The 104,302-nt window shown below is 51.6% G+C and overlaps 1 protein-coding gene across 2 annotated transcripts; it reads right to left on the bottom strand.

Annotated features, from left to right (window-relative positions):
* Nucleotides 1–454: 454 nt before the first annotated feature.
* Nucleotides 455–89,059, bottom strand: Parvb (parvin beta). 2 transcript variants are annotated; one of them, XM_006980258.4, is made up of 13 exons: nucleotides 88,847–89,059; nucleotides 46,030–46,119; nucleotides 44,184–44,254; nucleotides 34,765–34,867; nucleotides 26,591–26,731; nucleotides 24,689–24,804; nucleotides 21,825–21,883; nucleotides 17,168–17,187; nucleotides 11,250–11,311; nucleotides 10,781–10,849; nucleotides 5,440–5,541; nucleotides 1,680–1,752; nucleotides 455–1,012 (listed from the first exon to the last, which is right to left on the bottom strand). In XM_006980258.4, exons 1-13 carry the CDS (start codon nucleotides 88,959–88,961, stop codon nucleotides 936–938), a joined length of 1,098 nt encoding a protein of 365 aa, XP_006980320.1. In that variant the 5' UTR covers nucleotides 88,962–89,059; the 3' UTR covers nucleotides 455–935. The 2 variants fall into 2 exon arrangements, with proteins under 2 accessions (XP_006980320.1, XP_076412575.1); XM_076556460.1 differs by lacking the exon at nucleotides 88,847–89,059 and adding an exon at nucleotides 60,952–60,979.
* Nucleotides 89,060–104,302: the final 15,243 nt, after the last annotated feature.

Here is a 104,302-nt window from a genome sequence, read left to right as displayed (position 1 = left end):
AGAACGAAGAGGAGACTAACACAGGAAAGGGGATGGTGTGAAGGCCGAGAGAAGCGGAAGTGGTGGAATCGAAGCCTCAGAAGCCAGCCCTGCCAGCACCTCCATCTCCTACTTCCAGCCTCCAGAGCCTCCAGATGCACGCCTCTGTCATTCCGGGCGCCTGTAGTAGTGGATACCCACCCCCTTGTAAAGTCTCTAAAAACATGTCCTTTCCCTAACACAGCCTCGGAGACGAAAGGTTCCGGCTCAAGCTGCACATTCAGAGCCAGCAAGAGACCCAGACGTGCCCTGTGCAGCTTCCCCTCGGCCTCCCCCCCACACCCCGAGGCATTCTGGGTCCTGAGAGTTTATGTAAAAGGTCAGTCAAAACCAATAAACCACAAGACGAATGGGGTGGGGGTGGGGATGAGGGGTGGAGACACACGTCACAAGTCTAAGTCTTCTGAGACAGGAGTGAAAAACTGCGAGGATCTTTTTTACTAAGACAAGACCCCGCTTCCACGGAGAGCCCAGCCCAGGGGGTTCCTGAGGACAAGTGGGGCGGAGTCCCTGGAGCCGGGGCCGCTGAGCCCTGCCATCAGCAATTGCTCTGTGGGTTGGAGCGCAGGTGGACAGCCTTCTCCAGCTGAGGGCTAGGCGAGGGCTTCCTTCTTGCCCATCTCCTGATGGCAGCAGAGGGGAAGAGGAAGTGAGGCCTCAAACCTGAGAGCGTGTTTTAAGCACCAAGTTCTCAAAGGCCTAACGGGCTGGCCGGGGGGACCATAAAGAAAAGGGTTTTAAAACAACAACCAAACCAGGCAGGGAGCAGAGAGGACGGCTGGGATGGGAAGCCTGAGGTCTCCTTGGGGACGTGTCTCCTGGGAAAGCAGGGGCCGTGGATGGACACACCCACTTTTCTTGCCCGGGAAATGGTTCCGGGAGGATCGGCCACTCTGTCACTCCACATCCTTGTACTTGGTGAACAGAGTGTAAAGGACCCGCAGAGTGGATTTGAGGTCCAGGTTCACCACATCTGCAGGAGGAAACAGAGAGAGTCGGCTGAAGAGGAGGGATTTCAGGAGCTGTGAGCTGCACCGCTACATGTGTAGCAGAAAACTGTCGCTGGGGCCCTCACACACACACACACACATACACACACACACACACACACACCACACACACACCACACACCACACACACACCACACACACACACACACACACATACACACACACACACACACACCACACACACACACCACACACACACACACACCACACACACACACACACACACCACACACACACACACACACACCACACACACACACACACACCACACACACACACACACCACACACACACACATACACACACACACATACACACACACCACACACCACACACACACACACACACACACACACACACACACACCACACACACACACACACACACCACACACACACACCACACACACACACACACCACACACACACACACACACACCACACACACACACACACACACCACACACACACACACACACCACACACACACACACACCACACACACACACATACACACACACACATACACACACACCACACACCACACACACACACACACACACACACACACACACACACACACACACGATGTCCTCTTTTAGTGTTCTGAACTACTCTGGCGGGGTCTCACCTTCAGGGCGTGCCTTGGGCTTCTTGAGTCCTCCATCCAGCATCAGCTCAAAGGCAAAGGCCACGTTGTGCACCTGCCAGAGACAAGACAGCAGAAGGGTCAGTGCCAGTGGGGGCCACGTCCCCCACACCTGACCATGTCCACACATTCCTTCCTTCTGTGTAGAAAGAAGTGACTGCTTCCCTTTGTACAAAGCCCACCAGGACACAGGGGAAGCACACGGGGAGTCCACGGGGCGTACCTTAATAATTCCTGTTCCCCATGTCAACAGATCTGGGTTTAGGGGATGGAAGGATGGCAGCTTCCAGCCTGCCCTCCTCCCCCAGGGTTGATAGCCAAGTGCTCCCTCTGAGCCAGAATCTGCCACATGATGAGACATGACAGATTGGGAAACTGAGGCTTGGGGAAGACAACTCCCTTGCAAAGGCACTCAGCTCTGGACATTCTTCCCAGCACAGGGCAACTTTGTGCTACCTGTCAGATAACTAAAGAGCTGGGCATCCATGGAGGCCTGTGTCTCTGTGAGGTAGGTACACTGTTCTTGAGGCAACTGGGGATCCTGTTGGAATTCAGGTTAGCTCAAAGGCCAGCATGAAGGTCTCTGGTTATTACAGCCCCAACCATCTGCCTGCCCATCCTGCTCTGCCCTGCCCACCCAATGGAACACTCCACTGAGGCTTCCATTCTGCTAATGACGGCCAGAGGCTCCAAGCAGGAGTCTCTCTGTCCTGTTTAAAGTCTACAGGAGTCAAGACCAACCAAACCATGTGCAGCTTCTACCTGCCCTGAGCAGGGGAGGATGGGAAGGTGGAGCAGCAAACCAGTAAGTTCACAGACACCAGCTGGACAGGCCTGAGAGCTCACAGTGACCAACTGTCTCTCCAGTAGTGACAGTGTCTGTCACTCTGCCGTGAGTGAGCCAGGAATGCCAGCAATAATCTGCCTTACAATGTCAGTCGTGAATTAACAGAAGGCAGGAGCCCACGGGGTCTGAGCTGCCTGGTTGTGTGGCTTCTTCCACCCCAGCGCCAGAGAGTGAACCCAGGGTTTCCTGGGCACCAGGCACATGCACCACCACTGACCTGTTCCTCAGCCTAATGTTGGTTGTTTTTATTTTTGTTTTTGTTTTTGCAAGACAGTCTCATTTAGGCCAGGGTGGCCTCAAACTAAGTCTAGGGGGATAACTTTGAACTTCTAACCTTCCTGCCTCCACCTCTCAAGTGCTGGGATTACAGATGTTTATTTATCGTGCCTGTTTACACAATGCCAGGGATCGAACCCAGGACCTGCGTATGCTAGGCAAGTACTCTAGCAATTGAGCCACATCCCCAGACTAGCGTCTTTGGTTAACCATGTAGGCCGCTGCTTTGCTTGAGGGAGCGCATGGTACATCTGCTCTGCTTGCTGACTCTCTGCCTCCTTCGGCACCCTTAAGATGTCATCACCAAGATGCCGGGGGCCAGAGCAAAGGACCCCCAACTTCAGGCCACAGAGCTGATCAGAGACATTGCCCTGCCCCAGTGCAGGGCATGACCCTCCCAGCCACGAGGACTAGGAGACAGATCCGTGGGTCAAGGCTCAGAGAGGTGTGGCAATAACTTGTGATGATGACCCTCACCACCATCCCTAGGAGGAAGAGGTCCGAATGTATATGTAAATGTGTGTAAATGTATGTTAATATACGTGTAAATAAGAAAGGGACCCAATCCTCATGTCTCCCTGAGGAGAGAACCCACATCCCGACCTCCTGCCTCCCTGGAGAATGGGTGGACCCTCTGGATGTGTGTCATCACCAGAGGCATCCTTGAAGCCTTCTAGGCAAGGGCAGTGGCCAGCATAAATGTTCATCCTGGTTTCAAAGGAATAAAGCCAGGCTGAGGAATGTGGCTTCTCCCACCTGGGCAAAGCCTTGTTTGGGCAAAAACCCAGTTCTTCTGGTTATCCGTAGTTCTCACCAGCCTCATTAGTTTAAACAAAGACAAGATCTCCCAGAGATATTATAGCTACATGGGGGCCTGGATACACAGGGACCTGTTCACCAGACACTCTGACCTCTGGTCTCTACAACTCCATCAGGCTTCCTGGTCCTGATGAGCTCTGTCCTGCTCATTCCTCACCACACTCGCTCACCTTCCATCCCCAGTGTGGACTCCAGCATGCCAAGACCTCTCTAATCTGCCCAATTCTATCTCTGCAGACAAGATAGGAACGACATTTGGCCACGAGCAGACAGACTGCTCGGTGCCAGGAGCCGGCAGATTGATAAACACTGGCCTGTCCCCTGCTGTTCCCCTGGCTCCCGCTGCGGTTGCCACCGTCTGCCTCCAGGCCTCATGGGCCTCACACTTTGGCAGGTGCCATGAGACCCAAGCAGCCCAGACTGGCCTCTGCCAAGTCCCCGTAAGTGAGGCACTAACTCTTCAGTTGCAGACCTAACTGCAGGGAACCTGGGAGGGACAGAGACCGGCACAACAGGGACACAGGTGGGGTGGGGTCCATCCAGGGGGGTCCTACAAGAGGAATTGTCTGGGAAACCAAGCACAGAAATAAAATATGCATACATACACACAGCCCCACCACATACACATATATACTCACACACACATGTATGCTCATACACACCACACACACATATACATACACACATAGACAGATCCACAAGGCATATATGAGGGCACATACATGCATACATAAACACACGCCCACATACACAGACATGTATATTTATATAAATGAATACGCATACATACTCATGAACATAAAGACAGACATACACACACACACACACACACACACACACACACACACACATATATATATATATATATATATATATATACACAAACACAGACATACACATGTACATACATATATACATATACTGACATACATATACATGGCTGCACACAGTCATGTATATATACACATGAAGAGACATACATGTATACATATGCAGACATAGACATACACATGCATACAGACACACAGACACACAGACACAGAAACACACACACACACACATACACACACGTCTTCAGATGACACAAACCGCAGACCACAGACAGTGTCTGGGGGACTGCAGTGTTCTGAACAATCATCCTCCACTGTCGATCACTAACAATACAGAAAGCAGCTACTTTGCATAGCATTTGCATTGCATTAAGTATTATAAGCCACCAGACAGGATTTAACATCCACAGGAGGAAATGTGTAGGCTTTAGACGACATTTCACATGTGGGACTTGAGCATCTGCAGGTTTTGGTACCCGAGGGGGCCCTGGAACCCGTCCCCAGCAGATTCCGAGGGACGACTGTAAATATTTGAAAAAAAAAAAAAAAAAGCCCTACTGCGGCAGGAGGGAAAAATAGAAGCAAATTGACACATGCAGGCACACGTCACAGAGCCACACACGTGTCACCCCGGGACATAACATTTGAAGGCTCCCAAAGCAGGCCAGCCCAGAGGGCTGTGTGTGGCATCTGACCAGAGTCATTCAAAAACAAAAACAAAAAAACCCGAGCCTGTGGGAAAGACTTGGAGGAGACACGACCAAGCAAACTTGGACGCACTGCATACCACAGAGGGGTTTCCTAGTCTGTCTTCAGGGAGCTGTATCCCTGATTGAATCCCACATGTTGTGTGGCTCCCCATTCTAAAGGATACTGAGGGGCTGCAGCTGGTCAGTGGCACCAGGGAACACTCCTCCTGTCTACCCCAGTAAATGTGGCTGGGGCCACTCCCAGGAGACAGGGCACTTACCTTCTGGTCAAAGCTGTCGGGGGTCAGATAGAAGTTGTGTAGGGGGACGAAGTAGTCTTCAAGGAGGCCCAGGAGCAGAACCAGGTACACGCCGTCTGCGAACTGCAGAGAAAATTCAGTGACAATTCTGGGGCATGTGTGGGGCGGACAGACACCCTGCACGTATGTAGGAGGGTGTGGGAATGCCCACAACTGCAGTGCCCCCCCCCAGGACCCCCTCCCCACCTCAGCATCCCCACCCTGAACTGCAAACTCTCAGCAGAGCTCAAGGAAAGAGGCCCATGCCCTAGTCACCCACAGGAGGGGACCAGGGGTTCAGAACAAAGGACCCTCACTCTTGACACCCTGCCCTGCCCTCAGCAAGCCGGGGAGGGGCCACGGCTGCTTTTCAGTGGCAGCAACTGACCCCTGAGATATAGAATACAAAATCTGCCAACTTAACCAGTTTTAAACAATTTCAAGTTTTAGACTTTATGTGTATGAATGTTTTGCCTGCATGTATGTATGTGCATCACATGTGTGCCTGGCACCCATGGAAGTCAGGAGAAGATATTGGATGCCCTGGGACTGGAACTACAGCTGTGAGCCACTACGTGGGTACCAGGAATTGAACTCAGGTCCTCTGAAAGAGAAAAAAAGTGCTCTAATGCACAGATCCACCTCTCCAACCCTTAAATTTGAATTTGTGTGTGTGTGTGTGTGTGTGTGTGTGTGTGTGTGTGTGTGTGTGTGTATGCACACATATACCACAGTGAGCATGTGGAGGGCAGAGGACAACTCTCTATCCACCACGTGGGTCCTAGGGGTTGACCTCAGGTCATCAGGCTTGGTGACACATGTCTTGACCTGGTGATGAGCCATCTCACTAGCCCCGTCTTTACCATTTTTAAGTGTTCCGGTGGCATAAAGAGCGATTCACACTGCCATGCGCCATCACCACCAACCATCTCCAGAATTCTGTCTCCATTAGACACAGGCTCCCTAGGAACCCCCATACTCCTTCCATTGCTATGGTTATATTATTACTATTATTTTATTATTTATATTTTTTGAGGCAGGGTCATCAATGTATCCCAAGCTGGCCTCAAACTCAAAATGATCCTCCTGCCCCAGCTTCCTGAGTGCTAGAATTTTTGTAGTTGTTGTTGTTGCTTGGTTTTTTTTTTGTTTTTTGTTTTTTTAATTTTTTATTTTTGGTGTGTGTGTGTGTGTGTGTGTGTGTGTGTGTGTGTGTGTGTGTACGCACACGGATGTGATAGTGCATTGTGTATATATGAGTACTTCTATAGGCAAGCATGCAGGGGTCAGAGGACACCAGGTGTCTTCCTGTATTGCTCTCTCCTTTATTTCCTTGAGGCAGGGCTTCTCACTGACTCTGGAGCTCACCATTTTCAGCTACTTTGGCTGTCCAGCGAGCCCTGCAGATCCTCCTGTCTGGCCCCCACAGCACTGGGGTTGCAGATGCTCATGACCACACCTGGCTTTTTACCTAGGTGTGGGGGATTTGAACTCAGGTCCTCATATTTACACAGCATGTGTTCTGGCCCATTGAGCCCACTCCCCAGGCCAGTTTTTTGTTTGTTTGTTTGTTTGTTTGTTTGTTTAAACAGGTTCTCTCTCTAGCCTAGCCTGGTCTGGAATTTTCAGCCGTTTTCCTCCCTCAGTTTCCCAAGTATTAGGAACATGTGCCCTCAGCCCCCTTATCCTTCCTAGCTCTGCTGCCTCTTTTTCTTGGCAAACCATTTTAAGTGTGGCTCTTTATACACCTTGACCACTCAGACAGTAGCAGCATCACTACTGGGCAAGCAATATTCAGAACCCCTGAATTGGACACTATTCTTTATTTTTGGATTCATTTTGTATATGAGTGTTTTACCTGCAAGTATGTATGTATGTGTAAGCATGAGGCGCATGCCCAATGTCCATGGAGGTCAGAAGAGGACATTGGATCCTCTGGAACTGGAGTTAAAAACGGTTTTTGAGAGCGACTATATGGGTGCTAGGAACCAAACCAAGGTCCTCCACAAGAGCAGCAATTGCTCTCGACTACTGAGCCAACTCTCCAGCACCCCCTTGACTCTCTTTTAATTACATGATTTATGTGGTGAGTATGTGTGCTCACCACGTGTGCCCACCACGCATGCCCACTCACGCCACGGCACACATGTGGAAGTCAGAGGACAATTTGTGGGGGTCAGGTCTCTCCCTCAACCATTCGGGTTCAGGATCAAACTCAAGTTGACAAGCTTGGCAGTAAGAATCCCCACCCTCATCTGAGCCATTTTGCTGGCTCCTGAATTTGGCTCTTTAAAAGCTTATTAAAACACAGAAGGTAGCTTCTAGGGGTACCAGCCATATTTCAACCTCAACATAAATGGTCTGTGACTGCCGTAGTAAATGGCATACCCACAGAATACCTCGATCATTAAAGGAGGGTCTGCCTGTCAGGGCCTTTTTCTAACATTCCCAGGCAGGACTCCTGGAGAGGTGGTAGGGCTAGGACCCCTCAGAGGCCTTCAGCTTCCAGGAACTAGCATCTCCAAATACGTCAATGACAGCCTGAAGAGGGGGAGGTACCCCTTTAAAAGCTCAGACCCTTTCAACCCAGCCCTCCACTGTCCCCGAGGATCTTGGAGACTCCCACCTGACAGCATTTAAATGAAAAAGGGAACATCCGCAAATATCTGATTTGAAGAACCAGGAGCTTAGGGGGAAATGCCCCCCTAAGAAGCAAAAGGCATAAAGTCATTTGTGAGCAGGTGATAGGCCTTCCAGGGGACCAGCCACCAAGCACAGACTTAATAGGATGCCAGCGATGGCCAAAGCAGACTTTGCCCAGTTTACACTGTGTGTATGTCAGGGAAGAAAAAGACGTGAGCAAAAATACAGCTTTCCCCTTGGTCTAAGATGCTCTGGCTATGAGTCCTGCAGGGCCACAAAGGAAATGCTAGGTGGGCTGCCGTGGATGTGGGTCAGTCAGTCGCTCACACAGATGATGCCAGCCTCCATGATTAGACCACCCCAGGCCTCATGGTGCATGCTGCTTTGCTCTCACACCTCCATGTCTGCCTCCATTTCTAGATGTTAACCCCAAGGAAACAGGCAGGGCACAAATAACTGTGGGTGGAACACCCGCCACTCGGCATGCACAGGATGGGGAAGGGGTCCAATCATAGGGCTGCTTTCCTCTAATGCAGCCTTACCCGAAAGGAAGGCAGTTATTATTTTAACAGTGCTGGGGAGGGAACCGAGGGCCGTGAGCATGAGCAAATGTTATGCAGCTGAGTTGCACCTCCCAACCTAAGAAAGTTACGGTTAAAAGAGCCCAGTGCCAGGCATGGTGGTGCGTGCCTATAACCTTGGCACTCTGGAGGCTGAGACAGGAGATCATCAAAAGTTTAAGGCCAGCCTGGGCTACAAAGTGAATCCAAGGCTAACCTTAAGGCCCTATCTTAAGGAGGGAGGGAGGGAGGGACACGGGACACACACACACACACACACACACACACGCAGAGAGAGAGAGAGAGAGAGAGAGAGAGAGAGAGAGAGAGAGAGAGAGAGAGAGAATGAATATGACTGACACTGAAAAGAGAAATAGCTTCAGACAGAGACATCCATCTCTCACAAGAAGATGCCCAAATGTATTTAGGGAGAAAAAAACCAACAACACATTACAAAACAGCTGTCCAGTGTGATCGACTGTTATTAAAAAGAGTGAGTGTGTTGTTTTATGCATGAACACTTTGAAAGAGACCAGGCGGAGTTGGGGGGTGAGCCGTAGGGAGGGAGGGAGAGAAACAGCTTTTCACTTCAGCTTCCCCGGCTTCAGGAAATCTAAAGTGTCACCCAGCAAGCGTGCTGCATGAGCAAACAGCTAAGGATAAGAGCCACATTTGCAAATCACGGGCATGCGTGTGCATGTGCACACACGCACACATACACAATCTGCTCCCTAAGGCAGACCACACGGCATACACCCAGAATCCCCAGGAGAAGTGCTTGGAACAAACCCCGGGGATGCAGTGGGGTGACACATTATGGTGACTTTCATTTTGTTTTCCTTATCTTCATTTTCAGACATTTCTGCGATGAACCTGAATTACTTTTTTAATTAGAAAAGCAAATGAGAGAAGTTAAGGAAAGAGAAAGCAATCGAAGAAAACGCCCAGGGGTTTAGGGAGGATCAACTGAGCATTAGGGATGCCTATGCCGAGGATTCAGACTCAGGACTCAAGCACACAACCAAGCTGGAGAAAATTCTGTTGGACCCTCAGGGCTTCTTGTCTGCTCAGAGACAGTCACCACAATGGTGCTCTAGCTGGAGGAGAGAGCGTTTGAGATACTCATGGAAGAAAGGGTTTGTCCCTGTTTCCCCAAATGGATGTTTATTCCTATTCTTGTAACTTGTATGACACACGGGACGGGCACCAGGCTTGGGTCACAGTGCGTATGTAGTCAGATGACAACTTGTAGGAGTCAGCTGTCCCCTTCCACTGGGTGCGTCCCTGGGGATCAAACTCGCGTCCTCGGGCTTGCTCGGTAATCACTTCTACCAGCTGAGCCATCTCGCCAGCCCCCGGTTGGATGGGGCATTGTCTCCATGCCGCCATAGGACCAAATGTGAGGCTGCAGTGTCTCTACCCCAGAAGCAGCGGGCACAGAGTGCTCCAGACCCGTAGACCTTCCTTCGAGGCAAAGGGTCCTGTGGCAGGGTGGGATGGAGTCGTGGGGGTGGGTGCTAAAAGTTGAACCGTCTCTCCCCAAAGTAAGTTGGAATCCTAATCCCTAGACTCTGTGTACGTGACGCCATTTGGAAGCAGGGTCCCTGATGCACTTGTATCGTTAGGGTGGGCTCTAATCCAGCATGATGTTTCTTTGCTCTCATGCATCCATTTCTAGACACGAACTCTGGGGAAGCAGACGAGGTGGGGGTGGGGAGGGGCACAGAGAGCTGTGTGCAGAATACAGATGTACAGACACAGGGATGTAGACATGGGAGGAGGTCCTAGAAGATGGAAGTAATGTATCTGTGGATGCAAGAACACCAAAGCTCGCCTGCAGAAACAGGGCAGAAAGCACAGAGGGACTGGGAAGGAGCTAGCCTGCCCACCCTAGGACTCTGGACTCCCAGCTTACAGAGTCCATGGCTTCAGCCTTCAGTCTCTTCAGTCTCTGCCACAGCTACAGGAAGCAGAGGGTCTGAGCAGCCAGCTTGGTCCGAGATGCACTGAGAGCTCCTCCTGAGAGGGACAAGGTGGCCCCACTTGCTGCCACACCCGACCTGAGTTTAGAGCTGCTAGAAGCACAGGCCAGAGGGACCCTTCACCAAAGCTCTGCCTACCTGGGTCTCCAGGTCGGTCACCTCCAAGTTCAGCTTATTCAGGTGTTTGTTCACAAATGTGATGAGAGACTGTCAAGGCAGAGAGGCAAAGGCAATATCAGCAACTTTCTGCAGACCACCCCCAGCCCCCACCACGACGGGCTGAGACCTCCAGACCCTCTTCTGGCGGCTAAAACAAAAAGGCTGTGCATCGGACACCATGCTCTTAAGCCAGCCCGAGTCTTAACGGCACAGTGCCAACAGGAATCAAGCTGTACATTCACTCTGGTCTATATGACCCGATTGTGAGAGGGCACTGCCATGCCACACATGGCTGAGCGTGGTCTCAACACACAAGGCCAACCTTAGACACTCCAAACACCTCTCCTCCCTTATCTCCGCCTTCCCTGCACCCACAGAGCGGTTAGACAGGGCCTGCATAGGCACGGGTCCTAGGAGGGGTGTGGATGGGGGGGGCGCAAAGATCTACCTTCTTCACAAGGTTGAGCTTGTCCGGAGCGTGGTCGAAAAGCGTGTCGAAGGCATCCCGCTCTGCCATGACATGCAAGAGAGAACATGGAGTGGAAGTTCTAGAGGGGACTCCGCTACCCTCATCCCAACCTGCAGCCATCAGTTCTGAAAACAGCCACCCTGACCCCTTGGGATGTTCTGCCTTGGGGTTCCAGCCTGCTTGATCCCTCGAGTTTCTGCCAGGGCAGAGGGGCCTGCAGATTGGCATTGTCCCTGAGTGTGAGTAAAACCGGGATCGTGAGCTGGATTATGAACCAAGGGCGGGTGGGGCTTTCTCGAGCTCTTTTAACAATCTGTAAAACTTCTTTGGGCATGGAATGCCAGGTCCCACATGGGCACCTACATGCTCCCACTGAGCACCTGAGGTATCCTTGCCTCTCCTTCCCTAAGCTCTATCACTGTCTGTGAATCCCACTGCTTCTACTCTTGGCCAGGTCTGCTGCCCCCATTCCTGGTCCACCACCCCTGACCTGGGGATGGCCACGGCCTCCAGGTTAACTGGCCTCTCCCCCGTCAGCCAGACTCTAAAAGTACAACTGTCTTTTCACCACTGGCCCATGGAAAAACCTACCTCCTCTCTCATCCTCTTAGACTGTGGTCCATCCTCTCTCCCATGCATATAACAAGATGGGCACCCTCCCACACTTCTCCATGGCTTTACAAAATGGCCTCTCTGCAGCCCCGAGGCACAAACATGCCTCAGGACCTTTGACACAGCCTCACTGTCCCCAGGTTGCCCTCCAAGGCCACCTCCTCTGAAGGGTCCAGGCTTGCTTGCATTTATCACAACTTGGAACGACAGTTTCTCCTGCTGGACCTTCGGTTCCTAGCTCTCCTGGAGAGGTGGATGATTCTCCCACTCCTGGCCCTGTCTCTGACTCCTACCACAGGGAAGGGTCAGCAGAGGTCAGCGTGAAGGCATCTGAGCCCTTGGTGTCCTCCGCAGGATGCCCATGGCTCCCTGAGGTGGCCCATCGCCTCTCTGGTGAACCAGAATCTGCTGTCTCGTGTGTGCAAGCAGATCAGCACAGAAGTCCCCATCCTTCCCTCCTGGAGGCCACCAGAGGACAGAAGCCTTGCAAAATTAGAATATGAAAAAAAAAAAAAAAAAAAAAAAAAAAAAAAACAAAAAAAAAAAAAAACCAAGCTGGGAAAGAGAGAACCCTGGAAGCCTGAAATCCCTCATCCCTCCCTTCCCACAGTGGACACCTCCAGCCCACCAAGGCTGACAAAGAAAAGAAATTTTTTTTTTTTTAAATCTGAAAAAATCTGCATGTGCCTCTGGCTCGGGACACAAGTACTCCAAAGAGTCTGTGGGTGGCCTGGGGCTCATTGTAACACTGTGGCACAGCCCTGGGGGTGCAGATTGAAGACGCTAGTGAGAGATGCTGACACACGCATTTGTGTGAACTCCATGTGACAAACAGAGGACTCAGAAAAGCCTACTCCATGCAAATGAACCAAAATACCCTTGCTATGCAAATGAGGGGAAAGCCTGCTCTAAGCCCGGCCCGGCAAGTTGGAAGGCTCACGTCCTCACTTGGATCACGCCTCGGGTAGACCTGCCGCTCTGGCTGCAACTGTGTGTGTCTCTGCTCTGTCCTTTGTTCAGGGACACAAGAACCTGGAACCCCTCCAGAGGTGCCTTCTGAACCCCAATATCTGCTAATATTGGAAAGAAGTGGGGGACACAGAAGTCTTTGGGATAGAAGGCTACAACCCCGGTCAAAGCAGAGGCCTGGGGGCTCCAGGGCCAACAGAGCACTGTAGAGGGAACTGAGGCCCTGGGAGGGACCTAAGCCCTGACCTCTGTCTTCTCGGTTCCCGGGGGGGGGGGGGGGGGAGTGGGGGGGGGGGGGGTATTGTGTGATCCTGGGACCCAGCGAGCAGAGAGGCCATCCACTCTCTGCTCCAGCTTAGAGTCCTAGCAGGAGGTTGGGGGGTGCACAGGGAGCCTTCTCCCACCTTGGGGGAGACAGGGTGCTGAGGAAGAGGGAGGAGGAGAATGAAGAAGTGGGGTGAGCTGAGCAAGCCAGGGTTCCTAGGAGAAGAGCCAGCCAGGATGGTCTAAAGGAAGTCTCCTATGCCCCTAGCCCTAAGAGGAAGGTGCCAGAGATTCAGGCCAGGGTCTGGAGACATCTCCATCCAACCTCCATCCAACTTCTTCAGTCTTGGGGAAGGCGAGAGGCAAAAATGGAGAGAAGGGACCTTGTGTGTGTGCATGTGAGCTTGCTGGAGTGTGTGTGTGTGTGTGTGTGTGTGTGTGTGGTGTGTTGGGGGAAGGGAGGCAGTTCCTTCCCCTAGGAGCCGGTGGGGACAAAACGCCACCCTCAGTTAGCACCAGCTGCCACTCACTTCCATAATCAGCTAAGTCAGATTATCCCCCAGAAAACAATCTGTAAAGGGGCAAAAGGAGCTTAGTCCTCAGGAAGCAGTGCAGCCCTGCAAAGCAGCTTAGGCAAAGCCCCAGGAGCCGAGACTCTTGACGTCACTGGTTTATTTAGCTAGGCCCCTGCTGGGCTGCCAGAATGCTATGTGGGCGGCTGCTGGGTGCCTCCCACGCTGGCTGCTCACCTGGGCCTAAGAGGACGCATCATGTGGCCCCGTGGCCAGGAAGGACCAGGGGCTCTACACAAGGGTTGGGGGGACAGGACAGAGCTGGGTTCAAATCCTTATCGCGTGATTTGAAAGCCCACAGACTTCAAGCTACTTCCCTAGCTAAAAGATCTCTGCCTCTGTAAGCAGGAACGACCCTGTCCATTCCCCCACCATCTCTGTGAGCATCAAGAATTGCCACAGGGACAAGCCTGGCTCTCAGGCATATCTAGGTCTCCACAATTTCCCTCTTGTGCTAAGGAAGTTACTAGTTGGGAAGGGCACAGACAGCAGGATCCCTAATCCCATCCGTAATCCGTAATCCATGTTTCTGACTCCCCTTGAAAGCAAAGACTGGAGCCACAGTGAGCCTCGCATCCATCCACCTGGAGTCAGGAGGTTGTACCCAGGACAGGGTTGGGGACTCCTATTTCTCCCCGCTGCAGCCCCTTCTCATAACCCTCAGTGTCTGAGGTTTGATTGACTCTATTAGGCTGGTCTGGGGCAGCACCCAAGTGTGTACCCATAGACAAGAGGTTAGGGTAATGGAGAGATGGAAGAAAGAGCCTTGAGGTCTGAGCCAGGCTTGCTGGAGAGAGAGAGAGAGAGAGAGAGAGAGAGAGAGAGAGAGAGAGAGAGAGAGAGAGAGAGAGAGAGAGAGAGAGAGAGGCATTCCAGCCAGAGAGAACACAATGTGCAAAGAGAAACACGAGAGAGCCCAGAGTTGATTTAAGAGCAAGGTGGCCTGGGTGGGGAGAGGCTGACCGGGAGCTGCATCATTCAGTGCAGCGCCCTGGGTGCAGGGTGACCAGGGGGTGCGAACAGGGGTGTGAACCCCAGGTTAGAGTTTTAGCACGGGTTCTGGTGGAGAGCTGAAGGGAGGGGACTGGATCACAGCAAACTGATTGTGGGACGAAGAAGATGCTTCTCTTCTTGCCCATCCCATCCTGACAGCAGCGTCAGAAAGGGCTCCTGAGTCGGGGGAACTGGGGAGGAAGGGCCACCAGCTAGAGAAAAGGCAACCGGCAAAGCTGTTGCTATGGAGACCAGGCTCTAACCTCCCAGCTCCCAAGAGACTTGTTTCCAGGGAGAGAAAAACCTGCTCCCACCTCAGCCAGGACATGATGCTGATAGGAAGAAGCTGGGCGCCCCTTTATCTGCTGGAATGATGGAAGGGTGGACCAGAGAGGAGCTGTTCCCGGTGCACACAACACTTGAAGGCCAAGCAGGCTGAGGGAACTGGTTCCAGCAAGGCTCAGCCTTAGGGGGGTCAGCACGCTGTCCCTCCTCACAAGAGACAGCGGTGCAGGGAGGGCTGCTGAGATCATGCAGGCTTGGGGTGAGTGGCTGCCTCCAGGACACTTCTAGAGTCCCGAGCAAAGGAAAAGGCTATTGGATGTGACGGCAAACAGCAATTGCACATGTCCTGGGGCGGGGGAGCGTACACACAAACAGTGAGGCTCCTAGGAGTAGGGTAGGGCTCTAAGTGTGACCTGAGGTCGCAGGACCAGTGCGTGCTGGCTTGTGGCAGGGGATCCCTGGTGAGTGATAGCTAAGTCAATGCAGGAGGGAACCATGGGTAATTTAGCAGGAGGGTCTTGTGGCTGGAAAAAGCAGTGGAAGTGAGGGAGCCACAGGGCTGGGCCCAGACACTCGGGAGGTGAAAAAAAAAGTCAAGGAGGCCACAGGGGATGTGATGTCTGGGATGTCCTTAGAGGCCACTGTAGGGACAGCGGACAGGAAACAGGTATGACAAGGGGTACCTGGGACCTTCCTCCCGTGCGATGTGCGAAGAAGCCGAGGGCTTGGTAGGAACCAGCATGGCAGGGGGCACTGTGGCACCAATGGTGGCAGTGTGACCAGACCCTGGCAGAGCACTGAAGCCAGATGGGACCAGAAACCCTGGGACAGCCATGGGCCACTCCCCCTCCCCACCAAGAGGATGTCTGGGAGCCCAGGGATTCACTGCACCAAGGCTAAGGCTGTCAGGCGCGTAACTAGGAGACCTCTCTGCGTCAGCAGAAGCACAAGGCGGGGGCGAAACTAATTGCCTGTCACTGGCTAATAGTCTGTTTCATCTTACGCCAGAGCATGTGAGAAGTGAAGTGAGTACAGCCTCCGAGGCCTGGCCTCAGATGTCCCCAGCACTGTGGCGGAGTCCTGGCAGCACCTGGCTCTCTCCTTGGCAGCCACACCCCACGCATGCGCACCTGACCAGGTGCTCTTCCCACTGGCCGGGGCTCCCAAGATACCGACCCAGGCTCCCCTCCCCCCAGCCAAGACAACTCTTTTCAAATCCTCTGAACCTGAAACAGGGCCAACCCAAACACAGGAGTGACAGTCCCACACTCAGACACGCACTCACTCTCGGGTCCCCCGTTCGTCATCTTCCCGCCTCTGCGATCCCCAGGGGTTCAGAGCCTCCTCGGTGTAGAGGAGGCTACAGGGGGAGACATGTCTCTAAACTAGCCTGCACCTGGACAGGGGCAGGGGTCCCACATGGACCCATGTCTGCCTCCACCCTGCCTCTTCTTCACAGACTGAACAGAGGCTCCCTTCCACCTTCCTTTATTTGTGTTTAGTAACAGTGACACTAAAGACGAGGAAGGAGGCGGGAGAGCTGAGTTGCTTAAACAAAATGCTGAAAAGCCTCTGAATTTTCCCAGCAGCCATAGCACCTGCCCATTGGAAAAGGCTCAGGGGCCACGTGGCTACGGCTTTCTCTCAGACTCAAGACCTTCCAGGCCATCAGAGCTGTGTCCACTCCCCAGGTGATTCACACCCTTCGTCCCTTCTTTATAACCTCCTGGTAAGAGAAGGGTGCTCTTTGAGGTTTTGGAGGAGGCACCTGACCCCCAACGATTCCCCAGTGTCAGGTATACATCTGGAAATGAGCTGGGAGCTTCTAACTGGCTTCTGGCTTTTTGGGTTTGGTTTGGTTTTGCTTTTTGGTTTTTTTCCTTACCTCCCTGCTGGCTGGAGAACACTATTATGGCCAAGGGCTTTCTGTTTTGAACTGCCCACATCCCTACCTAAGCTAGGAGCCAGGCTTCTACTTCCAAGGGTTTAAATGCACACAGGTTTTTGGTCTCTTTGTCTGCCCTCTCTTGCCCAGGGGACAGGGTCAGGTGAGTGGGTAATTACCTCCTTTCCTCCCTCCCTCCAGCCTCACCCCTCCTGCCCAAGTTCACAAGCATGACCTTGAGAACCCCAGAGCTTTCTGGGTTTGCCCCTGTGTGCCCATGGGTCTCAGTGTGTCCCACCCCAAACTGGGGTACTTACCAAACCGACCCATCATGAGCCTGTGAACAAGAACAAAGTGTCAGATGGTGGTGGCATAGACCAAGTCTTAAGAAGGAGACAGGTAGAGCCAATCAGACCCCAGCCCCCAACCTCAGGGCCCCCCACCCAGGGAGGGGCGTGTACAGATGACTGACATCAACATACAGATAGTGCCCTCTTTCCTGACACAGTGACCACCCTGGTGTGCCATTTAGAGAGGACAGATAGAATGGATGATGGGACATAGGAGTCTATCGGTTCTGATCAAATTGTCTCACAGCCACGGCCATCATATAGAGAAGTGTTTCTCAATCTGTGAGTCGCATCCCTTTGGGAGGATCCAATGACCCTTTCACAGGGTCATATATCAAACATTCTGCATATCAGATATTTACATGATGAGTCATAATAGTGGCAAAATTACTGTTATGAAGTAGCAACAAAAATAACTTTGTGGTTGGAGTCATCACACCATGGGGAACTATATTAAAGGGTCATAGCCTGAGGAAGGTTGAGAACCACTGAGATAGAGGATAAGCGTGGAAGAAAAGCCATTTGAAAGCTTAAAGATTAATGAGCTGTGAGAACTTGGAAAATGAGGCTGGGAAACCTTGCTGGTGAAGTTTTGGAGGGAATGTTGAAAGTCCCTCAAAGACTTTATGGGATTTTTTAATGTATTTTAACTTTAATCTTTTGCTCTTCTGCCTGTATGTATGTCTGTGTGAGGGTGTTGGATCCTGGAGTTACAGACAGTTGTGAGCTGCCGTGTGGATGCTGGGAATTGAACCCGGGTCCTCTGAAAGAGCATGTTCTTGACCGCTGAGCCATCTCTCCAATCCCGTCTATGGGGCTTTTTATGTGGTATTTTGAGGTAATCCGTGACTCTGGTCAGCTGGGACTGAAGAATCAGCTATGATAAACAAGAAACCAGCATCGATGAGGTAAAATCTGAGAAGCGTTTCCTTAGGGTCAGGACACAGAAGCTGTGTTTCAGAGGGGGCCAAGGCTGTTCCTGGGGCTGGCATCTGAACTTGGTAAGGTGGCGCCGGTTTTGAAGGCATGAAGGGGTCACAGAGAGAAGGTGAAGCCTGGCACTATGAGAGACCAGGAGAGGCCCTTGATGAGGGGACAGCCTCTGTTGCAGCAGAAGCCCCAGGATTGAAGGGGCCGTGGAGAAAGGCAATACGGGGTAGGGTGGGGTCCCTAAGAGAGGCCAGGAGGCCATGGGTGGAGACCACAGCATTTTAGAGATGCCAGGACTATGGGATGACCACCAAGGACATCGGCAAGTATGCATGGGGTCAGCGTGAGCCTAAGAGACAAGCTGTGTGTGCTGCCCAGGGGAGAGCCAGAAAGGTAAAGCTGCGCAGACTCCGTGGCGCCCAGCAGATCGTGAGTCCCAGACACTAAGCTGTTGACACAGCCAGAGTTTGGGTTTGCCTTGATTTGATTGGGACTGGGACCTGGATTGGGTGAGAAGCAGGTTGAGCAAGCCCGTGAGCGGTGCTCTCCCGTGACCTCGGCTTCAGTGTCTCCCTCCAGGTTCGTTCCCCGAGTTCCCGCCCTGACTTCTCTCAGTGATGGACGACAACTGTAAACTGGAATAAGCCATTTCCTCCCTCAGTTGCTTCTGGTCATGGTGTTTATCACAGCTATGGAAAGTAAACTAAGTTTGTTTGGCTGCAGCTAACCCAGCCACCACAAAGACCCGTGAGCCATGGTCCTGGAGCCAACTTCCAGAGGATGAGGGTCAGTTTCTGTGACGCTCAGCTGCAACCCGTGTGCTCCCTTCCTAAAGCTAAGAGATTCACTTAGTCCCTAGGCACCAACCTCTAGGGCAGGCAAGTGCTCGGGCTCCATCTTATTAAGTACTTACTGGGAAGACCTACTATGTGCAGCACATAAAGACACAGAACCAAACACCCTGGACCCAGCCAGAGTTTCTCCTCCACAGCTCAGAGCCGGTAACAAGGAGGATTCTGAAAGGCTGCAGGAATGGTAAGGCCATTCACTCCTGGCTGGCTGGCAAGCTGGAAGGGCTTCCTGGAGGGAGAGCCCTCTGGGAAACTAGGAGTTAAGTGTTAACAATGTGCCCGGTGTAATGTGCACACCTCTGATCCCAGCACTCGGGATGCAGAGGCAGGCAGACTTCTGTGAGTTCAAAGCCAGCCTGGTCTACATAGTAAGACCTTTTCTCCAAAAACCAAAAAACCCACCAAACTAACCTCAGGCCTGAGCATTCCCAGAGGTGCGTGCGTGCAGCAAAGATGCAGGCAGGATAAGCCAGAGGTGCACTGCAGGGACCATGATGGGCCAAGGCCTCTCTCTAGTTTTGGCAGGCACCAAATGTTCTATGGATCCATCAGAGCCCCTGTGGCCACAGGGATGGGGGTAGGGGGTGGACAGGGGGCAGACAGGGGACTAGAAAAACCTCAGCTCCTTCCTTGGCTACATGGAAGCGTCTGGCACCCAGCAGAAATGGCTCAACAGATGTGTCCCCCTCCCTGACTACAGTGTGCGCCTGTGCCTGAAAACACCACTGTGGCCACAGAACTTCCCAAGCCTCCACCCTGTGCCTGGTCTTACATTCCACCCAACCATCAGCCTGGCTTTCTCCCCAGCCCCGGGAGAGAGGAACCATGTTCACCACCCACCCTGTTCCTCCCATGACCAGCTCCATCGGGCACACAGTAGGCCCCCAGAGTGCTGGACATAGCTGGTGGCCAAACCTCTTTCTGCTTTCAAGTTTCGCCCCTGATGACTGTGGAGCCCCCAGCATCTCTTGCCGCCTTCTCTGGTCCCCCTCACCCTGTGCAGTTGGCAATAGATGGCTTTGGCTGCTTCTTCCCACAGCTGCATAGGCCCCTGACCACTCAAGGTCAGAAGGTGGAGTCTGTTCCCCCAAATCCCTAGCTCAGGATGACCCGAGACTTACTCTGACCCACAGGAAAAAAAAAAAAAAGGCATGGTACAGGAATCCAGGATTAGACCAGGACGAGGGTACTCAGCTTCTCAGAACATGCAGGGAACTAGAGAGGAAGCTCTCCCATGAGGAGGAAAGGCAGTATGAGAGGCTGCCTTGGTCCATCAGGACCTGGGAAGCCCTCAGATACAGACCTCACAGGACCAGTCACAGCAAGATTAGCAGAACTGCCTGGTTGAGCCCATTGCCACGAGTGGCTGCAGGCTTGTGAGTGAAATGAAATGACCCAGGGGCGGCATCTCGAGTCAGGCCACCAAGCCCCCACCCCACCGTGCAGTCCCTTGAACTCACCGTTCTGCAGCCACAGACCCACTGCGCTGGTACAGCACACTCCCACCTGCTCCCCCAGCTCTCTGTCCTTCCCTGCGGGCTGCTGGGAGCAGGTCGGAACACCACCCGTCACAGGGAACACTGCCACATCTTCAGCGTCTCTGGCAGCCCACTCACCACGCTTGAGTGGATTCTGTGCCAGTCAGCTGCCGAAAGGCTGTGGACGCGCAGCCTTAGCATCCCCGTGAATGGAGCTTGTGGGCTAGTGGACGCCGTCGATGTTTTAAACATGGAAACAGGTTTAGTCAGGAGGAACGAAAGTGGCGGGTTCCTAGGACCCGCCATGGGGCATTGTGGGACCACACACACAGTACACTGTCTAGTTTGTTATTTGGGTAGAGTTTCTCTAGGCTATTCAAAATTCTAGCTTTCTCAGAGAGACCAGAGGACTCCACAGTGTCCACCACAGGACAGTTCTGACTGGTCACATGGTTCCTTCCTCCAAAGGAGCAACTGGTGATTGGCAAGTGAAGAGGAAAACTAGGAAGCAAGCAGGACACAAGAGGCTCCATGGCCATCCTGAGCATTCTTCCAAATTTTTTTTTGGAGGGGGAGTTGTTTTGAGACAGGGTTTCTCTGTGTAGCCCTGGCTGTCCTGGATCTCGCTCTGTAGACCAGCCTGGCCTCAAATTCACAGAGACTCGCCTGTGTCTGCCTCCCCGAGTGCTGGGATTCAAGGTGTGTGCCACCACCACCTGGCTTAAATTTTTTCAGTTGTGTGTAATGTATGTGTGTGTGTGTGTGTGTGTGTGTGTGTGTGTGTGTGTGTGTGTGTGTGATGTGTGCATGCATGTGCGAGTGTGTGCATTTGCAGAGGTCAGAGACTGACTCACCACCTTGTTTTTTGAGGCAGAGTCTCTCACTGAACCTGGAGCTCACTGATTTGGCTAGACAGGCTGACCAATGGGCTCCAAAGATTCTCCTGTCTCTGTCACCACAGTGATGGGGTTACAGATATGCACCCCCATACCTGAATTGTTTTTGTTTTTGTTTTTGTTTTTTAATGTAGGTGCTGAGAATCAGTTCCTTACGCTCACACAGCAAGCGCTTTACTGACTGCAGCATCCCTTTGGTTCACCTTCTAAAACAAGGAATTAGAAAGCCTCTGAGGGGAGAGAGACGGACATGGAAGCCTGGAAGAAAGTGTGTGGAGGAGGAGACAGGCAGGTACCTCCACATAAAAGCACACACAAGGACTAAAGAATATAGAGGAATACAGGCTCACCCAGGCCAGTGTCCCTGGCTGAAGCCAGAGTCTAGGGCCTGGCTTGCATGAGGCATGGGTCCCTGGGGACCAGTTGGTACAAGGTACAAAACCCTGAGGGGCAGCTGCCGTCCACTTACTCTGTGGTCGTGGTCAGTTCCTCTGAGATGTGGCTGGAATGGAGCAGGCCTTCCCGCTTCTGAAAACCCCAAAGCAAGAAAATCAATACACAGACCACGGGGCAGGAGCGGCGTAGAGAACGCACGTGGAACCCATGGGAAATCCCCTCCCAGGTGGCCCTGGCAGGATGCCAGCCTAGAAAGGGCCACATACCCAGTGCACACTTCATGCCTGAGCAGGGATACTCCAGGTGATCACAAGGGAGACCCTTTCTGGTCTATGACTGTCCTCAAATTGTTCTCCATGGTGCCCTGGGATAAGGCCGCTGAGCAAGGCTCCAGAGAAACATCCCAGGCAAGACCCAAGAAAGCTCATATTCTGCAGCTGGGGCAGGGGACATGGGTAGTCAGGAAGTTCACGAGTCATACTGAGGAGACACCAGAGAAAGATCATGTGGGTAATGGGTCACACAGAAGGCCCCAAACATGTCTACCTAGGACCTCAGAACTTGCTTTTCCTTAGAGGCTTCCAATACCAGCGAAGAGGGGCCACACAGAGATGAGCAGTGGTGAGTGACGAACTCTGAAGCTAGGGTGAGTGGCCCTCTTGAAAAAAACGAAAGAGCAGAAATGGAGGACCACGGCCATGAACCTGGGACCCTAAAGGCAGCCAGCAGAAGCAGAACAGGGCAAAAAGGACCACTGCTTCCCTGAAAGGAAGCCAGCAGTGCTGTGAGAAGAAATCCACCACCACTTGAAGCCCCCAGTTAGTGGAGCTTCACCCCAGCAACCCTGGCAGGCACACAGCCAGGGGGAGAGCCAAGGGGATGGTGGACGGCAGCCCATATACACCGGGAGTTCCCAGAGGCCAGCCAAAGTAACCAGAACCACGGGAATCTGTCCTAACCAGGAGCCCCTCACACTCTTCCCTGAGCTGGCCTCCAGGGATCTTGTAGGCTCATTCTTATTAACAAGTAACAGCAGGACTGGAGAGATGGCTCAGAGGTTAAGAGCACTGGCTGCTCTTCCAGAGGTCCTGAGTTCAATTCCCAGCAACCACAAGGTGGCTCACAGCCATCTATAACAAGATCTGGTGCCCTCTTCTGGCTTGCAGGCAGAACACTGTATACATAATAAATAAATTTTTAAACATCAAACAAACAAAACCCCACAAGTAACAGCAGCTTGGCTCACCCCCTAGCCTCGCACCAAATGGATACTCGAGAGCCCACCAAAAGACTCTAGGTATTTGGTTCACTTATTTGCAGGCTAAGCATGAATGAGGTGCCTATTAGTTGCTAGGCATTGGGGAAATCACTGGTAAACTGAGAGCTGGATAATTGTATGGTTAGCACCATCATCCCAAGTTTGTAGGGAAATCTCAGTAACCCTGAGAAGTCAAAAGGCCTGCCCAAAGCTTCCGCTGCTGGGAGTAAGCAAGGCTTGGCCTTCATGCATTCCAGCCATGAAATGCCATGTGCCATGCTTTGCTTCGTCTCTAATTAGATAGTGGGTTACCCGAGCAAGCATACGGACAGCCCAGAGGACCTCGGGCGAGGCAGAAAGAAGCTCTGAACTGAGCTCGGGGTGCTATTTCTGAGAAGCTGCCATCTAGCTGGACTTCCTCACCCGGTCCCTTCTACTTTGGGCTCTGCGCAGACAACTCAGGAACCCTGGTCGAGGCACCGAATGCAGGAGGGTGCTTGCTGGAAGCGGTCAGACTTTCCAAAAATCCAAGCTTGTCTTGGACCCACGCGTGAGACTGAAAGGAAATACCCGGACGGTGAGCCCGCTCAGCACTCTTGGGGCCTGGGGCTGACGTAGGTAGGTTTAGGAACCGTTTTCCCATGTGTCCTTGGGAAGCCTTTCCCGGCCCGCTGCCTAGGAACCAGCAGCCAAGACTAGGGCCACAGGAATGGTCCCCCTGGGTCTGCGTCACTCTCGCTGACCACAAACATCCTGATTGGGAAGGAAGCAGGGAGAAATGGCAGGTGACCTTCACTTAATGTCAGAAAGGGCCTTCCCGGCAGGGTACAGCTAAGCTCCCAGGGCAGTCGAGAGGTCAGAACGGCTTCAAAAAACACAGGCTCAGCCAGGTCGTCATGGACCACAGACCACAGAACAGATAAGTTAAAAATTCAGAGAACAGAGAGAAGAAGCTGGGTGTCTCCGGGAACATAAACACCAACGACATGCCGGTCCCAACTGTGACCTCAGCCCTTTGGCAGACATGGCGGCTCTTCCAGGCCACATGGGTTTTCCTCACTCAGGGTTCCCACAAGTCCAGGCATATGCCTGGCACCCAGCGGGTGCTTACTACATATTTAAATGTAATGCACAGTGAAAATGTGCACAGGAAATAAGTCGGGCCAGCATCTGTGTGCTTGAAAGGCTAAAAAACAGGACAGTATGCATGGCAAATCCACGCCTGGCCCCATTACCAGGACCCCAGGTCCTGGCTCCCGTCTCCAAGTAAATCAAGAGAAATGAACCTAAAAAAAGAGATAATGGGGAATGATGGCTTATAATAGAGAGCAAATGTAGAGAGCCTTTAATTTGGGTGTCTATTTCACCGTGCCCGTCACAGCCTCCTCCAGTGAGTAATAAGCACATTCAAGGGGATTGAATTCTGACTCGGTGGCTTTGGAGAGAAATGAACGTTCTTTTCAGAAATCTGGGAAATTAAACCTCAACGCCCGTGTGCCACTCTTCAAATCAACGCCATTGTTCCCGCTCCAATCATTTCTCAAAGAGCCAGGGTGAGATATGCAGTTTATCAAGAGGGGAAAAATACAAGGTAGCCTCCTGGAAAACTACAGGGAAAAGAAGTCAGCTTGCCTCGCCCACAGAGAGCCGGGCAGAGAGATGGCCCGGTGTCTACTCACCCGCACGACTACCACCTGCACAGTGACGTGCTCGGGAAGGTGGATGGGGGCCCTGAAGTGCATGGCCAGGGAGACGAGGAGGTGAAGAATGGACACCAGGTTCTTTCCATGGATAGCTTTGGGGTGGAGAGGGAAGAAACAGAGGCCTCGGGTCAGATGCAGTAGAGACCAGGGGACCATCTTAAGGGTATGTCTCAAGGAGACCTCTGGGGGAGGGCAAAAGGACCTCAGACAGAGAGGGCTGATAAGGCCCCAGGGGACTTCTGCCTGGCTTCTTTCTATTCTTTCTTGTTGGCCCAAGGCAACTTGACAACCATGTTCTTTTTTCTTTTTTTTTGGGGGGGGGGGAAGGAGCAAATCAGGGTCTCACTATGTATAGTCCTGGCTGGCCTCGAACAGCTGGCCTCAGACACACACTGATCCACCTGCCTCAGCATCCGGAGTGCTAGGATTAAAGGTGTGTGTCACTGTGCCTGGTCCTGGCAACCACTTTTAAAAGCATCACGTTTTTTAAAGCAGAGAATCACAGGTTTCGGGGAGAAGGACAGGTCATAGCCACATACCCACCACAATAACACATGTCATTATCATTGGCACTGGGCAAACTTCTGCTGCTATATAATCAGCTGTCCCCAAAGGGGTGGGTGACAAGGGCAGGAGTTGCTCTGGGCCCAGTCGGCCCTGGCTGCTGCTCTGACTCTCCCTGAATGTAAAGTTTCAGGCCAGGTGTTAGCAAATCTGTGGAGGGATTTGCAGCTGGTCAGGCATCTCCTACCCACAGCCCCAGCTCCAAGGCTAGAAGGATGGGTCTACTCAACACCACGCCAAGAAACCAGGGGCAGAGCCAGTCCCATCTCTACAGCCAAGATCCAAGCTCCCTCTGCAGACCGCAGAGCCCTGGCCATGAAGGGCAGGCTCTGGCACCATACCACATCGCACCTGCCTAGCAAGGAGCCAGAGGAGGTGGGGACAAGGACATGACAGATGCCATCTGCTTTTTCAGTCAGCTCATCCCCGTCTGCTCCCTCTGGGCTATGAACTCTGATGCCACAAACCCCTCAAACCAGCTGACAAATGACATTCCTGGGCTAGCATGGGCTCCTTGGCACCTGCCTCAGTAGGCCACCCCCATATGGCTCACTTTATGCCACTACCCTGGGTGTTTGGTGTCAAGTCTCAACAAAAACTCCTTGGACCAGGCATATAATCCCAGCATTCAGGAGGTGGAGATAGGAGAATCGGGGCTTAAAGGCCAGCCTGGGCTACATAGTGAGTCCAAGGTCTAGCCTGGGCTACATGAGACTCTTAAAAACAATACAAGGTCTGAGGAGATGTCTCAGTCCATAAAATGTTGGCCACACAAGCATGAGGGCTCAAGTTGGAGTTTTTAAAAAACCACCTGTGGTAGCTCATGCTAGCAATCCCAGCAGAGGGTAGCTGGGGACAGAAGGAACCTGAGTTCACTGGCCAGCCAGCCCTGCCTCACTGGTGAGCTGCAGGTCTTAGTGAGAGACCCTAACCTCAAAACAAACAAGGTGCATGGTTCCTGAGGAATGTTGCCTGAGGCTGACCTCTGGCCTCCACACAAGTGCACTCAGACCCACACAAAATAAACAAATAAACGTGAGCAAATGAGAATCCTAGAGCTGAAATACAGGGGTGGAGCGGGAGGGGGGTCAGGAGTGGGGTGGTATAAGGGGGTGGGGAGGCAGAGCACTGGTGTGTGATTGTGCCCTTAGCTTCCAGACCTCTCCTCTGCCACCTGGCCTCTGGCAGAACCGGTCAAGAGGGTGCACTGGTTTTTTAACCACGGGGCTATCGTTGGATGGCTGAAGACGAGATGGGAAGACAAAAGGATGGTTATTGCTTCCAATGCTCCCTCCCCACACAGAGGCCGCTCACAGTCCACGTTCCAGCGCAGTGGCCAGCCGTGGGACCGAAGCAGGTCTTGCACAGCTTCGAGGACCGTCTGCAACTTCTGCTTCTGCCCGATCTCCGACTGCGTCACCTCAGCCACGTTCAGCTTGCAGTGTGCCAGCTTTTCTGTGGAGACAAGGACAAGGTCATGAGGCAAGAGTGTCCAAGCGGAAGGAGCTGGAGCCATCTGTGCCCTGGCTGGAAGAGGGGCACCAGGGGGACCTGGCGTCTTAGCCCAAATCCCTGGCCCCGTGGTGCAGTGTTGAGGCCATTTCTACTGAGAGAAAGTTATAGTACAAGCGAAGAGGCAGTTAAGGATGAAACAGGCACTCAGGAACAGCTTATGACCTGGAAAAGAATCCTTCAAGATGCCGCTGGGGGCTAAGCGTGGTTGTGGTGGCAGTCGGGCACCGGAAGGCACAGAGGAAGGACAGAGTTGTCCAAAGTTGTCTTCTGGCCTGCTGCCAGCTAGTACCTTCTACGTGTGCCTGGGAAGCTACACCAGTGAAATCTCAACCACCTGGCTGCCTGAATAAGACCCAACAGTGACAATACCAGTTGCCAGGCCAGCATGGGTAGGGAAAATCTCACAAAGCCTCGCCCCTAGATGAAGAACCACGGGCGATTAGTGGCTGCTGAGAGGAAAAAACCTGTCTTCTCCAGGGACATCGAGTCCCCTGGTTGATTATTCAATGCCAAGTGGTCAGCCTTAAAGGCACACACACATGAACAGCACTCAATGAGCTGATTAAGTTGTAAACACACACACATGAGAAAGAGGAAGTTACTGGGTCGGTTACAGAGGGTGGCTGCAGGGAGTGTGGGAAGGGGAGGTGTCCCGGTAGGGTCCCAGACTTCAAATTTCAATAAACACAAGAAGAAAATCTCAGTGATGCTTCCCTGCACTCCCAGGTCCTTCCCTAGTCTCTAACATTTTCACACCGCAAGAAGTTTGATTGGAGATTTGCCGAGTTTGTGACTGTGTCGGTTTTTTTTTAAGAGCAGGCAGGAAGCACTCCGGAGGAGCCTGGACGAGAATTGTCACATTCACTCAGGATTCAATTACCCAGCAGAGACCCAGCCGCCTTCAATTTCCTTTGGGAATGGGGGAGGCAGCAGGTGAGAGCAGGTAGCCACAGACACAGCAGCCAGCGCTCCGGGGCTCCTGCTGAAGGCAGGGAGCCCTGTTCCCTCCTAGTCTTTAATTCCAAGATGTGATATTTCCTGACAGGGCTCCTCTGACCAACTAGCAAAGGCCCAGACCCAGGGTGGCTGGAGGCAATTTCCTGGAATGTGATTTCCATGTCCTTAGCCCAGGATGCAGGGCTGTCAACAGCCACATTGTCACTGAGATCATGAACCCCATAAGGTCCCATCAAGTTCAGCTGCACACATTTTAGCTGGGTCCAGGAGTTCAGTGTTCTCGCCCCCAACTTCCAGTTCCTGCAGTTAGAACGGTCAGTTCTGCAATCTGTGGGATGAGATGGCACATGAGCTTCTACTGCACACGGTCCAACCCCTCAGTCACATGATCACTCAACAAACAGCTCCTGGGTGCTGGAGAGACACACGGACAAGAGAGGCCCTCGGGAAGGGGACAGACAGTGAGTGTGACAACCAAGAAAGGCCATGGACAGACACATGGCAGGTCGGGCAGAGGTGAGTGTGATGGAAATAACAATCTGGTGCTTCCACACTGCCTCTGGGGACGAGGGTGCCTGCTTCCACAGACTCTCACCACCTGTCACCTGTGTCGCAGGCCCCAGCAGGGACACCCACAGCTGCGCGCGTGAGCGACATGAAAATACACAACAAGCTACGCCCACAGGTGTGCGGCCACCAAGGACAGGGCAGACACCGGGGAAGGAAACAGGGAAGGAGGGAGGGACGAAGAGAACCCAGCAGGCCCTCTTGTCCCCTGCCACCAGCCACATCACCTGGAATGGCAGAGGAGGCAGCCACATCAGTCAGCGTTAGCTGGGGGAGAGGCAAGTGGTGGCCTACAGAGGCTCATTCTCTAGCCCCAGGCCCAGAGGTCTGAGACAAGGTGTTGGCTGTTTTCTTCTCTGTGTTCCCCCATGGATGGTCCTCTGTGTGCAGATGTCTCCTAAGCTACACTTTTTTTTTTTTTTTAATGAGATGTGGTCTCCCTATGTAGTAGCCAAGGCTGGCCTTGAACTCAGTTTCCCGCCTGAGCATCTCAAGTGCTGGGATGGGCAGATAGGCAGCATGTCCCCTGGCTAGTCTCTTCTCATAAGGACATCTGTCATACTGGAGTAGGGCCAAGCCTCAGAACCTCATTGCCAATGAATTACTCCTTTTTAAAATGTGTCTGAGGGTTAGGATGTTGTCTTAGTTAGGGCTACTATTGCTGTGACCAAAAGTAACTTTGAGAGAAAAGGGCTTACTTGGCTTATATATCCCAGTCACAGTCCATCATCAAAAGCAGTCAGGGCAGGAACTCAAACAGGGCAGGAACCTGGAGGCAGGAGCTGATGCAGAGGCCATGGAGGGATGCTGCTTACTGACTTGCCCCTCATGACTTGCTCAGCCTGCTTTCTTTTTTCTTTTCTTTCTTTCTTTCTTTCTTTTTTTTTTTTTTTTTTTTTTTTTTGAGATAGGGTCTCTCTACATAATCCTGGCTGTCCTGGAATTCACTCTGTAGACCAGGCTGGCCTCAGATTCACAGAGATCTGCCTGCCCCTGCCTCCCAAGTTCTGGGATTAAAGGCATGCACGACCATTGCCTGGCTTCAGCCATCTTTCTTACAGGACTCAAGACCACCAGCCCAGGGGTGGTCCCACTCACAGTAGGCTGGGCCCCTCCCACACTACTCACTAATTAAGAAAATGCCCTCAGCAGTGGCTCTCAGCCTTCCTAGTGCTGTGACCCTTTAATACAGTTCCTCATGTTGTGGTGACCCCCAACCATACCATTTTTTTTTATTACTGCTTCATAACTGTAATTTTGCTACTGTTATGAATTGTAATGTAAGTACTTTTGGAGATAGAGGTTTGCTAAAGGAGTTATGACCCACAGGTTGAGAACTGTTGTCCTACAGTCTTGCCTGTAGTCTGATCTTACGGAGGCATTTTCTCAGTTGAGGTTTCCTCTGCTCAGATGATTCCAGCTAGTGTCAAGTTGACATAAAAACTAGCCAGCACTGATGTCAATATATGAATGTGAGATTAGAGGCTATGACTCAGCCTAAGAAAGCAGGTCCTGTGTCCGGTTGTCTTGCCTTAGGTCTCCATGACACAGTGATGCCACAAAGCAGGGAAAAGAGACTTCTCTGCACATCCATCAGGAACTGGTCTGCCAACTGCTGGCGTGGCAGAGATGCCACGGCCTCCTCTTACCAATATGGAAGGGATGGAGAAAGGCTGGGTGACCCCTGAGTGCGGCATGTAGCTGAGAGTGACGGCACACAAGGACTAAGGATGTCCCAGTGAGTACCAGCCGGCCCAAGAGACCCTCAGCATCCTACATGGACATTCCACCCTGCCCACCAACTTGAGGTGAGTGCTACAAACCCAGCTGAGCTGAAGCCTAGCCTGCTGCAGCAACCCCCTATTATTTCCAGCATCCCCTCTCCTGGGGGGGGGGGGCCTGGGGGCTCACCCTTGGTGAGCGCCACATGGCCAAGTTCATCCAGAGCCCACACCACCCTCATCGTTTACCCTTGTCATCGTCCACTTAAAACACCTCCTCAGGCTGGGGGCGTGGCTCAGCGGGTAACGCGCTTGCTTCGTGAAGCATGAGAACCTAGATGCATCCCCCCCCCCCATCCCCGAACACAAAAAGCAAGATGTGTCCGTGTGCACATCTGCATCCCAGCGTTCCTGGAGGAGCAAGAATGAAGATGCAGCCAGAGAAGAAGGCTGTGGACCATCTAGCCTGGAGCAGACTGAGGTAAGCAAGAGACCCTGCCTCACACACAGGGGAAGGAGGAAGGGTACCTGGAATTGCCCTCTGACCTCCACATGGGCACTATGGCAAACACATGCCCACACTCTCATGTACACGCCCATGCAAAAAAAAAAAAAAAAAAAAAACTTCCTACTTCCATGTTCCACTCCGCGGGGTTCCTTCCCATAGGCTGATCTCACCAGACTTCTTTGCTGGGTCTCCCTCATCTTGGCCAGTCCTGGCTCCACCGCTGACATCGTATTGCTCAGCCAGCACCCCTTATCTGATCTATAGCTCTGCCCTTGGAAAGCCCGAGAGCCCAGAGCCTACATCAAGGTCACTCCTGGGATCCCTGGTCTCAGGGGCCGTGTGGGTCATCGTTGCATCTTATCAGAAACAGCATTGCCCACGCAACCAGGCATAGATGTGCTGACTGATGTCCTCTTCAGCCTTGAATACTCTTCCCATTGTCCTTTTCTCTGTCCAAACCACTTGACAGAAGAGGCTTCCAAGCGGCTTCTTCAAGTACCGACTGGAGATATTCAAATGAGAGGGTATAACAAGCACTCCACAATACACAGACAGCAGAGCCGGGACAAGCCTCAAGCCTCACATGGCCCAGCCTGGAGAAGCAATGAGTGGGATTTACAGCCACGGTGGCTTCAGCTCAGTGCCGCGTCTACCAGGCAAGCTGAAGACGGAGCCAAAAGCTGTGCCCAAGAGGTCAACAACATCTGCTCTCAAAGATGGACCGGGTCAGGCATCAGTGTGGCTGACAGCCAGCCACAGGCAGTGTTGATGCAAAGCCAGAGCCTGTCCTGGGATACCCAGATTCAGCACCAGCTTGAAGGACTGCTCCATGAAAAGGCATTGCCATGGGCGAGTGGGGACGGTCAGTGCTTGTTGCTCAGTCATGAGAACCAAGTTCAGATTCCAGCCCCCAAACATCTCATAAACATCTGAGCTCAGCTCCAAGAGAAAAATCTGGGTGTGGCAGTCCCCACCGATAACCCCAGCACAGATGGGGGTGGGTGGAGAGGTGGAGTCGGAAGGATCCCAAGAGTTCACTGGCCAGTTAATCTTGCCAAATTGGTGAACTCCCAATTCAGTGAGAGACCATGTCTCAAGAAATAAGGTGGAGAGAACTGAGGAAGACATCTGACATTGACCTCTGGCCTCCACTCACACATACATACATGTGCATGAGCACCTGTGTACACACACATGCAAACACACATACATACACACATACAAGCATGGCCCTTGCCAGCCTAATCACCAAGTCCAAGAGTCAGAGAGAAGTTAAGTCGATAACATACTCAAACCCCAGGAGAGGAGGCAGGCTGACCACCCAAGGTAGCCTCACCATCTACTGGGACCTCGTGACACATCATTCATAGCTCAGCGTGCTCCCTTGGCCTCAGCTGACTGTCTGAAACTCGGATGCCCCGTTTGTAGACATGGCAAGCAGCTAGCTAGTCGCAGACAGAGCTGTGCAGGAGTGTGCCACTCTTTCCAGCAGGCCAGGGCCTGTAGGGAGACACTACAGCGCACTGCCGGAGCGCTGAGGTGTCCACCATAAAACCCGGGCACTTATGAAACCACCCTCACAGTCCAGCGTCTTCTTTAAACAAAATTATTAATTAACTGATTGATTGTGGGGGAGTCTGTAGGCATGCAGGCCGCAGTATGTGTGCGGAAGCCGAAGGACAGCTTTGGGGGTCAGTTCTCTCCTTCCGCCACGTAGGTCTCAGGAAGCAAAGGCCATCGGCTTAGTGACATGTGCCCTTACTCAAGGATCTCAACTCTCCAGCTTCATTTCTGAGCTGCAGAACTTTATTCTAAGACGGGGGTTCTTAATCAAACGTCCATGGTTCACTCTTGTCCATTTGGTATTTGGACCAATGAGGACTTTGCAGCCCCTCTCCGGGAAATGGTTAGGCCCATGGTGCTAAACACCGCCTCCGAGTGGTTGCATTCCATCTAACTCTGTAGCTGGAGCTCCTAACTCTGGTCCCAGCATGAGGTTCCAGACAGGTAGACACCCCAAAACCTCGCCCATGAGGCCCCCAGCTCTTCACCCATTCACCAGTTGCTCAGTCCATACCTCTGGTCTCCACCCTCCGCTCCTGTGGCAGCTTTACTCTGAAACATCTGTCCACATCTGCACTCCAAACCCTGGCCAGAGTCATTTCAGAAGCCATTTCAGGGCATCCTGAGCCACACCCAGCTCCAACTCCAGACCTTCCTCCCCACCCACTCTGCACCCAGAAGCCTGAGTAAACTTTGTAAAAGCCAACTCAGATCACAGCGTGGCCCTGTTTGAAACTCCCAGTGGCTCTTGTGACATGGGATGAAAGCCCTTGTCTACCAGGGCTGGCCTTGTCTGTCTTCCCAGCCTCACCCCAGATTCCCACCTCCTTCCCTGCTTCACAACAGGCTCCGCCTGGCCACAGAGCCTCCACCTCTGAGGCTGGATCTAGAACTCTGCTGAGCTGTGAGCTCCGCAGAGAGACCACCATGGCCACCCAGCCACTCAGCACCCCATAATCTCACCATTCCCTCCTTCACTGGCCATCACCTTGGCTAAGGATCAGACCTTCCCCATCATTATCAGTAGCCTGGCACTGTGCACCTCCAGCAATGTGAAGCCATGGGCTCTGATTCACTAAAAGTGTTACTTTGTAACGCTAAGGAAAGAATAATCCAGACTGGAGTAAAGACTCAGTGCTGAAGAGCACTGGCTGCTCTTCTAGAAGACCTGGCTTTAATTCCCAGCACCCATATGGCAGCTCACAGCCATCTATAAACTCCAGTTCCAGGGATTTGGTGTCCTCTTCTGACCTCCACAGGTACTGCAAGCAAGTGGTACACACACACACACACACACACACACACACACACACACACACACACAGAATCAAAATAAATAAAGAAAAAGAAAAGAGTGATCAGATGAATCTATATCGGTCCATCTTCTATAGGACAAGATGTCCAAACCCTTCAAAGATGTCATAAGAGACAGAAGAGTAAAAGGTGGGGCAGGGGTTGGGAGAAGTCAGGAAAGAATAGGGGATAGCACAAATGCCCTGGATGAAAAGGCATTTGGAGACACTGGGTTACCGGGCCTGTCCTTGGGCTGCTGGGAGAATTTGCTGTGGTAAGAAAAGATTTGTAAGATCAGGACCTATGCCCAAGCCACCTGACACACAGCTGAGGGAGAAGAGTCCTGTGCAAGCCTGAGAGACAATACCTCACCACATCCCACAACCACCAAGACTCCCCCGGAGGTAACAGCACAGCCCCCAAGATGCGCTCACAACATCCCCGGGAACAATAGCCCCAGGTAAGAGCTGGTCCCAAGGCTTCATCATACACATTTTTTTTTCTATTTGAGACAAGCTTTTATTATATAATTTAGGCTAGCCTTAAACTAGCAATCCTCCTGCCTCAGCCTCCCAAGTGCTAGGATGACAGGCATGAATCACCGCACCAGCCTGAGGCGTCATGAATCCCGTGGCACTACCTACCATGCCTCACCCCTGACTTCATCCTTCTCTAGTCTCCTGGCCACTCTTCCCTTATTTTTCCCCAGGAGCTCAGACCCTAGCACTTGGTAAGGTCACCCACTCTGGCCATATGATATGACAACTGTATGACCTTTATACTCTCTAGACCCATGGCATCTGTCACTGTCTGCTCAGACAGACCACACCCTCCGGAACGGCAGGGTAGAGGGATGTCTGCTTCAGCAGTCACTGACCTAGAACCCAGCCTTCAGCAAGGCTCAGGGACATTTGATGGAGAGGCTGCCCACCTGTCCATCTTTCCTTCCATCAGTCTATCTTGAGGACACACTCAATCATCCTCAGCCAGAACTTGGAGACAGTAAAGCCTGGAAGTATGAGTGAGGACAATGATAAATTCCCTCACATGGGGTTTGTTGGAGACCTGCCCTCTGCCGCATCCCATCCTAAAAGTGCTCAACACTGGATGGAACCAGGCTGGCCAGAGAGATGAGATGAGGGACATGGCTCCTCTCTGAACCCTGTTTCCTTGGTCCATGGCGTGAGCATCCAATAAAAGCTGCTGCAGCCCCGTGAGAAACCACGCGTACCCAGCGGAGAAACCATGCAGACAGACAGCAAACACAGCTAGGGCTACCAGGAGGCATAAACCAAGCTTTGGGTCAGTTCCCAAAAGCCCAGGGCAAGGAGGATGGTGCCACATGGTAGGGTCCCGGCACTCACCCAGAAGCTTCTGTAGCACCTGGCCATCATAGAGGTCTTCCTCCAGCTGCTTCACGATGATGCGCTCCTCTGCCAGCACATCGTTGATCCAGTCCAGGAGCACCTGGGGGAGGGGAGAAGCAGGTCAGAGTTGTCGGAGAAAGCAGGGTCAGAGCCGGCTCAGACGGGCAGCCGCCCAAAGACGCAAGGGCTACCAGACACCTGCCTGGTAACCATGGAGGACAACAGGTATCTCTTGGTCCATGGCCAGAGCACGAGTGGAGAGCCAGACCCATGCATGGAGCTAGGACTTCCTAACAGTCCCCAACAGAGCCCAGGCAGGACCAGGCAAGCTGAGATCCTGCACCGACCGTGGGTAATGGGTGACACATATCTCCCAACGGAAGCGCTTACGGCTCCACTTGGGCACTGGGTACGAAATGAATAAGTGCTGGGAAGAGAGGGGGAAGGGGGCCATGACGCATGAACCCCCCTCCTAGATTGCACTTCAGCAGCCCTGAGTCCCAGGCTAATGCAAGAGGTACCAGCCTGGCTCTGCTGTTCCCTGAACTCTGCCGACTGTTCGGCCAATGGAGAATCCACCTGCATACCCTTCCAGGATTCACCAAACTTGTAAGGGTCACCCCAACCATGTTAGAATATTATCTTGTACCCGAACAGAAACCAGACCTTCTCCCTGCAGCTCTGCCCCTGTCCATCTCCCGATCCTGAGTCCCATCAATGGGATTCCACAGTATGCAAACTCCTCCCTCACACCTGGCTTCTCTCAACATGGTGTTTGAAGCCCATCCCTGTCATAGCTCCTACCTCTCCCCCACTTCCGGCTGAACACCTTACCACCGCATGACACAGAGCTATGTACATCTTCTCTGTCTCCCTCCATTGCTGGACAGCTGAGCAGTGTCACTTTCTGTCCGTCAAGCCGCTGGGAACACTCATGGTCAAGTTCTTCGCTTCTATTTTTCCAGACCCACCTTCCCCAGAAGGCTTTTCTTTTTTTTTTTTTTTTTTTTTTTTTTTTTTTTTTTTTTTTAAAGATTTATTTATTATGTATACAGCATGTTTTGCCTGCAGGCCAGAAGAGGGCGCCAGATCTCATTACAGATGGTTGTGAGCCACCATGTGGTTGCTGGGAATTGAACTCAGGACCTCTGGAAGAGCAGTCAGTGCTCTTAACCTCTGAGCCATCTCTCCAGCCCCAGAAGGCTTTTCTTAATAGGGTTTTCCACTCAACACATTGGGAGGGCACGCTGCCGAAGCACGCCCCCTGCACTGTTCATCGTCTCTGGGACAGAGGGCTTCCCAAGGACAATGCTTGCTCACCCTCCCACCCAGAATAAAACAGAAACCTGCCCAGGCTGCAGCCGTGACCCTCAGACTGTGACTTTCCCATGCCAGCAAAATAGATTAAGCTATCTAATTGGACCCCTGAGCCTCTGGGAGGTAGAGGTCTGCGGCCACTCTCAGAAGGATCAAATGCACAAATCTGAATGCACAGTGTCTTGTCGTTCTCTAAGAAAGCAGTGACCGAGAAATTGGCAACAAAGCCAAGTCCCCTCAGGTCCTGACCAGCTTCCAAGCGACCGCAGGAGACTAAACCAGATTCACAGGGATCTCAGAGCTTATGAGTCACATGTGGCTAGGGTGAAGGGCCACACAGCCTTGGAGCTCTGTGGATGTGTCAAAGCGTCTTCCGAGGGGCAGGGGGAGAGTGGGCGCCCTCTCCAGCTCTCTGGTTGACTGGGCTCCAGTCTGGTCTGTGTTCTCTGACCATTGGGCTGTCCGTCTCTGGGCAGGGCCTGACTGGAGGAAACAGGTTGCAAGGGGCGGGTCCTAGATGCCTGCTTGTCCTCTGCCCAAGGGTCTGAGGTGTGTTCTCACACTGGGGGCTGCAAACCACAGCAAGGATTTCCTCCATGCAAAAAACAAAACAAAACAAAACAAAACAAAAAACAAAAACAAAAAAACAAAACAAAACAAACAAGCAAAACGGCACAGTCTCCACTTCATAAGGGATGAAAACACGACAGTGTGCTGAGGTCGCCATGACTGTTGTGCTGGCTGGTCTGGTGTCAAGTGGACACAGCCAGAGTCACCTGGGAAGGGGAACCTCAGCTGAGAAAAGGCCTCCACCAGAGTGGCCAGTAGGCAAGCCTATGGTACATTTTCTTGATTAATGATTGATGTGGAAGGGCCCGATTTGGGCTGTGCCGCTCCTGGGCAGGTGGTCCTGGGTGTAATAAGAAAGCAGGCTGAGCAAGCCTGTGAACAGCGCTCCCCCACGGCCTCTGCCTCAGTTCCTGCCTCCAGGTTCCTGCCCTGGCTTATCTGGATGATGATTACAAGGTTTAGGTGTCTTTCCTTTGCTTTTGGTCAGAGCAACAGAAACCCCAAGACAACGGATAAGGGTGGATGTTCTCTGCCCGTCATCAAAAAGGGAAGGGGAGCTTGTGCTTTGCTGTCCTGCTGTCCCGCTGTCCCACCTCTGGCTGCAAAGGCCACAGCTGCTGGGCCTTCCTTTGCGGGGTCTCCCCTGATGATAAGATAAGAACACGAGTGAGTGTCGGCAGCAGGTTCTACCCTGGGCCGTGAGGATGAAGAGAGATGCAGTGCAGTCCCTGCCCACAAGGGCAGTGACCTGTCATGGTGTTATGCTGGGGACAGTGAGGGCATGGAAGGCACACAGGGTGGACACGGAGCCAGCCCTGCCCCCTGTCTGCCACAGCATTCAGGAAAAGTTGACTCCTCCACCCTGAGAGCCAACATGAGCCAACATGGCCGTTCGCTACCGGCCACCATCCCCATACCTCTATCACTGTTGACTCTGTCTCTGGTCACTCCCCTGCATGCTCGCTAGGCTCCTGTCACCCTGCCCATCTCAATGGTTGCTAGGACATGCCAAGCACCTGCATACCACAGGACCTCTGCTGTTGGGCAGTTGACCATGACCTTCTCCTAGGTACTGATGCAGAGGTCTGCTTAAATGCCACCTCCCAGACTGCCCTGCAGGGAGCAGCAGAAAGTGGGTATGAGGCTTCCAGGCACCCCCTGCCACCTGATGGCATATTCACTCGGCCCTCTCCATGCTTTCTCTTTCACAGGTACACTGTGAGCTTGGCGAGTGAGCTGTTTTGCTCAGTACTTATCCCCAGTGGCTAAGATCCCAGTTTGAGGTCTCAAACAAACCGGAAAACTGCCTCGGGGAATTCACATCTAGAAAGGACTCTCTACCCTACAGGCCCTTCCAGAGGCTTCCTTTCTCAAACACAATCCTGCCAGGAAATCTCCAGAGAATGTTTCTTCTCTGAGAATCAAAAACTTAAAGAAGAAAACAACAAAACAAACCAAAACCCCACATCTAGATCTCTGGCCTACTCGGAGCCCAAAGGCGGGAACAAAAAGCTAAAAATGAACTCTACATGACGGGCCAGGCTCTCGGGTCCAGGAGGCAAGCATCCTCCCCTGTCTCACTGCCACCCCCCCCAGGAGGAGCACTTGACTTGGAGACATCGCCTGTCACCCCATCATTCTGCTCCCGGTCATCCTTCTTATCTTCTGTTCCACAAAAGAGCTTTTAAAGATAGCATCAGCCATTATTTTTAGGGACTCGTTCATCTGCGAGCCCCAAGTCCTGCGGGTGAATAAGGAGGACATATATTAATTACATCCTTACACGGCACTCGATCACGGCTAGCTCTATGAGCTCGCTCTAACCAGAATAAAAAATTACTTTCCCCTTAGTTCCTTCTGAATTATAATCAGGTCTGCAGTCTGTCTCCCCCAGAGCCCTGACAGTTACATTTTAATCATTTCCAAACAGAGTCCTGGCTGTGTTGTCCCCTGGGGATGGAGATGCACCTTACTGAATTGGGCGGAGTCAGTGGGGGCTGAGCCTGGCAGAGCACTTCCAGACAACCCAGGCGCAAGAGGAAAAAAACCAGCTTCATGACAAGGGTAAGCCTTGCCCAGCAACTGAATGATGAGATATGAAATCTGCTCTTGGAGGAAGATGCAACCCAGCATGAGGTGCCTAGCTGCTCTGGCTAGCCTGTTTAGGAAGGGCTGTGTGGGTTTATTGGGTTTCTCTTCCCAACTCTAAAATGCATCATTCCAACACCAATTCTCTAACCTCATATGCCTCTGTAGTCAACATGCTTATGACACTCACTGCCCAGAGTCCGGAACCCCAGGTTATGAGCTCAGTCATTGGCCATCAGTAAAAAGAACCACCCTCCAGGCCCCTTCCCTCCCAGAGATCAACAGTGCCAACCCCTTCACCACCCATGTTTGGGTTCCCTTAGGATCATCCTCCACTGGAAGCAAACTGGGGATTCACCAAATCATTAGCAGTGACCCAGGTGTGACCAAGAGTGTGTGCTGTTGAGATCTCTTACCCAGGCAACTCTGAGGGTTTCAGAGTTCTGGGCCAGGCCCCGGGGACAAGGACCAAATGGAGACACTGAGCACAGAGGCATCTCCCCTAAAAGAAAAGCACAGGATGCTTCCTAACAGAACAGTTAATGACATGAAGTATCTCAGCCATAAGCCTCCAACACACTGGCCACCTATAAGGAATTCAGGTTGATTCCAGCAGACACCAGAAGAAATGGCCACAGGAAAAAATGCTAGAAGAGGACATTAGGGTGAATCTTTGAGGCTCCTGGGCCCACAAAATGCAGGTCCATGTCTAAGGTGGTGCCTGGCTGGCCAATGCACCCTCCCCACCAGACCTGATCCCTTTCCATGCCCATCATCAGATAATGAATGGCCATGGGTTGAGGTACTGCATTTTCCCGAGTTGGGATTGGACCTTCGCCCCTTAATGGCCCCATAAGCACAGCAGATGCTCAAAATAGTTTTTTAATGATCAACCTCATTCCAATGTCTGCCCAGCCAGAGCCAGGGACTTCAGATGAAGGCAGAGGGCAGCTCACAACATGGCAAAGATGACAATCACAAAATAGTAGGGGACAGAGAAGGCCACCAAGACAACAGAGGGAAAACGTAGAGGACAGAGAGCAGAGAGGAAAAAACACGGCCAGCCAGGCATCCTCAGAAACTCAGCCATGGTCCCAAAGACTGGGAGAGGCTGTGAAGGACAGATGGCCACAATGACCATGTCCAGAAGGACAGAAGGACAGGATGTGAGCCAGACCGAGCCGTCCTCTAACCTGCTCAAGCCAACATACCAGAAAGGTTTTAAGATTTAAAAAAAAAAAAAAAAAAACGCATCTGGGGAGGCAGGGGTATGGTTCAGTCACGGAGCAAGGTCCTGGGTGCCCTCCCCAGTTCTAGGGGAAAAAACAAACAAAACACAAAACCTATTTCTGGACAGCCTATTTCCGACCCACCAGAAGCTGGGTCACTGGTCTGCAGCATAGACAACATTCTGAAACAAGGAGACTCACACAGTGACCCTGGACACTGAGGTTCTGGAACCATCTGCATAGAGGTACAATCACGAGCTCCCAGCCTCTGCCCCTTCTCCCACAGCCCATTCCCTAGATCCTGATCCCAAGTGTGCCTCCCCCAGCTGACTGTGCCTGTCTCCAACGGTGACCTTAAGGACAACAGCTTCCAGTGCAGTGGAAGGTTCCCAACCTTCCTAATGCTGCGACCCTTTAATACAGTTCCTCGTGTTGTGGCGGCCTTCAACCATAAAATTATTTCTGCTATTTCATAACTGTAATTTTGCTACTGTTACAAATCATAATGTAAATATCTGATATGCAGGATATCTGATAAGAGATCCTGGTTTAAAAAAAAAAGTTGTTCAACCCCCAAAGGGGTCACGACCCACAGGTTGATAACCACTGTTCCAGTGGGTTCTGGGGTTCTTCTGGTGAATTATCAAGTCTAAGGTATGCTGGGACCCCTGAGATTGCCAGTGTGTCCTGGAGGAAACAGTCTCCTCTAAACATACACTCAGAGGGTCCCTGCTCAGCACAGCAGTAACAAAGCCAAGAATATGTGGAGCAGAGACAGAGGGAGGAGGCATGGAATGATAGTGAAGGGTCTGAACAGAGCAGACCCGAGGTGCCTAGCTCTGCGGTGACCCTGGGAAGGAGCCAGGCACCAAGTCCAGTCCTAGCAGCAGCTGGGAGGCTGTTCATCCCACACTCATAGCACAAGTGTGTCATCTGGGCCAGCCAGGGCAGCCAGGACAGAAAAAGGAAACGTCCACAGTCCTCCAACACGAGCAAGCTCCAGCCAGACCACGGCTTTTCTCCCGGCTCGGGAACCCTGATCAACAGGACAAGTCCATCAGAACCACTGCACATACCTCCCACACTTGCCTGTCTCAGAGCCCGGCCTTGCCAAGTAGTTTGACACACTGTACGCCTCATCACACAGCCACACAATAGCTGATGATCCCCCGACACACACACAAACCCCAGAACTGCTCCCCTGTGCCTGGTGTTCACAGTAGGTTTTGAAAGTACTAGGTGAAGACCAGCCTGCTGGGAGATGAGATCTCAGGCTGGGTCTGAAGTCTAGTCTCCATATGTGTAGCTGAAGGCCAATGGGATGGCTATGGGAACAGGTCGTCTCAAGGACTCAGCCACTGTGGTAGGTGTAGGGCCACCCTGTCTGACTGATGTGGATGGTCAGCTCCAGTGAAGATTGGCTTCCTATGGCTGCTCTAGGGGACTTCCACGACTCTGGTGGTTTCCCATGGATCCTCTCACACACTGGAGGCAAGAAGCCCAGAACCGCTGTTGCCAAGCTGAGGTCAAGTGTTAGGAGAGGAGAGCTAACCCTTCTGGAGGCTCTTAGGACCTTGCTTCCCTGGCTTCTCCAGTTTCTAGAGGCTCCCACAGACCTCAGCACCCAGCTTTTGTCCTTCCTCCAATCCAGCAGCTGGAGCCAGGCTTCCCTCTTCCTGACACCTCCATCTGCAGCCTTGGCCACCCAGCCCAGATGCAATGGGTAGTCTTTCGTTCATTTGGTTTGTTGTTGTTTTTGTTTGGTTGATTGGTTGGTTGGTTTGGGGTTTGTTTTATTCTGTTTTCCGAGACAGAAATTCTCCCAGGATGTCAGCCAGACCAAGCTGTCCTCTAACCTGCTCAGGCCAACACACCAGATAGGTTTTAAGTTTGGAACTGGCTGTCCTGGAACTCACTGTGTAGACCAGGCTGTCCTCAAACTCAGAGATCTATGTACTTTGGCCTCCCGAGTGCTGGGATTAAAGGTGTGCACCATCACTGCCCAGAGAGATGGTTGATCTTAATTGTCAACTTGACACAATCTAGACTCAACTGAGGAGTGTCTACATTGGGTTGGCCTGTGGGGGACTGTCTTAATTAAGCTGTGTCTACATTGGGTTGGCCTATGGGGGACTGTCTTAATTAAGCTAATTGATGTGAGAGAACTAAGCCCACTGTGGATGGCACCAACCCCTAGACCTATGGGGTCTCCAAAAGAATAAGAATGGAAGAGGCTGAGGATAATAGGCAAGCAAGTAAGCATGCACACATTCATTCTCTCTGCTCTTACTGTGGATGTGACTAGCTGCTTCAAGTCCCTGCCACCTTGACATGCTCACAGTGTTGGACTGTAACCCAGAACTGCAAATTAGATAAACTCCTTCTCCCCTGCATAGTGAGACACTGTCTAAAAAAAAAAAAAAAAAAAAAAAAAAAAAAAGGAAAACGAATCACCCTCAGCCAGGCAATGGTGGCTCATACCTTTAATCCCACCACCTAGGAGGCAGAGGCGGGTGGATCTCTGAGTTCAAGGACAGCCTAATTTACAGAGTGAGTTCCAGGACAGCCAGGGTTGCACAGGGAACCCTGCCTCGAAAAAAAAAAAAAATCACCCTCTTTGGGTAGCCATAACAGACATTTCCAGTTCATATTTCTAGATGGCACAGCTGGCAAGCAGCCCTGATTCCCCTGAATGGACCCTTGTGAAAACTCAAGGATACCGCCATGTGCAGTATTTCAACACGCCTAGGTCACCCCAACCAAGTCTGGGTCTCTGAGGTTTGACCCTATCTGCCTGCCTGTCTCAGGTGGGTGGCCTCCAGGAGTCCTACTGTGGCTTAGATCTGGGCAATCAATGTCTCAGGCTGCCCCTGGACAGGATCAGACATGTGACATGTAAGGGCAGGCAGGTGTTTCTGGGAGCCACTGAGCCACAGTCCTACCCACCTGTTTCTGTGACCTTTGGGAGCAAAGCCTCTGCTTTCCCACCCAGCTGACAGTCACATGCTCCCCGAGCGCTCTGGTTTCATTCTATCGCCATGTTAAAACATTTCCAACCAACGCAGCTGAGGGAAGTCAAGGGTTTATTGGCTTATACTTCCAGGTCTGTCCACCACTGAGGGACATCGGGGCAGACATTCACGCAGGAGCTTGAAGCAGAAACCCTGGAGGAACACTACTTGCTGGTTTATTCACAGATTCATGCTTAGCTAGCTTTCTTATATAACCTAGGACTGCCTGCCAAGGGAATGGTGCCACCCACAGTGGGCTGTGCCCACCTATATCAATTAGCAGTCAAGACCATCTCTCACAGACATGGCCACAGGCCAAGTCTGATCTGGGCAAGGCCTCAATGGAGACTCCCTTTTCAGGTGACTCTAGGCTGTGTCAAGTTGACATTTTAGGACACCAAGGCCCCTCTTCAGATGAGGCCAGGGTGGGGGAAGACAGCAACTTGCTCCCCAAAACAGCTTGAATCCAGACCCCATGAAGCTATAACAACTGGGCCTGTCTGCAGGGTGTATTGATTACAAACAGACCCTGTACAGCTCCTGTGAGTACCGTGTGACAGCCCCATAAAGGCATAGGGCTGCCCTAGCACATGGGAGCACCTAGAGGACCCATGTTCCATCTCATTCTTCAGCTCACACTTCACTCCTCTATGCCCCTTTCTTTTATTTTTTTTATTCATTATTTTATTTATCTTACATACCAACCACAGTTCCCCCTCCCTCCTCTTCTTCTGTTCCTTCCTCCCACCTCCTTTCTACCGGTCCCCATCCACTCCTCAGAAAGTTGACCCCATGCGAGGCAACAACACATGGCATATAAAGCTGAGGCAGTAACAAGCTCCTCCCCCTGCGTCAAGGCTGAGTGAGGCATCCCACCATAGGGAATAGGTTCCAAAGAGCCAGCTCAGGCACCAGGGACAGATCCTGGTCCCCCTGCTAGGAGCTCCACAAACAGATCAAGTACACAACTGTCACCCACACGCAGAGGGCCTAGGTCGGTCCCACGCAGGCTCCCTAGCTGTCAGTCTACAGTCCATGAGCTCCCACAAGCTCAGCTCTGTACCTCTTTCTATTGTAGCCTCATTGGCCCTCTCAGGAACCTGGAGGCTCAACTCCTCCTTGTGTCTACAGAAGCCCTGAGGCTCCGAAAGAAGGCCTGGAGCCAACAGGGATGCTCCAATGACATCAGACTGTACCTCACCTTGACCAGCTCCTTGAACTTGGGGTCCTCTCTGGAGGTGGGATCGATCATGGTACGCTCCTCATTCTCCTCTGCCAAAGACAGAAAGGGCCAGAGTGAATCGGGGAGGTGGGGTGGAGGGTTGAGAGGGATGTCAGGGGATAGAGGACTCCCTGCTTACTCACATGGGGCAGGAAGCAGGTGGAAAAGCAGAGACCCACCATGGTCTCAGTGAGAACAGGTCTCCTGCCTTGTCGGCTACACACCAAGATCAGAAATAAATCCTGCAGGGAAGCAGGAGGAGATGAAGCTAGTCTCTTATCTCCCCAGCCTTAGACTCCAAAGACTCTAATGAGTCTAAACCATGCTGGCATGGGGAGAGAAAAGACAGTGGGTAGCCCTGCCGTGGGCTGGGAAGTGCCCTGCCAGAACCAGAGGGTTGGAGAGAGCTGGGAACACCAGTAGTTCCTGGATCACTGTGTAGCGGGTGACTGGTTGAGCCATGCCCTGAAACACTGCCCCTGGTGAGGCGGCAGGTAACTGTTACACCTGCCTATGACCTTGAGGTACCTGTCCCTGGGGCATGGCCGCTGGGGGCCCCTTAAGACCTGGGATGCACGCATGCAGCTCTTTCCTCGCTACCTCGCGGTTTGGGATGTTGGAATGGACCAGGGCAGAGGCATCACATACAATACAGGGAAGTATTAGAAATAGCAAAACCATGCAAAGGGATGACATTTTACCCATCTCTCCTGTTAGGTTTTCCCTCTGTGTTCTAGCCTGGATCTGACAGACAGCAAGAGACCAGTGGAGTTCATCAGGGGAGCGGGACAGGAAGGTGGGGCAGGGATGAAGACACAGGGGCCAGAACAGAAAGGACCAGGTCCCACAGATGCCAGGGTGCTGTGGGCCCACTGACCACAGCGGGGATGTGGGGGGGGAAGTCCCGTTTCCCAGGCAGAGACCAGCCCAGATGCAGCTGCTGCAACCATGCAGTGATAAGCATGTCCTTCTGGCGGGGAGAGAATGTCACAGACCAGTGGTCTCGGGTACCAGGCCACCTCTGGGCCACAGGTTGGGCCTTCCCTGCTTCCTTCCTGCGAGCCTGATGGCCTTGTCATGGAAAATCTGGGTAGACAGGGATCTCTGTCTGAACCAGGGTTTGGAAATACACAGTGTCCCATACCTGCCTTCCACAGTGACTTGCTGCCAAAACACGAGGCCAGGAAAGGCCACTTTGACTGCCACCCTGTCATCAACCTGCCAGGAGTCAGGGGCCTCCCCATCCACAGTTCCCACACAGCCAGCTGCAGGACCAGCACAGTTCTTCAGGGCAGCCGTTGAGATATATGGGGTGTCTGGGATGTGTGCCTAGTTTCTAAATATCTTCATGTTTTGAGACCTTGGGGTCTGCTCTTCCCAGGGAGACTTTCCTCCCGGGATGGCTGTCCTCTAGCCTCCTCCTCTAGGGATTTATGGAGTTCCATACCCTGAGCCAACACTCTCTGCCTCATCTTCTCTCATCCCCTAGGCCAGCTGCCAGCTAACTCGAGTCAGTACCTTGTTCCTGGAGCTTACACCATCCAGTCCTCTACTCGGTAAACAAGTCAACTCCTCCTCTCTCTCCTCCATTGCTTTCCCAGCTCTGCTTGGCCATCTCCTGGAACTGTGACCCTAACAAGCCATGTTCCCAATGCCACTCATCTATACCTGGATGCCAATGAAACCTGCACCGGAAGACAGGAGCAGAAACCTGCTTCTCCCCAGAGATCTCTCTGAATAAGACGCAGATTCTCAAACACCACCCACCCATAGAGGGTCCCTACCCCAGGGATGGACAGCAAAGGATGTCAAGCGGCCACAGTACCTAGCTGGGTGTCTTCAGGGTGGATGTCCACCAAAGCCGGGGCCATTGGAGAATTGATGGCACTCTTGCCTTCTTCTTGCAAGTCAGTCACTGTTGAGTAAAGAGAGACCCAGTCAGTATGCAGAAAGCCCAAGAGGAAAGTCCCATGTTTCCAACATGTCGCTTACATGCACATCCCTTCATGGTGGCTGGTCCAGGGAAGCCAAGGGGAAGTGCTCCCAGCCCAGAACACATGCCATTTTGCTTTGCATCAAGCAGTTCTTAATTCCTTCCAAGCCTGACCAGTCTGTCCACGCTGGTCTTTGGAATATGTGACTGAGACATGGAAGCTTCTGGTTGCTTCTAATGGCTTCCAGACCTGCCTGAAGCTGCTTTGGGAGACAAAGCTTAGACCCCCAGCAAGGGCAGAGAACGTAGATGGAGCGGCCTTCTGTCTCTGGCAGAGCTGTGTCTGGGGTTGTAGACTCGAGGTGTGAACAGGACTGCTTGCACACACGGGTGATCAGAATTTAAAGTGTGCCACATCCTTTGGGACGGAAGTCTGACGGAGGTGTAGTGAACTCTTACATTTTGTGCTGTCCTTGTATCTATTTTTAAACAGGCTAGAATCTCAGACCAGAAGCCAGCTCAGCCTGGACATATACCTCCTCCCTGCTGGGCACAACCCTTCCAGATCTCTGCCCTGGGATCAGTTAACCTCCAAGAGGGCATTCGCACGCAGCCAGCCTGGATGTCCCCTCTCACCTCACTTCCCACGTGGACCAAGCAGAGAGTCATGACAACCAGCCCTCACTTGCTGGTCCTCGGGCCTGCAGGGAAATCTGCTTGGATGATGTCCCAAACCCAGCAAGGCATGGCCCACAGTCCTCTTTCTCCCCACATGCTCCACTAATTCTCTAGGTGGTAAGTCACTAAATCTCTATTACCGTCTCTCCTGGCCCCCGGAGGGCCATGCTTCCTCCTAAGATCTTAAATCTCTATAGAATGTAACGGCATCGGGATCAAGGCCAGTAGGAAAAATAACGAACTCTAAGGAGACGAGTGAGCGAGCTTCCACGCTGGCCGTGTGTGGGCCCAGAGACTGCAAGCTATGCATAAGCCTGTATGCATGTCGGCTGGGGGTGGGGGATAGTGGCGAGGTTCAGACAGTGTGTGCCCCGGTCCTGTGACACCACACAGGATCCTTCATCTCCCCCAGAGACCCTGATGGCCCTTGGTCACAGCCACGGAGAGTGGGGCTTAGGAGGACAGCTTTTACAGATGCAAGGCTTGGCTTCTTCCTGTCTACAGAAAGCTCTACCATGTCTGGAGCCCTGGAACCAGAAATGGTGGCTTCCATACCCCTGGACCTCAGAGTCCAGACTCTAGCCCCAAGATCCAGAGGTGACAGAGACAGGTCCGGGCCTAGACCTGTAGCTTTTTACAGGCTTGAGTGGGAAGTACTGATCACTGACGGATCACACATCTTCTCTGAGGGGATCTCCAGCGGCAGGTGTCCCACCACTCTATCCTTCCGCCTCAGAGAGTGATACGCCCTCTCAGCTTGGCCTGGAATACTGTCACCACCTCAAAGCTTTGACATGTTGGTCACCTGGCACCCACAACAGCAGGTGATGGATGGGGTAACACCATGTATGACACTAGTGATCCCAACTCTACTGACTGGGAGACCCCAAGTCAGTCTTGTTAACCCCTCCGACCCTGCTACCTCAGACGGCATTTCCTGTTTGTTTTCTGAGGTCCCCAGGCAGGCTGAAGAACGCAAGCCCCCAGCTTAGAGCAGGACACACGACAGGCTCTTGAGACAGGGCTGTGGATCCAGCTCTGGGGACAAGCCATCCTCTACCTTCACAAGGACAGACACCAGCTCTAGCATCAGCGAAGATGCTGATGTCCAGCTTTTTGTGAAAAAGGAGACCCTCTCGTAAACTTGCACACCCATGTTCAAGGCTATGTTGTTCACAACAGCCAAAAAGGTGAAATTGGTACAGATGCTCATAGATTCAAAACAAAACAAAACAAAACAAAACAAAAAAGGAAGGAAAATTATAATAGCCGCACCCATGGGGATCCATAAATAGGACTTAGTCATGCATGGAAAGGCTCGTAACCACTGAGCCATCCCTCCATCCCTACTAATCATTCCTAATCCCCCAGTCCTCACCATGACTCTGTAAGGGAAACAGGCAACTATAAAAAACTTTCATGAGTCAGTGACCACCAATGGGTGTGGACTCCCTTTGCCCCCCCATCCCCCCAAAGACACACAAAGATCCATCCTGGGACGCCAGGCGAGTTTAGAAAACAGACGGAATTCCAGCAAATATTTGCCCTTCATAGTGAAATGGAAAGAGTCAGAAATAGGAAGAGAAGAAACTCTCCGGGGAAATTCAACACCACGGCAGCCCAGTGACCAGGTTTCCCCAAATCCCATCTGGGGGTCCCTTATGCCAAGGCCACACGCAGTGGTTGGGGTGACAGGCAAAGAAAAAAAAAAAAGAAGACAGTTTCTGTTGAGAATGAGGCCGTCCAGGGAGACTCCAGCGAGCCACCTAGGAGACTCATATCAAGGGGCCACCGTTCCTCTCAGAAAGACCCCGGTGGGTAAAGTACTGAGAAAGCGTGAAGGCCCATGAGCAATCTCCAAAACTCACATTAAAAAGCCAGCACTGGCCCCTGTAATCCCAGTGCTTGGGGAGGCAGAGACAGGTGGCTCCCTGGAGCTTACTGGCCAGCCAGCCTAATCCGTCAGCCCCAGTCCCAGGGAGAGACCCCGTCTGAAAGAGCAAGACGGAGGCTCCTGAGGCACAACATGAAGGGTGACCACGGGCCTCCACGTGTACCTGCAACATGAACGAACACACAAACACAAACGAAATGTAAAACAATAATAATAACAAAGACCGTGGAGCCACTACGTGCATCAGGCCCCTACCTAGACTCTGGGCATGAAGCCCAGGGCCTGGGGAAGAGACTGGGATTGTGAACTTGATTCCAAAATCTCGGAGTTGGGTGGGGGTGGGGTGGAGGGGGGCGGAGCAAAGAGAATGCCATTATCAAAGCACAGAAACTAGGTCACATAAAACAGAAATTTCCACATCGCCCTTGCACATCAAAAACAACAGTAAGCAGGGCCAGGGACTGTGTGACCTTCATAAAGAAGAAGCATGCACGCACGCAGAGCCTGCCAGGCTGCGGTCCGCATGCTCTCCCCAGGGTGGTCCTTCCTGTTCAAGGCCTTGGGGAAACACAGACTCCGAGCCCAGGAAGAGTGCTGTGAACTTGGCCAAACCTGCCAAGCCCAAGCTCAAACCTCACTCTGCCACATACGTGTGGGGTCAGGCAGGCCCCCGGCACCTCGCTAAGCCTCAGTTTCCCCTCTGTAGCACAAAGGTGGGAACAGTCCCTGCTCCCAGAGGTGTTTAGAGGGATGGAGAGGTCTGGGACACTCAGCATCTGGCTCAGGTTGCATACATAGCTATAAGCTGGAGGGTTAGCTCTGACCGATGGTGGCTACCTGAGGAGAGCCACTACCATGGAAGAGCATGGAGGAGGGACAGACAGGTCCTTCATATCGGGAGAACCATGGGAGACTTCCTGGAGGAGGCATCCAATGAACCAGTCTTGAAAGAAGGTCAGACTCAGGAACAGTATGTGGTGGTGGTGGTGGTGGTGGTGGTGGTGGTAGTGGTGGTAGTGGTGGTAGGGAGGCCCAGCCCAGGGGGCCTACAGATACCAAGGGTGGAGGGATCCATTGCCCCAGCCTGAATCTTCCAGGTATCATACTCGGCGTTGGACGGTTTCCAGTGTTAACCCAATGGGCAGCTTCGAGGACCCACCAGTCTTTTCGAGGACGGATTTGGAGAACCTATGTCTTCCGCTTCACCAGCGACCAGCCCACCGGGCTACTGGGTTTCAGCGAATCCCAGGAATGCTGAGGTTTTTAAAGTTATGCTCCAGATGCCAGGAGGATACACACTTCAAAGATGTGAGATGCCAATGGCTGGGAGCTAGCTGCGCCCAGCTCCAGACCTGGGGTAGGTCTGTGATGGAGCTCCTGTACCTCGGTGGAGTCCTAGGAGCCTATGGCCTGGTTTTCCCAAGCATCCTCATTGTTCTGAGCTGAACGCCCTGTCCACACACAGCCCAGCAGCCGGACATGAAGAGTGGGTATCAACATGGCCCTCCAGGCAAGGAGCCCTCTCGCTGCACTGAATCTCCAGGGCTTGTAGGGAGCTGGTTGTACAGAAATACCAGCTGAGGACCAAGAGGAGGAAGCCAGGGAAGGAGGGAGATGGAAGCCAGAGAGGGATGGAGTTGGAAGCCGGGGAAGGAGAGATGGAGGTCAGGGAAAGGAGAGAGGAAGAGAGAAAAGAGAGGACAGGGTAACTGAGGCAAGCCTCTTGTCTCCTCCCTCCCTCTCCAAAGACTAGGTAAGGCTTAGAAAGCAAAAAACGTTAGATGCAGGAATGCACACCTTTAATCCTGGCCTGGGGGAAGTGGAGGCTAAGAAGGACCAGCTCAAGGTCATTCTCAGCTGCACAGTGAGTTGAAGGGCCAGCCTGGGCTACATAAGACCTGGTCTCGAATTTTTCTTGATTAAAACTTAAAAGAAAACCATCTGGGGGTGGAGGGGAGCCACCTTTCTTGACTTACAGTCTCAGAGGGAAAAAGCCAGCTTCAGAAGCCCCCTGCCCGCCCCCTCACGGCCATCACCGGGCGCCTCCTAAGAGCCTGCTGCTATTTATACCTCAGGCCAAGCGCCGAGCTCACAGCTTTGATTTTATTCTTTATCCTTTTCTTTGTATGGCTCCATTTATATATTTATTTATACCCAGGCTCTTAAGAAAAAAAGATTTTTTTTGGAGGGGGGGGAGCGGCCATTTGTTTCCTCTCGACATTATTAGGAAAACACGGCTTTGAAAGCGGGCTGGTAGAAGAACAAGCGCCTCCCTCAAAGTGGAGGAGGAGAAATACGGGCACAGGCAGCCACTCTCCGCTGCTCACCCCGAGATAGGGACATGGGCCTGGAAAAACTGGGGTGCAAGCCCCTCACAGTGAGAGGAGGGGTCTTCAGGGACACAAAGGCCCTACCGGAAGGGCTGGGGGGAATGGGCTGCAGGCAGAGCAATGGTGACTCCATTTACTGGCATCCGCATAGCAGCGGCATCATCACACACTGCCCACAGGGACTTTCTGTACCATATATTCACTTCCTGGTTTTCACAGAGAACAAAGGATCATGGCCGGGAAATCTCAGCAAACCCACTCTGAACCAGGATCAAAGCAAAACTCTCACAAAAGGGGCCATGCCACACCTGCTGCACATCAAAAGGAGAATCTGAAACCGGTAGCAAAGAACCGGCCTCAATTTGGGGCACTTAACCAGCCCTCCACAGGCTGGCACCCAGCGGTGCCCTGCATAGACCCGCTCAAAGACAGAGCACTCTACGGAGCCTCAGAAGAATGGAGGAGACAAAGAACCCATTGTCTGTCTCCCCCATCTCTCCTCCTAGCCAAGGGGGTGCAGGGCCCCATGAGCCAGCAACAGAGACCCCCAGGACACCTCTGATAGCCGAGCCTGGGAACAGGAGTTTTCCGTGAATTCGCTAACTCTGTAGAAGTTCTAATTCACCAGCCACAAAGGGCTTCTTCAGAGCAGTTCCGAAAAGAAACCAACTTGGGCTGCAGGTGAGGCTCTCCCAGCTCAGACAAGAGCTGACCCAAATAAGATGTAAGAACGAGTGAAAATGTCATCAGTCTGGGCAGCTGAGGCCAACTGCTGCCAGCGACCTTCCTGACATCCTCAGGCATGCACAGGGTGAGGGACGGAATTCAAGTTGGAGAACTGTTCCTGACGCGTGCACACACGAAGACCCTGATGTGCCAGGCTGATCCATGACAGCGGGGTTCAGCACCAAGCATGAGGACCACAGGCAGGATGGATGAGGCCACACCCAGTGTGAAGTGTGGTTAGGCGAGGGAACCCAGGGAGAGTCTGCCGCTCTGCCCCAGATGCAGGAAAGAGGGAACGATGTTCAAACATCCTAGAGATAGCCTCTTCACCATCAAGGCCCAGCCGGACTGCTGCTCATGAGAAATGGGTTTGGTTTCCCCACACAGGCCACGGCCCAGGGTACTGAGCACAGGCTGTTCCGGCGTGTTAACTCAGTAATTTCTAAGAGTAGGTCGTTTCTACACTATGCTGGCAAGGCCTAGGAATAGAATGTGACCGGGACTTAAGCTATTGATTTATGGACTTGTTCTGCTGGGGCCTAAGGTCCCACTGTACTTGTTGAGACACTAAAATGAGTTCAGACACTAACAAAAAGAACGTGCACATCTTAAAAGGGTGCAGTGGAAAGGAGGCCATCGGCCCACATCAGGAGCCATTGCTGAAGATGACGTCCCGTTGAAGCTGTGGAAGTAAGGGTTCTAGAACCTCTGGGATCCCAGGAAGGCTGTTGGAGGGGAGGGCCTGCCTCCAGCTCACCAGCTGATGGCCAACTGCATCCTCCGCATCCAATAGCCAAGCTGGTACCCTGTCTCACGCCAAAGGAACCAGTGTGACGAAAAAAGGAGGCACAGTCACACCCACGCTGAGTCTTTGAAAGACATACCTGACCCTGGGACACTCTGGACCTTTTGCTCCACTAACATTTTAAATAGAGGAGTTCCCATCAGACACGGCCATCTTCCCAGCAACCCAAGCTGGCCCTGTCACTGGCCCAGGGTGGAAAGCGCCAAAGTAAAGCCCACACTTCTTGGTGGTTCCCAGAGATTCCTGATAAGGGACTGACCTCTCACAAATTCAGCTGTGCCCTCTCCTCCCCGACCCCTGTACCTTCCTCAAAGCCCACGGGAGCCAGGTCCTGTTAGGCCGCACTTGGCCCACACTCGAGGTGCCCTTCTCTTATCACAAATGCCCAGGATACACTCTCATTGCACCCACCCACCCTAGACGGAGCTGGGGCCACTCTGGAACATACTCACTCCCCTGTGCCCAGAATCAGGTCTCAGGTCATCACCGTGGTCATGCATGCAGCGCAATGCATGAGCAGAAAAGACATAGGAAAGAGAGAGCAAAGGATTTCACCCAGGGAAAGCTACCCAGAACAGAGACAGTGACTGTCACCTACAGATCACCTCCCAACCACTTCGCTGGATGGAAAAGAGGCCTCCCAGTAAGGCTCACATTAGCCCAGCAGTCGTGGGTCACCAAGAACCCAATTACAGCATCGCAGCCTCCATGAGCCAAGGGGAAGGATGCCGCCCTAAGATTAGGGGTGGATTGGGGCAACCAGCCTTGGGCCACGCTCAGCCGCCTCTACTTTCATGAGGGCAGACCAACTATTCACGCAGGTTTCCCGGAGACAGAGACCCCCCACGCCAGGCAGAATGCATCTGTCTCAGGAACTAGGTGTGATCACCGCACGCGATGCCTGGTTTCGTGTGTGTGTGTGTGTGTGTGTGTGTGTGTGTGTGTGTGTGTGTGTGTGTGTATGTGTGTGTGTGTGCAGCTGAAGCTCAGAGCCAGGGTTAAACAGACAATTCCCTCAGCCCCCAAACACAGTCTTTTTCTTCCCTTCTGTTCCCCAGGGTGATCAGAAAAATGTTAGAACTACAGAAAAACGCCTTGAATAGGAAGAAAGGTTTCTGGGTTCACAGTGAAATGTCAAGTTTACCATATAGGGCCCCTGGGCAGGCTGAATCGGGGACGGGAGGGCCAAGGCCGCCTAGCTCATAGAGAATATGGTCCTCAAAGGATAAAAGGCAGCCTAGCTATCTCCCCACATGCAAAGCCTCATGGGCCAGCTTCTTCAACTCATCTTCTGAACAGGAGGGAGAATTCTAGAGGCTAGCCAGCTGTCAGCCAGGCATGAGCATGGGCTGGTCTCTAACACCTGAGTATCGCCCCCCCCCAACCCAATCCACTGTGTTCCCTAGACACTGACCCATCCAGTCCTTCCTCCAACACAGTCCTCTACTGCCTCCAGAATCCAGTCCACACATGCCACAATGTCACCAGCCACCAGTTACCTGGCCCGGATGACTTTTCCAGTACCTTCTCCCCTCCCTCTGGCTGCCTCCCCTAAAGAGCTCAGACCACGGTGCCTTTACTCAGCCCATGCACCCTCCCTGGGGCCACATCCCACAGCTACTGCTGGAAGTGCATCCAGAACTTTGCATCTGCCTGTGCCCGACTGGAAGTCATCTCCCAGTTCTGGACCTCGGCTGGCAGTCACTACAGTCCAGAGAAACAGGGAGGAGACCCTCGCAGAACAGCCGTGGACACAGTATCCTTCACTGCAGGGCATACTAACTGGGCAGGATCATGAGGCTGTCGTGACAACGGTCTGCTATGTAGAGAGTGGCTAAAGGCGAGATTGAGGTCTCTCCGCTCCTTCTCACTCCCTCACCGGCACCCAGGCTGGGCCACGTTTAGCAAGACTTAGACTCATCCACTCCACCTGAGCTCACCAGAACAGAACTGTGTTAAATCCACGTTCTGGAAGCCTCAGCTCTCTGCCAGTGCCAAACAATGCTCAGGGGATTCAGAGGGCAGTGCCAAGGCCACCGATTATCAAAGGACCCAGACTTCAAATGTCCACCCTCAAGACCAGGCTGGGCCTATTGGGAAGTCCTGGATTCTCTGCCCGGGCACTTGAGGTGTGGGTAGTGAGGATTCCAGCAGATGCCCACCAGGCCTCAGGGATGCCCAAAGGCACAGTCTCCGCCCCCCACCCCCACCTTCAAGTCCCTGCAGAAAGCAGGTGTCGAACATGAGCGAGCACGCAATGTCTATGGGAGGCGCAGGGCCACCTAGGTTCAAAAAGCTGTCGTAAAGTTAAAATGCAGCCGCAGTCCAGCGGGGGAGGAAGTAGGGAGGCAGAGCTGCAGGGTGGGAAGGGCAAGCAAGAGTCACAGGCCTCTGAAGATGGTCAGGGACCTCTGGGACCTCCACGGCAGGGGCCCAGGTCACCACTGGGGTCAAACCCCAGGGTCTCACACACGCTAGGCAAGCGCTCTACCACTGAATTATGTCCCCAGCCCTTACTTTCTGGGACTGCCTTAGTTAGGGTTACTATTGCTATTATGAAAAGGTTTATCTGGCTTACACTCCCACATCGTAAGTCCATCCCTGTGGAAGTCAGGACAGGAACTCAAGGAGGGCAGGAGCTGAAGCAGAGGCCATGGAAGGATGCTGTTTCCTGGCTTGCTCCTCATGGCTTGCTCAGCCCGCTTTCTTATAGAACCCAGGACCACCAGCCCAGGGGGAGTCCCATCCATGATGGGCTGGACCCTCCTCCATCAATCACTAATTAAGAGAATGCCGTAAGGCGTGTCTACTTACAGCCCAATCTTATGGAGACATTTTCTCAGCTGAGGCTCCCTCTCTCAGATGACTATCTATAGCTTATGTCAAGTTGCCATAAAACTAGCCAGAACAGTGGTTCAGGCTATTCTGAAACTCTCAGTTCTTGCCTCGGCCTCCCAAGGGTTGGAATTGCAGTATGTGACATCATACCCCGCCAGGGTCACTATTTCATCTGTCTAGAGGACTTCAGCCCCTGCTTTGAGTCCCAACTACTGAAGCCCCTGAAGTCAGCCTCCTGCTGCCCAGAAGGGGTCCCCTGGCTCACCATCTGTTTTCTTGCCCCTGGCCCTTATCTCAGGTGCCAGTGATCCATGAATCTAACCCACAGGCCTCAGCAGGCCCTTCTGCTGCAAGCCTCAGAGCCCCTGACTTATGAGGGATGCTTTTGTTACACTTCTTCCCGTCGATCACAATCACACTGCCTTTTCAACAACACTTCAAAGTGATTTTAGGGGTTGGGGATTTAGATCAGTGGTAGGACGCTTGCCTAGCAAGCGCAAGGAAGGGAAATGCAAAACCCACAAGAAACTCATAACCATCGAAAGAGCAGGGCCCAAATCTCCCTGCCTGTGGCGGCAACAATCACTTCCCTCCGTGAAAGCTGCACAGAGCGCTCACCAAGGCAGGCTGGGAATGAAATCCACTGCTCACCCGAAACAGCAGAACAAGCCTGGTCAAGCTCAGCATAGATAGAGAAATGCACTGTGTTGCAGCAGGAAAACAGAGCCAGCGGCAGGAAGGTTTAACTCCTCGGCAGAGCAGGGGAGGCAGGCTTCCCAACTGTGGAACTAGCATTAATTAATCTGATCGGTAATGTCCCCACATACTCAGGGAAGTCCAAATTGGTTCTGCTGAGAAAATAAGAAGGTTAAATCATTAAGCCATTAACAACAACAACAACATAAAAAAAGAGGCTCTACTGTACACCTGCCATGGGAACCCCCCTACTGGGCCGGGAACGGGACCGCTATGGGCATAGCTCCCTCTAGCGGTCATTTGTGCTATAGCTGTCAGATGAGATGCTGTGGGGTCCAGTTCATTTTCTTTTGCTGAGGGGAAAAAAAAGGAACGGTCTGGACAAGTGGGATGCTCAGAAGTGGGGCACTCAGAAGAAGTGGGGTGCTCAGAAGTGGGGTGCTCAGAACGCTAGCACTGGGCTCTGTGAGCTGGACTCCTACCAGACATTCAGGGTTTCTGTGTGGTGTTTCATCCAGCTAGAAATAGCCCGCTCCACCCAGGCCCAATGGATTCGCGGGGACTGATCTTCACTTCAGGCCAGGCCTCTGAGGGAAGTGCTCCAGAGGAGGAACCATGGCTAAAAACATGCGTAGACACACTCCCTAGCCCGAGAGTGTTGGGACCGACACACCCCGCACCCTTCCCAGCACCCTTCCCTCCTCTGCCAGCTCCCTTTTTCCCAGGCGCTGTCACTGTTCGATGCGTCTGCGCCCAAGGCTTCACTGCCATCACTTCTGTACAGGACAGGCATGTCATCTGCCTGTCTCCTGCCTTACGGCACCACACTGAGCAGACAAACTGCTTGGACGGAGGACGTCTGGCTGATCCTCAGGGAGTTCAGGAGCAAATGGTTCAGCATTCCACTACTTTAATCAGTCTTTGTATTGATTTATATTGATTTTTCTCCATTTTTTTATTTGTTTGTTTTTTTAGAAGACTCTTGATACATTATCCAAGCTAGCCTCAGATTCATAATTCTTCCTGCCTCGTTGGCCCAAATGCTGGGATTATAGGTGTTTGCCACCACATCTGACTTAACATTCCTTCCTAGGGACTATCACTATAACTCAATGGGCCGTTTTTCTTCTGTTCCCCCCCTCCCTCCTGAGACAGGGTTTTTCTGTTTAGCCTTGGCTGGAACTCACTCTGTAGACCAGGCTGGCCTCGAACTCACAGAGATGCACCTGCCTCTGCCTCCCGAATGCTGGGATTAAGCTCCTGAACCTTTTATGGCTGCATCGTGCTCCCCCTTCCATGACAAACAAACAGGCCATTGGATGCATACTGTGGATGTGCAAGTGGCCCCCTGGGATTTCCAGGCAGAAGGAGAAGAAGCTGGGAGCCTGGAGCAGAGACAGTCGGGGAGACACAGTGTTGATGGCTGGAGAAGAGAAGAGACAACCCAGGTCCCTCCCTGAACTGGAAGAGGGCAAAGATGGATCCTCACTGCAGTTTCCAGAAGGTTGTAAAGCCCTGCCCTCACCCTGACTGATGACTCTGAGGGCTGTAAGGTGACAGACCCATGTTGTTCTAACCATGCAGGGTCTGGTGCTTTGTTGCCACGGCAACAACAAAGGCCAGGCACAGGAGCACACCGCTTCCATCACAGCACTCGGGAGGCAGGCGGAGCTAAGTGAGTTCAAGACCAGCCTGGACTACACAGTGAATTCCGAGACAGCCAGGGCTAGATAGAGAGACGATCTCAAAAAGAAAGAAAGGAAGAAAAATAAGAAGGGCTGGCTGCCTGCACGCTTGCACAGCCCTGTGTATGCTCACTGGCCATTCAAGAGCTATGGAAACGGACGAGCCTGGGTCACACAGCAGACCATTAAACAGATCGGAAGAGCCATTTGACCCCCCTGTGCTTAACAGCACCGTGCCTCACAGCAAGGAGCCACGGCGTGTGACACCAAGGCCAGGGGTGGGGAGGTTGAGGGGGGCGGGGGATTGACCTCTAGAGAGCAGATCTCCAAACATGCATTGACTTTTATGTGCAGACGCCACAGGATGGATGGGTAGCCACCTCCCCTGAGCTGGCCTCTCAGAAGGCTTAGCCTGGCAGCTCCGGGCTAAAAGGCGGGTGGTGGGGCCAGGCTACCTCCAGCTTCCCGCCTGCCCGGCCATTTAATAGTTCACAGGAACAGTCGGAGGTGTGCTAATTGCTTGCCCTTTGCAGCCACAGCTGTGCCCCATAAGCCTCCCCTCCTCCCAAAGCTTTGTGTCTCCTCTTTGTCCCCGGGACCACCTCCCTGGACCCGAACCAACAGGGCAAGTAAGTGTCTATCCTCCACCCTGCTGTCATTCCCCAAGCGCCGAGTCCTTGAGGACTGCGTGGGCATTTTCAAATCCACACACAGGCCGCCGGCTCCCCTGAGGCCCTGGAGGAGGCGGCCTGGAAACTGTATTCTGAAGGTGATTGTCCTTCCAATCTTCCATCTTCCTGTTTCTGGCAAGTGGACTTAAGAACAACCACGGAAACATGCCCTTCACTGTAAGGTCCTGTGGCCAGCATGGGTGTTGTAAGCCAGGGGCAGGGAATGCTCCGCCAACATCCCCATCAGAAAGCTGCCCGTATTCTCTGCCTGTATTCTCCCTTCTCTCCCCTTATCCCATCCGGCATCCAGCTGGAAGTCCCAAGTCCAGAAGAATGAGAGAGACGCTGGGGAAGGACCAGAGACTTCAGGGCCAGCTCCATAGAGCAGGAAGCAGCCCTCTATCCAAGCCTGCCACCCACTTCCTCTATCGCTTGTCTGACCGCGGCAGGCTGGAAGGGTGTAGCTACTCGAGGAGGGAGTTGCCATGTGCCCAGGGAAGGTAGCAAAATGCTGATACTCTCATTGCAGCCAAGTCAGTTCTGAGGTCCTTTCCCCATCCCAGCAGCCAGGGACGTCAGACACACCTAAGCATGCTCTGGAAGCTCTCTCAGTCTTGAACCCAGTAGGAAAAAAGAGGGGAGAAGGGAAGAAGGGGAGAAGAGGCGGAAGCAGCCAGCGCTGGCTGCGTCCTGCAGGACACTCCTTCCAAACTCAGCTCCGGTCAGGCATGGTGGCCTGTGGTCCCAGCACTCAGGAAGCTGAAACAGGAGGAATCCTCAGGGGTAGAGGCCAGCCTGGCTACAGAATAAGACCCTGTCTGAAAACAAGCCAGAAGGGGGGGGGGGGGGGGGCAGTGATATGGCTCAGTGGATAAAGGTGCTTGCTGCTAAGCCTGACCTCCTGGGTTCGATTCCCGGGGCCCACAGGGTAGAAGGCAAGAACTGACTTCTATACAACCTGTCCTCTGACTTACCACACACGCTGTGGCACAGGCATGCACAGATGCACACAAATAAATGTGCAAGCCTTTTTAAAAAGAATTAAAGCTTGGGGGAGAGACGCCTCCGCTGCTGGCATCTCTCTCTCTCTTGGGCCAGCAGGAGTTGGGCACAGGGCTCTCTCTGCAGCAAGATGGCCAACCCGAGCAGGATGTGACACACTGCTCCAGGGGAGATACTGGGAGCAGGGATGATAGGAAGAGTGGTGGACACCCGGGGGGAACCGGGCGGCTCCTGCATACCCGGGACTGCCATACAGGCACCGGCTCCACACTGCTAGAGCCCTGGGTCCCTCTCCTAAAAGACACATAGACCTTCTCTGTCTCAGCAGCTCTCCACCCACAGGAGAACATCCAGCAGGTGATCAGGTGGGACTGTGTCTGGAAGCCAATAGAACAGGTAGGGGGTGGGGCTGAACAGGGGCCCACTTTACCAGGTCTACTTCTGCAAATCCCACACGGCTCAGAGGGATAGTGCCTGACACCTAAGTTCCATCTTCAGAACACACACACACACACACACACACACACACACACACACACACACACACACACAATAGCAATTCACTGCTCTCTGCTTCCTGGCAGTGGACGCCTTCCCACCATTATGGACTGAACCCTCGAAATGACCCTTCCTTTGGTGGTTTCTGTCAGGGATTCTGTAGCGGCAAAGACACAATGAGTATTCCCTACGCCACCAAAGAGGCATTGGTGCCAGAATCACACAACAGTCCAACGGCCTGGGGGGTGTAGGGTGAAGAGGAGGTGAAGGAGCCCTGATTGGGAACCAGGTCACTGGATCAGCCCCTACGTCCCATTCCCACTTGCTGAGTGACCTGAGGCAGGTGGTTTAACCTCTCTGGGCTCCAGTTGTTGCCGCTGTGAAAGAAAAACTGTCACAAGGACATCAATTACCCCAATGCTCACACATTAAAAAGTGGATGCTGGGTCACCATCCACAGTGAACACGGAGGTCCGGCTTCTCGGGCCTACCCAGCACTAAATGCCTCCCACTGGCTACTCCAGTGACAAGATGGGGCTAGAGAGATGGCCAAGCAGGGAAATGCGCTTCCCACCAAGACTGAGTTCCTTCTGTAGCACCCCTATGGTAGAGAGAACAGACTCCCCTCTGACTGTACATGCTGGCTGTGGCATGTGCACTATACACTACACACATGCATGTACACACACACACACACACACACACACACACACACACACACACACACACAAATTCTAACCACAGCTTGTGGCCGACAATGTCCCAAGTCCCACTCTTCTGGTTCCAAAGATCCACATGGCCCACCCCACAAGTTAGACCCTCATCTCCCTTGAATGCCACAAGATGACCAAGGGTCCTCCTTCCCCATCACTGACACCAGCACCCCACCACCTTCCCAGGAAAAGGCCAGCCCAGGGTCCATTCTTGCAAAACAATCCCCAAAGAGCAAGGCCACAGCAGCGCTGGCTGGGCAAGGAAAGGGACAACTCACTGTCAGCAACGTGAGGCCAAGGCGGGTGTCGGGGTGCTCTCGACCCACAAGCAAGCTGCCACAGGCACTGTCCAGGCAGGGGGGATGCATGTGTGTCATAAGGGTCACAGGGACATCACCACCATGACTTGCAAATAAGGAGCCCCTGAGGAAGCCACAGAGGCCAGGGCTGTCTGATAAGATAATGCCACTGGCCACATCATATGCAACTTCAGGAACCACGCTGGCAATTCCCCCTACCAGATGCTCCCCAGAGGCCCTGGTGGCGCTGGGAATGGAGGGGGACAACCACCCTGTGCGGTGACTTGAGTCCCACCAAACTCTGCAGAAAGTGACCAGGAAATTCCCAACTCTGAGCTACCTAGTGGGGTCTGGGGAGGGGCAGGGGTCTGCCATCTCTTGGGGACAGACAGCTCTATGAGCCCCAGTGGAAGGTGACATGGCCAGGCAGCAGTATCTCCTAGTTGTCAAGTACACAGAAGACGAAACACAAGGGTGCTGAGTGCCTGTCACCTGTTACCACGACAACAGAAATCAAATTAATCAACAGCTTAAGCCAAGCAGAACTGTGTTTTGTGTTTCAGTTTTGTGGGAACAGATCTCCGTATACACCCCTGATCGGCCTGAAACTCCTGATCCTCCTGGCTCAGCCTGCAGAGTGCTAGGATTACTAGTGTGTCCCAGCAATTCTGACTTTTTTGTTTTGCTTTTGTTTTGTTTTTTGTTTTTGTTTTGGTTTTGGTTTTTGGTTTTTGTTTGTTTTTTGGTTTTTGGTTTTTGGGTTTTTTTTGCAAAAGAAGATTCTGAAAGTGCAGAAGAGGAAGCCAAGGTAAAATTCTATGGCCTTTGCCAGCAATACATCCCCTTTTCTGCAGCCACAGGACACTCTGCTGGGCTTTGAGCCCCGCATACTCGGCAGCTATTTGTGGAGTACAGATGAGAACCCCGATGGACCTCTCGGGCCGTCTGTGATCAATGAACTCATATAATGTCTGCTATTGGTTGTAATTATAACTACAGCTGTGTGTCACTTCCTACCCTAGAGGGCAGTTTCAGCTTGAAGACCACACTTAAGGAACACCTAGACAATGTAGATCCATTATTCCACGTGATCTCCCAGTGCCATCAAAGGATGCTAGAAACACAAACGGGACAAGGCTGCTGTGCCCCCAGAAGCTCACAGACAGTCATCTCTGATTGGCAGGCACACTCTGTCCTAATGAGCAAAGTGTAGTGAGGCAGAACCTCGATGGCCTCACGTGTGTCCACACGGAGCATATGCCCTATGTGTGGCATGCATGCTGCACTTCTATCTCACTGGCAAAGCAGAGGTTGCTCACACAGTGTCTCCCCAGGCATGCAGGAGGAATCAGCTGCGCGCGGATGTCATGATGACCACCGTGACCGCAGCAGGATCTTCCTGCTCCATCGGTCTTACAAGCCTATCAGCCTAGAGCTGGCAGAAGGATTCAGGGCCTCGATCAGTGCTCCACAGATGCTCCACGGCCCAGGTAGGTTCAGCAAGGAGAGAGGGAGCCACCCCTCGGGGAGGCCAGCATTCCCTAAAGGGCTCAGCTTTGAGACAGGCAGCACCACACCAAGAGGAAGGTCCCACCAAGATGTGCAAGGTCGCAGTTGCAACTTCCCTTGACCATGGACGAAATCCCTCTGCACCACCAGCCCAGATAAACCTCTCTTCCCTCAAGGTGTTTTGTTGATGTGATGAGGACGTTAACACAGCATGCAGAGAAGAAATGCAGGAAGGGGGATGCTTAGTGTGTCCCTAGCATGTACAAGGTCAAGGTCGTGGGTTGCATCCCAGGTACTAGAGAGACAGGAGTGCCTTAAAGCCCTTGGGACCTCCTGTACATTGAAGAGTCTAGAAACATCTCTAGCCCTACTTATTTGGTCTATACCTGGGCTCCTGACCCAAGTTCCTAAAACCCTTGTCATTCCTTGGGAGACAGGAGCATCTTTTGTTCTAATGAGTCAGCTTGTGGAGGTTCCTGCATGGGACTGGTCCCAGAAGGACCAAGGTGCCATGAGAAGCTTGAAAATGCCAGCTCTCCTGACTTCTGGAGAGGAGAGGGGCTGGGGTCTGAGCCTCTCATTTGTCCTGGCTTCATGTGACGCCTCTGTAAAAATCCCTTACCTAGCACAGTTTGGAGGGCTTCCCGATTGACAAGACATGCCCTCATGTTGGGACAGTGGCCTGCCTTAGTTCCAGAAGGGATGCTCCTGTGTTCAGGAATCTGAATCTCTCACCACACCCCTCCTCATCCCACTATTCATCCTGGTCCTTTGCTGGGCTTTCTTAATAAACAATGCACAAAAGAGAACGGTTTCCCAGGGTTCCACAAATGAACTAAACCAAGGAGGGCACAGAAATCCCACTTCCCAGCAGCCCCTTCACAAGCTACAGCCTGCACTGGCACCTGGAGTGATAGTGGGGTGTCCTTGCAAGCTGAGCCTCAACCCCAAGCTCTGATGCTCTCTGGGTACACAGTCAACAGGAAGACATACCCCATAGTGTCCCCAAAGAGATGTTTGGTGTGATAAGAGGTCCTCTCATGCCTGCCAGGGTGACAGAGGCACAGAGCCACGTGTAGCCATCTGTCTCTGCTGTGGCTGTCTGTCTCCTGCAGTTCTCAGCACACTAGCCAAGTGGTGTCCAAATCATCCATTGAGTTCTGGGCTTACAAATCCATAACCCTGAAGCACGCTCACAGTACTGACCCGGCCACTTAGGAACAAGCTCAGGGAAGCGGGAAGTGTAAGTTCCTGGGGTCCATGCACCCACTAAAGTCAAGTGGACAACCTCTGCCTCCTTGTTTTCGCCCATTTTGTGGTCTATTTAGTGCAGTGTTCTTGTGTTTTAGGCTGGTGACCACTGTTTATAAGACCTGGAGCAACTGCCAGAGCTTCCAAACACAGGATGACGGTGGCCTGATGGAGGAGCATGTCACAGAAGCCTAAGGCAGGGTGAAAGACAGTTGGGATCTGAGAGTTCCATGGCAATGAACCGAGAGACAGAGACAGAGAGACAGAGATAGAGAGACAAAGAGGGAGGGAGGGAGGAAGAAGAGAGGGAGGAAGGAGGGGAGAAAAAAGGGAGGGAAAGAGGGAGGAAGAGAGGGAGGGAGGCAGGGAGGGAGGGAGGGAGGAAGGGAACTAGTTCCTCTCAGCCCCGATACTGAGGTTAATGATTTCCATGACCATCAGCCAGGAAGTCCTAACACTGAGGCTCTGTGCATCTCTGAGCGCTCTTCCCACCTCTGGGGCACGGGGAAGAACAGAACTTCCAACAGGAGGATCAGAGGAGGCCTGGAAAGGAGGCAAATGTGTCCTGGGATGTCACATCCACCCCTCCAGCTCTGCTCAGCACGCATGCCACGTGCAGAATGGCAAGCGCTATTTAAAGCCACGCGACAGCAGGCCTTGCTGTGTTTAATGACACTCGGCCTGCACCTGTCAAACAAGTTCCGCGAGACTTCTCAGGGGAAGCTGTGCCACAGGCAGCAGCCTCCTAAGCAGAGGCCATCCACGGGCCACGCGTGGCGCTCCACACTCAACAGGCAAATTCAGGGCCTGGAGTACCCCTGTACCCCTAAGAGCACACCTGGGTGCTATGCCGGCTCCTTCATATCCCCAAGGCTGGCAATGGAAACCCTTGAACAGCACGTATGCCAGAAAAAAAAAAAAAGATTATTTATCTCATGGCTGAAATGACATCACACAAAACACCACAGCAGAAGGAAGTTAGCTTCTGGGGTTGGGCACTGTGGACACAGGGGTTCTCGGTCTTCCTCGTTAGCTGAGGGCAAACCCGATCTCCCACCCCTGGGAGCCTGAGAGTCTGAACCGAACCACTGGGTGCAGGACCCAGATAATCACAAGCAGCTGTTTTGACTATCTACCTATCCCCCATCATTTCCTCGCCTCTGAAAAACAAGAGGATGAACAGTGATAACACAGGGGCATGACAACACAGGCCCGTCAACCCAGCAAGTGACAGCTAGGAGCAGGAGTTCAAGGTCGTTCTTGGTTTTATAGTGAGTTCGAAGCCATCCTGGCTACAGCAGAGTTGGTTGGGGTCGGGGAGGGGCTGTGCTGCTGCTGCTGCTGCTGCTGCTGCTGCTGCTGCTGCTGCTGCTGATGGTGATGATGATGATGATAATGAGATTTAGTCACTAAGAGAGTTCTGGACACTGTGAGTTGAGTCAATGTCCCTTGGAACTCACGTCCCCCTGGGACCTGAGAGACTACTTATTTGAAAATAAGGTATTTGAAGATAGGCTCAAGATCACAGCAGATAAGGGCAGACCCACAGATGCACGGAGGGAATGTGGTGAGAAGACAAGAGGCAGAGGTGCACGGGAGGGCACCATGTGACGTGGGAAAGATGTGTCACAGGGGTCAGACTTCAGGCAACAGCTGCAGCTGGAAGAGGCAGGAAGGATCCTCCCTGGCTGGCTGGGACAGGGCCCTGCTGCACCCTGGGCTGTGGTCATCGCAGAGGCGGGTGTAGTACGGCCCCGATCTTCAAGCCAGCAGGCAGTGCTGGGGGCTAGCACAGAGCTAATATTGTCTTGTTATTTTTCTTAATGTTCTTGTTACTGTCTTGTGGATTTTTCTAAAGAATCATTTCATTTTAATGATGTGTATGTGGGGGGAGGGAGCATGCGCACATGAGTGGCAGTGCCTGCTGAGGCCAGAGGCCTGGATCTCTCTGGCACTGGAATTCCAGGTCTTCTACAAGACCACTACATGCTCTTAACCTCTGAGCCATCTCGGCAGCCTGCACATCTGTGGATTTTGAGACAAGGTCTTGCGACATAGCCCAGGCTAGCTTGCAACTTACTCTATAGATCAGGCTGGACTCAAACTTTCTCCAACTCTCCTGTCTCTGCCTCCCGAGTGCTGGATTTATGGGTACATGTGCCACACGAGGCTGGTTTTGTTGTTGCTGTTGAATTTCTGAGATAGGTAGATCAGATTGGCTTGGAACTGGCTGTGTAGCGCAGGCTGGCTTTGACTTGTGATAATGTCTCTGGCCCTGGGATTGGCTACACTTAACTATTTTCAAGATCCCACTTAGCTGGAATTTTAATCCCCATCCTAGACAAGGAGGCAACTAAAATTGGGAGAAGTCTTGCCCCGGCTTCAAGCAAAGTGCCTGCCCCAGAGAGGCTGGGTAGAGGAGGTTCTGGGTCACCAGTCTGGGTCCTACCTCACACCACATTTACAACCCCACTGTGGCTCCCCAGAACCTAAAGCTGTGGTCTCAGGGCTCAAGCCCCAACCCCAGGCTCTGTGGCCTCTAGCCTTCCTCCTCCACCACCCAGGCCTTGGTTTTGAGTGTTCCTGTCTGAATTATCATGAAGTTGTTTTCACTACCCTCTTTCCAGAGCACCCAGTTTTATCCACCAGGTCCCTCCCTGAGTGACCCAGGGAGCCCCCTGCAGAGGCCAGTCTGCTCACAGTACTGGCAAAGGCCTGAGGGATGCAAGGACAGCTCCTACCAAGGTTACAAAGCCTATCGGATGACACAAGAGCTCCGTGGGCCAGCTGTCCCCAGACTGCACCCTTGGCCAAGGTGCAGCACGGAGTCCTCTGTCTTTGGAGGTTTTAGAAACACAAGGTTATTTTTAGTAGCTGTGACTGCCCCTTGGCTATTCCATTAGTTTCAGAGGCAAATAATTCCCTTCCCTGTAACTTGACAGGCTCACATAAGAATTGCCCTCACCCACAAATACTTACTGAGCATGCCACCACATGCTGTACCCTGCCTGGCTCATTACTTTAAAAAATAAATAATTTACTTAGCTAATGATCGTGAATCCTCTAATTCAATTTGCTCTTAAATGTGTTTAATTTTCCCATAATAGAACCGCACACTTCGAAACGAAGCGTTTCTGCTGTGTTGAAACAGGAGACAAAGAAGGGAAAAGAGATGCTGGTGTAGGGGCAAGCCTCTGACCCTAACACTCAGAGGCAGAAGTGAAAGGGTCGTGAGTTCAAGGCCAGCCTGAGCCGCATGGTGAGGCTGTCTCAAAACACAACAAACCAAAAACACACGCAAGGGAGGTGGAATGCGGCTGAGCCCCACCCAGATCCCTGAGCCACCAGACTGGAATACATGAGGCCTTGAAGAACACAGAACAGTGTGGGGGTGAAGCTGTCAGAACTTCTATTTGCTTGTTTGTTTGTTTGTTTATTTATTTGTTTGGGGTTTTCAAGGCAAGGTTTCTCTGTGTAACAGTCCCAGCTGTCCTGGATCTTACTCTGTAGACCAGGCTGGCTTCGAACTCACAGAGATCCACCCTCTGCCTCCTGAGCGCTGGGATTAAAGGCGTGCACCACCACAGCCCAGCCAGAACTCCTTTTTAAATACTAGATTAAGAAGAAATAGAGCTAGGCAGGAGATCGGAAGACTAAGTGCCCTGGCGGTGGCTGGTTTTCACATGGGTGCTGGAGATGCAATTTCGGGTCCTCTTGCTTGCACGGCAGCAGCATTTTACTTACTGAGTCCGTCCCCCTAGCCCTGCACTTTTCGACTTCTAAGACCAAAGGTCATGGTTACCGTGCTTGTAACAGGTAGGCAGCTCCCACTGCGGCCCTGACATGACTGAAGACAGTCCACAGAGAGTACCCAAGCTGGGAGAGGATGCCCAGTTGGTAAAAGGCTTGCTGTCAGCATGCAAACCTGAGTTCAGGTCTCCAGTACCCACATAAAAGCTGGGTGAGGAGGCTCACACACACACAACCACAGGGCTGGGGAGTGGAGACGGGTAGATCCCGGGGTTTCCCTGGCCAGCCAGCCTTGCCAAAATGTCCAGCTCCAGATTCAAAGACTTCTCAAAAAATAAGGTAGAGGGGCTGGAGAGATGGCCCAGTGGTTAAGAGCCCTGACTGCTCTTGCAGAGGTCTTAGGTCTGACTCCCAACATCCACGTATCCACCTGTAACTTCAGTCCCAGGGAATCTGATGCTTTTATCTGACCTCCATGAGGACCAGCCACACATGTGGTGCAAAGACATATATGCAGGCAATAGACTCATACACTTAAAAATAATAGTAAATAAATAAATACTGTGGAAAGCAGTTGAGGAAAATAACTGAAGTTGATCTCTGGCCACACACAGGCAGGTACATCAAACACACAGAGAGAGAGAGACTCAGAGCAGAGAGAAAGAGGGAGACACACACACACACAGATACATACACACAGACACACAAAGACATGGACACACCCACACAATGAAAAAAGAGAGGAGATGAAATCATGCCTCTGATCTATAGCATCAAAACTATGGCACAGACTAAGACACAGCAGATGATAGTTCGGGGCATCTGGCCCTCAGCCAGTGTTTGTCAATAAAGCTTTATTGGAACAGAGCTAGACTCATCTGTGTCCATACCATCTGTGGTTGCCACAGCACAGTTCAGTACGACAGAGCCAGCATGCCTTCTGAAGATGAAATATCGATTAACTGCCCCCTTTACAGAAGACCCCAGCTGTAGATAAAGACTGAGACGCAAAAGGAACCTGGGCTCAAAGACACAGGCCAATACCTACAACAGTACAAACTCAAGAAGGTATGACACAAGGTGGCCCTGAGACCACCTCTTGATCAACCCCACCATGGCCAGAGCCAAGTCCAGTGATGGCAACCAACCCCACATTGCATAGCTAGGGACATTGAGGGACAAGGGATCCAGAGTCAGGCAGGTTCCGGGGGACTTTGTGTGCACCCCAAGAAGTCAAAACAGACATGAAATAGAACTCAAAGGTCCAATGGGCCCAGGGCTGGTTCTTGGTGGGACAGGAGGGAAGACTGAATTCCTGGCTGTTCTGCCCACTGCCTCAGCTCATTGGGCACAGACACCTGCAATCTCAGCATGCAGGAGGCTGAGGCAGGAGGATAGGGACATTCAGGGACAGCCTGGGCTACATGGTGAGACCCTATCTCAAAATAAAGAGTGGGCGGCAGCCAGCTCTGAGACACAGTGCTCGCCTGACAAGGCTTGAGCCTGGGTTCAATCTCTAGTGTAGGAAAAAAAATCCACCCTTCTGCGCCCCGGATGGTTAAGCCCCTGAGAAGCTACTCCTGGGCAGCCACCTGCCCCCGCTCACAGGAGCAAGGTGCCACTTTTGAGTTTGATTTCCAGTTCCTTCTCTGGGGCTGTTGTGGGCCCCGAGGGCTCTCTACAACACGCCCTGAAATGGTGCCTAAAATTAGATGACTCCGACACAAGGAAAATAATAACCAGTAAACAGGGCTTCGGGAGCAGGGACGCGGCCTCGGAGGGCACTTTACAGCTGGCGGAATCCAATATCTTCCATCGACCTCAACACACGCTCACTCTGCATGGCCTCCACCGTGGTCACTTGGTGGGTATTTTTATGCCTGTTAAAAAGCACAGCCCACGGGGTAGGCACACAGCTCAGTGCCTCAGTGCTTGCCTAGCCTGTGTGAAGCCCTCAGTTCAATTCCAGCCTCCCCCTCCGAAGTGTGGAGCAAGAGCCAATTTAATCAGACAGAAGCTAAGCTTTCGAAATGGGCTTCGATCTTTGCCCACTTACCGTGGAGGAGGAACTCAGAGACAAACTGTCCATCATAGCTGCCGGTCTCTCATTTAGACACTATCACATCTGATACCTCACAGAAGTCTCCCACAAGGATATAAGACTCTGATGAGACCACTCAGCAAGAGACCGGGCTCCTCCCCTCTCTCCAGGCCTCAGTTTCCCTATCTGTAAAATGAGACTCATTTCAGGCTGAGGAAGGCAGCACAGTACTCCTGGCCTGGCAGCTGGGCTCCCATGACAGAGTGTGGTGAGGGCAGGTACAGAGGCCGGGGCTTAGGATTCCTGAGACACACACCCCTCCCCCACAAAATACTTCGCAATGGCTGGACTCGAGTAGAGCTAGGAGTTCGCATCCTTCAGGAAGTGAAGGTCAGTGGTCCATGGGAGATCATGAGTTAGTCACACGGCACATACGACCCCATCCCCTAGGGGTGCTTCTCCTATCGGGCTCGGGGAGCATGCAAAGGACATGTGGACTCCTTACTGACTCGACCTGTGATGTGCTTGAAAGTGACCAGTCTCAATAAAGATGACCTTGGTCTCCATCCAGCTCCTGCTGCAGACCCTGAAAAGCCATGGGCCAGGCAGGGTCTCGGCCCTCCTCCCTAGGAGCCCCTCCCACTTGGGGAGTATCCTCACTTTGGTCACTCTTTGACCCTCTTTATTTCACTCTGAGCACCAAATAACAAATCAGGACACCACTGGCTTGTGGCAGCTTTGGCGACCATCATCATCCAGCATCTAGCTCCCTGGGTTGAGGTCACCAAGAACAAGAAAGGCTCCATTGCCCCCTCCTCCACCCCCACCCCCCAAAACCACAGCCGGGGCTGGAGAGATAGCTCCACAGCTTAGAGCACTGGCTCCTCTTCCATAGGACCTGGGTTCAAATCCCAGCACCCACAGGGTGGCTCACAGCTGTCTGTGACTCCAGTCTCAGGGGATCTGATGCCCTCTTCTGGCCTCTATAGGCACTGCACACACATAGTGCACATCCATATATACACACAAAGCACCCATACACATACAAAATTAAATTTTAATTTAAAAAAATTAAATTTCCAGAGAAATAAGAGAACTGGAATAACTACCCAGGGAGGCCATTCTGCCTCATTCTACCCACCCAGGGAGGCAGGCCATTTTGCCTCATTCCACAGAGAATTTGCCAGCCTTCCCAGTGAGAACATGGAGGTGTCTCTGTCTCCCTTTCTGGCCAGCCTTACCTGGGCTAATTCCATATTCTGTGTGGCCCCTATCTGTCTCATGGACAAGAACTGTATCCACCACAGCTGAGGGACAGCCCCCACCTTCCCCTGGCCTCAGGGAAGTTTCCAGGCCCAGCTTGCTGCCTTCTGAGCACTGGATTAAAGGTATGTGCCTCCTCTCTTGACCATTTTATGCTCAGGCAGACAGACCTGGATAAATATGTTTGGAATAGGATTTTTTTCTAGATTTATTATTTTTATATTTGCCTGCATGTGTGTATATGTACTACATGTGTGCAATGCCCAAAGAGACCAGTAGAGGGCGACAGATCCCCTAGAACTGAAATTTAATACAGTGGGTGCTGGGAACCGAACCCTGGTCCTCTGCAAGAGCAGCAAATGCTCTTAACTGCTGGCTCATCTCTCCAGCCCCTTGAAGCAGGATTTTAATAAAAATGTGAAAAACATCATCAACAAGTCAAAAGCAAAACCAGCCAGGCATGGTGGAACATGCCTTTAATCCCAGCTCTCAAAGGTAGAGGGAGGTGTTTTTCTATGAATTTGAGACCAAGCTGGTCTACTTAGTGAGTTCCAGGTCAGCCAAGTTGACACAGGGTGATCCCATCTAAAAAGAAACAAGAAAACTGGGGATGTAGCTCAGGGTCTGGTGCTGGCCTAGTGTACAAACTGTCCTGGGCTCAGTCATGAGCTCTAGAGCGAGGCCAGCAATGGGAGACTGTAACAGCCACTGTCTACATTCATTTGATCGTGTGCTGGGCCCACGGGTTCTGACCACCAATGCAGGGTCAGGAAGAGGACATCATGTCTGGGGTTTCCCTGTTCTGAGACTCCAGTGAGGAGCTCACATGTGCTGAGAGCCTCACGCCGAGTGAATACAACCATCTGGACAACACCAAGGCCAGACTCCAGCCAGCAGAAAACATAGGCACAGCCCTGCAAGTCTGCTATCCCAGCTTCGCGGGTGGGGAGGATGACAAGAGGATCCATGGGCCCTGCTGGCCCAGTCTAGGGCCATCAGTGAGTTCCAGGGGGACCCTATCTCTAAAAACAGTGCATAGCACCTGAGGGACACCACCTGAAGTTGACCTCTGGCCTCTGAACACATGTGCCCATACACACACACACACACACACACACACACACCCCTGGAGAAAGATGCTAGAAAGCCAGAACTCCATGTCTCTACAGAGTCTGCATTTACTAGCTCAATCAAGACAGGATTCACACTCTGTATAAATTCCCTTACTTAACGACACCAGTCAGAGACTTTCAGAATATTCAGAATGTGTGGCCATCCCCATCATCAACTTAAAAACATTCTCCTCACCCCCAAAGCACCCATTCACACTCATTCGCTAGCCCCCAGCCTCCAACGACCACTTGTCTATTTTGGGGCCCTATTGATTTGCCTCCTCTGGATTTTTCATCCCACAATATTTGTCCTTTTGTGAATGGATTCTTAGCACAGTCCCGATTCTTCCATGTTGCAGCATATACCGATGTTTCCTCCCTTTTCACTGCTGTAGATTATCCCACTTGGTGGACCACCTTTCCCCCTCATTACCAGTTAATAGCCCTGGGCTGTTTCTAATCTACGGCTATTATAAATAAGGAACAGAAATGGAAACCTTACACTCACATTCCAGTTCTGATCAAGCCAGCTCACAGCTTTAAAAAATTATATATATAATGTATATTATATAGTATATGTATATAAATATGTATATAAAATATAAATATATCATATAAAAATATAATTATATAGCCAGGCGGTGGCAGTGCATGCCATTAATCCCAGCACTTGGGAGGCAGAGCCAGGCAGATCTCTGTGAGTTTGAGGCCAGCCTGATCTACAGAGCAAGATCCAGGACAGGCACCAAAACTACACAGAGAAACCCTGTCTCAAAAAACAAAAAAACAAAACAAACAAGCAAACATATATTTTATGATATTGATGTGTATTTATAATATATACTTGTTATATTATAATTTATAATATATTATACAGTTATATGTGGTATTAATATATATTTATAATACATATAATTTTAAAGAATATATGTATATATTCTTCTTCCCCCAAAAGATTCTCCCAACAAGGACATTAAGAGAGGCATAGAAGCCGATGTCTACGAGAGCAAACTAAATAATTGTAGAAATGCATCCTTGCAATGAGGCCCAAGCAAACAAATAAAACAAAAACACCAGCAGCTGCATACAATAAGATTAAAATTCTCTGTGTGCTGCTCCAACAAAATCTCAAACCATTAAAATCTCATTATACTAATAACACGTCTCCTGCACACATTTCAGGACAACACTCTCTCCCCCTGGCAAAAGGCTTCCAAGCAACCTCACAGGAAGTTGGAAAATGTCCTCCCTGTCCCCACGAGGGACATTCCAGCTCATCTCTGTAGAAGCCCACACCTGGACCAAGTTACCCTGGGAAAGAGATGGCAGAGATGCGCCCTGGGCACCCAGCTGCAGTCCCTGCTGATTGCTCATCCTCAAGCCTTCCCCTAGGAAAGCAGCTACCCAAATGCTCCATGCTGGGTGGCCCCATTGTGTTCTTATGGCTTCCCTCCAAAGACCAGCCTTTTCCTCTCTTCTGGCATTTCTTCTCCCTCTGGTGGGCCGAGTGGGGAGGTGTGGTGGTTTGAAAGAAAATGCCCACCCCCTCCATAGGCTCATAAGGAATGGCACTATTTGGAGTGTGGCCTTGTTGGAGGAAGTATTCCTGGGGACGGGATGCTGAGGGCTCAGACGCTCAGTCCAGGTCCAGTGTTGCTCTCTTCCTGCTGCCTGTGGATCAAGATGTAGAACTCTCAGCTACCTCTCCAGCACCATGGCTGCCTGCATGCTGCCATGCTTCCCACCATGATGTTAATGGACTAACCTCTGAACTGTAAGCCAGCCTCAATTAAATGTTTTCCTTTATAAGAGTTGCTGTGGTCAGGCCGGGCGGTAGTGGCGCACGCCTTTAATCCCAGCACTCGGGAGGCAGAGGCAGGCGGATCTCTGTGAGTTCGAGGCCAGCCTGGGCTACCAAGTGAGTTCCAGGAAAGGCGCAAAGCTACATAGAGAAACTCTGTCTCGAAAAACCAAAAAAAAAAAGAAGAGTTGCTGTGGTCAAGGTGTCTCTTCACAGTAACAGAAACCCTGAGACAGGAGGGTGGCAATGGGCTGATGGGTGAGATGCTAACAAAAAGATGCTGGCACCTATGTGGCTCATGTGACCCCCCCCACCAAGGCCTTATGTTAAAATCCACAAGCTGTGGAAGCACATAAAGACCTCCTCACCCTCTGCAGGAGGCCAAGGCTGACGTTTTCCCCTTTCTCACCTCTGGATCCAGCCAGCAGTCATTGATGCCAAAGACTGTGTTGAGAAATCACCAGAGATAAAGACTTCAAAACCACATAGACATACCACCCTGTAGTTCTGGACGTCTAAACCCTAGCTGTCTGCAGGGCTGAAGCCCTGGGGAGAACCACCACAGGGTCCTCCAGCTTCCGCAGCTCCCCACCTCCTCACCCCACCCCTACAGCACTTCAGTTCCCCAGCTCTGCTTCCCTCAGCAGCTCCCTCTCTGGCTGCCCTCTCACTCTCCTCCAACAAGAACCTGCGGGGCTGGGGACAGTGCAGCAGCAGGGCACTTGTCCAGCATGTGAGAGGCCCTGGGTTCGATTCCCACTGGTGAAAAAAAGAAAAGAAAAAAAAAAAGCAAGAGGAAATGGGGTGGGGAGGAAGGAAGGGGCCAATAAGCGGGCTCAGCAGATAAAGGTGATTGCTGACAAGCCTGACAACTTGAGTTCAATGGTGGGAGAGAACAGACTCAATCATAATAAAGGGAAAGAGAAAGGCTACCAAGCCCAGTGGTACAGGTTTGAATCCAAAGGTTTGAATCCAAAATGCCTCCTGTGACAGAGGCTAATGGGCTGTGGGCAGTGGCTGGACCCTGGGGCTCTGCCCTAATTAAGTCACCCCCTTAATGAAATGATCACACGGATTATTGGGGGGACCTGTCTGAGGGAAGATCTTGCTCACTGAAGAGACCTTGTCCTAGCCATGGGAACATCTCTCTGCTTTCTGGTCACTGTGACATAAGCATCCCTGCTCCACCAGGCCCTTCCCGTGATGCACCGCACCTCCACAGGACCATAAACCACAGGGTCAAGTGGCCGCTGGCTGAAACTTATCTCCAGAATAAATCTGGCCTTAAATGCTTCCCTCAATTGTTCTGTCGTAGCAGCAACCGCCTGACTAACACCACCAGAAACCAGTGACCACACTGTGTGCACTGAAGGTTGACTAACACCAGAAACCAGTGACCACACTGTGCACACTGAAAGTCAACTAACACCAGTGACCAGTGACCACACTGTGTGCACTGAAAGTCGACTAACACCAGTGACCAGTGACCACACTGTGCACACTGAAAGGTGACTCACACCAGAAACCAGTGACCACAGTGTGCACACTGAAAGTCGACTAACACCAGTGACCAGTGACCACACTGTGCACACTGAAAGGTGACTCACACCAGAAACCAGTGACCACAGTGTGCACACTGAAAGTCGACTAACACCAGTGACCAGTGACCACACTGTGCACACTGAAAGGTGACTCACACCAGAAACCAGTGACCACACTAAAAGTCACCTAACACCAGTGACCCGGGACCATACTGTGTACACTGAAAATTCAAGCTCATCGCCCCTGCTCACGAGCCTTAATTTAATGACATCCTCAGACCCTTCTGACCATGCAAGATAGCACATTGGCAAGGGCTTGGGCTCTGGGGTGAAGACCACACCTGATTGGGATTGGGATTGACCACACCTGATTTTGTATTCATTTCAAGATAATTTCTCTTGTGTCAGTATCTTTCTTACATGCATCCTGTGCAGGGTGGAATGGAAGACTGGACCCAGGCACTCCCATTCTGCTAACAGAGCATATCCTGATTCTCGCTGGCCATAGCCTGGTCAGTCCTGCAGGCCCCACAGTCCTCCTTGGCTCAGAGCCCTGACTGCCCTGCCCCATCTCCTCTCTCCAGAGTCTTCTGCCTGTCATTTATATGGCATGCCTTCTGCAACATTTGGCATTGTGGTGGCATACATATCGCTTCAGTATGCATTTACAGCCTCTTTTCTTGTGAGTTGAAATTCACAGCTCAGTTGAAATGTACACACCATGACATACATTGATTTTTAAGCACACCTTCAATGAGCATTAGCAGGTGAGTGTGCCTGCACATCCTAAACCCTTCTCATGATAGAAAAGACACACTGTCCCCCATCCATTCTGCCCCTCTGCTTCTCAGTCCCGGTGAAGATGGGCAGATTCACCTGACCACACCCCTCCATCATGATGCCCTGCCTCACCACAGACATCCCCTAGGTGGCCCCCCAGAGTGGCCTATCTTGCAGAACTTTCTGGAATCACAACACCTGTTCCTTCAGTGCTGGCTGCTTCAGCTGGGTAGAGAGCGTTATTGAGCATCTATGGCACTGTGTATGTGTTCCTTGTCACTACCTGCCTATGAATGGCCACCCATCCACTATTTCTTCCATTGCTGCTGGGCTCAGGAGCTGTTGCTGGGTTTCTGTGTCTTTTTGGGAACACAAGTGTCTGGGTTTGAGTCAAGACATCTGAGAGGGAAATTGCCAGGGCACAAGGAGGATGCAGCTTCCATTTTAAAGAAAATCAAGGGCTAGGAAGATGGCTCGGAGAGTAAAAGTGGTTGCTGACAAGTCTGACAGCCTGAGTTCGAATCCAGGATCCATATGGAGGAAGGAGAGAAATGACTCCTGAAAGCTGTCTTCTGATATCCATATACAGCCCACCTCACACACACACACATACGGATGGATGGATGGATGGATGGATGGATGGATGGATGGATGGATGGATGGATGAATGGATGGATTGATAAATTGATGGATCAATGGATGTATAGATGATGGATGGATGGATGAAGGATAGATGGTGGATGGATGGATAGATGATAGATAATGGATGGATGGATGAGGGATGGGTAGATGGATGGGTAGATAATGGATGGATGATGGATAGATGATGGATGATGAGTGGATAGATGACAGATGTATAGATGATGGATGGATAGATTGATGAATGAGAGGATGGGTGGGTGGATAGATAGATGATGGATGGATGAATGGATGAGTAGATGATGGAAAGATAGATGATGGATGGATAGATGATGGATGGATGGATAGGTGATGGATGGGTGGATGGATGAATGGTCAGACAGACAGATGTAAGAAAACTGTTTACAAGTCTCTTAGCAACCACACCTCCACCAATCTTGGCAGCATGGAGAGCCACTCAGGAGGCACCAGGATACACCTCCTCTGAGCTCCCAGGAGTGATAATCATAGGTCTCCCCTCTTCAGTGCAGCATCTGTTATGACCCCCCTTGCTCTCCTGGGCTGTGTACCTCTTTCTTATCCAGCTGCCATCTCTGCAGGTCTACAATACCCACTCTAATGACTCCCAGTCCCCTTTACAGAAGAGGAGACTGAGGTATGGCACAAAGGTAGCTGTTTCCCAAAGCCGAAGTCCATCAGGGATGATTCATACTTCTAAGACCAGTGCCCCAACCAACTGGGACAACTAGGCTTGAGCTTAATAAGTATAAATGACTGATGAGTATTTCCCATCATGGTTTCCCCGTGACACAGCTGACCCAGAACCTCAGGCTAGTGGGAAGACAGGTCCCAAGCCTCATGAAAGCAGACGACAGGATGCTACCAATGTCCCACGTTGCAGAAGGTGTGACATATAAATGACAAGAAGACAGCTCTGGAGAGAGGAGAGAGAGGAGGGTGGTCAGGACCCTGAGACAAGGAGGATTGTGGGGCCTGCAGGATCGAGGCAGTGGCTGGCTGCAGAATGAAATGACCAGGGTCAAGGCCTCCATACCACTCAGCACAGAATGCATGCAATTAGTCTCCTCCATGGCATTGTCCTGACTCTCAGGCTAAGTGTCACCAAAATGCCAGGGTTGGAGCTAGTAAGGGAAGAGGATACATACCCAGCTGGTCACAGCTCCAGCTGAGGGGTATGAGAGCTCTTGCAGGTTGTGAGACCCTCACCTCACCCAGCCTCTGCTCTCCCACAACATAGGAGTCACTTTCCAGCCTGTGAGAAGCAACATAAGGCACCACGCATGAGGTGAGCATGGGCCAGGAGTGTCAGAGGACCCTGAGTCTCAGTGGCACTGTGGTTGTGACCACTTGGCTTCTGTTCTGGCTTGTTTGGTTTTTAATTCTCTTGCTCTTTCTCTCATGTCTTAGGTAGTCTTCTATCAAGACTAAATACACACACACACACACACACACACACACACACACACATATACATACACATATACATATAAACATAAATACACACACTTATATACATTCACATTGTGACAGTTGGTTTTAATTGTCAACTTGCCACAATCTAGAATCACCTGGATTCTAGAAGGTCTCAATGAGGGACTGTCTGGTCCAGGTTGGCCTTTGGGCATGTCTGTGGGAAGATTGTCTTGATTACCTTAATTGAGGTAAGGAGACCCAGTCCACTGTGAGTGGCGCCATTCCCTGGGTTTGGCCTAGACTGTAGGAGAGTAGAGAAATTGAGCTGAGCACAAAGAGTGCATGTATTCATTCTCTCTGCTCTTGACTGTGAATGTGATGTGGCCAGCTCTCTTGCCTTCCACATCATTATGAAGTTTCTAGAATTATAAGCCAAATAAACTTTTCTCCCCTGAGTTGTTTTTGGTCAAGATATTTTTTATCACAGCAACAGAAAAGAAACTAAAACACACAAACATACACATACATACATACATACATACATACATAAATACACACACAGGGAGACACACACATACACTTCAAGTATGGGTACCTATAATCCTTACTTTGAAAGATCGTGTTAATTAAAAATAGGAGGAAGAGGAGGAGAACAAGAGCTAAGCTTTGGGCAGATGTCCCTCAAATCCACTGATACTAAAATAGTCACCTAGGCTACATGGGCTGAGCTGGAGGCCGCTCCATCATATATTTAGAGCCTAGGCCTGGGGGTTCCAGCTCCCTGCAGTAACCTGAGCCTTGGCCACCCAGCAGGCAGCTCAGAGTCACTGAACCAGACAGCTCTAGACTTACGAGCACTAGGAGCTATCATCATAGCCTCTTTAACTTTGCAATAACTTGATATTAAAGCCTAGGTTTTAAGATTTGTAAATTTTTAAGTGAGAAGAAGCATAAAGATGCATAGCTTTTCTGAAGAGTGATACTTCTTTTTATTTATTTATTTATTTATTTTTTAAATTACACTCATGATATTAATCACATTTGTGGTATTCATAGATTACATTCGCAGTATTCATTCAATTTTATATATATATATTTAATTTTAAATGTCAAATGTCATTTCTTGAAGGGGGTAGGAGGTCTTAATTACAGGCTTACAGCACAATGGGAGGACCCCGGAGGGCAGAAGTTCACTATTGATGTTTTACAATCTTGCACCTGAGCTGTTACCGCCCATTATGCAGGATACACAGACAAGGAACTTCCCTTAGGCATTCCGGAGGGTGGAACCTGGCAGGGAATTAGCATTGGGAGGATATCATGGTCAAGGTCCGCAAGCAAGGCAACAGTTACCCAAAACAGGGGCCAGGGCCCTGCAGGTCCCCCTTTTATTAAAAAATGAGCTTCTGACTTGGGTTGCACGGGATGTCAGCAAGTCACCTTACCCGTCATGGAGACGCCTGCCCAGGCCACACAGGCACTCTGTCTTAGGTTGGTGAGTGCCCCCCAGGCATTATCCATCTCTGAATACTCATTATCATACCAGCTCGAGTGACACTTCTTTAAAAGAATAAACTCTTCAGGTGACGTTGCCTGGGCAAGCCCATGTGAAGAATGTGGGCTGGTTGACCAGCAAGGAAGAGCTCAAATAACAAAGTCAAGGTTGGCTGTAGCATGAATCTTAAAAGTTCTTATTAATAAAATCAAACCTGAGCCAGGTGTTGGGGTGAACTAGAAGATCAGAGAGACAGAACAAGCCACAGCTAACCTCACCTGGCCAACTTCTCAGCTAATCTTGTTTCCTCAGACTGGAAGCTTCTGTGTCCTCATCCCAATGGCTCTCAGCTGAGCTGCTGCTAGAAGCCTGAAAGCTTAACCAGGCCAAATGCTTAACCAGCCAAATGCTTCTAGTTTCTGGTCCTCACGCCTTATATACCTTTCTTATATACACCACTCCCTGGGATTATAGGCTTGCTTTCTGGGATTAAAGGCGTGATGAGTCACCATGCTTGGCTGTATCCTTGAACATGTGGATTTCTGCCTCTGGAATGCTAGGATTAAAGGCATGTGCTACCACTGCCTATCCTTTATGTTTAATATTGTGGCTGTTCTGTCTCTGACCCCAGGTAAGTTTATTAGCATGCACAATATTTGGGGGAATACAATACCACAGTTCGCAATTCAGGAGGTCTAAGCTTGAGGACCCCTGTGTTCAACAACCAACACACTTACCAGCCTAAGAAAGAGCCCTGGGGCTGCTAAGGCTCCCTGACCCCTCAGGCTGGGCTGACAGCCTGTGGAAAGGCCCTGCACAGGGTTTAAAGGTTCCTGCTGCTTTGTAAACTTGCTTGCCTGCAGCACAGACCACAGGGGCAGAGCAAAGAGAAGGCTTCAGGGTCACAGCAGCTGAGGGCATTGTGCTTGGTTTTCACTGTCAACTTGGCACACACTGGTTAGATCGTCAGTGAGGGATTCTCTGGAGATCAGCCTGTGGGTATGTCTGTGGGGGACTGCCTGTGTCTGGGGGCAGGGAGTGCCTGCATGTATGTAAGTGTGCCTGGTGCCCAGGGATATCAGAAGAGGGTGTCAGATCCTCTGGAATTGGTGTTACGGATGGTTATGAGCTACCATGAGCATGCCGAGAACCAGACCCAGTCCTTTGCAAGAGCAACCTATGCTCTTCACCACTGAACCATCGCTCTATCCCTGCAGGGCAGTGTTTCTCAACCTGTGGGTTGTGACCCCTTGACATTAAAAGAACCTTTCACCATCAGAAAACACAGGTATTTTACATTACAATTCCTAACAGCAGCAAGATTACAGTTATGAAATAACTGTATGGCTGGGGGTCACCACAACATGAGGAACTGTATTAAGGGTCGGTCGCAGCATTAGGAAGATTGAGTATCACTGCTGTAGGGGATTGATTGTCTTAGCTGCCTTAATTGATGTGAGAAGATCAGCCTCAAAGTGGGTAGTACTGGCCCAGAGCCCTGGCCGGCTGAGAAGTAAGTCTGCTTGCATTTTCATTCTGCTCTTATCTGGCTGTGGCTAGAGCGGCTTCAAATCCCTTGACTTCCCAGCCACAATGGCTGTAACCTGCAGCAGTGACTGGATCCCTGGGTTATGTTCGTTGGGGTGTTTTACCAGAGCAACAGGAATGCAGCCAGAACAGAGTTAGGGTCCCACCTCTCCTCCAGGCAGAGACGTCTACAACTCTGTTACCAGCATCCAACCACCTGTCGGGTGGAGCGCTGAAGGACTGGACAGCCACAGTTGCTGGAAAGATGGGAGCCCGGGGAGAGGTTTCTCTTCCAGCAATACCACTCAGACAGGTCAGGAGGTACGTGGTTCCCAGGACCGTTTCTCTTAGGCTCCAACACACCCTCAGAACTCTGTAATTGAACTAAGTTTGCTAAAAACCCAGCGGGACCCCACTTGACCCCCTGCTCTACCACCAGACCAAAAGTGTCACTTGTCAGCATTCATCATTAAGTAACTCTGCTCCGCAGCCACCCCGTGCTGACAAGGCTTGTTGGCTCCTTCCTCGAATCCTATGAAAGATGCCGCTATGGCTTCGGGATGGCAGACACTGAGACTGGTAGAGAGGAAGCCACCCATCCCTGCAGCCAGGCTATAAGCCATGCACCCCCACAGTTCTGTCCTTGATGCCCAACAATCTCTACAAACCAGAACCAACTCAGCAGAACAGCAGTCAGAGGCATTCATCTGCCTCCACTCAACCTGACATAAGGACGAAGGCGAGATCCCACAGCCGGGTGTGTGGGTCCTCACGGTGCAAGCATGCTTGGCCAGGGCTGGTGGGGCACAGCTGATGCTACTTGCTCTAGACACAAATTCTTCCTCAGTCTGTATTTACTCCTAACCAGAAGCCCCTCTTTAGAATATGTGTTACTAAGAATTAATGATGCAGAGGCTGGCAATAGATTGCTCATGTCTGCACTCTCTTACCCCACCAGCCATTCGCACAGACAAGATTAATACCATTAAGCCAAGTCAAGTTTATATTCCACTTCATAAGAGTGGGACATTCTCCAGCCCAAACGTATTCATTGGGTGTTTACTTTCCTAAAAAGTGAAGCATACAGCCAATGCAAAGAGAAGGAAATGTTTTCTTTGAGTGTGCTTTTTTTTTTCTTCTTCTTCTTTTTCTCCTCCTCCTCCTCCTCCTCCTTCTTTTTCTTCTTCTTCTTTGTGATGGATCACATATTTGCCGAGAAGAAAATAGCTAGGTACAGGGAGCTGACCTCGGTCAGCCACGGCAGGGCGGAATCCATCAAAAGAACGCTTTAGAACCAGCGCGGCAGGTGTTGGCTCACTTTTGCTGTCTAAACACCCCTTAATTATTCTGAGGACTGGACGGGAGCACCGGGGTGAGCCGCTTCGGAGTGTTTGGTAAATACTAATTCCACAGAGGTGAGATGGGAATGCAAGCAGAGTGCCACTAAGGAGCACTGGGTTGGATAGATGGTTGACTGGATCCTTCTGGGGGAAACCATGACCTCCGTGTAGAGGAATCACTGAGTTAGAAGAGAAAGCGAAGCTCAGAAAGGTAGAGATGGAAAGAGGCACGGTTCTCAGGGCCAAGAAACACCTCTTGCTCTGCTGAAGCCAGTTTTCCAAGAGATCTCGGGAAGCCGCCAAGAAAAGCAGCCGCTACAGGTCAAGGCATTCCCAGGGATCACAGAACGCATGCGAACACTTGGAGGAAGCCTGGATTTAATTTTATGATCAGAAAAATAATGGCAAGAAACCCAATGAAGCCAAACGCAGCCGCCGTGAATGCCCCCTCATGTCCTCTCAGAGGGCTGCACACGCCCCAGGCGGGTGTTGCTCAACCTAGCAACATCAGGAAAACAGGTGACAGACAGCTGGCTGCATGCTGGGGATCTCAGCTCAGAGAAGGGAAGGCTGGACAGTGACTGAGGACACAGCAGCTGAGAGCCCAGACCACCTAACTGGACCTTTCTTCATGGACCAGGAACTGCCTCCTTCCCAGCATCCTGCTTAATGACCTTCTAGGGAAGAAAAGGGAGGGGGCTCAGCTCCGTGGTACCACAAGGGCTTAGCATGCTCACGGCCTTGTCTTCCATCCCCAGTACCCTGGGTTTGGAGGTTTGGAGAAAGGCTCTGTGGACCAGTTTCTCTTCATTGGCAGGGTCTCTAGAGCCTCACAGCTCCTTGTTGCCCTTTCTACTAGAACATTCTAGAAACCAAGCACACATGCTCTCATTCCTCACCTGCTGGCACCCACCTGCTCCTACCTCTCTTCCCACCCTACCGAGGCTGTTACACTGAGGCTGACTCCACCTACATCTACATCCCCACCAGCTTCCTCACTGCCCACTCCAACAATGTGGCCTACAGGGCCGCTAATGAATGTCACCCAAATAGGTCATTCTTGCTGCACCCCAGGACCTCCCTCTGTGGCTGACCATGGCCCCACATGCCATACCACAGCTCAGCCACAAGGCGGCCCCCTGCAACTTCCCCAAAAGGGCCTGGTTGAGGGGTCTTCTCAGGGGACTCCCCGCTTCCTCTGGCTAATTTATCGTCACCGTCTGTTCTCACGTGTCCTGGTTAAGTTTCATCGTCAGGTTGACACAATCTGAGAAGAGGAAACCTTAAGTTCTTAAGAAGAACTGCCCCAATCAAATTGACCTGTGGTCCCGTTTGTGAGAGAAAGGTCTGAATTGATGATTGACATGGAAGTCTCGGGACCTGTATGAGCTAGCTAGACAAGAGTCAGTCGTGAGCCAATAAAAGTGGGGCTCCTCTGTGGTCCCTGCTTTAGCTCCTGCCCCAGCTTCCCTCAATGACGCACCGGGGCCCGGAAGTGTAAGCCAAACAAACTCTCAAATCTAGCAGTGTATCTCCAAGATCCCTACATCTACTCACCCCTCCCCTGACCAGGCCTCGCTGTCCTAAGTACAGGGCCTGAGCCAGGTTGGCTCCTGAGGTCCCCAGGACACAGCCAGCTGTCTGTCACCTGTTTCCTGATGTGTTCAGGTCTAGGAGCAACACTCCCCTAGGGTCTGGGCCTCAGGTGACAGCGGCATCCCCTCCTTCTCCTACTAGGGCCCACTGGGATGCGGGAGAATTTGGTTGCATTTTCTTTCTTCTTGCACAGCACTGAGTAATTTCAGCAGTGTGGGGCTAGGGAAGCTGCTCAGTGGGTAGAGTGCTTTGCCTAGCGTGCACAAGGCCCAGGGTTAGACTCTCAGCCCCACATGAGCCAGGCAGAGTGGCCCAGAGACGCAGAGGAAACTTAGCCGGACAGTGAGTGAAGGGAGCCAGTGTGGAAAGCCTCAGCCACTTGGATTCTGCTCATGATTTTAGAAAAGACAAAACTAGGAAGATTATTAGAAAATAAAATAAAATCCAAGAGTTTAGGGGCCTTGGGGGAAGGGAGAGTCGGACAAGCAGTGCAGAGAGGAAAGGATCTTGGGACAGTGGCAATGCCAGGTGACCAGGCAGCAGGGATCCTTCACTCTACATTGTCCCAACATTCGGGATGAGAGAAGCCCCACTGTCAACCATGGGCTTCGAGGCAAAAACTTTAGTTGGTTTAGGGCTGAGATGAAGTTCCACACTGCCTGGAAGAATTGAGGGGGTGGGGTGGGGACACGCACACTCCAGTCTTCATTCCATTTTGCTAGGAATGGAAAGTGCATGTAGATAGATAGACAGACAGACAAATAGATAGATGATAGGTAGGTAGGTAGATAGATAGATAGATAGATAGATAGATAGATAGATAGATAGATAGATAGATAGATAGGTAGATAGGTAGATAGGTAGGTAGATAGATAGATAGATAGATAGATAGATAGATAGATAGATAGATAGATAGATAGATAGATAGATCAATAGACAGATAGAAAAGTGACATACATACATTGACAGATGATAGATAATAGATACAGACAATTGATAAAGTAGATAGTTGATAGATGATAGATTGTATAACCATATAGTATAATGTATCATACATTACATACGTGTGTCTTAAGGCTACTGGGGACTAGAAACTTCTTATCTACTCCACTCATGGTCTGGTGGCCTGGGCTCTCTGAGAAACCCCAACGCTGGTCCCTGGGGAGCAGTGCCTGCCGTTAGAAGCCTGTCCCAGAAGCAGAAGGGCCTCCTGGGGAGTTGAACCTGTCCCCCTTATCACCCAGGGCCTCCCTGGAGGACAGCTGTGCCTCTAGGACTTTAAACAGCTGTTGTAGTCCCTGCCCCAGCCTTGGACCTGTGGGCCTTTCCTCCTGCAGCCACAGGGGACCCTGTGTGGGACATCTTTCCTCAGGGCCTCCCCCCACCCCATACCCTGACCTCCAGAGGTTGGAAGCTGGCTCCTGACCTCTCAGGGCACAGACTCAAGACGCCCCATGGGGAAGCCCGAGTGTTGTGGGCGTTCCCTTCCGTTTTCCAATGTGCACAGTTAGTCACACTTCCCTTTTCTGACCAGGCCACCCAGTGACACGGTAGTGCCTCTGCTGGGCTGAATCACGCCCCGTTCATTCTTAGACACTTCCTGTGCTGGGCACCCTAGCATGCCCCACCTCCTACCCCCACCCCCTGGAACGTGATGGAACATTTATCCCCTCTTTGCTACTCTGCCAGGCAGGGCAGGGCTAAAATGCCCATACGTCCCTGAACCTTGAATTTCACCAGCCATCCCTCCTCACTTCCGGGGTCCTCAGCTCAGGAAATGTCCAGAGGCCACCCTGGACTTTCTGACAAAGGAAGAGAAACAGCTAAGCGTTTGGCTGGGAGGCTGGGAAGCCCCATACCCTCCCCCTGGTCATTCCCTAGCAGGCATCCATGCATAAGCTCCCACGGCCCAAAGTCAAGGCTAAGAGCAGTCAGGAGGGCCAGTTGCCAAGGCAACAGGTCTGCAGAAACACTGGCAGCTCTCAACGCTCAATTATTCAAGACCTCATTACACAGTCTGCCCCTCCATTCCTTCTCCACTCCCCGGAGGACCACATGGAAGCCAGTCAGCCCTTCCAAGGTGGAGTCTTCCTTCCATTCCTGCCTCAGAGACCAATTAGGGTTTGCAACTTTCTGGTTATAGGGGTGACAGGTACTCCAACCTTGAGAACCGAGGCAGAGGACCCAGTTAACCCACCAAGGTGGCAACACCAGCAGAAGCAGCAGGCAGAGGGAGGTGCTGGTGAGGTTCTGGGTGCATTTAAACTGGGCCAGATTGGCCTTCGGTCTTCTGGACACAACGTGACCTCATACAAAGCAAAGCACTTAGGACTGGAAACCGAGGCCAGCTCATTACTTGTCTTGTGGTATCCCTCATGTTCCAACAGTACAAGCACCACCTCAGAAAAGCTGTAACAGGGGCAGGGGCGGCAGCTCAGTCAGCAAAGTGCTGGCATGAGGACCAGAATTCCATGCCCGGCACTGATGATCTTTAAAAAGTCAAAAGCCATGCCTTTAATCCTAGCACTCGGGAGGCAGAGCCAGGAGGATCTCTGTGAGTTCGAGGCCAGCCTGGGCTACCAAGTGAGCTCCAGGAAAGGCGCAAAGCTACACAGAGAAACCCTGTCTCAAAAAACCAAAAAAAAAAAAAAAAAAAAAAAAAAAAAAAGTCAAAAGCCAAGTGTTGCCCGCCTGTCGTCTCAAGTCAGGGGAGGTAAAGACAGAGGACCTCCGGGCTTGCTGGTCCAAATCAAAGAGCCCCAGGTTCAGTGAGAGACTTGGCCTCAAGAAACAAGATGGAACCCAGTGCAGCGGCACACGCCTTTAATCCCAGCACAGAGAAGGCAAAACCATGTTGGTCTCTTAAGTTCTAAGCCAGCCTGGTCTATATAACAAGTTTCAAGCCAGCCAGGATAGGTAGGTAGATAGATAGATGATAGATAGATAGATAGATAGATAGATAGATAGATAGATAGATAGATAGATAGATAGATAGACAATAAGGAACATTGAGGAAGACACCCAACATGACCTCTAGCCTGTACGTGCATGCACACACACACACGGAACACACAGAAACTGTAACCATTCACACACTCACACTCACACGTGCTTTTCTATGAGAGATTTCCTTTATTAGTTTTCACCCCCAACATCACCACCCCCATTCCAGGGTCCTCTGACAATTACAGCTTAGGATCACGGGGACTTCCCATCAGCTTCCACACTAGGGCATCTACTCCCAGGACCCTGAAGGATATGAGCCTCCCCTCTACTTTTGGAGGTCTGGATGGCGGTATCCAAACCACATCAGATTTACATAGATGGTAAGCCACGAACGGGCGACAACACACCCGCAGTTCCCGATACAGGGGAGGCTGAGGCAGGGGGATCATCACTTAAACCCAGGACTTGGAGCCCAGGCTTGGTGACAGAGCATAACCCCAACTCAAAAACAAAAACAAAACCAGCCGATGGAAAGAATGGAGGTCTGTCATTGTCATATCGTGTGACTTTCAGACAAGATCACACAGACTAAACCAGACAGACAAGAGGACAATCAATTACTCTCACGAGACCTGATGAAGATGAACGGGAGTGCAAGCCGGCCTGTAGGGTCTGCAATGGAAGATCTGAGGCGGGGGTTGGGGGTTGGGGGGAGAGAGACCTGCCTGCCTGCCCTCAGGAAACTGGACTATCTAGTTTGGTAAAGGGCATTTTGGGGTTGAAGGCCTGGGGAGGCAAGTCTGGGCCGGGTGTGGGGGCCACAGGATCTTCCTGGGTTCTATCAAAGTGTAGGCAGTACCTCACTTCCAGACAAGCTCTGCGTTTCCCTACATGCCCTGCCTTTCAAGATGCCTTGAAAGGCCAGAGTGAGTCTGCCCATAATTTAGGGCCTGAAGGCTCCTCTAAGGGTAAATATATCACCCCTGTCCTTCTGGCTCACGGGGTGTTTATCAGTCACCTCGGGGACCAGCTTGTCCCTGAAGATCCAGGAAGGCTTTCTAGGAGTCAGCATGGCTCCAGTGACTGGACGAGACCCTCTGCGTAGCCTAACAGAGGATCCCTAGCCAGCTAATCCCCAGGAAGTCGGGCCCTGGATCTTCTCTCTACCTGCCCTTTCACTCAGCAAGCCCCTCCCATTTCTGGTGAGCGCCAGGAACCTCAGCCCAAGGGCAAGAGCCTCCAGGCCAAAACAATAGAAAAGTCCGGAATGTCTGTAAGGGGAGGGCTAGGAACTACGCTGTGCTTAAGGCACTGGCCAAGGGAGCAGAAGTTACATCCCTTGAATTTTTTTAAGTTTAAAAAGTAAAAGGATGCCGTTTTAAAATTACTTTCCTGTGCAAGGGACATGACTGGGGGACTGGGGTGGGGGTGGGGAGCTCATAGCCCTGGTTCCAGGCTTCTCAGGTTCCTGGCCTGTGTGTCTTGTGCCCTTTCACTGACTCCCAGTTTAGAAACCAAGCCGCGCGTGCCGGCATCAAGCCGTCAGCAGCCCATCCTCTCCACCACGCATGTGTCCAATCACTAGGATGAGAGTGTCACGCGACAAGGGTAGGCACGAGAACCATAGCATGCTCGGCCTGTGTCCGGAGCAGGACGCACGTCCTGGGCACCGGGCCAGCACAGCAAAGGGCGCAGGGACGGGGACTGGCCTGTCCCAAAGGTCGCGGGCAGTGCATCCCGGGCGCGGAGGGAGGGCTCATTGGCGCCGCCGGGGCGGGCAGGGAGCAGACACCCAGGGGACACCGCTGGGACTGGGCTGGCGCCAAGAGGACACGGGGGGCGCACTCACCCTCCCTGGTCTTCTTCTTCCTCGCCAGCGTGCCGCCCAACTTGCCCAGGAAAGACTCGTCCTTCTTCATCTTGGGGGCCCTCGGGGTGGGCGATCGCGGTGGCGCGGAGGACATATGTGAGTGCGCGCCACCCACCGCTGGCCGGGGAGTGGCCAGGAGGGCGCGGCTGCGGCTTCCCCGCCCCTGCCTACTGACCTCGAGGTCCCGCTGCTGCAGCTGAGCTCCCCGCCCGCAACGCAGCGGGACCCTGCGCGCGGTGCCAGGCACCACCGCCCCCCTTTTGTGCGGCCTCAGCGTGCTGGAAGCCCAGAATCAATGAGTCCCACAAATATGTAAAGTCAGCTGTTGAGTCTCTGCCAGGATCCCGGGCATCCCTTATTGGGTCGATGCTTGGTGTGTAGTGGGTGCCTTTGTGGGACAGTGGCCTCACAGAGCGACCCTTCCCCCAAGGCAAGCTCAGCCAAAGGCTTCCACGGGAGCATGAAGAACCAGGAAGGGTACCTGGAGGAAGAACGCAGGCCCAGGGAAGGATATTAGGCTACGATGGCCAGGTTTGAGTTGCACAAAATTGACTTGTTGCTGAACAGGAGACGGTGAACAGGGATGAGGTCAGGCAGGGAGGTCTACTATGAAGGGAAGTGAAAGACACTGGGGATAGAAGCTGAGGCGAGCTTTGGCAGAGGGAAAGCCAGATGGCCCGTGGCTGCAGGCGCAGGGTGGGTGCATGGCTCAGCAGAGATAGGAGCTATCAGGACCTGGGCTGGGGTGAAGCTGCCACACCTAATCATAGGGTGGGAGGGTGGGAGGTGGTTCCCTGGGGTGGGGGTGGGGTGGGGGTGGTTCCCTCTCCCTTTGTGCAGGGCTCAGAGCCTCGCTCCCACCCGTGAGCGATTTCAGTTCAGTGCAGGAAATATTTACAGTTCACATTGGCAGAAGGGGTGGCCAAGCTGCCCTCGCCTTGGAATTCGTCATGGAGAATGGGGGTGCCCAGTGCCTATGGCGTTACTAGCCAATCGTGGAGTAGGGGCAGTGGAGACTCCAATAGGAGGAGGAGGAGCAGAGGGCCAGGATTTAGGAAGAAATAGGGAAGAGAGAGTTGTTAGGGAGGCAGAGTTTGCAGAGACATAGTTTCCCTTCACTCGGAGAGAAAGAAAACTCAGAGGCAGGGACAGTCTTCTCTCACGCAGCCTAGGTCCTGGCTGCTCCTGTCTCTACAAAGCCACCTTTCCACTCTCTCGGCATCACAGGCCACTTGGCTTTTCCTGGCCTACTCCTCAGTGCTGAGGCTGCTTCCCTCCTAACCATGGGGGAGCCTCTGAGACCCCAGGATCAGGGAAATCTCAGAACTGCAAACTCCCTGTATCCCATGGGACAGTTAATCTGATTGTCAACTTGATGAGCTCTCGGATCACCTTGGAAACGAACCTCTGGACATACCTAGCGGGTTACCTACTCTGGGCAGGACTGTCCCAGGAGCTGGGCCCCCAACTGAATAAAAAGCTGTCATGGCTATTCTTGGTTATCCATTGGACCACATCTGTAATTAACTAAAACCTAAGTGGCTGGGCGCACCTGGGAGGGATTTTTCTTAATGACATCACTTGAAGTGGGAAGAACCACGCTAAAGCCAGACCTTTTGAGGTGGGAAGATCCACCTTTAATCTGGGCTACTTCTTCTGCCTGCAGCTTATACAAGGGACATGGAAGGAGGAAGCTTTTTCTCCCTTCTCCTGCCTTCCCTTGCTCTTGCTGGCAAGGCTGTTCCTCCACTGGCATCAGAGCCCAGTTCTTCCGGATTCTGGCACATACTGAAGACCAGCTGAGACATCCAGCCTCGTGCACTGAACAAGTACTGGATTCTTGTACTTTCCATTGATAGACAGCCATTATTAGACGAGCTGGGACACAGCCTATAAGCCACTCTAATAAATCACTCACACACACACACACACACACACACACACACACACACACACACACACCATCACTTTTGTTCCTCCAGAGCAACGGTGAATCCTGACCTCTTTGGGGATCAAATGACCCTTTGCAGGAGCCACCTAAGACCATCAGAAAACACAGATATTTACATTACAAACCATAACAGTAGAAAAATTACAGTTATGAAGTAGCAATGAAAATAAGTTTCTGGTCGAGAGTCATCACAACATGAGGGACTGTACTAAAGGGTTGCAGCAGGCTGGGCGGTGGTGGCGCACGCCTTTAATCCCAGCACTCGGGAGGCAGAGGCAGGCAGATCTCTGTGAGTTCGAGGCCAGCCTGGGCTACCAAGTGAGTTCCAGGAAAGGTGCAAAGCTACACAGAGAAACCCTGTCTCGAACCGCCCCCCCAAAAAAAAAATTAATTAAAAAAATAATAAAGGGTTGCAGGATGAGGAGGTTGAGAGCCACTGCTCTAGAGAACCCTGACTAATAGAAGGAGAAAGGGAACTGAGTAGCAGCATTCATCTCTCTCTGCTTTCTGACTGTTATTGTACTAACAATATTGTACTCTCAACAGCGGCCGCACACTCCTACCACTGCGCCTGCCCCTCCTTGATGGATGTCATACCTTCAAACTGCAAGCCAAAATAAACCTTAAGTTGCATCTGCAACAGGTAAGACAACTAATATCCGTGACGAGGGCGTGGCAGATGGAAGGGGGCCGAGAGGAGGGAACTTTCAAAGATAAATTGGCAAACCTTGCAGAGTGCATGCCAGGGTTAGGGATGGGAAGGTAAAGAGGGGTCTTGAAGGCATCTCCATCTCAAGAGGAAATCTCAAGCTGGGGAGAACACTGACAGATCAATGTAGTTACTGATACTCCCATGAGAGGGGGACAGAGCCGAGCAGGGCAGAGACTTTGGGACCTGAGATGAGACCTGGAAACAGACTGTCACGCCTCTGGCTTCTGTGGCTTCTAAGAATCTGTTCCACTTAGAGGAGCACACAGAAGACACTTACACTGTTTCGTGAGGCCCCAGAGCACCCCAGAGGGAAGAACGCTGGCCAGGATGGGGCAAGAGAGAAAGAACTTGGAACTGGGAACCAGAAAGAAAATGGAAGAGGGCTGTTCTGGTAGAATGCAGGACAGCCAAGGTGGGAAACTGAAGCATCAGTGACTGTCCTGGGCACAGGGAGGGGCCACTGACTCGAAAGGTCATGAGACTATTTCATCAGTGACCAGCAAGCACACAGAAGTCTCCAATTCCATTGGTAGTTTCTAATTTGAATACCGTAGAGACAAGGTGAATCCTGCCTTTTTAAAAAGGGTTATTTTGTTTTTAATTGTGTATATGTGTGAATGTCTGTGCAGGTTTGTAGACATGAGTGCAGGTGCCTTAGAAGCCAGAAGAAAGTATGGATTCCCTGGAGCTGGAGTTATAGGTGGGATGAGTTCTGGGAACCAAATTCAGGTCCTCTCCAGGAGCAGTGTGGTGGTTTAAATGAGAATGGCCACCATAAACTCATACATTTGAATGTTTGGTCCCCAGCTGGTGGAACTGTTTGGGAGGGATGAGGAGGTGTGGCCTTGTTGGAGGAGGTGTGTCACCAGGAGCTGGCTTTGAGATTTCAAAATCCCATGCCATTTCCCGTTAGAGCTCTCTCTCTCTCTCTCTCTCTCTCTCTCTCTCTCTCTCTCTCTCTCTCTCTCTCTCTCTGTGTGTGTGTGTGTTATGTTTGTCGATTAGACGTAAGCTCTCAGCTCCTGCTCCAGTGCCATGCTTGCCTGCCTGCTGTCATGCTCCCGTGACTGTGATTATCATGGGCTCAGCCTCTGAACTATAAACCCTGATTATGTTGTCTTTTATTTTATTTTCCCCGGAGCTGAGGACCGAACCCAGGGCCTTGTGCTTGCTAAGCAAGCGCTCTACCACTGAGCTAAATCCCCAACCCCTATGTTGTCTTTTATAAGTTGCCTTGGTCATAGTGTTTTGTCACAGCAACAGAAAAGCAACAAGACAAGCTGTATATACTCTTAAGTGCTGAGCTGGCGCTCCAGCCCTATTCTTGATTTTTTTTTTAAATGCCATACATCATAAAGAAGAAGCCTGAGACTTCCAGCTCCTGACAGGAGCTCCTCTGTTTCAAGAGAAGAAGCCACAGACAGGGATGTTTGTTGTCAGGGAAACTGACATGGGCTACACAGAACAGAGGGGTCCTGGCATCAGAGTTGCATAAACCAGAATCCACTGTCTGGGGTGCTGGCTCCATGGTGAAGTCTGTAGCACCCTTCCCTGGTGAGGGATGCCTTTTGCAGTCCCTTGGACTGAGAGCTGCGCACTCAGCCTATTTTTCACGCACCACTTGCTGCAAGATGAGGTGGTTCCCTAGTCAAATGCCGTTTGGAAGACAATTCGAGACTCTTGCAATGGTTAAAAATGGATTTTCATCCCATAAATGTCACTAGTAGCAACTGAAAGCATCCTTAGAGCCTGAGGAGATGGCTTGCTACACAAGTGTGAAGACCTGAGTTCATCCCCCAGCATTCATATTAAAAGCTGTGTGGGGAGGCACATCCTTGTAATCTCACCACTTAGAAGGCAAAGGTGCCCTGGGGAGCGGGGAGGGGGACTCACTGGCCAACCTATCAGCCTATCTAGATTCATCAGTAAGCCCTGGTCCCTGTGGGAGATTTTTTTTTTTTTTGAGCTGAGGATCGAACCCAGGGCCTTGCACTTGCTAGGCAAGCGCTCTACCACCGAGCTAAATCCCCAACCCGAGTGGGAGACCTTGTTTCAAACAAACAAAAGAGATGGACGAAGCCAGGTGGTGGTGCACGCCTTTAATCCCAGCACTCAGGAGGCAGAGGCAGGCAGATAGATCTCTGTGAGTTCAAGGCCAGCCTGGGCTACAGAGTGAGTTCCAGGATAGGCTCCAAAGCTATACTGTCTCAAAAAACTTAAAAAAAAAAAAAAAAAGGATGGATGGGCTGCAGAGACATCTCAGCAGTTAAGATCATTTGCTGCTCTTGCAGAGGACCTAAGTTTGGTTCCCAGCTCCTACGTGGAAGCTCACAACTTCCTATGACTCCATCTCTAGGATATCTGATGTTCCCCTCCTGGCCTCCAAGGGAAGATCCCCACATGTGCACATGTACATACACATAAAGGAGAAAATCTTAAAGATGTTTTAAAAGATGGACAGGTCCCAAGGAATGGTACCCAAGGTTGACCTCTGGTTTCCACATGTGAGTCACATATGTACATGTGTCCCACACATCAGTGAACCCCATAAACACACACACACACACACACTTATTTGATGGCTATGCTTTAATTTGCCCTTTCCTTATAGAGAGAAAGGGAAAATGTTGACCTCTCTCCCCCTCTCACCCTTCAAGCTCTCCCTCCTGGCTGGCTGGCTTCTTCTCTGTTGATATGGCTCAAGTCAGACTTTCCAGAATGCCAGACTTCAGCAAACATAAACACTAATCTAGTCCAAAGACAACACCTAAATGGATGCAGAGAGAACCTCGCTCCCATCTCCGCAGACACGGTCCTCTGCCTCTTAGTATGCAGTGCACACAGCCTCTGTGACTCCGAGGATGCATCCCATTTAGAAGATAATTAGGAAAATCGGGTTAGGCACAGCTGCTCCTGTCATAGATGCCACTTGACTGGCTTTTGATCTGTGTTTTCCAGAGATGCCGGGTCCTCATAAGCTGAGCGAAGGACAGGAATACACACTTTAAGAGCTCTTAGTGCACAGGCCCTGGGCCCTGCGCTGGGCTCCACGCTGTGTGGTATCTGCCGGTCTCCATTACCTACATTCCTGTCACCTACCCCATACATCTAGAGTCACAGGGTAATGCATTCAGGTGGCCCAGGGTCTGGTGTGGTCTCTCTGGGACCGGAAGAGAGCTATGCTATAAGAACAGGAACCCCAGGATGACAATGTTACAAACACCAGCACCTCTCACCTGGCCCCACACTTCAGCATAAGCAAAACAGTGATCAGAGATGCGAGGGGCCGGGGTTTGAACAGCCAGCCAGTGTTTGCATACCATACAATCATATTGACCAAATACACAGTTTCAGGGCTGGTGGAGCTCAGTGAGAGCGTGTATTCATTACTTTTCTATTGTTATGATAAAGCACCACAGCCAAGGCAACTTGCAAGAGTTTATTTGGGCTTACAGTTCCAGAGGTTTCGAGTCCACAATGGTGGAGCCCACCCTCAGTACCATACTTCCTCCAGCAAGATCACGTCTACATCATAATAGATAATGAGAAACCAGGTGCACACGCACACCCTCACTAACAGTTGATACCCGGCAGTCTCCATTCTCAGCTCAGGTGGTTACCCAGGTGGGCACCCATGAGTGATCAAGAACCTCACAGGTGTATATACTCAAGGGAAAAGTCGCCCAGGTGTGCCCCGTCATGTTAGCATTTCCACACAGGCAAATTAACTTCCACAATGCCTTGTTGCAAACAGCTCAGTGAGTGGTGTCCCTATGTCAGATAACCTGCAGCCTGTGGTGGAACTGCTTCACACACACACACACACACACACACACACACACACACACACACACACACACACAGATGCACGCACGCACGCACGCACGCACGCACGTGTTCGCTGCCCTCACATTTGGGCTCTTTGCTCACCACCTGTCTGGTTCATCTGTCACCCACTTTTCTCATTGCTGCAACAAAATATCCAACAGAAACAGCTTAAAGGGGGACTTGTTACTGCCCACCGGTCCAGGGAACTTCAGCCTTGGATGGCAGGGAGGGTGTTCTCTCCATATTGGAGAGAGCACAGGATCATATCACACAGCCAACTAGAAAACAACGAGTCAGACAAAACCTGGAAATTCCCACAAATCTGCCCCCACCCCCACCCCCCACCCCGTGAGTCAGTTCCACCAGCTAGACCCTACTTCTCAAAGGTTCCACAACTCCCCAAATAGGGCCACCAGCTGGGGACCGGTGTGCACACTGATGAGCCTGTGGGGAGACGGTACAGTCAAACCATGACGCTCCATCACACCAAGTGCTTTAGGAGTTTTTAAAACCTGAAAAGTTCGTCTCGTTTCCTTTTCCTATGACCAGAAAGTTGGTAACTTCCACAAAATATTTTATACAAACAGTTTTTAAAGAGCTCGGGGAGAGGGAAGGAGCCTGGGGTGGGGGAATCGGAGACCCTGAGATGTTTGCATTGCTCACCTCCAAACCTCCAAGCAATTTTGGGAGCGCTAGAAGTGTGCCGAGAAGAGGCGGGCAGAGCTAATGGATTCGCTGATGGAGAAAATGCCTGATTCCCCAGGTTACACTGTGGGAGCAATCTTAACTGCACTTTGGGGTGGCGTGCTGGAGCCTTCTGTAATCAGACTCTGTAAACTAGCGTTTGGAGTCGTGTTATTTAATCAGTTTGCTAATTTAGTGATTTGGCAGGAGAGTCGTCTGTGATTTTCACTGTAAAGGCTAAGAGCATGAGAAGATAACCAAGCCGGCCTGGAATCTTCAAACGGCCTCAACACTCTCCCCCACCAACCCACCAAGCGTGAGCCGTTGGGGTGGGGGTGGCAGTGGGGGGAGGACTTCTCACCAGCTGCGGAGATCAACAGCCCTTCATCCAAATGACTCTAGAAGCATCGGAGACAACATGCATTTGCATTCAGCAGCAAAGCCCCCTGAGTTTTCCTTCTGCAAACCAGGCAAATGAAGCCACGAACGCACTCCGTGCTCCTAAATATTTTATAGATGAGCGGAGAGCGAATAACTTGGCACCTAGTCTGCCATGGCGATCCCTGAAAAGAGATTTCTCCTGGCTTTTCTTAGAGGATAGATGAGCAAGCTCCTTTAAATGTGCCTCTCTCATCCCCAGACCCCTCATCACCAATAAAGAAAGTGAAAAAGACAAGTGCCTTGATTGTGGATGGAAAGACAAATGCCAGGCCTGTTGAACATTCACACTTGGCCTGACTTTGTTTTGCCCTTCACCTGCCACATGCTATCACCTGTCTGCAAAATAAAAGGTTCTGCTCACCCTTCCCACCTAACTTGAGACCAGTGTTTTGGAGGAAGGAGGGGATGATGAATGGTTGGGAAAAAATTGAGGGGTGGTGAATTTGGGGGTGAATTTTGGAGATCAGACAACCAAAGCACCCTGGGAGGCCATCACTGGGGGGGGCACCAGAGGAGGAGTCCAGGGCAGGGCCTGCTAGGGCCAGCCTGGTACAACATTCATCTTCAGTATGGAAGCCTGAACACAGTCACGGACACAGATGATCTCACGGGGCTGTATACAGAGAAATTCCTCATGAAGACAGAGAAAGGGCTCATTTCAATGTCCCATGTCACAAAAGCTTTCCAAGTGTTTGTCCCAAAGGTTAGAACGGGGAATACATGACAAGTAGGGCTAATCTGGGGAAAGATGACCCTCAACGGGCCTTATTTCTTGACCCGCCTCATGAGGTGAAGAAGAGACTCTCCCAAACTCAGTGCAGGGGCTGTAGTGTGGCTCAAAGCCTGAGCCGTTGCCTGGTCTGTTAGTTGAGGTTCTCTGGAGAAGCCAGAAGCAATAGCATGGATATACATGGAAACGGGAGTCACTAGATCGGCTTACATGGTACAGGCTGGGTAGCTCCACAGTGTCTCTCACACTGGACAGGCTGAGAACCCAGAGTTGCTCAGTCCACAAGGTTGGTTGCCTCAGTTGTCCCAGTCTGCTGCCAAAGGCCTGGAGGCAGGGGACCATCTTGTGATGGTCCTCCCAACCCCCCAGTGAGTGCCCTGTAAGATTTAGATGCGATTCCACCAGTGACCAGATCCAACAAGGCCTGCTATGGGGGAGCGGAGAATGGTGCATCACACCTGTGCACCGGCGCGCAGAGGCAGGAGAAGCCAGCTGGAGCTACAGAATGAGAGGGAGAGAGAGAGAGAGAGAGAGAGAGAGAGAGAGAGAGAGAGAGAGAGAGAGAGAGAGAGAGAGAGGCAGTTTGCTGTGGAGTTCACTGTAACAAGTGAAAGTAAGTTTCAACTAAAGAACCTGTGTGTTTACATAAACCTTACATCCGTGTCCAGACACATTCTACACACACACACACACACACACACACACACACACACACACACACACACACATACGTGATTGAAAGACGCCTCAGCAGGTAAAGCCTGATCCCCCCAAAACTCAGAAAAGTTACCCTTTGACCTTTACAGGCTGGCTGTGGCACATGTGCACCCCCATCAATAACTTTTTAAAAGATGTATTTCTGGGTAAGGGTGTTTGGTCTGCATATATGTCTGTGTGCCATATGTGTGCCTGGTGGCCGCAGAGGCTGGAAGAAGGCATTTAATCCCCAGAAAGAGAGTTACAGATGGTTGCAAGCCACCACACAGGTGCAGGAGATCAAAGCCAGGTCCCCCAATCGAGCAGCCGGTGCTCTTAACCACGGAGCCATCTCTCCAACCGGTAACAATAAGCTTTAAAGAGACATATGTGTATCTTGATGGAAGCCTGACTCTTGTGGAGGGACTGCTAGGGGTGCAGTTAGGACGCCTTGCAGGCTGGGCTCCTCCTGGGCCTGAAAGAGCTCTACCCTTAACCTTGAAACGGTTGCTTTGAGCCCTTTTCATCTGCTGATGGTGGGGGGGGGGACGACGACGACACACATTTATGAAGAGTAAACAGGCCTGATTTCAAAAGCAATTAGAATTCGTCTTGATTGAGAAAATGAATACTCCGGCAAGCAAAGCAGGGCCACAGCTAAAATCGCAACCCAACAAGAAGGGATGAGACTTCACCCCCGGTGTCAGCTTCTCCTCTGCGGTCACACACACACACACACACACACACACACACACACACACACACACACACACACACACACACACACACACACCACAGTGGACCAGGGTGCCAAGCAGCTGGGAGCGGGTGACACTCTTGAATCAGAAGTGTGTCACACAGCTCGACTCGGTGCTGGGAATTCTCCCAGCACTGTCAACATTTCAGATTCACAGCAATCAGTAAAACGCAGGGTTCGGAAAGACTGTTCAAACATGAGTGATTTTTGAATATTTATTACGCAGAGCTTAACAGATGGGTTTAGTATTTTCTTCAAGGAAAGCTGGACAGAGTGGCTTTAGGGCAACAGACCATGCAAACCTCAGCAGTATCATCCCCGGTTGTGTGGCTGAAGATGACCCAACTGTGCCATAGCCCAAACCACCTTGTGACAGAAGGTTCTAGTTCTCTGCAGCCTGGAAGAAGAACGCAATGGAAAGACTGCTGCTCAGGGGCTGTATGCCTTAGTCACTGTGGAGAAGCTGGTGACTAGACAGATTGTAAAAGCCTGTCTCTATGGCACAGCCAACCCAAACATCCAGACACATGGACAAACCAGATGTGGCAATCCCATCTACACTCAAGAGATTCTGACCCTTGGGCTCAGGTTTTAGGTTTTGTTTTTTTTTTATTTAAAAAATTGTATGTGTATGAGTGTTTGCCCAAATGTATGTCTACCATGTGCCTGCCGTGCCCACTGAGGTCAGTCCCAGGGACTGTAGTTACAGATGATTGTAAGCTGTCATGTAGGTGCTGGGAATCAAACCGAAGTCCTCTGGAAATAAATAGCTAGTGCTTTTTTGGGGTGGGGGGCAGAGAGAGCGTTTCAACACAGGGTTTCTCTGTGTAGCCTTGGCTGTCCTGGAATGTGCTCTGTAGACCAGGCTGGCCTTTAACTCAGAGATCTGCTGCCTCTGCGTCCTGAGTGCTGAGATGAAGGGCCTGTGCCAAGCCACCCCATTAACCACTATGTTGGGCTCAGTTTTTAAAAAACAAGAACAAAAAGACGATCACAGCAGGGCAAACTGCTACCATAACATGACAAGAAAAAGGTAGAAAGTGGGGTGGCCTAGGGCTGTTGCCCGGTGAGTGTAGACCAGAGGCCCCAAGCTCAGTACCTAGCCCCATGTCCAGTGGTTCAGAACTACCTGTAAATGCAGCTCCAGGGAATAAATAGGACTCCCATTTCTGGCCGCCTGAAGGTACCTGCACACATATACAGACACATAAAAAAATAGAATACAAAGTTCCAAAAAGGAAAGAGAAAATCAGCTTTTAAGACCCCCCAAATGAAAGGCTAGTGAGTGAACTCTGAGAAGTACCCACTAGGGTATCAGTGGAGAGAGCTAGGGAGGAAGAAAGGAGAGTCATCCTCCAGTGTCCACGTCCTCAGATCCAGACATCCGCAGATCCAGACAAGTATTTTTTGAAGCCAGTCTTGGTGGCACAGCCTATAAATCCTACATGTCAGAAACAGATGAGTATCTTTCTACACCTCAGATTTCATTAAATAACAATGAATTCCACAGCTACACCAGCAGCAATTTGCTAACCGGTCCCAATGTCCCTCGACAGCTGGCCCTTGGCAAACAGATTCTCAGCTGGTAACGTTGGCCAAATGAGCACACATTCCACAGTAATGCATGCTGACAGAATGACCACAAAGGGTTAAAAAGGTCCATGTGGAGACAGGGCTGCTACAGGAGAGTTCCAGTGAGCCCCTGAAGCTGGCAGGTAATATACCAACAACCCAGATGGAGAACTTCTGGTTGTGCTCAGAGCTGCTGTGGGGTCGGACACAGGGTGAAGCTGGGCCACTGAGTGGTTAAGGGCCACTGAGATAAGACGAAGGACTGGGTCCAGACAAATGGATAGAGGATGAATGGATAGATGGATGGATGGATGGATGATGAATGGATGAAAGGCTGGGTAGATGGGTGATGGATAATGAATGGATGTTGGATGGATGGATAAGTGGATGATAGACGAAAGGATGGATGTTGGATGGATGGCAGTTGGAGTTAGTGGTATCAGATCTTGCCCTGCTTAACTAAGGGCCCTGGGACAGTTGGGAGTTCTCTGCCTATCGGTCCCTTAACACATACCAGGTGGTGAGATGGCAAGTTGGTGGGGAAATCACTAGCTCAGTGTTCAGTGTCTTCATTAAGGAAAGTTGGGGATAGATGTAGCTCAGCTGTTAAGAATGTTTGTTTAGCATGCATAAAGCCCTGGATTTGATCCCCAGAACCACATAAACGAGCTGTGGCAGTGCACACCTGTAATCTCAGCACTCTGGAGGAGGAGACTTGAGGGTTAGAATTTCAAGGCCATTCTCAGCTACACAGTAAGTTGGAGACCAACCTGAGTTGCATGAGACCTTGGCTTACACACACACACACACACACACACACACACACACCCATAAAATATCAAAAGACTAAGGAAATTGGAATAAATCATCATCTTCAGATAATACTGATGTCCTCAAATTATAAATGTACACTTTTTCAGTACTGGGTTTGTATGCAGGGCTTGTTTATGCCATGTAAATGCTGTGTATTCCTTGGCCGCACCCCAACTGCCTCACTCAGAATGACTACAGAGAGGAGGAGAGTAGGTACACAAAGATGTGCCCAAGGGCCCTGGGCCACAGGAGGCTCCTCTGTCCTGGAATTAGGGAGGAAGCCACATGGACACCTACATGTGGCCAGTGTCGGCCTGTCTGGAATGAACATGTTAACAACCAAAGGAAGCCCAGGCTCAGTAACACTGGTGCCCAAGCACCTGACCTTCCCCTTCTACACCGTTTCCATTTCCTGCCCGGAAGAGCTGTAAGGGAACTTTTGCAGACAGACAGGAAATACTAAGGACCCTGGCTGGGGACTGTGGAAATTGGCGGGAAGGGTCAAATTCAAGGTGGCACGGCTCTGTTATGGCTAACAGCAGTGAGTTAATGTCTCTGCTTTAATGCCAGGGTGGCAATCACAGTCAACCCAACCATGCAGGTGTTGTGTTGCAGGAAATCCTGTCCCATTTGGTTTCTCTTCTTCCCTGTTAGGAAACACATCCATTTCCACTCCCGAGTCCGATATTAAGGCCACAGTGTCATTTCATTGTGTTCTAATATGTCCAGCAGTCGCTCTGCTGGCTTGGGATTTCAGGGAAATCAGGTTCAGAGCAGTAATTTCTGGCTATGATAATGAGTGGGAGAGATTGCTTTCAGGGCTCTGACTCAATATAGGGAGGTCACTTTGCAGTCCATGGTGATGGATGGGTCCAGGCCTGCTATTATCTTCACTAGACGAGGCAGACTGCTTTAATTGACCAGCCCATCTCCACCGTGACAAACACAGGAAGCCTTCCTCCATTAGGGGCTGACTGATCGAAGCAGGGCGGGGAAAAGAGGCCGTAATTTTCTCAGTGGGTCAAATTCATCGAATGTACTTTCTTTTCAAAAATGATTGCTATTTATTTCTCTAGCAAGATCACGCAGCATCTCCTTTTGCCCGCTCGTTCTTTGTTCTTAAAAGTTATCTAATGATTTGGCGAGGAATCCTGCAATTTACTTGTCAGCAAAGTGCCACGTTTGAAGCCACACTCTGGCGCTGAGACAAGTTGCCAGTGATTACCGTTAGCCTCGCTCCTCCCGGGGCAGAGCATCGCTTCTTGGACCACTGCTCCCACCCGGGGAAGGCAGTGTTGAGACAGCCTCCCACGGCTCCTTCTCACTGCACTGGAGAGTGTAAAAACATGCCAACGTTTAACTCAAAATTGAGTAGCAATTTCCAGTCTTTGGGGTTCATCAGCGCAGGAGAGGCCTATTCCTCTCCATCGTCTACACTTTACTCCAGTCCCACCCAGATGCCTGGTTCTGCCTCCTGCCAATGCCCTGGGCCTCTCCAACTGGCTGCTGTGGCTTCTGGGCTCCCACTGGGTGCCATGCCTCCAGCCCCCACCCCCACCCCCCAACTCTGTTTCACATCCTCACCCATCCCTATTTCACAGGACTGGGAGGCAGAGAATTTATACTCGATAAGAAAAGGCTTCTGCTCTGTTGTGGTGCTCAAACTCAGGGCCTCCTACAAGCTAGAAAAGGAGGGGTTGTTTTTCTTTTCTTTTTTAAATCTATCACACAGAGACTGGCAGTCTCCCAGTCCCCAAAGAGCTTTATGACACAATCAGTGATGGTATTGGTGGAATCTTTTTATTTGGGGATATTGTGACATGTTGGCATTGTAAGATTGGGATTGCTAACGAACCCGGTCGTCCCGTGTGTCCCGTCCCCCCCCCCCCCCCCCCCGTTCTCCCCCCCACCCCCATGACCACTGTGCAATAGCACAGGATCATGTTTGGGAGACCAGAGCCTCAAGAAGGGCTCTCCACAGAGACCAGAAACGAGGCAAACTCAGGACAGAAGGCCAAGAGGGAAGGCCCAGGGCTCCTGAGTTGCCTTGGCCCAGACACTGGGGGATGGGCACTATCACCACAGCTCTCCTCTAAGTATCAAGATAAGTTTCAGGACAATCAGCCTGGGATGCACAGATGACTGAGCCAGCACACTCCAATAAGGAATCCGGTGTCCTTGTAGGAAGCAGCAAGATGGCTACAAGACCGGTCGGTCCCTTACAGAGTGGAGCAAAGGTTAATTAAACACATGGCAAACTCTGTCCCCGCCTAGATCCTTCCACATGCTGAGGAGAAATGAAGCATTAAGCTGCAGAGAATCTGGGCCAGGGCCCACAAAGGAGCTGCCTGCCCTCCTTAGCTTTCTAGCCGAGCTTCCAAAAGCCCTTTTTGAGACTGCTGGCTCTGGTCAGTCCACCACACTCTCTGAGAAGGGAGAGAATTCACCTTTTTCCCTGGGTCTCTGGCTTCCACCTTGGCCCACCACCTCCTCTCACCCAAGAGCAGCCTGCAGGGCAGCCTGCAAATCCAACAGGTCTGGCCAGGAGACAGCCAGGCTGCTTTCATTAAGGAGCCAGAGGCAGCACAGCCTTGATTAAAACCAGACTTTCCCAAGTGCCTTTTCTGGGTCCTCAAGGGTCATGGGGTCTGCAAATCTGTGTCACACAGTTTCCGCAGCTCCCAACATCAGGACCCCAAATGGGCTCCTCCTTCTGTTAGAAGCATCAGTGAGAAAGCGCAAACAACTGACAACCTTCCCAGCCACTGAAGGGAGCACGTTTATTCTCCACAAAAACAGTTCCCACTGCAGGTGGTAAGGAGAGGGAGGCAAGTTTGCAGGGGCCTGGGACCACAGGGTGGGGCTGGGGTGTGTGTCTGGGTGCAGGCAGACCCCCAAGCCCCAAAGTCATTTAGCAAAGACATAAAAGGCCACAGGGAGGACAGGCCAGTGCTAAGATCGCAGACACATCCTGTGTTTTCAAAGACTTCAGAGGAGGCTTAACACTCCCCCCGCGCCCCCCCATATCTTTTCTTTGTGTGTGTGTGTGTGTATGTGTATGTGTGTGTGTGTATGGTTTTTGTTTTTGGAGACAGGGTTTCTCTGTGTAGCTCTCTGGCCATGCTGGTCATCCCTCTGTAGACCAGGCTGGCCTCAAACTCACAGATCCACCTGCCTTTGCTAGGATTAAAGGTGTCTGCCACCACCGCCTGACTTATATTAATTTTTTTTTTTTTTTTTTTTTTTGGTTT

The sequence above is a fragment of the Peromyscus maniculatus genome, chromosome 20, assembly GCF_049852395.1.
Source record: "Peromyscus maniculatus bairdii isolate BWxNUB_F1_BW_parent chromosome 20, HU_Pman_BW_mat_3.1, whole genome shotgun sequence".
NCBI lineage: Eukaryota > Metazoa > Chordata > Mammalia > Rodentia > Cricetidae > Peromyscus > Peromyscus maniculatus.
The sequence above is the reverse complement of the archived record's forward strand: the minus strand, read 5'-3'. Positions and strand labels throughout refer to the sequence as shown.

What these genes read in the sequence shown, in the direction of transcription:
- Parvb (XM_006980258.4), bottom strand. Translation starts at nt 88,961, where the DNA reads ATGTCCTCCGCGCCACCGCGATCGCCCACCCCGAGGGCCCCCAAGATG. An exon ending in TGCAGGTGGTAGTCGTGCGG is followed by an intron (nt 21,884 to 24,688) that starts GTGAGTAGACAC and finishes TGGGGTTTTCAG; the next exon opens with AAGCGGGAAGGCCTGCTCCA. An exon ending in GCCCAAGGCACGCCCTGAAG is followed by an intron (nt 1,013 to 1,679) that starts GTGAGACCCCGC and finishes TTCCTCCTGCAG; the next exon opens with ATGTGGTGAACCTGGACCTC.